General features: G+C 36.3%; 2 protein-coding genes across 4 annotated transcripts; one reads left to right on the top strand and one right to left on the bottom strand.

Moving 5' to 3' along the window:
* Positions 1-54,137: 54,137 nt before the first annotated feature.
* LOC123524429 (hydroxysteroid dehydrogenase-like protein 2) lies at positions 54,138-95,942 on the bottom strand. Its single transcript, XM_045302632.2, has 8 exons — positions 95,822-95,942; positions 86,753-86,916; positions 81,613-81,826; positions 80,423-80,526; positions 77,872-77,973; positions 69,645-69,842; positions 63,006-63,215; positions 54,138-54,490 (listed from the first exon to the last, which is right to left on the bottom strand). The coding sequence occupies exons 1-8, from the start codon at positions 95,836-95,838 to the stop codon at positions 54,249-54,251; spliced, it is 1,251 nt and encodes a 416-aa protein (XP_045158567.1). The 5' UTR covers positions 95,839-95,942; the 3' UTR covers positions 54,138-54,248.
* A 148-nt stretch (positions 95,943-96,090) lies between these two features.
* On the top strand, positions 96,091-135,793 carry LOC123524430 (sterol carrier protein 2-like). 3 transcript variants are annotated; one of them, XM_053538863.1, is made up of 7 exons: positions 96,091-96,217; positions 99,800-99,921; positions 103,668-103,895; positions 116,181-116,598; positions 122,849-123,005; positions 129,172-129,373; positions 132,529-135,793. In XM_053538863.1, exons 2-7 carry the CDS (start codon positions 99,813-99,815, stop codon positions 132,699-132,701), a joined length of 1,287 nt encoding a protein of 428 aa, XP_053394838.1. In that variant the 5' UTR covers positions 96,091-96,217; positions 99,800-99,812; the 3' UTR covers positions 132,702-135,793. The 3 variants fall into 3 exon arrangements, with proteins under 3 accessions (XP_053394838.1, XP_053394839.1, XP_053394840.1); XM_053538864.1 differs by lacking the exon at positions 96,091-96,217 and adding an exon at positions 96,267-96,369; XM_053538865.1 differs by lacking the exon at positions 96,091-96,217 and adding an exon at positions 96,574-96,694.
* Positions 135,794-144,179: the final 8,386 nt, after the last annotated feature.

Below are 144,179 nucleotides of genomic sequence, written 5' to 3'. Positions count from 1 at the left end.
TGTATAACGTTGCAGTTTATAGTACGAAACATATTTATGAAGTCTTTTGAACTTCATATGTTTAAGTGTTTTCACCTCTCAAACGTTCATTACGTGCTAACTGACAATTCTTAAAATTATTATTTTAAGAAAGGCAGTTACATGTTATAGTAAATGAAGTGAATGAAGTATTACTATGCAATACCAAGTCCCCTACTGGAAGATGACTAACCGATGATCTTATAAGAGCACATATTGTGCACTATGCTATAACGTACAATGTTTAGATTAAATTTGCAGATAACATCTATAAATATAACAAAGTTCTTTTAATAACTTTTCATTTGAAATTGGTGGAAAACTTAGAGAAATATATAACGACATATTTCATCATATTAAAGGGCAGTAATTCTGAAGATTATATACCAAATTATCGACATTTTTTTTTATTGGGTGCATATGACTCATGGGCTTGTCATGTTAAATATTTATACACAGGACAAGAGAAGTGACCTAAAATAGTTAAAAAAACAGGAAAGTATCAATGTTGACTTTTGACATCCGAGGGTGAACTCGACCTTTGAGCTAGGGATCTAGATGTTGTGCACGACATATCATCTCGTTATGGTGAACATTTGTGCCTAGTTACATTAAAATCCTTTGATCAGTGAGTTACGGACCGGACTGGAGAAAAAACATATTGACCTTTGACCTCCAAGTGTAACTTGACATTTGAACTCGAGGTCTGGTTGTTGCACATGACAAAGTCATCTCATTATGGAAAAAAAGGTGCCAAGTAATATAAAAATTTCTTCACTGGATGGAAGAGATCACCTCCAAGTGTGACCTTGACCTTTGAGCTAGGGATCTAGATATTATGCATGACAATATTAAAATCCCTTGATGGATGACGAAGCTATAGATCGGCCAGGAAAAAAGTTCCTTCTGAAAAGTGTGTCATTGACCCTTCAGTTAGGGATCTAGGTTTTGCGCGTGACACATCATCCTATTATGGGGAATATTTGAGCAAATTAATATTAAAATAATCCCTTGATGAATGACAGAGTTGTGAACCGGACAGTTTTAAAAAAAAGTTCTGACCTTTGACCGCAGAATGTTACCTTGACCTTTGAGGTAGAGTTTAGGCCGTGTATATGTCAGGTTTCAGTATTACAAACGTTTGTGCCAAGTAACATTAAAATCCCTTAATGGATGAGAGAGTTATGGACAGGACAGGAAAATAAAAAACATATTGACTTTTGATTTCAAGGTGTTAACCTTCACCTTTGAGGTAGGGGACTTGGTGTTGCGCATGACATCGGGGAACGTTTGGATCAAGCAGTACTGGTATTAAAACCCCTTGTTGGATGACAGAATCATGGACCGGAATGGAAAACCTATTGACCTATGGTCTATGTTTCACGCCTTGCACGTCTTTTTATTACTGGTAACAAGAAATATTAAACTCTCTTAATGGTTGGCAGAGCTATGGGCCGGAAAGAAAAAAACATATCTACCTTGACCTCCAAGTGTGACCTTGAACCTTTAGGAGGTCTAGATTCACGTCATTGTGGGGAGATTTGTGCCAAGTAATACTGAAAACCTTCAGCTGATGGTAAAGTTCATGACCGGACAAGAAACAGACCCTGTCAATACCATGTTAACCTTTGATCGCCAAATGTGATCTTGCCCTTTATGATAGGACTCTTAAAGTTAGGCTTGAAACATCGTCTTATTATGGGAAACAATTAAGTGTGTCAAGTAATATTAAAATCCTTTGATGGATGGTCGAGTTACAGACCGGACAGGAAAAAGCCCCATTGATTTTAGATCCCAGTGTGAACTTGACCTTTAAACTAGAGGTCCGAGTTTTTCGCATGGCACGTCGACTAATTATGGGGAATTATGGGAAAAATTTTCTCCAGTAATATTAAAATTTCTTGATGGATGACTGAGCCATGGATGGGACACGAACGTGCGGACGGAATGATGGAATGAGGACAATCCTATAAACGAAACTGGTTTTCAACCAGTAGAGGACTAAAAGCCGTATGTTTAGAGCGGTATCGGCACTATGACTTATATTATGGAGAAAACTAACAAAGGATTACACCAAAACCGTGGTTTAGTGACACATACTGTACCTGTTTTGTGTGCATTTCTATTCATGGAATATAATCACATGCACTTAGCTATCCCTTATTGAAAATACATGTAAAATCTAGAGTCTTGAAATTCTTCTTAGGCGAAAATAACGTTTGAAAATTACTCTTAGTAGAAATTACATACCTTAAAGCAAAATGTGTTTAGCTTTTAGAACTGTGGTATACAGTGGTGGTAGCATAAAAACAATAATCCTTTGGCAGCATTGAACGCAACAAAGTAAAATAATAGCGGACTCGGTTTAATTGGGTCTGTTCATAAGAGACATCGAAAGGTGTAACACCCCTCCCGTTTAATTGCACCGGTCCGAGAGAAACTCTACCATACTAGAAATAGGCCTAAATTGACTCCATGATCCCAGGGTATGCGGTAACATATTTATCGAATAGCTGAGGCGATAATTCCATAACATTTCATTGTAACACAGTACCTTGAATTCTATATAACATTACCTTATTACCTACGTAAATATTATTTCATTTTTCATTTCATTTATTGGTTAATCGGCACATAATAATACCTTTGACCATTTACAAATCATACAAACAAATATGGCCAAGACAGAAAAAGAATACATATTATAACTTAAATAATTGAACATAACTAATGAATACATTACCCAGTTAGACCCATAAGGCATCACGTAAAACAGTATCAAAAGCTTTTTCGTAGTCAATAAATGCACAAAATAATTTAGATTTGTCAAATAGTATATTCTGAATAATAGTATGTAATAAAAATATGCAGTCTATTGTACTGTGATTATCTCTAAAACCAAATTGGGAATCATAATAAACATTTTCTGTTTCGCACCATCTATTAAAGGTCCAATACTAAGGAAAGTGAACATTTTAATTTCTTTTAAAAAGCACAGAAACTATTTCATTTTATTGGAAAATGAAAGTTGGTATGTAGAAATTCGAAATAAATCGCAGTATATGTACAATTATTTTTCTATGAAGTATGAAGAAAGTTAAAAAGACCTGGGGGGTCATTCTGTCGATTCATTCAAATTTCAACATAATAAACATCCATTTCTTTGAGTTCCAAAGACCTTCTGCAAATTTTGACCTGCCAATCTTCATTATTTAGTGTCTTGCAGAAGTCTATGCACTGGCTATGAAAAAAAATGCCGACTCACTTTCCCTTAGTAATGGACCTTTAATTCTATTTCTGAGTGATAGTGAAAAGATTTTGGCAAAAATATTTACAATAGTAACCCCTCTATAATAAGAAGGGATTCCTAGTATCACCTTTTTTAGCTCGACTTTTCGAAGAAAAAGTAGAGCTATTGTACTCGCCCCGGCGTCGACGTCGGTGTCGGCGTCGGCGTCGCCGTTGGTTAAAGTTTTTGATGAAGTCAAATATCTCTGTTACTATCAAAGCTATTGACTCGAAACTTAAAATAATTATTTACTATCAAAGTCTACACCAGGAGAAATAATCCCAATAACTCTGATTTGAATTTTGACGGAATTACGCCCCTTTTTAACTTAGAATTTTTGGGTAAAGTTTTTGATAAAGTCAAATATCTCTGTTACTATCAAAGCTATTGACTTGAAACTTAAAATACTTATTTACCATCAAAGTCTACACCAGGAGAAACAATCCCCATAACTCTGATTTGAATTTTGACAGAATTATGTCCCTTTTTAACTTAGAATTTTTTGTTAACATTTTTGATAAAGTCAAATATCTCTGTTACTATTAAAGCTTTTGACTTGAAACTCGAAATAGTTATTTACAATCAAAGTCTACACCAGAAGACACATTTCTCATAACTCTGATTTGAATTTTGACAGAGTTATGTCCCTTTTTAACTTGGATTTTTTTTACTGGCAAAGCTCTAATTCATAGTCAAGCACTGAGAAAGTCGAGCGCGCTGTCTTACGGACAGCTCTTGTTAAAAATTGGTATGATAATACCTTTACACCACGATTCTGGATATATGCCAGAGTCGAATATTTTATTAAAAATATTGAAAGATAAGGAGAAATAAACTGATTTGAGTTAATAAAAAAGTCAGCTACATTATTCTCAAAACCGCAGCTTTTATGCCTTTTGAGTCCACTGTAAAGGGGCAGTCTAGTTCATTGACTGATACAGTTTTGAATCTCTCCACAAAATCCTCGTCAGATGTGTAATCACCATTTGAAGTATTAGACATATTTTTGAAATGTTTCACGAAATCATTTAAAGTAATATCAGGTGCATTAAATTTACGTTTACTCTTATATTTGTTAATGTATTTCCAGAATTTTCTAGGACTGTATTTACTTAACCTAGATAGTTTTCCCTTCTCTAAAGCGTTGTATCGATATCGGAAAGAAAAAAATCGGATACAATTACTAATAATTCTTTACTAGATGATAACATTTATATTTTCTGTTTCTTTTCATCAGAAAAGAACCGTTAGTTGAAATAATTTCTAAATTAAATATCAACGTCATTTATAAATTTGAAACAGCCTGCAAGCCGTTATTTCCATGTCAACCAGTTGTTCGAGGACATGAAAATGTAATTACATCTGCTAGCATTGATTAGAGACTGGTAATTATCTAAGATCACAGCTAGTTCGGGACGGAAGTACAAAATGTAATTAGTCTGGATGACTCGCTCAGCGTTCTCCTAGTTTATTTGAATATATCACGCTGCATGTTGAATAGCTAGAACACCGTCTGTAAAATCCTTGTTGTAATAATCCGTGACTTAAAAGGAATGTAAGAATAACATTGTCTCGTCTTGCACGTGCAGAAGTGCGAGTAAGGAAGGCGAGAAGCTGAAACCCTCAGCTGATATATTATAAAAGAACTCCCTAAAGATGACAAGTTTATCCTATAAAGCTATATCCTAGTCGGCTATTTCACTTTGGTGTAGTTAGGGGGCCACAGCTTACCACAAAACTTCTGACTCTAGGTTAAACCGTTAAGATGTAATTAGATTCTCTAGTTGGACAGTGGTTTATGATTGTAAGGAACCAGTCAGTAAGAGAATTAGAAGAAACAATAAACAAAACTAACAAATATCAAAATCCACATCCGACGGGCAAACCTCCGTATTGTCAATAAGCATCCAGTAAGCAAACCTCCAAATCGTCAATCCACGCCTGATAAACAAACCTCCATTTCGTAAAATCCAGTCCGACAGTCAAACCTCTATATCGTAGACTCACACAAAACAGTCAAAACACCATATCGTTAACTCACGCAAAACAAGCAAACCTCTATATCGTCAACCCACATAAAACAGTCGAATCTGTATATCGTCAACTCACACAAAACAGTCAAAACACCATATCGTTAACTCACGCAAAACAAGCAAACCTCTATATCGTCAACTCACACAAAACAGACAAACCTCTATATCGTCAACACACACAAAACAGGCAAACCACTATATCGTCAACTCACGCAAAACCAGTCAAACCTCCATATCGTCAACTCATACTAGCCAGGCAAAACTCTGTATCGTCAACTTACGCAAAAACAGTCAAACCTCCATATCGTCAACTCACACAAAAACAGTCAAACCTCCATATCGTCAGCTCACGCAAAAACAGTCAAACTTCTACATCGTCAACTCAGACAAAACAGTTAAACCTCCATATCGTCAACTCACGCTAAACAGGCAAACCTCTATATCGTCAACTCACGCAAAACAGTCAAATCTCCATATCGTCAACTCACACAAAACAGTTAAACCTCCATCTCGTCAACTCATGAAAAACAGGCAAACCTCCATATCGGCAACTGAAACTAAACAGGCAAACCTAAATATCATCAACTCACGCAAAACAGTCAAATCTCTTTATCGTCAACTCGAACAAAATAGTTAAACCTCCGTTTCGTCAGCTTACACATAAACGGCAAACCTCCATATCTTCAACTTACGCTAAACAGGAAAACCTCTATATCGTCAACTCGCGCAAAACAGTCAAACCTCCATATCATCAACACACACAAAACAGTCAAATCTCCATACATATCGTCAACTCACACAAAACAGTCAAATCTCCATATCGTCAAATCAAACAAAACAGGCAAACCTCAATATCATGAACTCACTCAAAACAAGTAAACCTCCTTATCGTCATCTCACACAAAACAGTCAAACCTCTATATCATCAACTCATGCAAAACAAGCAAACCTCTATATCGTCAAATCACGCAAAACAGGCAAACCTCTATGTAATCAATCCACATGAAACATGAAACAGTTAAAACTTCATGTCGTTACCTCACGCAAAACAGACAAACCTCCATATCGTCAACTCACTCAAAAACAGGCAAACCTCTATATCGTCAACTCACGCAAAACAGTCAAATCTCCATATCGTCAACTCACACAAAACAGTTAAACCTCCATATTGTCAACTCATGAAAAACAGGTAAACCTCCATATCGTCAACTGACGCTAAACAGGCAAAGCTCAATATCATCAACTCACGCAAAACAGGCAAACCTCTATATCGTCAACTCACGCAAAACAGTCAAATCTCCATATCGTCAACATACACAAAACAGTTAAACCTCCATATCGTCAACTCACGCTAAACAGGCAAACCTCCATATCGTCAGCTCACGCAAAACAGTCAAATCTCCATACCGTCAATTCAAACAAAAGAGTTAAACCTTCATATCGTCAACACAAGCAAAACAGGCCAGTCTCAATATCATCAACTCACTCAAAACAAGTAAACCTCCTTATCGTCAACTCACACAAAACAGTCAAATCTCCACATCGTCCAATCAAGCAAAAGAGGCAAACTTCAATATCATCAACTCAGGCAAAACAGGCATATCTCCATATCGTCATCTCACACAAAACAGTCAAACCTCTATATCGTCAACTCACGCAAAACAAGCAAACCTGTATATCGTCAACTCACGCAAAACATGCAAACCTCTATATTATCAATGCACATGAAACAGTTAAATCTTCATGTCGTCAACTCACGCTAACCAGGCAAACTTCTATATCGTCAACTCACGCAAAAACAGTCAAACCTCCATATCGTCAACTCACACAAAACAGTCAAACTTCTATATCGTCAATTCAGGCAAAACAGGCAAACCTCCATATCGTCAACTCAAACAAAACAGTTAAACCTCCATATCGTCAACTCACGCTAAACAGGCAAACCTCTATATCATCAACTCACGCAAAACAGTCAAATCTCCATATCGTCAACTCACACAAAACAGTTCAACCTCCATATCGTCAACTCGTGGAAAACAGGCAAACATCCATATCATCAACTGAAGCTAAACAGCAAACATCAATATCATCAACTCAGGCAAAACAGGCAAACATCTATATAATTGGACCGTTCCGCGAAAATTTGTCTCCGCGAATTCATATACACTTACAGTATTGTCAACTCACGCAAAACAGTCAAATCTCCATATCGTCAACTCACACAAAACAGTTAAACCTCCATATCGTCAACTCGTGGAAAACAGGCAAACATCCATATCATCAACTGAAGCTAAATCGCAAACATCAATATCATCAACACGGGCAAAACAGGCAAACCTCTATATAATTGGACCGTTCCTCGAACGATTTCATATACACTTACAGTATCGTCAACTCACGCAAAACAGTCAAATCTCATCGTCAACTCAAACAAAACAGTTAAACCTCCGTATCGTCAACAAACACAAAACAGGCAAACCTCAATATCGTCAACTCACGCAAAACAGTCAAATCTCATTATTGTCAACTCATTCAAAACAGTTAAACCTCCGTATCGTCAGCTTACACAAAAAAGGCAAACCTCCATATCTTCAACTTACGTCAAACAGGAAAACCTCTATATCGTCAACTCACGCCAAAAAGCCGAACCTCCATATCGTCAAGTCACGCAAAACAGTCAAACCTCCATATCGTCAAGTCGCGCAAAACTGTCAAACCTCCATATCGTCAACACGCAAAACAGTCAAATCTCCATACATATCGTCAATTCACACAAAACAGTCAAACCTCCATATCATCAACTCTCTCAAAACAAGCAAACCTCCTTATCCTCAACTCACACAAAACAGTCAAATCTCCATATCGTCAAATCAAGCAAAACAGGCAAACCTCATTATCATCAACTCACTCAAAACAAGTAAACCTCCTTATCGTCAACTCACACAAAACAGTCAAATCTCCATATCGTCCAATCAAGCAAAACAGGCAAACCTCAATTTAATGAACTCACGCAAAACAGGCATATCTCCATATCGTCATCTCACACAAAACAGTCAAACCTCTATATCGTCAACTCACGCAAAACAAGCAAACCTCTATATCGTCAACTCACGCAAAACAGACAAACCTCCATATCGTCAACTCACACAAAACCAGTGAAACCTCCATATCGTCAACTCACGCTAACCAGGCAAACCTCTATGTCGTCAACTAACGCCAAAACAGTCAAACCTCGATATCGTCAACTCACGCTAACCAGGCAAACCTCTATGTCGTCAACTAACGCCAAAAGCAGTCAGACCTCCATATCGTCAACTCACGCTAACAATGCAAACCTCTATATCGTCAACTAACGCCAAAACAGTCAAACTTCTATATCGTCAACTCAGGCAAAACAGGCAAACCTCCATATTGTCAACTAAAACGAAACAGTTAAACCTCCATATCGTCAACTCACGCTAAACAGGCATACCACTATATCGTCAACTCACGCAAAACAGTCAAATCTCCATATCGTCAACTCAGGCAAACCTCCATATCGGCAACTCAAACAAAACAGTTAAACCTCCGTATCGTCAACTCACGCTAAATAGGCAAACCTCTATATCATCAACTCACGCAAAACAGTCCAGTCTCCATATCGTCAACTCACACAAAACAGTTAAACCTCCATATTGTCAACCCATGAAAAACAGGCAAACCTCCATATTGTTAACTGAAGCTAAACAGGCAAACCACTATATCGTCAACCCACATGAACCAGTCAAATTTCCATATCGACAAGTCACACAAAACAGTCAAATCTCCATATCGTCAACTCACGCAGAACAGGCAAAGCTTTGTATCGTCAACTCACATGTTGTCTACACACACAGAACAGTCAAACCTCAATATCACAACTGAAGCAAAACAGGCAAACCTCAATATCATCAACTCATGCAAAACAGACAAACCTCTGTATCGTCAACTGAAGCTAAACAGTCGAACCTCAGTATCATCATTTCACGCAAAACAGGCAAACCTCTATGTCGTCAAGTCTCGCAAATAAGGTAAACCTCTATGTCGTCAAGTCTCGCAAATTAGGTAAACCTCTATATCGTCAACTCCCACAAAAAAAGGCAAACCTCCATATCGTCAACTCGCGCAAAATAGGGAAACCTCTATATTGTCAACCCACACAACAGGGTCAAATCTCCATATCGTCAACTCACACAAAACTGTCAAACCTCCATTCCGTTAACTCACTCGAAACAGTCAAATCTCCTTATCGTCAACTCACACAAAACAGACAAACCTCAATGTCATCAACTCACGCAAAACAGGCAAACCTTCATATCGTCGAACTATTGGATAATATGTACATGTACCTGACTGACATTGTAGCATTTAAAGATATACAATATGTAAAATATGCAGCGAGTTTCATAGATTTTGATACATCTTAAAAAATTAAGGTACATAGCAAAAGGCAATTTCTAGCTCTAGACTTTAACTGTTTTTCAATGACCTGCTGTACCTATTGAGTAAACGTGTATTCACTGCATACCTCGTTTTGGCGAATTTTATTTTCATAAAATGTTGAGTGGCCCTCAATACACGTAATGTGCATTTCGGTATGGCATATTGTAAATCTTATTAGTACTAAAATCTAAAATGCATTACATTCGTTGAAACCTATAGTTATCATCTTATATCATAGTGATCGGTGAGAGCATCTTTGCCTCGTTTCTCATTAGTGCGAAGTACTAGAACCTACAATTTCCTATTAGGTCTGGTATGTTCTGCGCTTATTTTCATAGTTTTCTGCACCTTCGCGCTGCTATGTTGCTTCCAGGCATTTAGCTGGAGCTTTGTCTTTCATATTTTCTCATCATTTTCATATATACCATGCTATATATTTACAATATGCCATAATTTTCATTTGAAAATTTACAATAAAGTCACGGCCTTATCCCACATAATTTTGTTTTGTTTTTGCTATATTACTTGGTACATTCACTTTTGTCTTAGAATCGATGAACTCCCTTATGCAGTCGGACCCGTACTGTAGACAGCCTCCAAAAAATATAACCTGCTTACTATGGTCACACGTCACCTGTCTTGAGAAAATATATGTTTTCACAAATACCGGCATTTTTCAGTCCCCATTGGAGGTTCTGCAGCCGGGTTTGACTGTATATATATATATACCCTAGCACCCACCAATAAATTAACCGCAAACTAATTTACATGGTAAATGTTTCCCAAAAGAAAGTTTGAGGCGAATTCACCAAAACGTTTGCGGCAAATTTGCCGCAACGTGTTCGCCGGAAGCCTGATATTTTGGTAAGGGATCCTCAGATCTTCGTTTAGAAGATCAAGTACTTTAGTCAGATTGGCGTTCTGGTCACTGGGTCAGTGTCAAGGTCGCTGTTACTAAAAAAATTGTTTCTGCTCAATAATTTCATTAAGGAATAGGGTATTGTGGTCAAACGTAGAATTTAGGAAGTTTGCAAGGAGGCCATGGTTTTAGATATATTTTGAATTGCTTGGGTCAAGGTCAGGATCATTGTTATCAAAATAGAAAATGGTTTTCTCTAAATAACTTCAGTAAGACATGAGGTAAGCAGGCAAAAACCACCTGGTAAAAAGGTAGCTTTCATAGAGACCTATGTTTTTGCCTTTTGTCAATGTCATTGTTTCTAAATATAGAAAAATGGTTTTCGATCAGTGATTTAGTAAGGAATGAGCAGCTTTCAAAGAGACTGAAATTCAGTTGCTTTTAAGTGTTTTTATATGCAGAGAATGCTTCTTCAAGGTGAAACCTTTAATCCATTCGGCGGGGGATACCTCTTCAAGAGTCCTTTTCCCCGTCTTAAAGAGATAATATATATCCGGGTTTATGTCTGAATTCATCTCTTCTGTTGCGTCTAAATTCTTTCTCTATCTCCATAACTACCCTTTTTGCATTGTCAGCAGTTTTAATTTCGATTTTCAAAGCAATCATCAAAAGTTGAAGTGAAAACAAACTGAAATAAATGTATGCTTTTTTCGAACAACTGGTATGACCTACACTTTCGTGAACTACTTGTATTTGTTATTGATGATATTTTAATATTACCGAATAAGCTACACGCCCTGGGAGAAAGTGCATTGCGAGGATATTGAACACTTAATGTTGTAATGTTGTTAGGTCCTACAAAATCAAATATCAAACAAATTTGTCTGGGACACTTAGTCCATTGGGAAATGTCTATGGCGTTATTAAATAACCTTGTATTTTATTGCCCAACTAATTTGCAGGACATTCCTAGCGTATTATATTGAATAACGGGTTTTACCAAACTAACTGAGTTTTTGCGATTATTTTGTCATCAGTTATTATATATGGTTACGTATGACTTTATTTTATTTCAGCTGCCATGGCATTTTTGTAAATAAAAAGAAAAACAAGAGACATTAGAAAACTCATTTATCGTCGAAAATTTCTAAATTACTATGTGATCAACCCTATTCTAACGCTTTTAGCCAGCTTAAAAAAATATTTAACATATTTAAAAAATGTTAATATATGCCACGGGGCCTCCGTGGCCGAGTGGTTAGAGTCGTTGACTTCAAACCATTTGCCCCTCATCGATGTGGGTTCGAAACCTCATTTGGGGCGTAGAATTCTTCACGTGAGGAAGCCATCCAGCTGGCTTACGGAAGGTCGGTGGTTCTACCCAGGTGCCCGCTCGTGATGAAATAGTGCACGGAGGGGCACCTGGGGTCTTCCTCCACCATTAAAGCTGGAAAGTCGCCATATGACCTAAAATTGTGTCGGTGCGACGTTAAACCCAACAAAATAAATAAATAAATAATATATGCCACACATATATTGACGGACTAAAAGTTGCATACATTGAAACACTCAAGATTCGGATTATTTTATCAATGGACCGTAGATTTAGGATACGGCAGCAGTTATCTGCTATTTTCAAATATCTTAATAACCACTGAAAGTACTTTTCATGTTATGAAAACGTATTTAAACATTTCGAAAGTACCGAATCACGCGGATATATTTTTTCATTGCCATTTCCATTTTTATAACAAAAAAAAAGTCACGAAAATACGGATAAGTATGTTTTTACAAAACCAGTACCATTTATAAGAATACAGAGATGTACATGAAAATGATTAAGTATCACAGTTGTTGTTATTCAAATCAAGTTTTGGCTAGTTGGTGTATTCTATATATTTTAGGGTATTCTAGTGACTGTTCAGTCAAAAATGGATTGAAAGCCTAAGAGGAGTAAATTTATATGAGGGCAAAGTTAGCTTTGGTTAAAATTGTTACGCTTTATCAATGACATAATAAAATAAATTATTGTTCTAAGCGTACTATACGCTAAGTTTTAAAACAGAACTTTCAGTAAATTCTAAGATATGGGTAAAATAACAAATGGCGGGTTAGCTGTTTCGTTAAGTATTGCTTTAAACGTCTGTCCTTATACGTCGGTCCTACTCGTCACATGGATAAACGTCTGTCCTTATACGTTTCCTACCCGTCACAATTAATTCATCAGCAATAAATGAAAGCTAAGGGAAAAGGCAGCGAGCATATTCAAAGACTTCTCGTGGCAAATGTGAGATAACATTTAAAATACATATACAGCTCCATTTATATCTGAAATTACCTAATTTCATTTGCCCAAGTGAAACAAATTAAATAAATCAAATACAATTTGTGTGCCTACGAAAGAACAGTTTTCCCCTGCGATAACTACACAAGCAATTGCCAGTGATATACCTTATACATGACTTACACTAGAATTCTTTATTTATTGTCAAATTTGTTTAATTATTTCACATGAATGCCATGACAAACCTGCAGGAATATAGGAACATCAAAATGCATATATACAATGTATCTTATGTGCCCAACTAACACTGCTCCTCCTGAACGTAATGTTGGAGGACAATAGCGCACTTATACATGCCATTGTTTTCATATAACTGAGGTCTCGAAAATAGATCTGCACTAGTCATGCTGCAAATTATATGACCTGATAAGTAACTTAAAACAGGTAGTAGGTGCTCTATGAATGTGTACATCAACTATTACATATTAAAATGTTTGTTAGAGTCTGTAGAACCATTTGATGCCAGTTTCTAGACCGTGTGCAAAGTCCTCAGATTCAAGATGGCCACCAAAATGGCCGCCGATAACTGAAAAATGACATCCCAGATATAAATGTGAAAAATTGAATTATTAAGTTGTTGTAACTTCATTTCAAATGATTATAACGACTATATTGTATATTATAGTACACAATTATATACATTTATCGATAAAAATAATAGGCTTACGCATTTATGCCTTTTTAAATGGATATACAAATGTGTTTAATACCATTTTCTTAAACACATGTTTAACACATTTTTTCATGTGCTTGTACGTACTGACATTCCTTAGATTAAATGATGTCTGCCATAAGGAGGGATAGCAGCGTTTAATATCATGGTACTTTATGTTCAGATAGACTCTTATATTAGTAAGATATACTTAAAAGTGGGTGGGGTAAATATATTAAAATATCAAAAGATAAGTTTAAACATAAATTAATTACTATTTATTGTAACATATATAAATTATAAAAAACACACACAATATATTGTACTTAGTTTATTACCAGAATTGGAATGGCAACCAAGATGTCGCAATTATTTTGAATTTTTAAACAAAAAGAATGACATCAATGTAAATGTTTCAGTGTGATCTACTGTTAACGAATATACTGTTATAAATGTATGTGTTGTTTTTTACATTATAAATAAAGTGATTGAAATATACGTTTTAGAGAGAAGAAGTAAAAACTAGGTATATGTTATAATATAAATGTTTAGCACAACCACCTAATGAAAGGAGTATGCTGGTTTTTAACATTTTGATTCAAATACATGATAGACTTTACAATTTTACCAAATGACACAATTACCTCCCTTAGATTCACTGAGTTGATTGTCCAGCCATTTGTAGACTGTTGAATGGATACATACAGTATTACAGTGTGGCTACATATGCAAAAACACTTCAAAATGTTCCTCTCCCATGACTGTCTCTTTTAGCAGTAGCACCATTTACGCAATTCTTCTGTTCATGAAATAGTTAATAAGTGCAGTTTATGCTAACGTTTGGGATGTGCACATTCTTATGAAGGTGGACTCATTTGGGGCAGTACAGGAAAAGAAGGCATATACAGTCAACTTTGGAACTTCTCTCATCAAAGGGGTAAAACAAGATTTGCGGACCTGTACAGCTTTAGCAATCTTTTTAACATACCATTTATTGACCAGAGTAACTGAACTACTCAGTGGGATATAATTAAACATTCGCTTTTATCATCGTCTTTGACATTGTCTATGCTGTCTGCGAGTTGTGCCGAACAAAAGGTACCGAACATGGTACATTATAGTAGCCTAAGAATATGTTCAGTTTACAAGTCGATATACCTGAGTGGCTTGAATCCGACGTAACTGAAATAGATTTACTGAACTTTTATGACGTTAATATACAAGATTCAACTAAAAACTGATTTATACAAGATTGTTGGCATTGATTACGTTTACGAGAAAAATAAGTTCTACAGAAATTCTTTAAATACTTAATCAGTAGTGTTCATGTACATAGTCTGCCAGTGAAACTGGTGCATATTTTTGTAGACCGTATTGCAATGTTTCATGCCTGCTACTAAGTTTTGTATATATAGATATCTTGGACAAAATGTATATATGTTTTATATATAGACATTTACAATATTTTATAGTGTGTCTCGCACCTGCAATGTTATTGTTTTCTCAGATTTTCAGGCTAATCACAACCAAATCAAACGTTAGCCTTCGCAGGTTCAAATGTAAGCCTCCGGAGGGTCTAGTCACAAGTAGTCCACATGTGAATAGTGCTAATCTTTTTTTCTTTCCTAGTGTCTTTTCTCAATAGCAACGTGTACCGCGTTTCAGTATGTATCACTTTGTATTCTGTCGAAATCGGCATGTTCCTATCGCATGCTAGGTAAAAATGGCGGCGTAAGAATTTAATGGTTCGAAAAGAGAAATTAAAAGAAGCGAAAAGGAGTAAACTCAGCGAACTGTAGTTTTCTTATACAAAAGTTAACACCCACTTTTCTTTTTGTTTTTCTAACGTAGCAATATAGTTCTTTATGGGAATATAAGTCTCTCTGTAAATCTGATATGCTAGAAAATGTTGAAAAACCGTTATAAAGTAAGTGGATTTATATGAAATAAAGAACCGCCGGATTTAGTGGTGTTCAGCCTATTTCACAAATTGAGTGTCAATAATTAGAATTTTTGATTCTAATAGGTACTAGTATTCATGTACAATAAAGTAAACTTGCCGAGGTAATATTTCATTTTCTTGCATACCAGACGGGGATTTCCGGTATTTTTATCAGTGCTGGAAAAATCCATCTTACGGGGTGTAATATGACTCTCGTGCTCGACAGTAAATGACGTATTAGGAACTACAGTACATATTTGTAGAAGATTTATGTAGTAATTTATATTTTATTTCATAAAATGGAATAAAAATCCAATACCTTGACAGTACCTCTTTGTTCCTGATAGTTTATTTCTCGATTCAAAAAACGTTATTATATCAAACAAGAAATATCTTTAAAAATGATAGTCGGCGAATTGTAATAAGGAAAGAAGTTTATAAATTTTTCATCTAACATTCATCTTTCATCTAACATTTTTCAAATTGCAAAACTAAACACCGCACTTTAACAATTTAAATGGTTCTCTTTTAATTTTTCGCAAAGGTTTCGTAGGGTTGCAATTTTTTTTCGTTTATCCTTAGACGAATAATTACAGCAGTAGTTCGATGAAGATTCATAAAGCGGTTCATGAGAAGAGGTCATTAAACGTTTTAATATTTTTAGCTAAATTGGTCCCTATCCCCATTTGTAACAAAATAGCAGGAGACCTTACGATATTGTTACACATCGAGTTTGATAAAAATCCATTACATTTAAGTGGTTAATGCGAAGAAAGGCATATCTACTTTTAGCTATAGTGGTCCCTAATAGGGCCCAAGTTCCTATATAAATAAATTTGGAAGAGGACCTTATAATGATGCTCCAGACCAAGTATGACAAAGATCCAACAAGCTGTTCATGAGACGCTGTATAAAGGCATTTCTAGTTTTAGCTCTAGCAGCCCCTAAAAGGGGTCAAATGTCCCAGCTGAACAAAGTTGGCTGCGGGCCTAATAAAGATGCTACAAATCAAGTATGATTAGAATACATGAGAAAAAATCAATTAAAGGATTTTTCTATTTATTATTTTTATATATTTCTAAAATAGGTTAATTGATCCCGCTTTAACAAATGCATATTCGCTATTCGTGAATCTTTGGACAATGACGTCTCACCTATAAAAAGTGAAGTTCAAGCAAAACATACAATTGTTATTATTTCAATATTTCTGTTTCATAAGCAAATTTTGACCGCATAAGCAAAGTTTGACCGTAGTTATATCACATAGATAAACTGTATGCAACGTACCTTCATTTCAGTGTAAAATGAGATTCAGTCATTATATAGCATATATATAATGAAACAGATTTCAACTGAGTTCAATACTTGCATACAATACTAAAAAAAATATTCATATATAACAAATCAGTTAAATAATTTGTAACAAATATATCGAAGCAAACAAGTACTCATTTAAATATGCAAACTGAATAAGTCACAACAAGGAAAATCTTTTAAAAAGCACTTCTCTACATAAAAGACTCTTATCACACCCTTATCCATGTGATACGCAGACCGTATTCAGCTCTTTCTTTAATTTGGTATATGTTGGTATTTGAACAGGTTTTTATCATATTTATTAAACTTACTTATTATTTTGAGATATATCAATATTCTTGCTAAATATACTGAGCCAAAGTTGGCTTTAAAACTGTGAGCAGCGTCGTTTAGGATAAACGCTTTGTCTACATTTCACTCAGCGTAGCACAGTCAACAGAGTGAAAGAAATTGACACTCTCGTCCAATCAGGCAGAGTGTTGCATAAATCTTCCGTTTTGATAAATTATCTATAATGCGTTATCAAGTAGTTTCATTGGCAAACTGAAGTCACGTGGCATAGGAAAACGAAAACGAATTTAGACGGCGTCGCCGAAAAATCATAACGTTACTCTGCAACTGATAAAACATAACCGGAACTAAGCTTTGTCATTTTTGTCTTTTAAACGTTATGACGTCTTTCCTGTTTACGGACGTTGGTTTCCCGCGCTTTGTTTAAATGCGCTATTATATAAGAAATAGTGCTAAAAAGAAAGACGTTTAATTGATTTTATTTTTACAAGAATTTTCAAGAAAAATATTCGATCACTGGCTGTAGGTGCATATAGGAATATCTGGCTCTCGGGAAACTGTTTACGCATTAACTCGGCATGAGCCTCGTTACCGCCTAAACAGTTACCCTCGAGCCGGATATTCCCATCTGCACCTACAACTAGTGAAAGAATCTTATAATCTCTAATAAACGGACTAAGTAAAACCGAGTTTACTACATGTATTATTTAGCTCCTATTAGCAATATTATTTCAACTAGAAATACATATTATAAAAATGTGTTCATAATTTCTTCAAAATAAATAATGTCGAAAATTTCATTGATAATCAGTAGCATTCATAAATAAATAAGAAGTGTTTTTTTTTTTTTTTTTTCAGTGCTTAAACATTCTTCACTTATATTTATTCATTATTTGATGGCACCTTAGACTATGATGGGATGTGGACTATATTCAGCTAAAGGTAGATACTTGATCTCATCCGTGTTTTATACCAATAATATGTAAAGTCATTTATCCAGCTACATTCCGTATGAAATGCACAAAGACCAAAAGAATTAAGATGAAGTCGTTATACACATAAATAAGGTATAATTCTAATTATATACGATTACAGGCTGCCTAAATAATATATCATGACGTTTTGTGTGAGTTGTGTAAAACTAAAAACTGATTAAGTTAGAAGATTTATGAAGGCATTTGTAGCAGAAATAAATTATAGTTTTAAGATAAATGTCAAGAACATAGCATGGCGGAAATCTCCTCACATGAATCAGAGAAGAAAAACGAGTGTATTTCGCCATATTTGTATGACACACAACAATACCTATGATAAATTGACCTAGACTGTGTTCATAGTATTTATGGCGCTGTAATACATAGTCTCTTATGATTCATAGATTTAATGGCAAGGTATTTCATGATTACAATATTGTTTTATGTATATATATGACAGGTAATACATTGAAGACACGAAGTATTAAAAGACTTGTCGATGTAAAATTGTCAGTTAATTGATCAGATATCATTTCTTGTCTTGGTTTAACATTCTACACTTTAGCAAAGAATGATTTCCAAAAAAAAATGTAATGTACACGCAATGAAACCTGTGCTAAAATAACCTCTGTATAAAAGCTACTACTGTGAGACCTGCTTTTAAAGGTCACTACTTCATCTTCTCCTTTAACCATGTATGTTTAAATTTAATTATAAATTTACTTTATAAGGCCACATGTCAAAAGGACAATATGTTTGTTTCCTAAAGGCGGACTTCACAGACATTTTCCACTGTAAAATGATACTAGAAATTCAGCTTCTATCTTAATATGTACTTAAATCGGATGTTAAATTATTGAAATATTTTGTTTAATCTGATTATGTATCGCAGCATTCAGCACAAGTAGAGTTATTTTACTAGATCTATTTGATAAGGTCAATATAGAATTTTAAATTAATTATCATATAATACAGAATTCGATTAAAAGATCTTATACGTACAACATTTTTTAGGCTACAGTTGATATTACAATTAAAATAATGCTGAAGATTGTTTAAATTTTAAGTCAGTTAAAAGACAAATAAAGTTTGATTACTTCAATATTCGAAATATTTTCATACAGATAATTTGCCAAGAAAATGGCCATTTGGCAACACAATTTAGCAATTGCTTTAACGCATGCTTGTTCCATCAACAATCTTTTGAGTTTTAAATAGAAGTCCTAAACACAAGTAGTAATATCATTGTAAATTATTCATAACAGTTCAACTCACTTATATCAAAGATATCTAAGATATGAAAAAGAATTATATATTTCAAAATCAGTAATTTGTGTTACTCCTTAATGGTTTCTGTTTTTACTGTAAACTTGATCTGATAAAAACATGGCTTTTGGAAAATGTCTTGATTAACTCTTACCGCTGATTACAATCATTATTAATACCTGTACATAATAAATATTCCAGAACTCAATATTTTCAAAACCTACAAAATAGTTTCGCTCTATTATGTCAACTTTGACAAAGATACGCAATGACATCCTCTAACAGCTTGACCAGTATTCTGGAGTTATCGACGCTTGTGTATATGAAATACAGTGCGATTGAGGGGTCAATGCTAGGTCCTAAGAGCTACCTAATGTAAAATAAACTCATTGATGTCACGTATATGCAAATGACTCTTCAGCTAACAGAAGCCTTGGCTAAAAATGAGGCATCACAGCGCTGACGTATCGGTGAAGGTCGGTTACTCTTTGATAAAATCAACAAACGGTGTGGAGAATCTTGGGGTAGTGCTAGACTCCAATAAGGACATGGAACAGCAAATCAAATTTGCGTGACAGGCTCGATACGTACAACTGCGCAGAATAGGTTACATGAGATAAACCAGTTCCAGCGATGCCATAAATATGCCTGGTTACCTCAAGGTTTGACTAATGTAATTCCGCAGCTGAACAAATTGCAACATGTTCAGAACACATCAGCTGACATTGTCACTAGGACGTTCCGCCACAGTCATATTTCATCCGTACTGAAGAATACCTAAACAGGGTGCAGTGTACAAAATTCTGACTCACTTCTATAAGGCTCTACATACATGATCAGTCCCTAGCCGATAAAGGTATACAGACCAGTTAGAAAAAACACTAGTTGTGCCAAAGACTTGAACAGTGAGTTATGTTAGATCAAACTATTTCCAACTCCTTTCATTTTTTGTTGAGTTAAATGTCACATCGACAAAATCATAGTTTATATGGCGATTTTCCGAGCTTTTGATTGCCGTTGAAGACCACAAGTACGCCAACGTGCATTTTTAGACATGAGCGTGCACCTGGGTAGAATCACCGACCTTCCGAAAGCCAGCTGGATGGATGTCTGTACGTGAGGCAAGTGATTCAAAGCCGCGGTCAAGCAGGCCCTAACCTTAAGTTACCACTCGGCTTAGCAGGCCCTTGCCTTAAGTTACCACTCGGCCAAGCAGGCCCTTACCTTAAGTTACCACTCGGCCAAGCAGGCCCTTACCTTAAGTTACCACTCGGCCAAGCGGGCCCTTACCTTAAGTTACCACCCAGCCAAGCAGGCCCTTACCTTAAGTTACCACTCGGCCAAGCGGGCCCTTACCTTAAGTTACCACTCGGCCAACAGGGCCCTTACCTTAAGTTACCACTCGGCCAAGCGGGCCCTTACCTTAAGTTACCACTCGGCCAAGCCGGCCCTTACCTTAAGTTACCACTCGGCCAAGCGGGCCCTTACCTTAAGTTACCACTCGGCCAAGCGGGCCCTTACCTTAAGTTACCACTCGGCCAAGCGGGCCCTTACCTTAAGTTACCACTCGGCCAAGCAGGCCCTTACCTTAAGTTACCACTCGGCCAAGCAGGCCCTTACCTTAAGTTACCACTCGGCCAAGCAGGCCCTTACCTTAAGTTACCACCCGGCCAAGCAGGCCCTTACCTTAAGTTACCACCCGGCCAAGCAGGCCCTTACCTTAAGTTACCACTTGGCTTAGCAGGCCCTTACCTTAAGTTACCACTCGGCCAAGCAGGCCCTTACCTTAAGTTACCACTCGGCCAAGCAGGCCCTTACCTTAAGTTGCCACTCGGCCAAGCAGGCCCTAGACTTAAGTTACCACTCGGCCAAGCAGGCTCTTACCTTAAGTTGCCACTCGGCCAAGCAGGCCCTTACCTTAAGCTGCCACTCGGCCAAGCAGGCCCTTACCTTAAGCTGCCACTTGGCCAAGCAGGCCCTTACCTTAAGTTGCCACTCGGCCAAGCAGGCCCTTACCTTAAGTTACCACTCGGCCAAGCAGGCCCTTACCTTAAGTTACCACTCGGCCAAGCAGGCCCTTACCTTAAGTTACCACTCGGCCAAGCAGGCCCTTACCTTAAGTTACCACTCGGCCAAGCAGGCCCTTACCTTAAGTTACCACTCGGCCAAGCAGGCCCTTACCTTAAGTTACCACTCGGCCAAGCAGGCCCTTACCTTAAGTTACCACTCGGCCAAGCAGGCCCTTACCTTAAGTTACCACTCGGCCAAGCAGGCCCTTACCTTAAGTTACCACTCGGCCAAGCAGGCCCTTACCTTAAGTTACCACTCGGCCAAGCAGGCCCTTACCTTAAGTTACCACTCGGCCAAGCAGGCCCTTACCTTAAGTTACCACTCGGCCAAGCAGGCCCTTACCTTAAGTTACCACTCGGCCAAGCAGGCCCTTACCTTAAGTTACCACTCGGCCAAGCAGGCCCTTACCTTAAGTTACCACTTGGCAGCAGGCCCTTTACCTTAAGTTACCACTTGGCTTAGCAGGCCTTTACCTTAAGTTACCACTCGGCCAAGCAGGCCCTTACCTTAAGTTACCACTCGGCCAAGCAGGCCCTTACCTTAAGTTACCACTCGGCTAAGCAGGCCCTTACCTTAAGTTACCACCCGGCCAAGCAGGCCCTTACCTTAAGTTACCACTCGGCCAAGCAGGCCCTTACCTTAAGTTACCACTCGGCCAAGCAGGCCCTTACCTTAAGTTACCACTCGGCCAAGCGGGCCCTTACCTTAAGTTACCACTTGGCCTAGCAGGCCCTTACCTTAAGTTACCACTCGGCCAAGCAGACCCTTACCTTAAGTTACCACTTGGCTTAGCAGGCCCTTACCTTAAGTTACCACTCGGCCAAGCAAGCCCTTATCTTAACAACTTGGTCAAGGAGGCCCCTATTTCCAGCCCCAGTGGTTATAAATACGATATCCACTGGAAGACAAAATCCTAACAGGAATAGATCGATAAACAGTAAAAAATGATATCATTAATGCTTCTTAACAAAATCATTGTTTGTCTTATTATCACGATATTTTACAAAAGAAAAAATGAAGTTCTTTTGAAAGCATATGGCATGGCGCCATGTGTTATAGCGAGTGACCGAGAAAATCGAATACTCTTGGCATTTATTATGAATTCGGAAACATTTATTTGACTTTTTAATACGATATGCTAGACTTGTTGGATATTCGCAGTTCATTTACATATCGTCAATATTTTTGCTACCTTCATTTTTCAAAATTTCATCCTGTTAAAATCAAATCTTTGTCCGTTAAAGGGTATTTGAAATCGTTATGATAACAAAATATAGTTTGAAAAAATAAACGACATGAGGTCTGGCTATATTGAAATAATATTTTATAGTAAAAAGAATGTAGGTATCACTGGGTCTTGTAAAGTTTTACTAAATGATCGCGTTGGACGTAAAGTAGAGTTACATACCCTGAATTGTGGGTAGACAGGTAGGTATTTTATTTTTTAAATGTGCAGGAATGACTGATCATACCGGGTGTTAGACTATGTCCCAAAAACATGATACATCTTTGAGCTTGTATAACTTTATTGTTTAACAATATATTAAACTAATATTTACTTACAAAGAAGAGAATTTATCACACAATTTATCACAATACAGCGCCGTAGCCACACTGAGGCAAACCGAGGCAGTTGCCTCGGTTAAAATTTGAGAGGCAAAAACAAAAGAAGAGTAAAAAGTAGGCCTTTCACACTGATGAAAATTTCAGTTATAAAAGTTCAGAGAAGTATATTAATATCATGAGAATATAACATAATATATCTGCCTCATGACATCATTGAGGCGAGGTGAGGCGGAAATCCATATTGATAGACTTGTCCATGCCCCCTCCCCAAAGTTGGCTGAGAAGTGAGCTACTCATCAAAGTCGAACCCAATTGTGTATTATATTTATCAAATTTAAATCCAAAAATGCACCAGAGGTCACTATTTCATACTGAATTTTCAAAATGTTTCAGGGAAAAAGCCCCCTGAAAATGAGGGTGAATCCCCTTCCATACCTTAAAATTCAGACCAAAAAAGGCACTAGAGGCCACCATTTCATACTTGTAATTCATTTTTTCCAGGGGGAGAGCCCTGACCCCCTAAATTGAGAAGATCCCCCTACAGTACCTCAAATTTTAGACCAAACAATGCACCATAGGCCACCATTTCGTATCTGTATTTCAAAATAAGAGAACCATCTGACCACCACTAAACTGAAGGGGAATCCCCTCCAATACCTTAAAATTCAGACCAAAAAAATGCACCAGAGGCCACCATTTCATAGTTATCTTTACACCAACATGGAAACAGTCCCCCTCCAGTACCTCCAGTACCTACCCCCTCCCGGGTTATAAACTAATAAACTACTAGTATACTAAACAAGAGGACCATGATGGTCCTGAATCACTCACCTGTCCCCACATGACCCAATTTTCATGAAGATCCATTGAAAAAGAGGTCACGAGGTTTTTCTATTATTTGACCTAAAGATCTAGTTTTTAAAGGCATGTGACCCAGTTTCAAAATTGATCTAGATATCATCAAGGTGAACATTCTGACCAATTTTCATGAAGATCTATTGAAAAGTATGGCCTCTAGACAGGTCACAAGGTTTTTCTATTTTTAGACCTACTGACCTAGTTTTTGACCGCACATGACCCAGTCCGAACTTGACCTAGATATCATCAAGATAAACATTCTGACCAACTTTCATAAAGATCCCATGAAAAATGTGACATCTAGAGTGGTCACAAGCAAAAGTTTACGGACGGACGAACGAACGGACGTCCACGGACGCACGGACGACGGACGCCACGCGATCACAAAAGCTCACCTTGTCACTTTGTGACAGGTGAGCTAAAAAAGCATGTTGTATGTCTTACTGATGGTTTTCTGACTTTATTGCCTTTCAATTACAAAAATGATTGTATCCGAGACTATATTAGAATAGGATAAATCCCCAATTATCCTTGTTATAAATATATTTTTTCTTAAAATATGAACGTTCTGTGAAATATAGGGCTAAAGGGACGATTTTACTGTGATATAAAACAGTTTGAGAGTGCTTCAGACCGCACCAGAGACGTCCTGGGGAAAAAATCCGGGAGGCATGCCCCCGGATCCCCCTAGGTTGCCTCGGTTAAAATTTGTGTCTGGCTACGGCACTGCAATACTTTGGATATATATGTCTCAGTCACAAATTGTTTTTCACATAAGATGTTCTCTATGTCCCCCTTTTTGCGATTTTACCATAGAAATTCTGGTTCTGAAATTAGCGATTACCGCCTTGTAGGTGTCAACACTGATTTTACTGATCAATGCTTCTAAAATTTCCAGACCAATCTGTTGATCTGTAGTCTGGTTAATGGCTTCATGCCAGGGTACTGTTTAATTAATGTTTTGTTAACTAATGTTGGGGATTTCAACTCATAATATATTTTTATGACTTCTGCCTCAGCAGCCATCTTGGACTTTGATGGAATTTGATTACATCATCAATGACGTCATATGTGACGTCATGACGTTACATTGAACACATTGATGAATATTAATTAAAATTTAGTTAATTATGCTAATTATTGGAATAATAATCATTGATATACCATGTCATTTGAATATGTGATGTCGTTTGAAAGATGTATTATGTTTTTTGGGACATGTACCCTGTATTTACAATGAATCATAATATTCCTAACAATATTTACCGTTAAAGTTAGAAAAAAAATGTATCTGACGGCAGAATTTTAACGTACAAAATGCATCTAATCCCGAATTATACAATTTTCTTCAGTCACATTATACAAATGTTTCGAAAAAACATTAAACAAAATCAAACGGTCCGTTTCTGCGTTATTTTTGATGAACTTGACCTTTAAGATAATTTCTGAATGTACAGCACTCATACTTGGACAATATACACTAACAATAAGATTATGCCAATTGTTTTGAATTTATATTTTTGTAAGAAAATGAGCATGACGTTGATAATAATAGACAAATCTTGGCTTGATGATAATAACAGTAATAATAATAACATTATATAGCAAGAATAATATATTTGGCTGTACAATTTTAGAATTCAATCATACACTATATATTTTGTATGGAAAGAAAAAGCGTTTATTTTCGTATAAACCGTTGGCAACAATGGCGTAACGATATCAAAGATGGTCCTTTCATTTATAATCAAAGCACTGAAAGTGCTTACAGCAAGGGGCTCATCGCAGATCATGGATGTCAGATGGACAAATGTACACACTTAGTTATACCAGCCTATTAAGTACCACCATTAATGTCAGATACATTCAGAAACCCTCTGTTTTGTTGGATTCATGCCAGATTTCAAAAATTTCAGTAAGAACCAGTAAACTGTGAGTTACGACTCGTGACAACTTTCTCACATAAACAGGTCAATGGCCAAATGTACTTCATTGGAGTGAGTAATAGAGATGGGCTCCGCAGTTGAAGAAGATAATATCTCACTTTAGTCCATGATCTTGATGTCTAACGGTTAAATGTTGACAATTATTACCGCAGACCATGACTAAGATATGTTCACTCGTAATTACAAACTTACAGGAAAATCAGATTAACATAAAAAGCTATCCGACAAAATCAATACAATCTGGAACGTAGATCCTTCAGAAGCACCGAGAACAAGGTAAACAGTGAAAATTGCAGACTCGGTTTGATTGAGTCTGTCATGAGCAGTAATAGAAAATGCAACACTGCCCACGCCCTCAAGCACCGGCTTAAGCAGTATTCAATCTTATACTTACTACACAATAATGACAACGAGGAGATGACTACTCAATAATTCAGATCTAAACAACTTGCTTCCAGTGACTTGGCAAAATGGCGGAGACATTCTGAGGAGATCACAAACAGGTAAATAGTTTTCCCTATATATTCTATATCCTTAGGACGGCCAGCACATATTTATGCAATCTCGCCAGGCATATGTATGTTTTTGACAGCACAGAAAATGACGTCACTCGACCTTATGCTATTTCCGAAGTAAATAAAATTAAAGTAGAAATGCTAAACTTGAAAACGAAAGCCGCATTTTGATTCGTAGATAGTCAGATAGATAGTTTTTTTGTTTTTGTTTTTTGTTTGTTTTTTTTTTTTGCTATTGGGGAGCCAATTTTCAGCATTTTATTACGAATTGAAATTACCTGGGCTTAAGTACAGCATATCAGCTTTTAATCTATGAAAAAATATTTGAACTCTTGATAAACACAAATCCCACAGGGGTCCGTAACGGATAATTTTGGAACTTCATCAAATCGCTCAAAATGTCATTTTTGATGCTGTCTGAGAGTGTCAGTGTATGCCTCAGATGTAAGATATAACCGTATTTGAGAGCTGCAGACCTAGACATTTCAGAAATATTTTCAAAATAAGTTTCGTGTAATAAATGTTGTTTCTATGGAAGCGTGAAAGGGCCATCAGACGCTAATACGTTTTAGTACGTTAAGGCTGCGTAAAGGATATAAAACTGACATTTTTTAAAGAGCTACCAAACATAGCTAGACCCATTTCAGAGAACAAATCCTAACCTCATTTTAAAGAGTTATGCTAAAACTGATATAAAATGAAGAGAAAAGTAGGGGTCATGTATATTCTAAGAGAGATTTCGCTGGTTACATTTGCTTACTGTAAAATCACATCAAAATCACACTGCTGTGACCTACTCGTACTAAAATTGAGGATCTCTCATCCCCAGTTTTTATCATATTTGACTGGCATATCCTAGTAGGTTGTCCCACTGGCGCCAGATCAAAAAGAAAATGCCTCTGTACATGTTATACCCTACCCCTAGGTATTCTATAAGAACCATGGTCATGAACGGGAAAAAATACTAACCCGTTTCAATCGTAAATTTCTCATCTTAAACGCGCAATTCGGTGAATGGGTACCTAGTATATTGAACAAGCGATAATTTATCTTCCATCGTGCACCAGTCACCTTGTCTCAATATTCCATATTGCTGAGATTATCAGCATATTTTATGCTTTCGTCAATGTTACAGAAAAAACTTGCTTAACCTTCCCTAATGAACATCCGGTCTAGAGGTCACAGCAGTGTGCACATGTTTGGCGAAATATAAACAAACAAAAACAGAATTAAAAAAAAATACATTTTTACACTAAAACTGAAAATGATGAATGAAATACATCTTGAATATGATCTTTAATTTGAAATCGTACATTGGTCTGCATCTGTTCTGTTTATTTTATTCATTTTGCACATTTATGCTAAATTTTCACATTTTAGCGAACACGTGTAGTAAAATGACGATTGACACATTTTCACAACGGCCAATCAGAATGGTTCGTAATCTAGAACGGAACTTCACCAGGGAAGGTCAAGCAAGTTGTTTGTGTAACGTTGAAATAACTATAAACTACGCGTTGTTTTTCTAAGATAAAATGTATTGAAGAAATGTGACCGGGGCACAGTGGAAGATAAATCACCACATGTTTGATATCCATAGTACACCTTTTCTGAACTGCGTGTTTTAAGTATGAAATGCGCGATTGAAACGGGTTAGTAAATTTTCCCCTTCATGACCATGGTTCTTATAGAATACCTAGGGGTAAGGTATAATTTTCTTTCTGTTCTTGTGCCAGTGGGTTGTCCCCCTTGAAAATTATACGATGACCAATATTGGTTTTCCTAGTGATATCACTTTGAGCAATAGATTATATAGGAAATTTATTTTCAATGATTAATTTCAAATATAAATTTAAGTCTGTGAATATTTTAACACATATGGCAGTATACATCAATTTCTCCTCTTCAATTTCATGTGAAAATATTTATTCTAACTGAACATCTTCTTGCTTCCAATTTTGTTTTAAAAGTATCACCATCGCTTATATTGAACATATAGTGAAAATCACTAAACTTTTCAATTTCTTTTACTTTAGAGGCAAATAAACTATATTTTCCAAAACATGACAACTTATTAACACATGTAGGTGTTCTTGACTTTATAAGCATTACAATGGTATATTTATAATTGTAATAGGGTAAAAGCTTCTTGCTTCCATTCAACGTTAAAGTGTCTCAAGAAATTAATAACTGTTGGATTTCTTAAGTTCTGATGTTACTTAAATGGTGGTAATTTAGGGAACTCATATACAAGCAATTGACGTACGATTCAATATAGATTTTGGAAATAATAATGTTCATATTTGTCCCATTAGACAAAAATAGAAAAAAATGAACAGAACAGAACAGAACAGAGATTTGATTTTTCACCCAATTGTTTAAGTGATTGCAACTGTGTGGTATGAGAACAATACGTATCAACATAAATTACATTATTTCCGACTGAAAGCTAAATATCTTTTGAATATTGAAACATTCGACGACATGAGAAAAACTAAGTGAAAAATAATTTTCTTATGAAATAGTGTAATTTGCAAGTTCAATTTGTAATTTGCGCCACTCGTGAAAATATTGCGTTATAGTGTTCACTCGGTGAAATATATTTCGATCTTACACTAAAGCAAACAAATATCCTCTATATCTCATCACTCACACTGTGAAAATATGAAATCTATATTTCCACCGTGACTGTGAGAGATATACCTCCGATCTTCTTGTACATTGTGTATGAATTTTAAATTAGGGCCTGTTGAAAATTGTAATCGCACTTTCTTCATTTAAATATATATATATATATATATATATATATATATATATATATATATATATATATATATATATATATATATATATATATATTTCTCGATTCAAATTATTTTACTTAATGAGAATTTCATAACGTTATGCAGCAAAAAATAAAATGGAACATTATGTTGTGTGCGTCTTTCTAACCGTTCACAGCACGTCTGACGTCATGTCTGTTTACGTGCGTCTGTTTCCCGCGCTGAGATTAAAATTTGTTGCAAAATGCACATCTCAACGTAATTAAGAATAAAATAAAAAGAAAATTTGTTTGTTTTGAGTGCATGAATATGGATTATATCTCACATCGAAGTGAGAAAATTTTCACATTTTCATTTCTCAGTGAGATATATTCCATATTCACCCAAAACAAACAAATATCCTCTTTAAATTTAAAGAATCAATAAAAATGAAAAAGTAACAATTTTAAGTTTGAATACGGAATGAATTGATCCCCATTTGGGTATAATTGGACACAAAATCAAAGTAGGGATTATGTCCGTCTTTGTTAAATTTAGCATGGGGGACTGTGGGGACTTTACAGGTGGGCGTGTGGGGGTGGGAGGAGGGGTACATCAGTTGGAATAAATCTGTAACCCCGTCGAAAATCTTTAGTTTTTGAATTTTTAAAGTCCATACTCCAACTACTCTTAATTAAACTTCTAATTTCTAAGTTCGACTTTTAATGATATCATCATGTAAGCTAACTGCGACAGGTTGTAAACTCTGTCAGATCATGTTAAGAAATGTCCATGCAAACATATTTCAAATTGATGGAAAAAATCAATTTCTCATTTTTTTTACCCTAAATTTGTCGAGATGAAAGATTAATATTGCTGAAAAAAATAGTGCATTGCCTGTTCATTATGAATCCCTAATCATCAGTTATAATGCGCATTAGTTAAAGTATCTCATTTTGAGCAAGGCAGTTGTGAATGTGCAAAGATTAACATATATTCTCCTTTGTCCTGCAGTGGTAATTTATTATAATACAAACTCAAATTGATTGAATAGATTGATATATGATATAAATTTAACCATTAGTCATGTCTTTTTGCCCTACGTAGAGTGCGCATGCGCGAAATTTTACTTCCGTTCCTAAGGATCGCATCAAGTGTAAATCCATCTATACTTTGACAATAAAGCGTTTTTTATAGAGATTTAACGTCACGCCATGTGACGCTTATTTTCGGCTACAGACCACCAATCGTCCATTTTAACATTATGGCATGTACGGTTTTTGATAAGAAAACACTTCTTTAGTTTCTTTTCAGACCAGTTAAAAAGGACTAAACATTATAAACATTACCTTACTTCCTGGTATAGAATTATCTTATTCGAATTTTATCCCCCCCCCCCCCCCCAACAGTTTCGTAAAATATCTCGGAAACATGAGTTACAATTTATCTATTATTAATAAAGGTTAAAAAAAAGATCTGAGGATAACGGATAATATTTTGAAGAAAAGGATCGAAATAAACAAGTAGTGAGTGTTTTACTTAAAGGCTCAGTAGATTATTTTGTATGGGTTTTTTGCATTATATATTGCCTTTGTCGTAGTTTTCTGTTCGCTTTTATTCATTATTTCTAGACAGTTGGCAATAATATCATGTGGCTTTAATCTATTATTCATTGCGGTGTTACTAGAAGGGAAAGGTTTGACTATATATTTAGATTATTCTAATATTTTGTTGTATTACTTGTTTATTACAGTGGGATGGAAGTATTGAAAACCGCTGTATTTACAGACACAAACACTTTTTGTGGTTTTACTTCTATTCATTTCATTTGTTCATTCGAGGATAATTTGTAAAACATGTATGTCTATAGGAAAACAAGACTGTAAGAGCTCGCCGCAAAAGATTTAACAAGAACCCATTCTGTAAGAATTGGAGCTAGGTATTTATGAGAGTGCATTGTTTGTTTGGTGGAGATGGGCTAAGACAGACACAGGACAGAAAAACTAATCGTGAGTTGACTGGAAAGTAAGGTAGGCAAAAGGAACAGTTGCCAAGGATACGCGGCAACGTCAGTTTCAAAAACGGGCTTTGGTGGTCAACTTTGACGTCTCGTGTACAAAAACTGGTTTGTTCTATTAGTATAAAATAAACTGCATCTTGTTTGAAATTTTGAAATATGGTCAACTTTACACATGCAAAATTTCAAGACGCTACTCGGAAGTTCGCAAAGTGTCGTGTTTTACCTTAAAGCTGTTCTTATTCAAAATAAATGCTAAGAATAGTCCAAACATGATGTCCTGTTTAAATATGATTGAAGTATTTTAAAGCTGCAGAGAAGTCTTTTTCAGTCAAACTGGGTAAGTACCAACATTATGACATTTGTTTTGGTAATACAAATGGCGGACGTGAATTAAAGGGAAGTGACTCTAAGTAAAGAAAGAAAACAATAAGATAGTTACATCACCAACGCCTCCGGGTATATGCATCCCGCATGTATAATGTATACCAAATAATATTTCCATCTAATGCAAAACTTTTACTTAATACATAAAAACATAAAAGTATCATGAAACATAGTGAAACGTTCAAAGATTACCGACCTAGTAGTAAATGTTATAACTGTTTCGAGGCATTGCAAACAAATAGCAATTGGTATTAGGCTGGTCATTCAAACTTTTGGGGTTTAACTATCTCCAACATAAACTTTCTGGTGTGAAATACGTAGTATGTAAGGAAAGAAAACAGAGAAAAAACTTATCAAAAATATCATATGGCACAATTTTGAGATATTCCATTTGGAATTCTGAAGTATTGAGTGTACAATATACTGACTAAAGCTTAGGGTTAGGTTTAACATAGTTTTAATAGTGAAGATTCAATGTGTGCGTACACTCGGTGCAGGAGAATTAATGCCGACCGTAACTTAAGCATACAAATCATTACTAAACCCCTATGTTGGAATAAGTTTAAAGTTCTGACAATATATTTAATAATATAACCGGACTACATAATTAACCTAAATTACCGACGGCTGCCTTCGCTCTTACAACACCTATAAACAGATTTATATTAATTTTCCAGCAAAATTAGGTCCGAGGAGACGTAATTTGATATTTTGAACAAATGAGACACTCCTATAAAGACAGACATACTCAATATATGTTTTAGGTTTCTATGACACTCATCTGGTTTTCTCTCTCTTACAATAGTCCACATTCTTTATTTTCATAGAACAAAACGATTTAAATTCTTCTTGGTCGTTTTGACGTTTGTCGTTAGCATGAATTTAGTAAAGAACCCAGAAGTCACAGACTACAAATTTTTAATATTCAACGAATATATGAAAACAGAATGTTGTGTGTTTTTGTCTTGGATTTTTTTTCTTCAGAAAATAAAATGTCAACCTAAATTCTTATTAATTTTCCTTACTCCTGATCAACCCTATACATTATTGCAAGTACTGCATTTGCCGGCATTCACTAAGTAAGCTGACCTGTATATGTCTTCATTGACATTTTCATCTTGAACGTCATAAAATCAGCTAAAAATTGAACAAAACTTTGGTCGTTTCAAGATTTTTCCAAACAATATACAAAAAATGACTTTTGGTCATATCGTACGGCGGCATAAAGGATAGTTTATCTCGTAGTCACTACTTAGTTACTTACTGTAGTTATCTACATTGTGGATCAACATTAAAACAACTCTTAAATTTCCAGAAGACTTTAAGTTTTATGTAAAAAGCTGAAGTAGAGAATATGCATAATAAGACTGTAAAATGCTATTTTCATTATTACACATAACTTACATAGTCTGAGCCATGAAGGGAGGTAATCAAAACAATGCATTAGATAATATTTTCTAATACGTTTATCAAATATTCAAACATATGACAAATTTGCAAGAAAACAATAAATTTATTGAAAATATTATTTAAGTAGAAAATAATATATTTTGTATTCATGAAAAGAAATGTGGCAACCACATTTTGGACAAAGGCATTACAACCCTTTAAGAACTTTTTTCTATTTATTTGGAGCTTTCTGAGCACGGTTTTAAATTTAAAAGCAGAATGAAACATGTCTCCCTTGATAAATTGTTTTCCCTTATCCGTCCGTCTGAGTTGTCACAAATCTCAAAGTAATGGCCCCTGAAAGTTATTTTCTTAAGGAAATTTGGAGTGTTTCTTTTCGTGTACAATTTCTGAATTAATTGAAACGCAATTGGAATGACAAGAACAAAACTTTACATGAAATATGTGTAAAGCAAACCCATTCATCCAGATTTGGGTCAAGGACAGATTAACTTGAGTTGCAAGGTATGTAATTGCAAATCGATTCATCCAGGTTTGGATCCAAATTAAAGCCCTAGTTGGAAGCGTGTAAAACATACCTCTTCTCGAAAGCACAGGACTGCATTGATGCATCGAAATTTAGGTCAAACGTTTATCAAGAACAGTAGTAGACGGGGTAGCATGTATGGGGTAAAATAAGACAAGGGCGAAAAGTAGAATGGAAAATAAATATGTGCGGGTAGGGATGGGGTTCTAAATACGAAATTTTGAACGAGGGAGGAGCATGAAAAAAACGGGAAAAGCATAGGTGTGTGGGCGGGATATGGGAGGTGTATGGGGGAACGTCAGAAACAAAATAAGATAGATCTATATAGTGTACGAAAATATTTTTCTTTCGAAGTAGTGAGTAAGTGTGGGAAGGTGGGGAATAGACATATGGTAGAGGAAGTTAATGGAGAGTGGGAATATCAGGGATATAAGATAATGTGAGAAACGAAACTTGAAATGAGACGTCGGAGGGGTGAAAGAGATGAAGTATAAGTAGCGAGAAAGTAACAAGAGGGCCTAAATCGTACACATGGCATTGACTATTTGACCTTGAATATATGCACGACACACTGAATGGCAACAACTGCGTTTAGTACAAAAACAAACCCACATAAATCCGCAATTGAACAAATCTGGAGAAGACCTTATACGAGGATCCTACGACTCAAGTTTATGAAACTCTGCCAAGCAGTTCAACAAGGGAAAAGACAAAATGAAGAAAGGACCTTATAATGATGATATGTACAGTTCGATGAAGATCCATCAAGCGTTTCATGAGAATTTGTTTAAAGGCATATCTATTTTGGCTCTAGCAGCCCATAAAATGGGTCAAGTGCCCCTATTTGAACTAAATTGGAAGAGGACCTTACAATGATGCTACAGATGAAGTTTGATGAAGATCCATTCATGAGAAGAAGTCGTTTAAAGGTATTTAGCTCACCTGAACTTTGTTAAGGGTGAGCTATTAGTATGAGTGGGTGGTCCAGCATCCGTCATCCATCGTCCTTCGTCAACATTTTTACTGACACAAATTCTCTGAAACTACAGGTTAGAATTACACCAAACTTGGTCAGTAGCATCCTTGCATGGACCTCTATCAAGTTTGTTCAATGGTTCACTTTGGCCCCTTTTAGGGTCTGCCAGAGCTAAACATAGAAAAACCTTTAAAGAACTTCTTCTCATGAACCACTTGATGGATCTTCATAAAACTTTGTCTGTAGTATCATTATAAGGTCCTCTCCCAAGTTTGTTCAAATGGGGGCACTTGGCCCCTTTTAAGGGCTACTAGAGCTAAAATTAGAAAGAAAAAAAAATGACTGCAAGATGTATCTTAATCAAACTTGTCTGTAACATCATTCATTGGGTCATCTCCCAAGTTTGTTCAAATGGCGGCACTGTGCTCCTTTTAAGGACCAGTAGAGCTAAAATTAGAAAAAAAACTTGAAAAGACTGATTCTCACAAACCGCTCAATTGATCTTCATCAAACCTGGTCTGTAGCATCAATGTGTCCTCTCCCAATTTTGTACATACGAGGGCACTTGGCCCCCTTTTAGGTGCTGCTAGAAATTAGAAGTTAGAAATACCTTTAAACGACTTCCAATTAACTGCTAAATGAGTCTTTGTTTGTAGCATCATCATAAGGTCCTCTCCCAATTTTGTTCAAATTGGGAAGATTGGACCCTTTTAGGAGCTACCAGAGTTAGACATGCCTTTAAATGACTCTTTCTCATGAGCCACATGATGGATCTTCAGCAAAATTGGCCTGTAGCATCATTATAAGGTTCTTCACTGACAATGTTCCATTGGAGGCACTTGGCCCCTTTTAGGAGCTGCTAGAATTAAAAATATAAATACCTTTAAACGACTTCTTCTCATGAACCGCTTGATGGATCTCCATTAAACTTGGTCTTGAGGATTGATTGGGGGCACTTGGCCCCTTTTAGGAGCCATATTAGAGCTAAAAATAGAATACCTAAAATAGAAGACATCTTCCCATGAACTGCTTGATGTATCTTCATATACATACATTATATATCAGTATAAAGTCTTTTGACATTTTTTTTCAATTGCAGACATTTTGCCCCATTTAGGGGCTGCCAGAGTTAAAATAGAAATACCTTTAACTAACTTCTTCTCATTAACTCCTGGACGGGTTTTCATCAAACCTTGTTTGGAGCATAATTATAAGGTCCTTTTCTATTGTTGTTCAGTTGGGGGCTCTTGGTCCCTTTTAGAGGCCACTAGAGCATAACTCAGAAATACCGGGCTTTCAAGCACTATTTGGCAAAAAATTAGGGCTATTATTGTCAAAAATAAGGGCTAAATTATCCCTAATTTTTTGTAATTTCTGTCTGAACTTAAAAAAGTTTTTTGCACAAAGTCATGCATATAATGAACCAATTAACTTATTTAAGTTCATATTCTTTAAGATTCATTTTAATACAGAGGATGCTTCTATCAGTTTTCATGAGTTCCTAGGCTATAGCTTCATGAAAATAGATATACTCAGGCCTGGATCCAGAAATATTTGACTGGGGGTGCACCAGTCTAGAACGATTCGAAGACATCACTGCCGAGGCACATAGCACCATGAGCAGGTAGGTGTGTGGTGTGTGTGTGTGTGGGGGGGGGGGGGGGGGGGGGGCTCTGCCCATGTCATGGGGGGTCTCCCTCTAGTAATTTTTGACATTCAGGTATGAAATGGTGGCCTCTGGTGCATTTACTGGTGGGGGTACTTTTATCATTTTAGGGGGGTCATGGGGCTGTCCACCTGGAAATTTTTGAAATAGAGGCATAAAATGGTAAATTTTGAGGTAATGGAGGGGATACTCCCCTGCTGATGGGGGGGGGGGATGGGGGAGTGGGGTCAGGGGGCTTTCCCCCTGGAAAAGTTTGAAATACAGGTATGAAATGGTGGCCTCTGGTGCGTTTCTGGGTCTAAATTTTGAGAAATTATTATTCATTTGCCAAAATAGTAGGGTGCATTTTTGATGAGTATAGGTCACTTCTCAGCCAACTGGGAGGGCAAGATCCGGGCTGATACTTCATTGAGTGATGATGAAAAGCAACAATATATATATGGAGCTATTACTGGCGAGTTAAAAAAAAACAAACAAAAAACACCTCATAAGTATTCCCAATGAAGCTTATATGAGGGAAAGTGTTTAGTGCTAAAACAAAAAATTAGGGATGATTTAAAAACAAGAGGGCCATGACGGCCCTATATCGCTCACCTGTTATCATTGCACTTGAGGACAAGAAGGTCCTCAGAAAAAATATCTAAGTCCAAAGGACAGGAACAACAAAGGGAAGAAATTTAACCAAAAAGAAAAAAAAATTCTTACAAGGTATAGCTATAATATATGATATATAATATACCTAAAAATTGGAGGTACCATCCATGTTGTACCACAGACAAGTGGTCTCAGTTTTTCCCTACGGCCAATAATAAAAAAGTTACTAAAAATAAGCTATTTATAGTAACGTAAATGTGAAGTAATTAAAAAAAAAATATCATAAGTGAACCAAAGAAGGATCTGCCAAATAAATCTGTTGACATAAATGAAATTTCAGATCAGTATCTTCATTAGTTACAGAGATATACCCATTTTAATTTGAAATAAAGGGAGATAATTTGACATAAAATCAGTACATAGTTATCTACCCTGATTGTCTCAGTCCAACTAATAACAATAATGAAATTCAAATAAGTCCTTAAGTATTTACTGACATAAATCCATATTTGATACAATCAGGGGAGGTAATCAGATATAAAATAAATCTGGAACCTATGATTGGATCTGATTTGTCGTGGCATCCAAGATTTATTGTTGTTGAAGATATTTTGGAAGTTTGTATCAAATAAAACCATAAATGAAGTCTCTATATGGTTGCAAAAGCCAAAAAAGCCAATTTTGGACCTTTAAGGGGCCATAACTCTGGAACCCATGATGAAATCTGGCCAGTTCAAGAAAGGAACCAAGATCTTATGGTGATACAAGTTGTGTGCAAGTTTGGTTAAAATCAAATCATAAATGAAGCTGCTATTGTGCAGACAAGGTCAAAATAGCCAATTTTGGCCCTTTCAGGGGCCATAACTCTGGAACCCATTATGGGATCTGGCCGGTTCAAGAAAGGAACCGAGATCTTATGGTGACACAAGTTTTGTGCAAGTTTGATTAAATTCAAATCATAAATGAAGCTGCTATTGTGCAGACAAGGTCAAAATAGCTAATTCCGGCCCTATCAGGGGACATAACTCTGGAACCCATATGAGATCTGGCCGGTTCAAGAAAGCAACTAAGATCTTATGGTGACACAAGTTTTGTGCAAGTTTGGTTAAAATCAAATCATAAATGAAGCTGCTATTGTGCAGACAAGGTCAAAACAGCTAATTTTGTCCCCTTCAGGGGCCATAACTCTGGAACCCATAAATGAATCTTGCCAGTTCCAGAAAGGAACCAAGATCTTATGGTGATACAAGTTGTGTGCAAGTTTGGTTAAAATCAAATCATAAATAAAGCTGCTATTATGCAGACAAGCTCAAAATAGCTAATTTTGGCCCTTTCACAGGCCATAACTCTGGAACCCATAATGGGATCTGGCCAGTTCAAGAAAGGAACCGAGATCTTATGGTGATACAAGTTGTGTGCAAGTTTGGTTAAAATAAAGTCATAAATGAAACCACTATCGTGCAGACAAGAAATTGTTGATAGTTGCATGCACGCACGCACGGACACACGATGGACGACGGACGAAGGGTGATCACAAAAGCTCACCTTGTCACTATGTGACAGGTGAGCTAAAAATGGGCTTTTTTTTAGGAATTTGGCCCTTTCTGAGTGTTTTTCTTTTTTAAGGAATTTTAGGGAGGCCTAAAAAAATAGGATTTTTTAGGAATTTTAGGGCCACTTGAAAGCCTGAATAAAAGACCTTACAAAGATGCAATAGACCAAGCTTGATAAAGATCCATCAAGCAGGTCATGAGAGGTCATTTAAAGGTATTTCTATTTTTAGCTTTAGCCACCCCTGAAAGGAGTCGAGTGTCTCTATTTGAACAAAACTGAGAGAGAACCTTATAATGTTTGATGAAGGACAATTAAGCAGTTCATGAGAAGTTCTTTCAGTTTAGCTCTAGTGGCCCTTAAAAGCGGCAAAGTGCTCTCATTTAAACAATGAGAGAGAGGACCTAACAAAGCTGCTGCAGACTATGCTTGATAAAGATCCCTCAGCAATTCATGAGAAGGCGTCCTTTAAATGTTTTTCTATTTTTAGCTCTAAAATGGCCAAGCATCCCCATTTGAACAAGTTCGAAAGAGGACCTTATAAGGATGCTACAGTTTTGTTGTTATTTGTTTCTGTTGGGTTAGCATCAAATCAACAAATTGTAGTCATATAGCAACTTTCCAGCTTTTGATGGTGAAGAAGACCCCAGTTGCCCCTCTGTGCTTTATTTTATCACAGGCAAGCACCTGGGTAGAACAACTGACATTCTGTAAGCCAGATGGATGGCTTCCACACATGAACAAAAGGGCCAAGATGGCCCTATGTTGCTCACCTGAGTAACACATCATAACAGTGTAAACATAGTTGACCTAGTGATTTCATGGAGACAAATATTCTGACTAATTTTCATTAAGATTGGACCAAAAATGTGACCTCTTGAGTGTTAAACATGCATTTCCTTTGATTTGACCTAGTGACCTAGTTTTTGATACCATATGACCCAGATCAGAACTTGTCCAATATTTCATGAAACCAAACATTCTAATAAAGTTTCGGGAAGATTGGAGCAAACAAGAGGGCCAAGATGGCCTAATATATCGCTAACCTGAGTGATATTTGTGTATGTGGAAGTATATCTTATAAACAAACGGACTAAGAATAGAAATGCCTTTGTACTGCATTTTTTACCATTTGCAGGCTGGGGGAAAATCCCAGTACTCATTAAATATGAAGGCAGTGGTGTCGAGTTAAAAATTATCTTCTACTTTCCACCTTTGGTGTCTATGTTGTTCATTAGAACTGTGTGATAAATTTTGGCAAGTTGAAAAGTATCTGGCAAAGTTTGAATTTCAAGTCTTTTTCTGCATGGACTGTACAGCACAATCACAATAAAGAGTAAAGCATTCACTGCCAGTGTCAAAGACCTTTTTATGTATCGCGGTCATTTCTAATGTCAAAGACCTATTGGAATTGTCAAAGGTTCTTTTAATCTACCATATTATGCCTTAATACAGTGAATTTCAGGAATGTCAGAAAATACATGTTTATTAGCTAGTAATAGTCTATTTTCAATATAGCATACTGGTTTCCAAGTCTATAATTTTTGTTAAGAGTTAATACACTTGTTGGAGAATAGATGTGCACATGCATTTTTCAAGTAGGTAACCAAGAATGAATGTAATTTGTAATTTTATATAAAATGTGTACAACACAAGTGATATTTCAAACAGCTCCAATAGCTGCTGTCAAACAACTGGGGATAATTTTGGAAAAATGCTTGACAGAGTTATGGGTCTTGTTGAAATGACACTGTCTGTTTACCCCAAAGACCATGTGTGATGTCTCAGTCGCATACCTGCTATAGTATTGGAGATATAAACTCGCAAACGAAAATTTCTAAGTTAACAAGAGGGCCAGGATGGCCCTATATCGCTCACCAGAGTTAATCTGGCCTACTGACCTAGTTTTTGACCTGACATGACCCAGTTTTAAAATTGACCTTGAGATCATCAGTACAAACATTCTGATCAAGTTTCATAAAGATTGGGTCACAACTGTGGCCTCTGGATTGTTAACAATTTTTTCCTTTTATTTGACCTGGTGACCTAGTATCTCATCCCACATGACCCAGATCTGAACTTGACCTAGAGGTCATCAAGACAAACATGCTGACCAATTCTCATGAGTTTCAAACTTAAACTGTGGACTTTTGAGTGTTAACAAGGTTTTCCTTTGATCTGGCCTACTGATCTAGTTTTTGACCCCAGATGACCTAGTTTCAATCTTGACCTAGAGATCACCTATACAAACATTCTGACCAAGTTTCAAAAAGATTGGGTTACAAATGTGGCCTCTAGAGTGTTAACAAACTTTTCCTTTGATTTGACTGGGTGATCTTGTTTTTGACCCCACATGACCCAGAACTTGACCTAGAGGTCATCAAGACACATATGCTGACCAATTCTCATGAGTTTCAAACTTAAACTGTGGACTTAAGAGTGTTAACAAGCTTTTCCTTTGATTTGACCAGGTGACCTATTTTTGACCCACATGACCCAGTTTCAAACTTGACCTAGAGATCATCAAGACAAACATTCTGACCAAGTTTCGTAAAGATTGGGTCAAAAATGTGGCCTCTAGAGTGTTAACAAGGCAAATGTTGACGCATGAGTCCAACGCACGTTGCATGTCGCCTGGCAATGACCAGTCACAATAGCTCACCTTGAACACTGTGCTCTGGTCAGCTAAACAAGAGGGCCATGAAGGCCCTGTATCGCTCACCTGACCTATTGACCTAAAGATCATCAAGATTAACATTCTCACCAAGTTTTATGAAGATACAGTCATAATTATTATGACTGTATTCTTTTGTTTCTCTGATTGGCTGAAAACGGTTCGAAAAGTAATGAGTACATATCATATCAACTTATCTTGGGTTATAAATAGTACGAAAATAAAAATAGATCGAAATAGGTGCTTGGAAAACCAATATCAACCTGATTTGGTCTAAATTTATTCCTTATTTCTTTATTAAAAGTTACAATTGTAATAACAAGACTGACTTTACATTTATTCATGTAATAAAACAATTATTGACTTTTTCATAGGTTGATATCAAGATTTATCTACCCTCAAAAAGTTATATTCACCGAGCCGAAGGCTCGGTGAATATAACTCTTTTCGGGTTGATAAATCCTGATATCAACCTATGAAAAAGTCGATAATTGTATAATGTGGCCTCTAGAGTGATAACTAGTTTTTCCTTCAATTTGACCTAGTTACCTAGTTTTTGACCCCACATAACCCAGATTTAACTTGGCCTAAAGATCACCAAGATTAACATTCTGGCCAAGTTTCATGAAGATACAGTCATAAATGTGGCCTCTAGAGTGTTAACAAGCTTTTCCTTTGATTTGACCTGGTGACCTAGTTTTTGACCCCCCTTGACGCAAATTTAAATTTGACCTAAAGATCATCAAGATTAACATTCGGACCAAGTTTCATTAAGATATGGTCATAAATGTGGCCTCCAGAGTGTTAACTAGTTTTTCCTTTAATTTGACCTAGTTACCTAGTTTTTGACCCCACATAACCCAGATTTAACTTGGCCTAAAGATCACCAAGATTAACATTCTGACCAAGTTTCATGACGATACAGTCATAAATGTGGCCTCTAGAGTGATAACAAGCTTTTCCTTTGATTTAACCTGGTGACCTAGTTTTTGACCCCCTTGACGCAAATTTGAATTTGACCTAAGATCATCAAGATTAACATTCTGACCAAGTTTCATTAAGATACTTTACACATTTGCATATCGTTGTTGCAAACCGGAAACACTGAAGATGTTTTTTCACCCAAGCTTACTTTTCAAATTAATAACAAAACAAATGACAACTATTTTCTGTCAAAATAAATTGCTATATATACAGTGTACTAGAAAAAATTCTTATAGCAGACAAGGATATACACAACTAGACCTATCACCAACTGTGATTAAAACCCCCACAATACTGCTTTGTTAGTTGACGAAGTTATAAGTGATAGGATATCTTGTAAAAGAACTAAAAATAGTAATGTTTCTTTTACACTGCAATTTCTCTCATTGTGTTTGACCACTGTGTGAATTTGTATTGAATTTTCAATTTATGCTATGGACAAGCAAACGGGACAAGAGCTCGTAGATCACGAAATGCCCCCCTTGATGCATTCAGTAATTGCACAAGGAACAGAAATTATTTGGTCACTGTACACAAAAGTTCTGCTCTCAAAATCAATAGAGGCCATCTGCTGGTCAAGACCAACCTCCCCATCAACTTTCATGATCCTAGACCCAAGCATTCTTGAGTAATCATCTGGAAATCATTAAACTGTTGAGGGCCGCTGTGACCTTGACCTTTGACCTAGAAATCAGTAAGGGTCATCTGCCAATGACCAACCTCCCTATTAACTTTCATGATCCTAAGTGCAAGCGTTCTTGAGTTATCATCCGGAAACTGTTTAACTGTTCTGGGTCACTGTGACCTTGACCTTTGACCTAACAGCCTTAAAATCAATTGGGGTCATCTGCTGGTCATGACCAACCTCCCTTTCAACTTTCATGATACTAGGCTCAAGCGTTCTTGAGTTATCATCCGGAAACCAATTGGTCTACATACCGACAGACATCTGCAAAACAATATTACCCTCCTTCTTCGAAGAGGAGCATAACAAAGAGCCATAACTCAGTAATTAGTGAAGAAAGAGTTATGGTTCTTGTACACTGCACTTCCTTGTATTGTGCTTTCAACCAATAGTTTTCAAGGTTTTACAATAATCATTGTAAGCTAAAAACAAAGGGATGTAATCTGACATAAGTCAGTCCGGAGGTTTCTAACTTGATCATCTGAGTACCCTAATGACACTGATGAAATTTCAAATCAGTCTTGTCAGAAGTTACTGAGAAATATCCATCCAAATTAAAATAACGGGAGGTTATTTGTCAAAATTCACTCCGGAGTTGTCTTCCCGGATTGTCTGGGTCCACTTGATCACATAAATGCAATTTGGAACCAATAATGCAAGTAGTTACCAAAATATGTTCATTTATATTAAAGACAAAGGGAGGTAATTTGAAATAAAATCAGTCCAGAGGTATCTACCCTGATAATCTGAGACCATCTGAAGACATACTTGAACTTTCAAATCAGTCATATACACATTATTAGGACTGGCAAAGAAAGAAAAATGCAAAACAATGTGAAATATAGCAATTTTTGTAAATCAAGGGCACATAACTCTAGTCCTACTCTTGGAACTCATCCAAGACCTTTTAATCATACACATTCTGGGTAAATATTATTTGGATTGGTGAAGAAATGAAGTTGCTTGAGTGTAAACAAGGGAAAATATAGCAATTTCTGTAAAATCAAGGGCAAGTAACTCTAGTCCTAATGGTCAGATTTCACTCATAATCGAACACAGCTGAGATCTTATACACATTCTATACAAGAGGGTCATGATGACCCTGAATCGCTCACCTGAGTAATATGAGCCACATGTTTCAAATGGCAAACTGTAGCTAAAATATTAAGAAAGTAGGTCAGGAGGTCACATTCATGGTCACTGAAAGTCAGTTTTAAGATCGGTGTGCAAAACTGTACATGTCATCCAAATTTCAAGGCTGTATCTTAAAAAACAAGGAAGTAGGGCAGTAGGTCAAGTTCACAGTAAGGTGACCCCTAAATCACTTGGGGTCATCAGGTAATTATACTTAAAAAGTCTAGGAAAAACGATCTGATAATTTTCGAAGTAGTTTTTCCTACATAAGTCATATAACAAGTGACCCCCAGGGCAGGGCCTCTCTTCACCCCAGTGGCATAATTTGAACAATCCTGCTAGAGGTCTACTAGGCAATGCTACATATCAAATATAAAAAAGGCCTACGCCTTGAACTTTCAGACAAAAATTTTGTTGTTGTTTTTTTCCTATAAGTCTATGTTAAACTTGGGACCCCCAGGGCAGGGCCTCTTTTCAACCCAGGGGTATAATTTGAACAATTTTGGTAGAGGAACACTAGGCAAGGCAACATACCAAATATCAAAAGCCTATGCCTTGCAGTTTCAGACAAGAGGATTTTTAAAGTTTTCTTCCTATATGTCTATGTAAAACTTGAGACCCCCGGGGCAGGGCCTCTTTTCACCCCAGGGTAATAATTTTAACAGTTTTGGTAGAGGACCACAAGGCAATGCTACATAACAAATATCAAAGGCCTAGATCTTGTGGTTGTAGACAAGAAGATTTTCAAAGTTTTCTCCTACAAAAGTCTATGTAAAACTTGGGACCCCCGGACGGGGCCTCTTTTCACCCCCAGGGGCACAATTTGAACAATCTTCATAGAGGACCATTAGATGATGTCACAAGCCAAATATCAAGGCTCTATGCCTTGAGGTTTTGGACAAGAAGATTTTTCCTTTCAGTGCCATGGCAACCAGAGTTCTGCATGGAATTCAGTTTTTGAACAGTTTTGAAAGGGGGCCACCCAAGGATCATTCCTGTGAAGTTTGGTGTAATTCTGCCCAGTGGTTTTCAAGAAGCAGATTTTTTTAGAAAATGTTGACGGACACACGACACACGTCGCACGATGGACATTGAGCGGTCACAAAAGCTCACCATGAGCCTTTGGCTCACTAGTGAGCTAATAAATATTATTTCAATTTATTTGGATTATTGAAGGAATGAATGTGTTGTAGTGTAAACAGATTTTTGCAAAATCAAGGGCCCACAACTCTGGTCCTACTTGTCTGATTTTGTTCAAAATTGTACTCATATAAGACCTTACGGCAATGCATACACTAAGTAAATATGTTTTGGATTGGTGAAGAAATGAAGGTGCTAGAGTGTAAACAACGTAAAGGGCACATCACTCTGGTCCTACCAGCCTGATTTTGCTCATAATCAAATATATCCAGTATCTTGAGGTCATACACATTCTGTTAAAATATGATTAAGATTGGTGAAGAAATGAAGATGCTACAGTGTAAACAAGGTGAAATATAGCAAATTTTGTCAAGGGCACATAACTCTGGACATACTGATCTGATCTAGTCCATAACTGAACTCACCCAAGTCTTGTGACCAAAAACATTGTGACCAAGTTTGAATAAGATTGCTTCAAAATTGTTGATGCCAGAGTGTAAACAAACTAAATGTGAACGGACAACGGACAGACGGAAGATGGACATTCATTGATCCTAATAGCTCACCATGAACCAGATTTGTACTTGACGTAGAGGTCATCATGACAAACATTCTGACCAACTCTAATGAGTTTCAAACTTAAACTGTGGACCCAAGAGTGTTAACAAGATTTTCCTTTGATCTGGCCTACTGACCTAGTTTCTGACCCCATTTGACCCAGTTTCAAACTTGATCTAGAGATCATGAAGACAAACATTTTGACCAAGTTTCATAAAGATTGGGTTACAACTGTCACCTCTAGAGTGTTAACAAGGCAAATGTTGACACACGACGGCCGGCAGCGGACAATGACGGTCGCAATAGCTCACCTTGAGCACTTCGTGCCCAGGTGAGCTAAACATTCAATGCCCCGAGCAAGGGTTGAACCCATAAAGGTGAGTGATTTGAAGTCAGCGACCTAATCCAACTGGCTATGTAGTCCCCCACCCCCTCACAAGGGGTAAAGCCAAACCATTTGAAAAAACTTGAGAGAAGACATAGCCAGGAGGCCAAGTTTGGTTTAATTCTCACCAGTATTTTCAGAGGAGGTGTTTATCTGGATGATGGACCCTCATTTTATACTTATAGTTCACCCTTCAATTTGGGGGAGCTAAAGAAAAATGGGGGAGGAGGTGTTATTACAACAGAGGACAGAAGTTTGTGATTGGGGATGGGAGTATAATAGCGGCGGGGGTCACACTGGTCCAGAAAGCCCAAATGGGCCTAAGTTGCTCACCTGAAAAGGGATGTATTGTTCTGGTAAGTTTTACTATCTGACAATTTGGAACTTGCAAAATAAATCATCCATCTCTATGTTGTTTACCATATAATAATTTCATAGTATAGAATATATCTCAAGGTGAAGCAAAAAAAAATTTTACATTCTCTTTCAAATCATGAGAAAACCACTTTTCTGTTTTTAGTTTAAATGTTTTTGACTTTGACCGAAGCAACCAAAAATACACCTAAAACCATGGTCTCTATGCAAGATTCCTAAATTCCAAGTATGAATGCAATACCCCATTTGAAAGGGCCATTAATTTTGTTTTCAGCAAGCAATCTGTCTGAAACTTCAGGGCCGCATTTTCCTACAGCATTTAACATTTCTACCATGAGTTATTGACTATTTATGTAGCATATATATGCAAGTACAAAGGGCCCTAAATGTTATCTTCCGCAACCAATCTAAATGAAACTTGCAGGGCCACATTGCCCTATAGCAGTTAACATTTCTACCATGTTTTATTGAAATCTTTTCATCCATGTCTGTGATATGACTTAGGACAGACAGAAAATGGAATAAAACACATAATGTATGTACAAGGGAAAGGCCATAAATCTTCTTACTCATGCAAACTGACACAAACCTGCAGAGTGGCATTTCCGTACAGCAGGTAACACTTCTACCATGTTCTATTTAAATACTCCACACTAAGTCATGGATATGATTTTGGACACATGGACAATGCCAAAACTATGAGATGGAGGAATAAAAACATGAAATGCTAGACATAATTTTGAATATGACCCCATTTACATGGTTTACATTATTGGCATGATGGGAGAAAATGTTTACATGATTTTTCTTTCAATACACATCAAATAGAGTCACAACATATAATAAAATACCATAAATGCAGTAACTTGACAAAACATCATTCTTGGGTTTATCTAAATTGCTGACCAGTCAACAGATAAGGCATTACCAGATTCTCAGATGTACACTTACCTGCTGGTGATCTACCAAGTGATGAACACGTTTGTAGGTTCTTTTTTTCTTTTTTTAGCTCAATTGGCCACAAAAAAAGGGCAAAGCAGAACCATTTGCAAAAACTTATACAAAGCTCATGACCAAGATTGATGAAGATCCATAATATTCATGAAAAGAAGTTGTTTAAAGTAACAAGAGCTGTCCGTAAGACAGCGCGGATTTGACAGTAAAATGAATTTATGTCTCAATAAGAGACCTCTACTTTAAAAGGAATATACACCAAGATATAAAAAGACCCTACTACTCAGAGGGGTTAATGATCAAGTATGGAAGGGGTACTGACATTCTTTAACATGAAAATAATTCCAAGTATAACAACTTGGTGACTTTGACCTTGGGTATAATGGGCCCAGCCCCTGCAGATACTTTGTTTGTATGCTGGACAATATTTATGTGAACTTACAGTAAGATATAAGCAATAGTAACAAAGATATGACAGAAAGTCAAAGGTTGCCAAAAACCTTTAACCTTAAAAATAACTGTAGTATAACATCTTGATGACCTTGTTTGTTTGTTTTGGGTTTAACGCCATTTTTCAACAGTATTTCAGTCATGTAACGGCGGGCAGTTAACCTAACTAGTGTTCCTGGATTCTGTACCAGTACAAACTTGTTCTCCGCAAGTAACTGCCAACTTCCCCACATGAATCAGTGGTGGAGGACTAATGATTTCAGACACAATGTCATTTATCAAATAGTCAGGGAGAACATACGCCCCGCCCCAGGATCGAACTCACGACCCCGCGATCCGTAGACCAATGCTCTACCTACTGAGCTAAGCGGGCGGGGCTTGATGACCTTGACCTTGGGTATAATGGGCCCAGCCCCTGCACATACTTTGTTTGCATGCTGGACAATATTAATGTGAAGTTACAGTAAGATAAAAGCAATAGTAACAAAGAAAAATAAAGGTTGCCGAAAAACTTTAACCAAGAAAGCTCACACTGACGCCGGGGCGAGTAGAATAGCACCCCTATTCTCCGAATACCGGTAGTGGAGCTTAGAGCTATTGCCAGATTATAGATGACAGACACCATCAAAGTATCTCACAGTTTGGTCCATATTGAAGAGCTGAAAATAGTAAGACTGAGAAGCAATCTATACTGGGACCTCCTGAGTATCACTCATTTCAAAGTAGAATAATTTTAGTTTATCTTTTTTGTGTTGAACAGTCACAACCTTAGAAACCAAGAAAGCACTAAGTCTTGCTTCTTCAATAAAGAATTATACCTTGAATTTACTAGAGTTAAAACACTTTTTTAATTCTAGTTTGTTTACATTTGTGTGTAGGTCAGCTAAATTGGAAATGCCACAAACAAGAAAATTAGCGCGTTATTATTATTATATATATAAAGAAAAGATGTTGCTGTCATGGTAAAGAGAGTGTTTTACTGTAGAACAAGTGATTACTAACCATTATGTTGTCAAACCATACTAGAAAATTACAGGGTAATTTTGTTGTTCAGTAACATTTTTTCAATTACTGCAAAACGTTGCTAATTTTCATTGTAGAATACAGAGAAAATACCAGGGCCCAGTTGTTCAAACTTTAACAGGCTGTTAAACTAACCGCCTGTTAAATTTTGATTCAAAATACTAGTCTTAGTGGGAAACACAAGTATGATATTTTAATTTTACTGCAGAGACATTTTTGTGTTCATGATAATTAACTCATACATTTGTTTTTGTAAGTTTTCTAAACAGTCGAAATACAGCCCTTAAAATTAATCAATCGTTAGCTTTAAATCGCCTGTTAAAGTTTCGAACAACTGGGGCCAAATTGTAGATATTTAGTTAATCAGACCATTGTCATTGTGTGGGCAACCTGGTTAGAAGTTGTAAACAAGCAAGTTCAGTAAAGTATCCCCCACCAAACAGGATAAAGGTTTTACCTCGAGGAAGTATTCTCTGCCTACAAAAAGCACTTAATGAAATTGAATTTCAGTCTTTTTGAAAGCTATTCATTCTAAATTATTGATCAAAAACCATTTTCTATAATTAGTAACAATGACTTTGACCTACGCTAGCAAAAATGAAACAAAACAAGCAAACTCAGTGAATTGGTACTCCCGCCCAATGGGATAAAGGTTTTCCCCTCGAGGAAGCATTCTCTGCCTATAAAAAGCACTAAAATGAAATTGAATTTCAGTCTTTTTGAAAGCTATTCTCTCTCAATTATTTATCTAAAACCTTGTTTCCTTTATATAGTTACAATGACCTTGACCCAAGCTACCAAAAATGAAACAAGAGGGCCAAGATGGCCCTAGGTCGCTCACCTGATAAACACACCATAACAGTGTAAACATGTTTGACATAGTGATTTCATGGAAACAAATATTCTGACCAATTTTCATTAAGATTGGATCAAAAATGTGGTCTCTTAAGTGTAAACAAGCATTTTCTTCAATTTGACCTAGTGACCTAGTTTTTGAGCTAAGATGACCTATATTCGAATCTGACCTAGATTTGATCAAGGCAATCATTCTGACTAAATTTCATCAACCTCGATTAAAAAATACAGCCTCTATCCCATACAAAACATTTTTCTTTGATTTGACCTAGTGACCTAGTTTTCGATCCCAGATGACCCATTTTCAAAATTGGTCTAGATTTCATCAAGGTTATCATTCTGACAAAATTTCATGAAGATCAGTTGAAAAATACAGCATCTATCGCATACACAAGAGTTTTCTTTGATTTGACCTAGTGACCTAGTTTTTAATCCCAGATAAACCATTTTCAAACTCAGCCTAGATTTCATCAAGGTAATCATTCTGACCAAAATTCATGAAGATAAAATGAAAAATACAGCCTCTATCGCATACACAAGGTTTTTCCTTGATTTGACCTAGTGACCTAGTTTTTGACCCCGGGTAACCCATTTTCGAACTTGGCCTAGATTTCATCAAGGTTATCATTCTGACAAAATTTCATGAAGATCAGTTGAAAAATACAGCCTCTATCGCATACATAAGGGTTTTCTTTGATTTGACCTAGTGACCTACTTTTTAATCCCAGATAACCCATTTTCAAACTCGGCCTAGATTTCATCAAGGTAATCATTCTGACCAAAATTCATGAAGATAAAATGAAAAATACAGCCACTATCGCATACACAAGGTTTTTCCTTGATTTGACCTTGTGACCTAGTTTTTGACCCCGGGTGACCCATTTTTGAACTTGGCCTAGATTTCATCAAGGTAATCACTCTGACAAAATTTCATGAAGATCAATTGAAAAATACAGCCTCTATCGCATACACAAGGTTTTTCCTTGATTTGACCTAGTGACCTAGTTTTTGACCTCAGATAACCCATATTCAAACTTGATTTAGATTTCATCAAGGCAATCACTCTGACCAAATTTCATGAAGATCAATTGAAAAATACATCCTCTATTGCATACACAAGGTTTTTCTTCGATTTGACCTAGTGACCTAGTTTTTGACCCCAGATGTCCCATTTTCGAATTCGGCCTAGATTTTATCAAGGTAATCATTCTGGATAAATTTCATGAAGATCAGTTGAAAAATACAGCCTCTATTGCATACACAAGGTTTTTCTTTGATTTGACCTAGTGACCTAGTTTTTGACCCCAGATGACCCATTTTCAAACCTGGTCTAAATTTCATCAAGGTAATCATTCTGACCAAAATTCATGAAGATCAATTGAAAAATACCGCCTCTATCGCATACACAAGGTTTCTCTTTGATCTGGCCTAGTGACCTAGTTTTTGACCCGAGATGACCCATTTTCGAACTCGGCCTAGATTTCATCAAGGCAATCATTCTGACCAATATTCATGAAGATCAATTGAAAAATACAGCCTCTAGCGCATACACAAGGTTTTTCTTTGATTTGACCTAGTGACCTAGTTTTTGACCCGAGATGACCCATTTTCGAACTCGGCCTAGATTTCATCAAGGCAATCATTCTGACCAATATTCATGAAGATCAATTGAAAAATTCAGCCTCTATTGCATACACAAGGTTTTTCTTTGATTTGACCTAGTGACCTAGTTTTTGACCGGAGATGACCCATTTTCGAACTTGGCCTAGATTTCATCAAGGTTATCATTCTGACCAATATTCATGAAGATTAATTGAAAAATACAGCCTCTATCGCATACACAAGGTTTTTCTTTGATTTGACCTAGTGACCTAGTTTTTGACCCGAGATGACCCATTTTCGAACTCGGCCTAGATTTCATCAAGGTTATCATTCTGACCAATATTCATGAAGATTAATTGAAAAATACAGCCTCTATCGCACACACAAGCTAAATGTTGACAGACGACAGACGACAGACGACGGACGCCGGACATCGAGCAATCAGAAAAACTCACCTGAGCTGTCACTAATGGTGACAAATGCCCCCACAGCACCTTGACCTTTGACCTGGTGACCTTGACCTTTGACCTGGTGACCCCAAAGTCAATAGGGGTCATGTACTCAATAAGTACTATCAGCATGTGAAGTTTGAAGGTCCTGGGTGCAGTGGTTCGCGAGTAAAGTGCCTTCATGCAAAAAGTTAACGTTGTGATGAACGAATGGACGGACAGTTGAAAACTAATATACCTCCCTTCCGGGGCATAAAAATTGGTCTCTATGAAAGCTACCTATTTACCAGGTTTGGTCTGCTTACCTCATTCCTGACTGAAGGTGTGAAAACTACTTTTCTATTTTTAGTAATAATGATTTTGACATTGACCTCAGCAACCCAAAACCACAGGCGCCATGCAAGCTTGCTAAATTTCAGTATTGGACACAATACCTATTATTGAAGTTACTGATCAGAACCAATTTTCTATTTTTAATAACAGCTACCTTAACCTTGACCAGAACGTATACTGCACATGTTTCCAAGAAAGCTTTACATGTACAAAGATTGGTCACAATATCCCAAAGCAAACAAGAGGACCATGATGGTCCTGAATTGCTCACCTGTCCCCACATGACCCAGTTTTGAACGGAGTATGATGTCGTTTTTTCTATTATTTGACATAGTGATCTAGTTATTGAGCTCATGTGACCCAGTTTTGAACCTGACATAGATATCATCAAGATAAAAATTCTGACCAATTTTCATGAAGATCCATTCAAAAGTATGGCCTCTAGAGAGGTCACAAGGTTTTCCTATTTTTAGACCTACTGACCTAGTTTTTGACCGCAGTTGACCCAGTTTCAAACTTGACCTAGATATTATCAAAATGAACATTCAGACCAACTTTCATACAGATCCCATGAAAAATATGGCCTCTAGAGAGGTCACAAGGTCTTTTTATTATTTGACCTACTGACCTAGTTATTGATGGCACATGACCCAGTTTTGTACTTGACCTAGATATCATCAAGGTGAACATTCTGACCAATTTTCATGAAGATCCATTCGAAAGTATGGCCTCTAGAGAGGTCACGAGGTTTTTCTATTTTTAGACCTACTGATCTAGTTTTTGATCACAGTTGACCTAGTTTCAAACTTGACCTAGATATCACCAAGATGAACATTCAGACCAACTTTCATACAGATCCCATGAAAAATATGGCCTCTAGAGAGGTCACAAGGTTTTTGTATCATTTGACCTACTGACCTAGTTATTGAGGGCACGTGACCAATTTTCATGAAGATCTTGTGAAAAATATGGCCTCTAGAGAGGTCACAAGGTTTTTCTATTTTTAGACCTACTGACCTAGGTTTGGACCGCACTTGACCCAGTTTCGAACTTGACCTAGATATCATCAAGATAAACATTCTGACCAACTTTGATAAAGATCCCATGAAAAATGTGACCTCTAGCGTGGTCACAAGCAAAAGTTTACGGACGGACGGACGCACGCACACACGACAGACGCCACGCAATCACAAAAGCTCACCTTGTCACTTTTTGACAGGTGAGCTAAAAATGGACCTTAAAGAGACATTAAATTTAAATTTAATTAAGAAATGCTTTATATAGTAAGCATTATGTAAGTACTAAGGGCCATAACTCGTGTGTTCCTGAAGCCATTTCACTGCATCTTGCAGGGCAACATTTCCCAACTACAATTCAGATTATCAGGATGTTTTATTGAAATCCTTCGGACCATGTCTGAGATATAAATTCCAACAGGCAAAATATGGAATAAAAGCACTATTTATATAATACATACATAAAAGTACAATGGGCCATAAATCTTACTTTCCTTAAGCTATCTGTATGAAACTTGCAGGGCCACTTTTCCCTAGTGCATCTAACATTTCTTCCATGTATTATTAAAATCCATTCTAACTTAGCTCAATTTGATTGCTTGTTAAACAAAGAAGAAAGTCAAGCTCTATATATTCTGCGATAAACAACGGTTGATACGCGGACCATTTAAAGAGCCTTATGATGTCAATTGCTGCATGATGTCCAGTTCATTTCTACTCAAATAAATGAAACCCAGCATGAATGAATATGTAAGAATGATAACAATCAAAGGCTTTTTGTAGTTTATCACCTATTTACACAGTTCATCGTTATGACGCTTAGTTATTTCACCACTTTGGCTAACGCCCTCGTCATTCAATCCTGCGCATCTGAACTCTGAACCTTGATAAATTAGACAACAAACCACTCGAGGGCTTGATTATGTGTTAATTAAACCATGTCTGATGTACGACTGGATGGACAGAAAATGGATTTTGTACTACATATAAGTACCAAGGGCCATAAAAGTAGACTTCCTCAAGAAATCCAACTAAAACTTGCATTGCCCTATGGTAGTTAACATTCCCACTATGCTGCTGGCAATCCATTAATTAAGTTGGGCAGCTTAAAGTCCAAGTATTTCTCATTTAATTGATCAGAAATCAATTAGTCTGCTGGCAAATGGACTGACTGTTTTCTTCCAGCGGGTCCTTAAAATTCTAAATATCAAAAGTCAATTCTAGACTATATCAGTTATAAATATTTATTTTCCAAAATATCTAACAATTATATCATATTGATCATTAAATTTTGATCATCTGGTCTAGTGAGAATGTCAGCAGGAACAAGCTTGTTGCCAATTACAAATTAGATCTCATCTTTCCCATTAATTTCTCTAATTTCATTGCTAGAGCCATGTCACCCTTGATTTTCAACTTCCCCATCATAAACGCACTAGTTGGTTTCAACTTCCCACCAAACATTTTACAAAAGTCGCCACTGTCCAAGATCATTGTGCAGCCAGGATCTGAAGGTGGCTCCCCTTGACCTACTGACCCAGATCCATTCTTTAGGTCTAAAAACCAAACACCCTCTTCAGCACCTAAAAAGATTTAAAATGTTCACAATAACCCGTTGATATAACACAAAAGATTATAACATAAACATGTAAAGTAGTTGTTAGCCTAAGTACCATTGCTCTCCAGTCCCTCATAAACATGCTTAATGCTCAAACTTTACTTAAATTCCTGGTTTCATGCAGATCAGATAGAATATGTGTCTTCTAAAGTGTTAACAATAAACTTTGATTCAACCTAACGACCTAGTTTTTAACCTCAGATAATTCTAATTTCTATTAATTCAAGCAACTTGATTGGTTTAGCTGAAATATTCACACATGGATGAACCCCTTTTATCACACATATTTCAGCCTAACATCAATAATGAAACTGATATAGCAGTGATATTTGGAAATCAGCAATAACATTCTTATTTCTGATAAAATATATGTATAGTGTGAACACTCAATTGTAGGTGTTTATGATATGGCAGAGTGATCGCTTTAAAAAGCAAATCAGGGGCAGTAACTCTAGTCAAAATTGAGTACATTTTCACAACTTTTGCAGGTATACAGCTATGACTGAATACAAACAACCACAACAAATGTCATCTCAATGTGAATAACTATTAAAGAGAAATGACCTTGGATGGACAAAAACTATACTTTTAATTATCCAAGAGCAAACACTATACTTTTATTGTAAAACTTTTGACTGCAGTTACTAAAAGCCATTTCTCATTTAATGCAAACATTTACATAAGATATTAACTAAACATATTACACTATGACAAAATTATTAGTAACTAGATGTGTGTCCATAGGGCACTGGTCCCCCACCTTCCTGTCACTGTACAAGGTTTTATGACTCTAAGAAATTTTTTTTTAAAGATATATCCATCATAAACTTTTGAACACTTTACATGTATTTTTAACTAAGTCAAGGACAATAACTCTGGTCTGGTTGAGTGAAATCACAAACAGACAACCAGGTGACAAACTTCATATGCTATATAACTAGAGCTGCTTTTGAGAAAAGCACATGTCTCCCATAACTGCCTAATCATCTAGATTGGCATTTCTTCTCCATTATGTATCTGAGTCAACCATGCAACAAGACCTGTATCACTAGCATCAGTATTTTAGGTAATCCAAGGGCCATAATTCCGAAGTGCCTGGGCCGATTTGGACTTATTGGATATTGAACTTGGCCGAGGACTTATTTGTGACGATTTGTGACGGACGGACGGACGGACGGACACACACAGCGGAGTAAATCAATATGTCTCCAACACCACTATAATAATCCTATAATGTTTCATGACTCTAGGTCAAATACTTTTTCAGAAACAGCTGAACCTTCAATGCAGCCACCTGCATTAAGCAGCCACTTTCCTCTTGTAGTCAGTCAGCTTACTTTCAAAACTGACTTTCTATTTTAATTTAAAATTGTCTTAAGCAGTCATCTGCCTAAAGCAGCCAGGTTTATGTCATTCCCTTGGCTAGCTGCTTAATACAGGTTTGACTTTACGTTTGACACAAACTTTCAGACCCTTAATGCATATTTTTCAGTAAGTCAAGGGCCATTACTCTGGTATAGCTGAGCAAAATCCCACTCAAAGCCACAAACTGACTTATTTCTAATAGGTTTTTGATGTACATAAGACACAATCATTTATGCCTTTTTACACATATGTTTGACTATGTCTAAGGTCATAACTCTGGTCTGGCTGAGTGAAATCCTAATGAATTAAGTTTCATTTGGTTGTGATGAGTAATAATCAAGAAATGAGCTTGCTGAGAATAAATAACCTTGAGCCTGCTGATTCAGCCTTTGGGACCAGTGCAGACCAAGATCAGTCTGCACGTCCCTTTCAATAATAAGTAGGGATGAGAACGAATACTGAAATCAATATTCGAATATTCAATTTGCCATAATCGAAAATATTCGAATATTTGGCTTGTTTAATGGTAGCTTTAAATACTTATTAAGTGATTGGCATATACACAATATATTCCGTTGTTAAAAATGTGAATCATTGTAGTACACATGGACTGTTGGATAAAATGGCAAGGGCTGTTTTTTTTCAGTTAAGATACGGGAAAAAAAAAACACTGATAATTTCATTTACAAAGTACATGCATAAATCAACATGTCAACTTATCACAATCATAAACGTACGATGGTAACTACGTATTTTATCAAAAAATATACAAACAACTTTTAAAATTTGTTACATAAAACAGGCGCCAATTAAAATGAACAAAAGATAAAAAGCAAGGCATCACATATATGCCTGCTGCAAACTGTTAATCCGTAACAATGACCCCTGCCAATCATGCATTGCAATTTCTTGTTAATTGGTCAATTTTTGACACGCATCACATTTACGCCTGTTGCAAACTGTTAATCCGTAACGGTGGCCTCTGCCGATTATGCATTACAATTTTCTTGTTAACTGGACAATTTTCGACATGCCATAAACAAACACAACAGAACAAACGATTTTATTCTGCATAATTAGCATACTTAGATTGCTCAAAATTAAAGATACCTATTTTGACAAAAAACAAACAATACACTAATTTACAAATATTTGAATTTGATTTACACATTCGAATATTCGGCCGATTTTCCATTATTTGTCCCCATCCTTGATAATAAGTGGTACTGACCAAATTGAATGACAGACCAGTCCATCTTAGAAATATAGCAGGCTAAAGGTTAACAAGGTTGATGCTTGGGGTACAGCAACAACTCTTGTGATGTTTATCATGGTGAGCTAACAGTCCATAATTTAAATTAAATTTAACTAAGAGTTATCTAACTCGGTAATTTTGGTAGTTTCAATCTGATACATATAGTTCTTACTGTGATACAGCTTTAATGTTAATTGCACAAAAACAATTTTTTAAGTCCATTTTATTCAAGTAACAGTTGTCTAACTTGGGTATTTCAATAAGTTTGATGACTAGGAAGCCTTGTGTGAAATTTCGCAATGGTCACTGAGATATGAACTTGCAGGAAAAACTTTAACCCGAGGTGGGATGACACTTGAGTGAGTAGAATAGCTCCCATCAAAACTAGTCAAAAACAGGGCATCATTTTTATATAGCCAATCGGACATTGAGTTTTAATAACTTTCTGTTATCTCCAAGCATGTTTACAAAATCATTGTAGTTAAAACGAAACATCAGTTTTTATTTTGTCGACAGTGTTGATCAGATTCTGAGAAAAGTGTTGAGTTAATTTTTAACAAATCAAGTAATTATAAGATAAATCCCTCTCACTTTCAGCATATCATACTATTAAAACAACTGCCTTTGCAAAGCACATAAATTAGCTTATACTGCTGCTCTAATAAACATAATAGTTGGCCCCAGTCAAAGGAAAATAAAACACTGATCAGCATGCCCAAACATTCTAGTGACATGTGCTATATATAGACTGATTTCCATGGTGATAATCAGGTCTTGGAGGTAACAATTTCATGCTGGTAGGTGATCATGTATTGTGTTTTCCAGCCTAGTTCTTTTACTCAAATTTTTTTTTTCTCTTCTTTTTCTGACAAGATATTTCACATTTTTTGTTTTATGAATTGGTCTGATAAATTAAAATTTAACAAGAGGGTCATGATGACCCTGGATCGCTCACCTGAGTAATATGAGCTACATGTTTCAAATGTCAAACTGATGATAAAATATTAAGAAAGCCAGTAGGTCAAATTCATGGTCAATGAAATTCAGTTTTACGATTTGTGTGCAAAACTGTGTATGTCATCAAAATTTCAAGGCTGTATCTTAGAAAACAAGAAAGTAGGTCAGTAGGTCAAGGTCACAGTCAAGTGACATCATATTACTTGGGGTCATCAGGTAATTATAATTAAACAGTCTTGGAAATAGGATGAGATGAAGTATTTTTTCCTATATAACTCACATAATAACTAAGTGACCCCAGGGCGGGGCCTCTTTTAACCCCAGGGGCATAATTTGAACAATTTTGGTAGATGACTTCTAGACAATTCATCATACCAAATATCAAAAGCCTAGGTCGTAGTAGGGCCTAGTCTATGTAAAACTTGGGACCCCCGGGGCGGGGCCATATTTGACCCTAGGGGGATAATTTGAACAATCTTGGTAGAGGACCACTAGATAATGCTACATACCAAATATCAAAGCCCTAGGACATGTGGTTTTGTACAAGAAGGTTTTCAAAGTTTTCCCTATATAAGTCTATATAAACCACGTGACCCCCGGGGCGGGGCCATATTTGACCCTAGGGGGATAATTTGAAAAATCTTGGTAGAAGACCACTAGATGATGCTACATACCAAATATCAAAGCCCTAGGCTGTGTGGTTTTGTACAAGAAGATTTTCAAAATTTTCCCTATATAAGTCTATATAAACCATCTGACCCCCGGGGCGGGGCCATATTTGACCCGAGGGGGATAATTTGAATAATTCTGGTAGAAGACCACTAGATGATGCTACAAACCAGGTATCAAAGCCCTAGGCCCTGTGGTTTTGGACAAGAAGATTTTTAAAGTTTTTCCTTTCGGTTGCCATGGCAACCAGAGTTCTGCATGGAATTAAATTCTTTGAACAATTTTGAAAGGGGGCCACCCAAGGATCATTCCTGTGAAGTTTGGTGTAATTCTGCCAAGTGGTTTTCAAGAAGATTTTTTTAGGAAATGTTCACCGACGGACAACGCACAACGGACGCCGGACATTGAGCGGTCACAAAAGCTCACCATGAGCCTTTGGCTCAGGTGAGCTAAAAACAAGAGGACCATGATGGTCCTGAATCGCTCACCTCTTCCCACATGACCAGTTTTGAGTATGACGTCGTTTTTTTCTATTATTTGACATAGTGACCTAGTTTTTGAGCTCATGTGACCCAGTTTTGAACTTGACCTAGATATTATCAAGATAAAAATTCTGACCAATTTTCATGAAGCTCCATTGAAAAATATGGTCTCTAGAGAGGTCACAAAGTTTTTCTATTATTTGACCTATTGACCTAGTTTTCGAAGGTACGTGACCCTGTTTTGAACTTTACCTAGATATCATCAAGGTGAACATTTTCACTAATTTTCATGAAGATCTCATGAAAAATATGGCCTCTAGAGAGGTCACAAGGTTTTTCTATTTTTAGACCTACTGACCTAGTTTTTGATGGCACATGACCCTGTTTTGAAACTGACCTAGATATCATCAAGGTGAACATTCAGACCAATTTTCATGAAGATCCATTGTAAGATATGGCCTCTAGAGAGGTCAAAAGATTTTAATAATTTTAGACCTACTGACCTAGTTCTTGACCGTAGTTGACCCAGTTTCAAACTTGACCTAGATATCATCAAGATGAACACTCAGACCAACTTTCATACAGATCCCATGAAAAGTATGACCTCTAGAGAGGTCACAAGGTTTTTTTATTATTTGACCTACTGACCTAGTTTTTTAAGGCACGTGACCTAGTTTCAAACTTGATCTAGATATCATCAAGGTGAACATTCTGACCAATTTTCATGAAGATCCACTCAAGGGTATGGCCTCTAGAGAGGTCACAAGGTTTTTCTATTTCAAGACCTACTGACCTAGTTTTTGATCGCAGCTGACCCAGTTTCAAACTTGACCTATATATCATCAAGATAAACATTCAGATCAATTTTCATACAGATCCCATGAAAAATATGGCCTCTAGAGAGGTCACAACGTTTTTTCATTATTTGACCTACTGACCTACTTTAAGATGGCACGTGACCCACTTTCAAACTTGACCTAGATATCATCAATATGAACATTCAGACCAATTTTTGTGGAGATCCATTCACAAGTACGGCCTCTAGAGAGGTCACAAGGTTTTTCTATTTTTAGACCTACTGACCTAGTTTTTGACCACACATGACCCTGTTTTGTACTTGACCTAGATATCATTAAGATGAACATTCAGACCAACTTTCATACAGATCCCATGAAAAATATGGCCTTTAGAGAGGTCACAAGGTTTTCCTATTATTTTACTTACTGACCTAGTTTTGATGTCATGTGACCCATTTTCGAACTTGACCTAGATATCATCAAGATGAACATTCAGACCAACTTTCATACATATCCCATGAAAAATATGGCCTTTAGAGAGGTCACAAGGTTTTTCTATTATTTGACCTACTGCCCTGGTTTTTGATGGCACGTGACCCAGTTTCAAACTTGACCTAGAAATCATCAAGGTGAACGTTCTGACCAATTTTCATGAAGATCTTGTGAAATATATGGCCTCTAGAGAGGTCACAAGGTTTTTCTATTTTTAAACCTACTGACCTAGTTTTTGAAGGCACGCGACCCAGTTTCGAACTTGACCTAGATATCATCAAGATGAACATTCTGACCAACTTTCATAAAGATCCCACAAAAAATGTGACCTCTAGAGTGGTCACAGGCCAGGGCTCTCGTTTGCCGATTTTTGGGGCCGAAATTCGGCCCCATTCCCCCCTCGAAATAGTATGTTTTTTTCCCCCCAAGTACAGAAAAATTCCTCCTCGAAAAAAAAGAATCAAGAAAAAATCGATACCCGATAGTCTTAGGAGCCCGGGTCCGGGAGATTTTCAAAAGATGCTCAAAGGACCCGGCATGATAATTGCCTGTGCGTCACTCGGGACCCGGAGACATTTTCCTTTGATAATCAGTCATTTCCTAAAGTAAAACTATGTCCACGATAAACACGTGTATTCAAAATAAACACTTGCGGTCATGCCCTCCTGCCTTTGATCTTCTGCTAAATTCCCACCCTTTATCCTGTGGACATGCCACGCTGATTTTTCTTTATCAGCAAGTTACGTCACGGCGAGTGCACATAGGTAATGAGAATCAATGAAGTGTTAACATTAATTGATAAAGCGTTACCCGTATTGAGCCTGCATACTGTCAAAAAAGGCGCCAATTATTAAATTATCGTAATTAAGCGACCAGCTGAATACCGAGCACGTGAAAAGTGTCCTGCAAGATTTCTTCATGCAAACTTTAAATTAGATCATTGTTTAATGATTGTACCTTAACTTCAACGAGAAAATCCACAAATGTAAATGAATTTGGAAAGTAAAAATAAGTTTAGAATGTCCATTCACGATTCTAATTACACCCGATGACATACGCAGTTTTTCCAAAATTCACTAAAAAAACTTTCAATGCAATTTTTAATGAAAAGTAGCATCATTATTTGAGGAACTATCTCTGGTTTACCTTAGTGGACCAAGTAACTGGCAAAAAACAACATTTCAGACGACATTCCAAAAGTGTACCAGTATCCGGATATTACGTTTTTGGATACATTTTTACAGAGTGTTTTAGCACTTTTCTGCTAGATCTAACAAACAAAAATATTGAAGAAAAACCTGAAAATGAATTTTGATAAAAATTTATTTACAATATGGGATTATATGACCTGAAACAGAAATTGTTATTATGCTGTAACATGTTCTTGGTTGTAGTAGCTATTAATTACCTAGTATTACTTTATAAGAAAATATAGTCAATTGTATCGATGTGTTGGGGCAGGACTCTTGTATTTTGAAAAAGGACCCTTCAAAATTTGGACCCAAGGGTCCCGGGACTCTCGGGTTTTCAGGTCTAGTGGAACCCCTGGTTTTACTGATCCGTATATTACGCTTGTTTTTCATTTCCCCGGATGCGTGTATGCAAAGTTACTACCCTTTGAAAAAAAATGTTGCATAATGCACATCATACAGTAAAAAGATCACGGATGTACCTGGGGCGAAATGCGCAAAAATAGATTTGCTTTTTAAGCAGCATGCTCTCAAAAAACAAACTACTGTCACGGACACCGCTGTTTCATCAGGGCCAGACATGCACAATAAGGTAGATACGATGAAGGGAAGCCCTGCTCCAGCTGCTGCTGAGACAATGTCCGTGGATACTGCTAGTGCTTCCGTTAATGACGACATGTGAACCTCGATTGGATGTCACCTAACTGATTTAATAAAAGAAAATAAAACTTGCCTGTTTTCAATAGATTATGTTCTGTACAATATTTCTTATATATTCACATTAGTTTGATATCTGTAATACTCAACTGACCTTAATTTAAGGGGTTATGATCAGATGTCATATCTCCAGAATGAATTACCCCCTCCTTTGAAAACAACGCGAAATTCCCCCCTCCAAGGGCCCCTGCCCCAATCCCCCAAAATGTAGAGAGGGCCCTGCAGGCAAAAGTTTACGGATGCATGGACGGACGGACGGACGACGGACGCTGCATGATCACAAAAGCTCACCTTGTCACTATGTGACAGGTGAGCTAACAAGAAATTGACAATTACCTAAGCGCTGCTAGTCTTTTACAAAGCTTGATGGAAATCAAACCAGTAGGTTCTGTGGTGTTACGAAGTAGTCTGAACAAATTTTTAAGACAGAGAGAGAGGTAGACAGACAAGACAAATACAATTAATCTCCCCACATACTGAGAGATAAAATCATCATATTAAACCATATTGCTTTAGAAACTCCATATTTCATAATATTGCTATCATGTTAAATTACCTTTTAAATCAAATTTGAAGACACCTCCTACACTCTTCACCAAATCATCAGTCATCATATCTTCCAACTGCTTGAACACCTGAAATGTTTCCCCACCCTGTGCTTCCTTGCTGGATTCTCCAAAAGCTGGTTTTCCTCCTTGTTCTACTATCTTCTGTCGTAGATATTCTGGATCTTCCTCCAGAAAGAAATCTGGCAACAATGGTTTACCTGAAACATGGGCAATTTTAAACTAGAGCTATCACTAACAGGTGTTTAATACCCTCAGATGCCACCCTGATACTGAACAAGAGCTCGTCAAACACGAAATGCCCCCCTTGATGCATTCAGTAATTGCACAAGGAATAGAAATTATTTGCTCACTGTAATCAAAAGTTCTACAGTTCTGGTTCAATGTGACCTTGACCTTTGACCTAATGACCTCAAAGTCAACAGGGGTCATCTGCTGGTCATGATCAACCTCCCTATTAAGTTTTCGTGATCCTAGGCCCAAGCGTTCTCAAGGTATCATCCAGAAAGAGTTTAACTGTTCTGGTTCAATGTGACCTTGACCTTTTGACCTACTGAACTCAAAATCTATAGGGGTCATCTTCTGGTCATGACCAACCTCCCTATCAAGTTTCATGATCTTAAGCCAAAGCAAGTTCTCAAGTAATTGTCTGAAAACGGTTTAAATGTTCCGAGTCACTATAACCTTGACCTCTGACCTACTGACCTCAAAATCAATAGGGGTCATCTGCTGGTCATGATGAACCTCTCTATCATCTTTCATGACCCTTGGCCCAAGCGTTCTGAAGTAATTGTCTAGAAACGGTTTAAATGTTCCCAGTCACTATAACCTTGACCTTTGACCTACTGACCTCAAAATCAATAGGGGTCATCTGCTGGTCATGATGAACCTCTCTATCATCTTTCATGACCCTTGGCCCAAGTGTCTGAAGTAATTGTCTAGAAACGGTTTAAATGTTCCGAGTCACTATAACCTTGACCTTTGACCTACTGACCTCAAAATCAATAGGGGTCATCTGCTGGTCATGATGAACCTCTCTATCATCTTTCATGACCCTTGGCCCAAGCGTTCTGAAGTAATTGTCTAGAAACGGTTTAAATGTTCCGAGTCACTATAACCTTGACCTTTGACCTACTGACCTCAAAATCAACAGAGGTTATCTGCTGGTCATAATTAACCTCTCTATCATCTTTCATGACCCTTGGCCCAAGCATTCTCAAGTTATTGTCCAGAAACCATTTAACTGTTCCTGGCCAATGTGACCTTGAACTTTGACCTAATGACCTCAAAATCAATAGGGATCATCTGCTGGTCATGACCAATCTCCCTATCAATTTTCCTGATCCTAGGCCCAAGCGTTCTTGAGTTACTGCCTGGAAACCGTTTTACTGTTCAGGTTCACTGTGACCTTGACCTTTGACCTACTGATCTCAAAATCAATAGGGGCCATCTGCTGGTGATGACCAACCTCCGTATCAACTTTCATGATCCTAGGCCCAAGCGTTCTTGAGTTATCATCCGGAAATCGTTTAACTGTTCAGGGTCACTGTGACCTTGACCTTTGAAATACAGATCACAAAATCAATAGGGGCCATCTGCTAGTGATGACCAACCTTCCTATCAACTTTCATGATCCTAGGCCCAAGCGTTCTTGAGATATCATCCGGAAACGGATTGGTCTACATACCGACCGACAGACCGACAGACATCTGCAAAACAATATACCCCTCCTTCTTCGAAGGCGGGCATAAAAATTCAAATGCTTTGACCATTACCTTTGACCTTCAAGTGTGACCTTGACCTCATACCTAGTGACCTGGGATGTACACTCTGCAAGTCATCTTGATGAGGTAAATAACTGATTCTAAATTTATGAAAATCTGTCCAGTGGTTTATTAGATCTCTTAAGTGTTACTCTGACCTTAAACGTAGTGGCCATGGTCATGTGCTTAGCACTTTGTCTTGATTAGGTTAACAATTGATGCTAGATTTATGATAATCTTTCAAGTGGTTAAGAAAATACGGAGCAGACATGAAGTTAAGCTATTTAACCTTTGACCTCCCAAATGTGACCTTGACCTTTGATCTAGCCGTCTGAGTCCTACACTATGCATGTCATCTTGATGTGGTAAATAATTGATGCTAGCTTTATGAAAATCTTCCGAGTGGTTTAGACGGTACAGAGCGAACATGAAATTAAGTTATCAGACCTTTGACCTTCGACATAGTTATCCAAGTTGTGTACTGTATACATCATCTTGATGAGGCTAAGAAACTAATGCTAGTTTTCCAAAAGTCTTCCCAGTGCTAAGAAGATATGAAGTACACACAAAGTTAAGCTATTTCACCTTTGATCTCCAAGTGCAACCTTGACCTTAGAAAAAGTTACTGGGGTTGTGCATGCAGCATATTGACTTAGTGAGGTGAGCAACTGATGTTAGCTTTATGAAAATTTTCCAAGCAATTTAGAAAACATGGAGTGGGCACGCAATTCAGATATCTGCCCTACAAGTGTGACCTTAACCATGAACCTAGCGACCTGGGTTATGTATGCAGCACCTTGCCTAATAGTGCTCTCAGCATATTGTATTGATGAGACTAACAATTGAATGATGCTCATTCTATGAAAATCTTCCAATGGGTTAAGGAGATATTGAGCAGAAGCAAAGTTATGCTATTTGACTTTTAAACTGCAAGAGTGACCTTGACCTTGGTCCTAGTGACCAGGGTTGTATGTTCTGTATGCCGCCTTTGTAAGGCAAACAATTGATGCTATTTTTATGAAAATCTTCCATGCAGTCAAGGAGATATGCAGCAGACATGATTGACGGATGGAGGAATCAACTGACGGATGGACGAGTATGACTCCAATATCATGCAGTTAAACAAGTCTGTGTGTAGCACTTGTGTCGATCAAAAGTAGATACAAATGAAATGAGATAAACTGCTAACACTAAATGATTACAAAAACATTCCCCTCCGCTTTCAAAGGTGCATCAGAAACAAGAGCTGTTGATGGACAGCAATGCTCAACCATTCCAAAGCCTTGTCACTAAAACAATCAAATGAATACCTACAATAAATAAGAGTGTGCTCAACCATTTGAAACTCTTCCATACAACACTAGCTAAAATACAAAAGCTTTACCTACATTTGAAAAATGGACATTCTTTTGTAAACTGTAAGTTACAGATAAAGAACCTGGCTTAAAATGGATGCAAAACGTTTACGAGTCGGAAAGCATTTAGCAGGGCCCAAGAAGGGGCATAATCTTGTCAAAATGTAAGCCAGAGTTATGAAACCTACCATATGAGGTCACCCATGATGCCAAAGACTTGTGATGAGTTTCAAAGCATTCAGTCAATTAGTTTCTAGGAAACCTGCTTACAGGCAACACTCACAAAATTTTTGTGTTAAAAGGGACATTTAAAAAATACAAAAGGGCCATGATGGCCTTTTATAGCTCACCTGTTAAGCTGCTTGCTTGAACAGTTAAAAGTTTCTACTACATATATACAGGCAGGTGCTGTGTATATGCGTGTTGCAGTGGGGGGGGGGGGGGGGTAGCGTAATCTTCGTAAATGGTCACCCAAGAAAATTTTTGAGTAAAATCATTTTAAAATTGGACCTGCTGTTTCTTACAAGAATATTTTATAAGTTTCCAGTATATACATGTACATAAAGGGATAAAATGGCCACATGCCCTGGCATGCCCCGAACAATCTTGGAAGAGGGTCACACAAGGACCATTTATGTGAAATTATTTTCAAAATCTGGCCAGCAGTTTCATACAAGAAGATTTTTAAAGTTTCCTCTATATACATATAGGGAAACGTGACCACGCCCTCTGGAGGCATGTTTTTTGAAGAATCAAATAATTTGAACAATCTTGGTAGAAGGTCAGAAAAGGACCATTTGTGTAAAACTATTTCAAAATCGGGCCAGCAGTTTCATACAAGATTTTTAAAGTTTCCACTATATACATACAGGGAAAACTAACTACATGTATTTCTGGCAGTCATGTTTTTTGAGGAATCAAAATAATCTGAACACTCTTGGTAGAGGGTCTCAAAAGGACCATCTGTGTAAAACTATTACAAAGTCAGGCCAGCAATTTCATAAAAGAAGAATTTTAAAGTTTCCACTATATACATACAGTCGAGACTGCCTTAACAACCCCCTGAATTTAGTGACTCCCTGTCATATGCGACCCTATTTTATGCTCCGGACGCAATTTACTATTAAAAGAGTCTGAATTAAGCAACCCTCTGCCTTACGCAACAAGTGACTGTGAAATCAGGCTCCTGAATAGATATTTAGACTTTTTTCAGCGACTCTGAGATGCTCCCTCACATGATTTTACATGATAGAGTTACCGTTCTTTATCTCGCGTGAAGTTGTTTGAGATGAGAACTTATTTGTTTACAAAAAATAGCCGATGAAGAACATGAAAAAGAACTGTTTTGACATTAGAACAGCGTGTTAAGGCACTTGAATTGCTCGATTAGGGAAAACCAGCGTATAAAGTCGCTAAAGAATTCGGAGTCAGTGCATAAATTAACTTTATTCCTGGTGAAACAAAAATATGGCGGTAGTTAACAGGAAACGACGAAGTAAACACAGATTAAAGATGCATTCAATAATCGAATAAATGTCAATGAACAATTAGTACACAAAAATATAAATATCATAAACCTCAGTGTGTAAAATAGTTCAAATGGAACATTTATATTTTAATGCTCCCCTTTATTTTCTTGCAAGATCATGAGCTTAAATTTGTTTTATCAACATCATACGAATGATGCAAATTATTTGAAATTTATATTTTATCAATATGCAATTAAAGAAATAGTATATAATCATTTTCCACTCCTACCTTAAAAGAGGCCAATATATAAGTATCCGATATTCATGTACTTTAATTGGAAAAATATATAAAACCAGCGTCCTCCTGTCAAGTGAGACTGTATAGGGAAAAGTGACCACGTCCCCTGGCGGCCAAGTTTTTTTTAGGAATTGGAATAATTTAAACAATAAACAATCTTGGTAGATGGTCACACAAGGACAATTTATGTGAATTTATTTAAAAATCGGACCAGCAGTTTATAAGATTGTTAAAGTTTCCACTATATATGCCCTTTTCTCGTTATTCCGAGCCCCTTAACCGGTATTTCAATGCTGGTCAGTAACAGTTTTAAGTTTCAAAAGAGTTTCTGCTATAGTTTGATACTCCAACATCTAAACTTAAAAAATCCCCATGAAGAAAAGTTCTAAGGATTGTTGTAAATGAATAATCCAGGCTTTCACATGATGACCCTAACCCTCTGAAACAGCCAGATTCTTTCTCGTTGAACCGAGACTTGCGATCATTTGTGGTAGCTTTAAAAAAAATAAGGCCTTTTTTGAAAAAGTTCTTTTTTAAAATTAAGAACAGATATATTATTGTGTTTGCGGACAAAAAAGTTTTAAAATAAGTGGTTTCTGTTTTCTGTAAGAAGGTTATATATTACCCCATTGATTTTAGATAAGCAAATTTTGTGCCAAAATTTTCTGTTATGTATATTTCTATTTTAATGCAAGTAATACTATTTTCTTTTTATTTTTGTTTAACTGTCATTTGATTTGCCACAACATACAGAAAATTTAGAAACAGGAAATAGCCGCAAGTGCAAATTTTCCAAAGGCTCGGATCAATGAGAAGGCTCGGAATTACGAGAAAGAGGCATACATATAGGGAAAAACAACCACACCTCGTGGCCTGGGGGCCATGTTTTCTGACAAAATGTAATAATTTGAACAATTTTGGCAGAGGGTTACACAATGACCATTTGTGAGAAATTATTTAAAAATCAAGTCAGCAGTTTCATACAAGAAATTTTTTAAGGTTTCCACTACATATATTTAGGGGAAAGCGACCAAGCCCCCTGGCGGCCAAGTTTTTTGGCGAATCAGAATAATTTGAACAAACTTGGTAGAGGATCACAAAGTTATGGCCTAATATCTTATTTGACCTTTGACCCCTAAGTGTTACCTTGACCTTTAAGATAGGGGACATTGGTTTATCCATGACACTGTCACTGAAGCTAACATTTATGCCAAATAAGAATCAGATTGCTCAAAAAATTAGTTTAAGTATGGAGCAGAAAATGTCAATTTTTGCAATTTTGACCAATTCAAGGGCCATTACTCTGGAGGAACTGGTCTAACAAGCTGGTTATCGACCATGACCTAGATTTTAAAGAGATACACATTCTTTATAAGTTATGTTCACTTCTAATACAAAATACTCTAGTTATTGAGCGGACATTGTCAATTTTGGCATTTTTGACCAATTCAAGGGCCATAACTCTCCTGATACTGGTCCAAACTTGCTGGTTATCAAACATGGCCTAGACTTTATTGAAATACACACTTTATGTAAGTTTGGTTCAGTTATGCTACAAAATACTATAGTAATTGACCGGACACCAATTTTTTCTGCCCGCCACACCGCCCATAAAGGGTGAAAACATAATACGTCCTATTTTTTAAAACATGCGTAAAAAAATGGCAACTAAAGTGTTAACAAGGTTTTTCTTGAATCTGACCTAGTGACTAAGTTTTTGTTCTCAGATAACATGTGAAATTACCTGGACTCCATGCATACTGGTCCATGTCCTTGACACCAGCCTTTATAAGAACTTCATCATCAATGGCAAAGTTGCCTGTATAATTGACATCTTGTGTCAGTATCACATAGGCAGCATCAGCCATGATTTCTGGCTTGCGGCACTGGTCTGCTACTTCTGAACCTCCTCCTAACATCTCCATAGCAGCTGTGTATATAGCTAAAATCATCAAAATAAAATATTCCTTACTTACTTAAACATATCAAAGGTGCAAAGTCTTCTGATGTTCATTTACGTGCAGTTGAAACTCTGTATCTTGAACTTTCTTACGTACAAATCTGGATTATTTCCAAAAATTGTTGTATAATACACATTTTTTTAAACTATGCCAAACTACAAATATGTCCACAGGACACGGATGCCCATGCCATGTGGTGTTAGGATACTGTAGTGTGCGGCCTGTAATAGCACTTTGACAACAGAACAAATACACTCAAGCTGTGGAATGGAAAAACTCCATGGAAAATTCTACAAGATTCTTCTTTTGTGTATTTATTTTATCAATCACAATAAAAATTTTACAAATTATTCACAAATTTTTCCAACAAACCAACAAGATCCCAACATTTCTGGATGAGTAATTTCAACAAAAGGGCCATGATGACCCTAGATCGCTCACTTAAGTGAACAGTTTTGGCTGAGGGTTACACACAGAAAATATATGTGAATTTATTGTGAAATTGTTTTCTGACAATAAGATTTTTTTTACAGTATCCACTATATGCAAATAGGACATACTGTATACAAATAAGAAAATGTGACTAACATCTTTAGTGGCCATTTTTTGACAAACTGGAATTATTTAAACAAGAGGGTCATGATGACCCTGAATTGCTCACCTGAGTAATATAAGCCACATGTTTAAAATGGCACACTGATGCTAAAAAATTAGAAAGTAGGTCATATTCATGGTCACTGAAAGTCAGTTTTAAGATCGGTGTGCAAAACTGTACATGTCATACATATTTCAAGGCTGTAACTTAAAAAACAAGAAAGTAGGTCGGTAGGTCAAGGTCACATTCAAGTGACCCCTAATTGCTTGTGGTCATCAGGTAATTATAACTAACAGTCTAGGAAATATGATCTGATAATTCTTTAAGTATTTACTCCTATATAACTCATATAACAAGTGACCCCAAGGGCAGGGCCTCTTTTCACCCCAGCGGCATAATTTGAACAATCTTGTTAGAAATCCACTAGGCAATGCTAAATATCAAATATCAAAGGCCTAGGCCTTGAACTTTCAGACAAGAAGATTTTTTTTTCTCCCTATATGTTAAATTTGGGACCCCCAGGGCAGGGCCTCTTTTCACCCCAGGGGCATAATTTGAACAATTTTGGCAGAGGACCACAAGGCAATGCAACATACCAAATATCAAAAGCCTAGGCCTTGCAGTTTAAGGCAAGAAGATTTTTAAAGTTTTTTCCTATATAAGTCTATGTAAAACTTGAGACCCCCCGGGGCTGGGCCTCTTTTCATCCCAGGGTTATAATTTGAACAATTTTGGTAGAGGACCACAAGGCAATGCTACATACCAAATATCAAACGCCTAGGTCTTGTGGTTTTAGACAAGAAGATTTTTAAAGTTTTTTCCTATATAAGTCTATGTAAAACTTGTGACCCCCGTGGAGGAGCCTCTTTTCACCCCAAGGGCAAAATTTGTATAATCTTCATAGAGGATTATAAGATGATGTCACATACCAAATATCAAGGCTCTACGCCTTGCGGTTTTGGACAAGAAGATTTTTAAAGTTTTTTCCTATATAAGTCTATGTAAAACTTGACACCCGGGGCGGGGCCTCCTTTCACCCCAGGGGCACAATTTGAACAAACTTCATAGAGGACCATTAGATGATGTCACATGCCAAATATCAAGACTCTAAGCCTTGGGGTTTTGGACAAGAAGATTTTTAGAGCTTTTCCTTTCGGTTGCCATGGCAACCAGAGTTCTGCATGGAACTCAATTCTTTGAACAACTTTGAAAGGGGGCCACCCACGGATCATTCCTGTTAGTTTGGTGTAATCTGCTCAGTGGTTTTCAAGAAGAAGACATTTTTAGAAATTGTTGACGGCCGCACGCCTGACTACAGACATTGAGCGGTCACAAAAGCTCACCATGAGCCTTTGGCTCAGGTGAACTAACAAAGTAATGGTAAAGGGTCACTGAAGAAGCAATTCTGTGAAAGAAGACCATTCAAGCAATATACAAGACAAGTTTTCTAAACTACCACCAGATGGTATGAGATGTTGTTTGGATAAAAGTGTGGACAGACAGATAATTAATAATTAAATTTCAGTTATTTTGAAATATAAATCAACAACCATTTTTCTATACATGTATTTAGTTATAATTTTTCTATATGTATGACCTTGACCAAAGCCACCTAAAATGAAACAAAACAAGAGGACCATGATGGTCCTGAATCGCTCACCTCTTCCCACATGACCCAGTTTTGAGTATGAAGTCATTTTTTCTATTATTTGACATAGTGACCTAGTTTTTGAGCTCATGTGACCCAGTTTTGAACTTGACCTAGATATTATCAAGATGAAAATTCTGACCAATTTTCAAGAAGATCCATTGAAAAATATGGTCTCTAGAGAGGTCACAAGGTTTTTCTATTATTTGACCTATTGACCTAGTTTTCGAAGGTACGTGACCCTGTTTTGAATATTACCTTGATATCATCAAGGTGAACAACCACTAATTTTCATGAAGATCTCATGAAAAATATGGCCTCTAGAGAGGTCACAAGGTTTTTCTATTTTTATACCTATTGGCCTAGTTTTTGACCGCACGTGACCCAGTTTCGAAACTGACCTAGATATCATCAAGGTGAACATTCAGATCAATTTTCATGAAGATCCATTGAAAAATATGGCCTCTAGAGAGGTCAAAAGATTTTTCTAATTTTAGACCTACTGACCTAGTTTTTGACCGCAGTTGACCCAGTTTCAAACTTGACCTAGATATCAAGATGAACATTCAGACCAACTTTCATACAGATCCCATGAAAAGTATGGCCTCTAGAGAGGTCACAAGGTTTTTTTATTATTTGACCTACTGACCTAGTTTTTTAAGGCACGTGACCCAGTTTCAAACTTGACCTAGATATCATCAAGGTGAACATTCTGACCAATTTTTATGGAGATCCATTCACAAGTATGGCCTCTAGAGAGGTCACAAGGTTTTTCTATTTTTAGACCTACTGACCTAGTTTTTGACCGCACATGACCCTGTTTCAAACTTGACCTAGATATCATCAAGATGAACATTCAGACCAACTTTCATACAGATCCCATGAAAAATATGGCCTTTAGAGAGGTCACAAGGTTTTTCTTTTATTTGACCTACTGACCAAGTTTTTGATGGCACGTGACCCACTTTCGAAAATGATCTAGATATCATAAAGATGAACATTCAGACCAACTTTCATACAGATCCCATGAAAAATATGGCCTCTAGAGAGGTCACAAGGTTTTTCTATTATTACACCTACTGACCTAGTTTTTGAGGGCACATGACCCACTTTCGAACTTGACCTAGATATCATCAAGGTAAACATTCTGACCAATTTTCATGAAGATCTCATGAAATATATGGCCTCTAGAGAGGTCACAAGGTTTTTCTATTTTTAGACCTACTGACCTAGTTTTTGACTGCACGTGACCCAGTTTCGAACTAGACCTAGATATCATCAAGATGAACATTCTGATCAACTTTCATACAGATCCCATGAAAAATGTGGCCTTTAGAGAGGTCACAAGGTTTTTCTATTATTTGACCTACTGACCTAGTTTTTGAAGGCACGTGACCCAGTTTCGAACTTGACCTAGATATCATCAAGATGAACGTTCTGACCAATTTTCATGAAGATCTTGTGAAATATATGGCCTCTAGAGAGGTCACAAGGTTTTTCTATTTTTAGACCTACTGACCTAGTTTTTGATGGCACGTGACCCAGTTTCGAACTTGACCTAGATATCATCAAGGTGAACATTCTGACCAATTTTCATGAAGATCTTGTGAAATATATGGCCTCTAGAGAGGTAACAAGGTTTTTCTATTTTTAGACCTACTGACCTAGTTTTTGACCGCAGTTGACCCAGTTTCAAACTTGACCTAGATATCATCAAGATGAACATTCAGACCAACTTTCATACAGATCTCATGAAAAGTATGGCCTCTAGAGAGGTCACAAGGTTTTTTTATTATTTGACCTACTGACCTAGTTTTTTAAGGCACGTGACCCAGTTTCAAACTTGACCTAGATATCATCAAGGTGAACATTCTGACCATTTTTTATGGAGATCCATTCACAAGTATGGCCTCTAGAGAGGTCACAAGGTTTTTCTATTTTTAGACCTACTGACCTAGTTTTTGACCACACATGACCCTGTTTCGAACTTTACCTAGATATCATCAAGATGAACATTCAGACCAACTTTCATACAGATCCCATGAAAAATATGGCCTTTAGAGAGGTCACAAGGTTTTTCTTTTATTTGACCTACTGACCTAGTTTTTGACGGCACGTGACCCACTTTCGAAAATGACCTAGATATCATCAAGATGAACATTCACACCAACTTTCATACAGATCCCATGAAAAATATGGCCTCTAGAGAGGTCACAAGGTTTTTCTATTATTTGACCTACTGACCTAGTTTTTGAGGGCACGTGACCCACTTTCGAACTTGACCTAGATATCATCAAGGTAAACATTCTGACCAATTTTCATGAAGATCTCATGAAATATATGGCCTCTAAAGAGGTCACAAGGTTTTTCTATTTTTAGACCTACTGACCTAGTTTTTGACTGCACGTGACCCAGTTTCGAACTAGACCTAGATATCATCAAGATGAACATTCAGATCAACTTTCATACAGATCCCATGAAAAATGTGGCCTTTAGAGAGGTCACAAGGTTTTTCTATTATTTGACCTACTGACCTAGTTTTTGAAGGCATGTGACCCAGTTTCGAACTTGACCTAGATATCATCAAGATGAACGTTCTGACCAATTTTCATGAAGATCTTGTGAAATATATGGCCTCTAGAGAGGTCACAAGGTTTTTCTATTTTTAAACCTACTGACCTAGTTTTTGATGGCACGTGACCCACTTTCGATCTTGACCTAGATATCATCAAGGTGAACATTCTGACCAATTTTCATGAAGATCTTGTGAAATATATGGCCTCTAGAGAGGTCACAAGGTTTTTCTATTTTTAGACCTACTGACCTAGTTTTTGACCGCAGTTGACCCAGTTTCAAACTTGACCTAGATATCATCAAGATGAACATTCTGACCAACTTTCATACAGGTCTCATGAAAAGTATGGCCTCTAGAGAGGTCACAAGGTTTTTGTATTATTTGACCTACTGACCTAGTTTTTTGAGGCATGTGACCCAGTTTCAAACTTGACCTAGATATCATCAAGGTGAACATTCTGACCATTTTTTATGGAGATCCATTCACAAGTATGGCCTCTAGAGAGGTCACAAGGTTTTTCTATTTTTAAACCTACTGACCTAGTTTTTGACCGCACATGACCCTGTTTCGAACTTGACCTAGATATCATCAAGATGAACATTCAGACCAACTTTCATACAGATCCCATGAAAAATATGGCCTTCAGAGAGGTCACAAGGTTTTTCTATTATTTGACCTACTGACCTAGTTTTTGACGGCACGTGACCCACTTTTGAAAATGACCTAGATATCATAAAGATGAACATTCAGACCAACTTTCATACAGATCCCATGAAAAATATGGCCTCTAGAGAGGTCACAAGGTTTTTCTATTATTTGACCTACTGACCTAGTTTTTGAGGGCACGTGACCCACTTTTGAACTTGATCTAGATATCATCAAGGTAAACATTCTCACCAATTTTCATGAAGATCTCATGAAATATATGGCCTCTAGAGAGGTCACAAGGTTTTTCTATTTTTAGACCTACTGACCTAGTTTTTGACTGCACGTGACCCAGTTTCGAACTAGACCTAGATATCATCAAGATGAACATTCAGATCAACTTTCATACAGATCCCATGAAAAATGTGGCCTTTAGAGAGGTCACAAGGTTTTTCTATTATTTGACCTACTGACCTAGTTTTTGAAGGCACGTGACCCAGTTTCGAACTTGACCTAGATATCATCAAGATGAACGTTCTGACCAATTTTCATGAAGATCTTGTGAAATATATGGCCTCTAGAGAGGTCACAAGGTTTTTCTATTTTTAGACCTACTGACCTAGTTTTTGATGGCACGTGACCCAGTTTCGAACTTGACCTAGATATCATCAAGGTGAACATTCTGACCAATTTTCATGAAGATCTTGTGAAATATATGGCCTCTAGAGAGGTCACAAGGTTTTTCTATTTTTAGACCTACTGACCTAGTTTTTGAAGGCACGTTACCCAGTTTCGAACTTGACCTAGATATCATCAAGATGAACATTCTGACCAACTTTCATAAAGATCCCATGAAAAATGTGACCTCTAGAGTGGTCACAAGGAAAAAGTTTACGGACGGACGCAGGCACGCACGGACGACGGACACCGCGCGATCACAAAAGCTCACCTTGTCACTTTGTGACAGGTGAGCTAAAAACTTGTGTCTATAAAAGCTACTTATATACCAGGTTTGGTCTACCTCTTTCCAGACTGAAGTTATTGTGTGAAAACCACTTTTCTATTTTTAGTAACAATAATCTTGACCTTCATCTTAGCAATCCAAAATACATTTAAAACCATGACCTCCATGCAAGCTTCAAAAAGGTATGACTGGATGGACAAAATTAAGAAATAATATATCTCATGCAGTGATTTGTCGTTGAATAAATCATTGTTTGGAGTTCAGATGCAAAGGAATTAGATCACGAGTGCGCAGCCCGAGTGATATAATAATACGCATCTGAACGACGTTACCACATTACTACGGATTTTTAAGTACATCCTTGACGACATTCATTATAAATTTGCCCGTTTTCAATCTTTTTTTTTCTAGCGCGCCGCTATGCTGTTTGACGCCATGACGTAATAACTGTGACGTCAGAACAGTGATTTGTTGTATAATAATTCACTGTTTTCTGCCTTCTTTGTTTATTAGGAAAATGAATCGGATCGTGTTAGAATATGGAATAAAAACACCATACATGTATTGCCAAAAGGTATGACTCTGGATGGACAAAATGTCGTATAAAAACAGTAAAGGGCCATAAATCTTGCGTTCCTCAACCATGAATGAAACTTGCAAGGCCATATTGCCCTACAGATGTTAACATTTTTACCATGTTTTATTGAAATCCTTCCTACCATGTCAGAGATGTGATACCTGACAAGGCAGGAAATGGAATAAAACACTAAAACACTATATGTAATATATATACATGTGCAAAGGGTCATAAATCTTGTCTTGCCAATGCTAACTGACTGAAACTTGCAGGGTGGTATTTCCTAACAGCAGTTGACATTTCTACCATATTTTATTTAAATACTCAACACCATGTCATAGATATGGTCTTGGGCTGACAGAAGGAAGAACTGCAAGACGGACACGGCCAAAACATATACCTCCATTTTCAGTATACTGCAGTAAGATAATAAATATCAGTTGTACATTTGGCAAAATTTTGATCCCAAAAACTTTACACTTTTCAATACCAAATGCGAGACTTCTTTAAATTGGAAAAAAATGCTAATGTTGTACAAAGTTTTTGGGTGCACAGGTACAGAAGATATAGACTGTTCAATATTTGACTTAATTCATACATTTAAAATAGTATTCGCTGACAAAATATTATAAATTCTCTTGACTTCCATTTACCCAAATTCACCTTTCAAAGGCAGGAGGATCATTTTTTTTCAAGTCACATGCAATCACGTTATATATCCTGTTTTTCAAACACAAGTATATAATAAAATGGGAAATAACTAAAAAGTAAGCAAGGCAGAGTTACGGTACCGTTACCTGTACTCTGCACTTCCTCTAAGTGGCCTTTGTCAGTGTAAAAGTTTTAATTAAAAACCTTTCAACAATTTTGGAGTTAATATGCTCATGAAAAAAAAATGTTATGGTCCCATGAATAGATGGACTGACAGATAGAGTCCAATACCTTATCCTCTTTACTTTTCAGTGGGTGGGATAATATGTGTGGTAGCACAGAATAAAAGAGTTACCTGTTCTTGGCCACAGTGCATTCACAGCTATACCATCGTCCCTGAGCTCCTCTGACATTCCAAGTACACACATAGACATTCCATACTTGGCCATTGTATAAGCTAAAATAAATTACACATAAATTAAGACTGACATTTTCAACAAGTAAATGAAGTATTGCCATGCAATACAAAGTCCCCTACTGGATGGCACCTAATTTTCTCTACTGCAGTGTAACTTAATGATCTGATATCTGTCAACATGGTCAATGGATGTATAAACAATATTGTACTATATGTACAATATGTTATAACTGTCACAACACTTGGATTAAAATTTGCATATACAAAAATCTACTGTTGTTGATTGTTTCATAACATCTATAAATATAAACAAGAGTGCAATAATGTCACAATATACATCCATCATTGCAAATTTCTTTACACTAGCACCTGTATTTGCATATGGATTTTTTTTTTGGCCAATGATAAAAAAGTTGTAATATAAGTTTTTTATAGTAACAGCAAAGGGAAGTTAATCCTAAAAAAAATATTAAAAAAAAGAAACAAAAAATTCTATATAATATAAGTCCACACAAAACTCCTTACCAAGTAGAGATAGGTCAAAATACACCTAAAAATTGGGTAACATTCATGTTGTACCACAGAAAAGTGGTCCCAATTTTTCTCTAGAGCCAATAATAAAAAAGTTAAAATATAAGCTATCTATAATAAAAACAAAGGGAAGTAATTCTAAAAACAAAGTTGCCTCATGGTGGTGCATATTTGTGACAAGTTACATCAAAATCCCTCCATGCATGAAGAAGAAATTCTCTGGACAAAGTCATTTTTGAATTTGACCTTTGACCTCTAAGTGTGACCTTGACCTTTGAGCTGTAGCGCTTACATTTTTTGAGAAAAGGTGGGCCTAAAAAAAAAATTTAACCAACACCGATGATCAAGTGACGACAATACCTCATAGATTTTTTTTCAAAAATCAGACGAGCTAATAAAACAACTGTGTTCGCTGACAAAACACAACTTACTAGAGAACTGTATACAGACTTAAATAATATGTAAAGAACTATTTGAATAATAATAAAAGGTGGTATTAAATAAATGATACATCACAAACGTTTGCAATAATCCCTACACAAAAAGTCATATCAGTTCAAGTTGGTTGGTTTAATAACATTTCATTTATTATGCTCCTTGAAGGGGAAGCATATAGCTGCCACTTCATCCATCCATCTGTCCGTCCATCCCGCTTTTCTTGTCCAGAGTATTCCTCAGCAACCTCTAGTTGAAATTTAGCCATACTTTAAGAGGAGATGCGCATATTACCTTTGTGTTTCGGTTGGATGATTTTTCACTGATTTACTGCCATTTTATTATTCAACATAAGTAAACTATAGCGCCATCATACTAGAGTTGATGCTACCAACAACGCTTCCATTGCCATCAGTATCAATATCAATATAAACATTACCATCAACGCTAGTAGCAAAATTACTATTAAAATAATTGTCATCTCTTACGTAAACGTTGAGTGGATTATCTATGTCAAATATGAATTCATCTATCAATTCTTCTATTACGTTGATGTCTATGTCCATCAATATATCACTGACAGATTCGATTTATATTGAATAGTTTGGTTTCATTGTTGGTGACATCTTCAAAGTTGGCAGGTTGAATTCTCTGAAGTGTTGAAAAATCCCTCGTTTTCACAAAGTTCCTCCTACTGACTGCTTTGGTTTGATGATGACGATGCTACTGCTATAACTTTAGATGCCATGCTTTTGACATTTGTTGATCTAAGTTATGAATTTTCTTCAAATGTACCAGAAAGTAATTTCTTCATATAAATTAACAGAACATGCTGAAATATCACATGGATAATATTTCATATCTACATGTTTTCCTTTGACATGTTTTGTCAAACTCTACACTATATTCCCGACGACAATAATCACAAACATATATTATAGTGTAAGCACAGTAATCAGATTTCAGTTTCACTATTCTAACCTTATATGATGTATAATACCTGACGAGGTCTAAAAACATATTCGTAATTGTTCATTTGTACATGTCTTATCAAAATGTGCATAGATTCTTTGATTTCAGATTTGTAGTAAAACCACTTCTGTCAAATGCTTTTGTAACTTTGCACAAATTAGGGAGTTATAATGGTAATTCTTAAAAGTTTGGTAATGACGAAAATTTACTACTATCAATACCCAATGACTTGATTTGTGGTTCAATCTGACTTGTGTCTTGATAAGGCTGTACAAGACTTGCCTCATTGTTTTTCTTTGTTCTACAACTGATTAAGAAGACCTATAAAACTACAATAAAACATATTTAACATGACCTTCTTCTCTTTATATTACAAAAACAGGATTTCAATGCAAAAAAGGCAGAGCATATTTAGGAATTCCCTTTGATTTTTCATTTTTTCTAGGAAATTTAGCCAAATTGGAAATACGTAGAAAAAGCAGGAATTTTAGGGATGCTGGACAGCCTGTCATAATTATCTTGTCTGTCAACTTATGCATTGCAGCCTTACCTACATGTCCTCTGAACCATTTTTTATCCATGTTGAGTGGTGGGCTGATGTTCAGTATACGCCCATGAGAACTTTTCTTCAAGTACGGCAAGCACGCTCTAGAACTGAAATAATAACTGTTGCATCAAACAAGCATTTTATGAAATAACAATTCAGCCATTCCTTTATATCTGCTTTGTGAAAAATTCAGAAAATTTACATTAAAAAGTAGTTCCCTGTCCTTCGACCACATTTCATAACCAGGACATTCCATCAAAACTTAAAGATTTCTTTAACTGTAAGCCATTTAAAAAAAAATACTGTTATGTTTAAATGGCTTCTCTCAAGACAACCAGTCACTCAATAGACCCTTACACCTTCTGACCTTGCTTCTGACCAAGTTTGGTGAACAGCAGTCAATCAATCAAATGTCATCAATAGGCTTTTTACTTATTTCTAGCAACCTGTAAGTGTAGTTAAACACTTGAACAAACTTAGAAAGGTTCATTCATGGATGCTCCACACAAATTTTGATGAACATACATGAAACAGTTCATGAGAAGTTGTTAAACAATTTGTTATTATTATTTTTAGCTCCAAGGGCCAAGAGGAATGAATGAACTTGAGACGGCATTATACAATGATGTTAAGATTTGGTGAAGAAAGAGAAGTTTGAATATCTACTTTCTGAACATAAAAGTTACTTCTGCAATTTCTTGCATAATGAGAATTTACTAAAGACAATTTACCAGCTTTATTGCATAATCTCGTACAATGAACAAAATTTTGATATCATAAAAAAATCTTGTGTACTACACTTAAACTTCTTTCTCTTTCTGCCACTTTTAAAATAGAGCTTAAATCATTTCTATTCCAAAATAATTAAAACCATTAACTTTAAATTAGATCTATTTCAAACAATTATGTTTTTATAAAAAATTACATAACAACCAAATACACTGCTATAAATAGTTTTGTATATCTAATACAAGTTTTGTGTACTTTTATTCCTTGTAATCAAAAATTTGAACACTCCCAAGTGCCTTGGATGTTAACTATCCATGAATAAAAGTACTCACACATTAACAGTCAACAATGAATAAGTTCCTCTTCCTTCAGCTCTTTCAGTAACTATAGAAAATTTATCATAAATTTGTTAATTATCCTTCACCCAATTGCAGGACTGCTTTTAAACAAATATAGTAAATTACCATAAATATGTTCCTCGTCCATTCACTCCCATCATGAGATCATATTTTTTCATTGGCGTAGCCTGTGTACCCGTTAGACTTATAGCGCTAGCATTGTTCACCAGAATATCTATACCACCAAATTTAGCAACAGTTGCTTCAACTGCCTTCTCCACTTCTTTTTCTTCACGAATATCAACAACACATGGCAAACACTTTCCACCTAACGCTTCAACTGTGTGGAGAAAGTGTAATAATTATAATAACAATAACAACTTTATCTATATAGAAAGGCACAGTTGAGGCTTGTCCCATCTTCCCTGTGGTCCTCTTTCAAACATAATTTACAATAAATTTACATTACACAGAACACAGAATGACATGTCAATAATTCACAAAAGATACAAATGCAAAGGCAAATTATAACAAGGCAGTCTGAAAGACAGCTATATCCCCCGCCACTGTTATGGATAGTGAAAGGGTTGATGGTATTGGGTGAAAGCATTGACGTTGTTAGGTGTATTTCATAGTCCATTGTATGTCAACATCAATGACTTTGAAAATTCTTCACGGGGTTTAGGAGATACAGAGCGGACCCAAAATGGAAGGCTCAAACCTTTGACCTCGAGTTGTGACCTTGACCTTGAGCCAACATGACTGACTCATGAGTTCTGCACATCGTCTTGATAAGGTGATCATTTGAGCCAAGTTTCATGAAAATCCTTCAAGGGCTTTAGGCAATACAGAGCTCAAACCTTTGACCGTGAGTTGTGACCATGACCTTGGGCCCACATGGCTGACTCATGAGTTCTGCACATCATCTTGATCATTTGACCAAAGTTTCACAAAAATCCTTCAAGGGCTTTAGGAGATACATCTAGCAGACATAAAATGGAAGGCTCAAACTTTAGACCTTGAGTTGTGACCTTGACCTTGAGCTGACATGGCTAACTCATGAGTTCTACACATCCTCTTGATGAGTTGATCATCTAAAACAAGTTTCATGAAAATCCTTCAAGGGGTTTAACAGATACAGAGCGGACACAAAATGGAAGGCTCAAACCTTTGACCTCGAGTTGTGACCTTGACCTTGAGTCAACATGGCTAACTCATGTATTCTGCATATTGTCTTGATGAGGTGATCATTTGACCCAAGTTTCATGAAAATCCTTGAAGGGGTTTAGGGGATACAGAGCGGACACAGAATAGAAGGCTCAAACCTTTGACCTTGAATTGTGACCTTGACCTTGATGGACAGAGACTTTTCCTATAACCCCCCCCCCCCCCCCCCACACACACACCCCAACCACTCATGGAGGGGGATTAAAAAAGGGTAAGTAACGGAAAAGATTTGTTATAATTGTTTTATCCCAACCTAAACATTGAATAAACTTGTCCAACAACTCTGCTATGATGGCACTACACTGCTCTCCTGTATACTCAGTGACTTCAAAAACACTTCACAGTGGCAATACAGGTTTTGTTATGGAAATCTCTGCCAAATGAGAAAACATTGCTAAATGCATGACTTTGACCCCTAAATGTGACTTTGACCCTTGAGATATTGAGATAAGGGCCTGATGTTTGGGCACAACTTTCCATCACATTGAGGCAAACATTAATGTCAAAATTTTAATATAAACAAGGTTGCTCCATGCATATCAAAGTAATGGCCCTGACAAGCTCTGACGTAACTCTTGACCCAGTTTGACCCTGACTTTTCAGACAACAGCCTTTAGACCACACTTTGTTTATAGTGGGTATGACAGTTATTTTTTTATGTTTTGAAACCTATACTAAAGAGACTGACAGAATAAGTTTGTGGATGAAGTTGTCTAAACACATTAATTCAGGTGTGGCCTAAATGTCCACATGTAATTTTGCACAGATGTATTATACCGGTATTATCAGAATGATATTCACAGAGATGTAGGAGTAAAAAGTAGGTCATTAGGTTGTGGTGGGTCTTTAATCACTTTGTGCTAAGGTGGGCTAAACAAGGGAAATTATGACAAACAAGAGGCCAAATAGGCTTAAGTCGCTCACCTGAAGAGTACTTTAACCATCTGAATATGCTTCTAACTAGTTTTGTTGAAAATCCTTTAAACTGATCATTTAAAAACAGTTATTTCATTGTGTTTTCCTCGCTTTGCTGTGACACACCAAAACTGCATAAGTTAACTATTAGAATAAAATTCATGATAAAAAGTTTTTTCTTTCTTCAATTTTTAATACTGGTGTCCCCTTAAATGGACCAAGCAAAACCATTTATACTACAGACCAAGTTTGATGAAGATCCATCAAGAGAAGAAGTCATTTAAAGGTTTTTCTATTTTTAGCTCTACCTAGAAGGGTCCATTTAGTGCCCCCATTTGAACAAATTTGGTAAAGGACCTTATAAAGATGCTACAAATTAAGTTTATGAAGATCCATTAAGTGATACACAGGGCTCCAGATAATTTTTTTTGCCTATGAGTATTAACTCATCATAATTTTTGTGAATGAGTAAAATGGTAAAATCTGAAATTTACTAGAGTAATTTTACTCCTGAAAATGTGTAAATGTGGAAAGACAGGAAAATGGTTTTATAACACATTTATCAATTTGGTGTAACACCCATGAATTTGTTTGCAGTTCAGTTTCAATTCAGCATTCAAGTTTTTGCTTTTTGTTCTCCCTTGGCTTACTTTGGCTTTATAGAATACTCAGTATACTCACTGCTTAAAATATGTTTCAATGATCGTTCTTGTTGGTTTAAAGATGCGTAGAGTGTTTGTTCACTTTTTACAATTTTAGAAAAAGACATTTTGTTGTTTACTCCAACCGGAGGTTGATATTTTAAATTGACACTGCTTTAAAATACACTACCGTACCACCAATATTGTTTCCCAACTACCATTCAATGCGTGAATATGTTCTGTGACGAAGAATAAATGCTGACCGTGCTTTGTTTCGTAAAGCCTTTTGGTTTACGCTAGCAAATAGTCATTGCAGGAGTTTCTGTAATTTCTTATATGTTTTTATATGCTTAAAAATGATCGCACATGCATATATGCATTATTTCAAAGCGTAATTTACGCTAATACGCATCTTATCTGGAGCCCTTGATACATGAGAAAAAGTCATTTAAAGGCATTTCTATTTTAAGCTCTAGCTGTCCCTACAAAGGGCAGAGCACTCCCCAATTGAACAAATTTACAAGAGGATTATATAATGATGCTACAGACAAGATCCACTGAGTGGTTCATGAAACGTAGTCATTAAAAGGTATTTTAACTTTTAGCCCTAGCAACCCACCCCTAAACTGCCCCCATTTGAAAACAATTGAGAAAGTAGAGATGGTACCTAAAAAGTTCAAATTCATCTTTACAGATTTTTTTAGAGTGAACTGACAGCTAAGTGCACCAGTTTACTAAAAATATTTGTGGTTTTTCTCCTTTCCATGTAAAAATAGGAATATTTGATTTTTAAAAATGACTTTCTCAAAATATCTGAAGCAAAATGGACAACTCTTGTACTGACCATTTTTCAATGATTTTCTTGGGTAGGTACCATCTCTAGAGAAAGCATTTTAAAATGATCCTCCATACCAAGTCTGGTGAAAATCCATCTAGCCATTCATTAGAAGAAGTAATTTAAAAGTATATTTAATTTTAGCTCTAGCAGCCCCTAAAAGGGGCCAAGTGTCCCCAACTGAAAAATTCTGTGAAGGACCTTATAATTATGCTACAAATCAAGTTAGATGACGATCTATCAAGTGGTTCATGAGAAGTCTTTTGAAGGCATTTCTATTTTTAGTTCTAGTGGCCCCTATAGGGAAAAACTGCCCCTGTTTGTAAAATTTTGGGAGAGGACCTTATAATGATGCTACAGACCAAGTTTGATCAAGATCCTTCAAGCAGCTCAGGTTTGTTTTCCTTCTAAATAGGGGCCTTTATCAGGCCCCTTCCCCTCAGAAAATTTCCTTTAAATCATGCAGTTTTCCCCAAAAATTGACTTTACATCAGGTTTTTTATTCCCCTTTGCCCAAATACCGAGCTATTTTTCCCCAAATCACAGGCATGGCCCCTTCCCCTCTTGGTAAAAAAACCCTGGCAGCTCATGAGAAGAAATCGTTAAAAGTATTTCTAATTTTGGCTATAACAGCCCCTAAAATGGGCCAAATGCCCCCATTTGAACAAATTTGGAAGAGGACATTGTAATAATGCCAAGTTTGATCAAGATCCTTTCATCAGTTCATGAGAAGCATTATTTTCAAGGTATTTCTAATTTTGGCTCTATCTGCCCCCAAAAGGGACCAAGTGCCCCCATTTAAACAAAATTGGGAGAGGACCTTATAATGATGCTACAGACCAAGTTTGATGAAGATCTTTCACGCAGTTCATGAGAAGTTGTTGTTAAAAAATATTTCTAATTTTGGCTCTGTAATTCTTACTAGTAGTTTCAGTGGAGAAGATGTTTAAGTAAAAAATATTGATGCAGGACGACAGACGCATACTAGTAGATAAACACTAAACAAAGTTCAGGTGAGCTGAAAAAAACTGGACTTTCTGTGTTTATCAACTTCAATATATAATTACATTTAGTTTTTGTAACTGCACTGTGAATTTTGTATCATGTGAAATACAACACCAGCTCCACACACCCAGGTTAAAATAGTCACCCATTCAACGTCAGATTTAACAAATACCAAAAGATTTCCATACAAAAAAAGTATGATGCAAGAATTAAATAACTTCCATATATGGATGAGGTATGTTCTCCAAGGTGAAAATAAATAACTTTTTACTACGTTAAGAACTTTGACATTGTTCGACCAATGTTGTCTATTACCATACTTGCTCGAGATCTGATACCACTTGCATTCTTTTTGTGATTCTTTCAACAGCTTCAGAAGAAACAAGACATGAAATCTGATGGAAAGACTGACAGACTTGCAACATGAGAACTATACACCTCCAAGGAAGATAAGCCATGGTCTGCATTGGGATAGGCTGGAAATGCCCACTGAACTTTCCTTTCAAGTCTGATAATCTAATTCAACTTCAACCAATCATTTTAAACCTACAGCACCATCAAACTAATAACGACAGGCAGAACAGAATGTTTATGTCCTGCAACATAATGGGACACTCAATGGTAACATAGATATTGTACAAACCTTCTTCTGCTGCAGTATAAATTGTTCCAGGTAGCTTTGGGTGAGGTGTCACAGTTTTGGCAGCAATTACAATATTGGCCCCATCTTTGGCTGCCTTTAAAGCTATACTCTTCCCTATTCCTCTACTGGCTCCCGTGATGAACAGGGTTTTACCTGCAAGTTTTCTGAAAAATAACACAATTTAACATGCAATAATATTTCACTTCTGTCAAAACAAGAGGGCTGTGATGGCTCTAGATCACTCACCGGAGTTTCACAGCACAAAAATATGTTTCTTTCAGGTTATGGTTATGATTTAACTATTTTGGTGCAGGGTCAACAAAGGACCAACTGTATGGCATTATTCTGAAATCTAACAGTTTCAAACATAATAATTTTCACATAATCCTCTACATATCTAAAAGCCCAGGCAATGGTTTTTAGTTCGCCAGACTAATATTCGCACAAATCGAAAGTCACAAAGATCAGCCAACTGCTGAGACTGACAACATAAAATCATTCCATGCACAATTCAAAATTAATAGTTCCTTCATGTATATCAGTTTTACCATGGATTTGTTTTAAGATTGTTATTAATATCACCTGTCTCAATAAAACCATTTTTTTCAACCATTTTATAATCATGTTTTCTTTAAAAAAAAATATTTGAAAGTAAAAACAGAAGTTTATAAAGGTGTCGATAATTACATATTCAAACTTACTACGCGTTTTTTAAAAAATTTGGCTGCTGTGACGTCACTCTGCTTGTTTATTCACATGTGTATATGCATGGAAACAAATTTACTGTTTAGATTTTGGAATAGTCTATTTTAAGTAGATGTAGTGCGTTAAGTTCTTACACAAACTAACGCACTTAAAATCTTGCAATTAGAGTTTTGATAACAATTTTATATCTGTTTACGAACTTAAACTATATTTCATTTTTTCATGGTGTTAGAAACATCGAAATAAATTGTGAAGATATATTAAACCTCTGACAGACATTAAAACGATGTCATTTTATATCCCTAAATTCAAGTAATGGATTTTTCTCCAGGCATAATCTATTTTTAGATTTCCTTAGATTATTTAAGGTTTTTCCATATTCACTTTTAGGCTATTTGCGACTGATGATAAAAGCCGTACCGCAGGCACGTTTCTTCTACCTTACTGTGCTAAGTATATGTATATATTTTTATAGGAATTTATTACTTTGGCATTCAAATTCACTATAATTTATTAGAACTTGATAAATAATGCAAGTCTTTTCAACCTGATTAATGTTCATACATAATTTGGGGAATTGCAAATCAAAGTATAGATGTTCTGTTTGTTACCTTTATATTTTATCTGATATTATGTCCCTAAATTGCTTTTTTCTTTCAAAAAGTAAAATATCGTTATAAAAATCATGAGTAAAAGCAGTAAGCTTCTTTGTAAACATATATTAACGTTGACTGTCAAAATATGCAAAATCGTTATCAAAATTCAAGAGTAAAAACCGAGAGTTTATTCATAAACGGAGGTTTAATTTGGCAATGTAGGGCATTTCTTTCACATTATTTACTTCTTCCTTTTTAGTTCCTCTGTTTCTGGTTATTGTTCTTTATAATACATCAATTTTGTTTGCAATGCTCCTAACCAGTAGGAAGTCTTGTATTGCTCTGCAATATTTACTTGTTTGTATCCCTTACAACTTATACATTGTATGCAATACACATTGTAAGCAATGTCATTCTCCTTAGGATTGTTTTCTAAACACGGTATATTGATATGAGCTTTTACTTATTCATAATTTTATGCAAGCTCAGGCTATATTAAAGTCAATGAATCAACTTGCCAATGGTTTTTAAGTGCTGACTTTGGAACCATGGTGGGGGCCAAGGATAAGGTGTTTTTGCACCAGCTATAGTCTGTAATATCATAACACTACCTTTCTCTTGAAAGTTAATCAAGATGGTTCCACACAACAGTACCCTATGCTCGCCTAAGTAGTTTGATATGGAAAACCTGTAATATTTAAGATTTTGCAAACATCTTTCCCGCACAGTTTCATCTAGTGTTATGTGGTAGCCAGCCTTTCTGTACTTTCAGTACTCTGATTAGTTACTGGGCCAGCCATCATTGGTACAAGTTGACTCTTAAACGTCTAAAGAAATTACATAAAGACTTACTTCATAACCTGACTGCTATTCGGCATGTTGATTGTTCATTAAATTATATATCCTGAGAATTTGATTTGATAACGTTTTTCTACATTTTAATCATTATACGTCATTGTTAAATTTGTTACACTTCCATTTTTACCCGTTGAAAAACAGTGATTTAGGTTTGAATTCACCCTAATATGTTATTGTTTTAAGGTAAATATTGCTACCTTATGATGGCAGATAAGATATGATAAATTTGTTCCGAGTCTTTCTGGTAATTCAAGGGCCATAATTCCGAAGTGCCTAGGCAGATTTGGCTAGTTATCGAACTTGGCTGAGCACTTATTGGCAGACACATTTTATTGAAGTTTGGTGAAGATCCGCTGAGAAATGTTCAACTTAGAGTGCGGACAAGCTTTGTGACAGACAGACAGACACACTGGAGTAAATCAATATGTCTCCCACACCACTGTGTGGTGGGAGACATAATTAGTTAGCTATCCACTATACCCTAAAGCACTGTAAGCCAAATGAGTAAGGCTACACAGATATTTAAATCAGTTCATACATTTGACGAGATGAATTGGGACAGAATGTTCAATTTATCTGTGGGTGGTCTTTGAGGACATCATTTAAAATTCATGAAGAAAAAGTGCTGCCATAACATTAGGCTTAACTCATTTAGTCAAAGATCCATTTTTTACTGGAATGCTTTAAGTGCAAAAACTGTGAATGCTGAGTCAGTAAATGAGTTTAAATCGCTGCTGAATAATGACAACTGGAATGCAAAGAAATTTGTGCCAAGCTATTACTGACTTAAGTATCATGACTATAAAGTGCGCACTCAGAGTCATTAAAGAATCTTAAGTAACAATTCGTTTTGAGATTTACTCAGAAGATTCTTCACAAGAGGGGCCAGGTTAGCACAGCTAATATTTACGGCCCAAACAGACAAGCTTTATGTCGCTGAGTGGCTGCTTTTTAATTTCTGACTTTTGCAGCCACCGCAGTTACAGTTTGACAGTCACAATATAAAACTAAACTGTATATGTTGGATTAGTTTGACTACGGCCTGAAGATCAAGGTATCAACAGGTCGGAGACATCCCCTGGATTGAGAGACATTCTCTCGATCTAAACATTGTCTCTCGTTCGAAAGACAAAATGTCTTTCGATCAAAAGACTCAAATTAGCTTAAGAAATGAAAATCATTGAAAGAGTAATTGAAACTCTCTTTTTAGAATGCACAAATTTATTTTAAATATAGAAAATTATCTTTCTTTTGTCAAATTTTCAAAATCAAAATTATTTTGGGAATTTTGTTTAAGCATTATAATGCTTAAGCAAATTTATCCTGTCACTTGCAGTATTTTCGACCCGATATCAGAGTGTCGTATATCTTTCTTGATATACCGTCAGTTGATCATGTGACCAGTGATATACGGTCAGTTGATCATGTGACCTTATGATCGATATTGTTGTCATAAGAAATTTTGCAACGAAACCATCATCATTGTGTTGGAAATGTCCGAACTAAGAAAATGAGTGGTCAAATAATGAGTTTTTATTCAAAAACGAAGAAGTTATTGCGATTTTGCCGGTAATCACGTCATTATATAAGTGATGTCATTACGAATATGACGTCATTAAAGCGGTTGTCACACACTTATTTTTGTAAAATAAATTGCCAAATATCGGAAAATGAAATAATAACAAGATAAATGGAATAATAGGTTAGTGCCTAAGATGGAGAAAGTTTATCTGGCTCGGCTCCAGACGTTATCAGGTTCGCCTTCGGCTGACCAGATAACCTCCTCTACCTCGCCAGATAAACTTTCTCATCTACGGCACTAACCAATTATTCTCTATTTCTATGACAATGTGTTTCTTGTAAAGTTTACTTGAAATAACAAGTTGTTTCAATGAATAAACTAGAAAATGCTTTTGTAAAAAAGTGCATGTCTCCCCCAATGCAAAGTCCTATAGGCAAGAAGTCAATAGGGGTCAGGAGCAAAAGTCAAAGAGACACTGATGGTTGGCTGCAATAGGGATCATCTACTTGGCATGTCCAATCATCTCGCTAAATTTCAACACTCTTGGCCTAGTGGTTCTCAAGTCACTGTTCAGGCTTCTGTGACCTTGACCTTTGATCAAGTGACCTCAAAATAAATAGGGGTCATCTACTCTGCAAGTCCAATCATCCTATTAAGTTTCAACATTGTAGGTCAAGTGGTTCTCAAGTTATTTCCAAAAAATGATTTTACATGAACAGGCCCCTGTGGCCTTGACCTTTAATAGACTGACCCCAAAATCAATAGGGGTCATCTACTCTGCATGTTCAATCATCCTATGAAGTTTCAACATTCTGGGTCAAGTGGTTCTCAAGTTATTGATCGGAACTTGTTATCAATGTTCAGGCCCCTGTGACCTTGACCTTTAACGGAGTGACCCCAAAAACAATAGGGGTCATCTACTCTGCATGTTCAATCATCTTATGAAGTTTCAACATTCTGGGTCGAGAGGTTCTCATGTTATTGATCGGAACTGGTTATCAATGTTCAGGCCCCTGTGACCTTGACCTTTAACAGAGTGACCCCAAAATCATTAGGGGTCATTTACTCTGCATGAACAATCATCATAGGAAGTTTCAACATTCTGGGTCGAGAGGTTCTTAAGTTATTGATCGGAAATGGTTTTCCATGTTCAGGCTCCTGTGGCCTTGACCTTTAACAGAGTGACCCTAAAATCATTAGGGGTCATCTACTCTGTATGACCAATCATCCTATGAAATTTCATCATTCTGGGTCAAGTGGTTCTCAAGTTACTGACCGGAAATGGTTTTCAATGTTCAGGCCCCTGTGACCTTGACCTTTCACAGAGTGACCCCAAAATCGTTAGGGATCATCTACTCTGCATGACCAATCATCCTATTAAGTTTCAACATTCTGGGTCAAGTGGTTCTCAAGTTACTGACCGGAAATGGTTTTCAATGTTCAGGCCCCTGTGACCTTGACCTTTAATGGAGTGACCCCAAAATCGATAGGGGTCATCTACTCTGCATGTACAATCATCCTATGAAGTTTCAACATTCTGGGTCAAGTGGTTCTCTAGTTATTGATCGGAAATGGTTTTCCATGTTCAGGCCCCTGTGACCTTGACCTTTGACAGAGTGACACCAAAATCAATAGGGGTCATCTACTTTTCATGACCAATCATCCTATGAAGTTTCAACATTCTGGGTCAAGTGGTTCTAAAGTTACTGACCGGAAATGGTTTTCAATGTTCGGGCCCCTGTGACCTTGACCTTTAATGGAGTGACCCCAAAATCGATAGGGGTCATCTACTCTGCATGTACAATCATCCTATGAAGTTTCAACATTTTGGGTCAAGTGGTTCTCTAGTTATTGATCGGAAATGGTTTTCAATGTTCGGGCCCCTGTGACCTTGACCTTTGACGGAGTGACCCCAAAAACAATAGGGGTCGTCTACTCCAGCAGCCCTACAACCCTATGAAGTTTGAAGGTTCTCGGTCAAATGGTTCTCCAGTTATTGCTCGGAAATGAAGTGTGACGTACGGACGGACGGACGGACAGGGCAAAAACAATATGTCTCCTGGGGGAGACATAATAATGCGACTGTAATGAAATGATTGTTTTAATAATGGTTTCATGTTTTTTCAACACTTAAGCTAAATGCTGTCTTTCGATCGAAAGACATTTTGTTTTTCAAACGAGAGACAGTGTTTAGGACTGTCTCTCAATGGGTGTCAGACGTTTCACCACCAAGACTGTTCCTCCCAAGACTTTTCCTCCCAAGACTTTTCACTCCCAATTTGGGGGTGAAAAGTCTGATGTTTTATAGCATATGAAGACTTTTCACCCCCAATTTGTTTTTATTATTAAATATGAGCCCAAAGTTCGATATGTTAACGAAACAATCCGTTTGAAATGCAATAAAACCAAAATAAAGAACTTAAAAGTTTACTTACTTGGATCAAATTTTCTTTTCCCTACTATATTATGCTGAATTACGATAGACTCTGTAGATTTTGTAACATGAACCAAGTAGAATCTGAATATCATTTTCTGCCCTAAATACAGTGTCTTACGAGTAAAATATTTATCTAATTACTTCTGCCGCTGGCCATGCATCATTGAACAAGTTTGAAACTCTTTTATCTTCGAAATCAAGAAAATCTATACAGTGCCTTGCTAAATTTTTGTACTTTGCATTCAAGCAAAGGGGGAACTAGTTCGTTCTTTTTTCACAATATATTCTGTATTTCGTTAGCTCTAGTAATACAAGAAAACCATACTGATATTATTATCTACCAGACATTATTTAAAGAAAATCAACCAAATGTCAACTTCAGTGTAGTATTCATGTACTCTTCTGTTAACCATCTTTGCAGTTTACATGTTAACTGTGAATTTATATTCTACGATGCTACCTTTGTACTTTGTATATAAATTTGCTAGAAACAATGTAAATTGTTTAATGCAATAAACTATTCGTATTCGTATTTGATTTTGTGTAGGAAATAAGCAATAAATGTATTGTGGAAAAAATGTTATATTAACATATTTATATCGCACATCGTTGGTGGTTGACAACTTAATTGTTAGTTTTTGTTGATTCCTTAATAGGCAAGTGATGCAAGATAAATTAATTTATTATATATAAGTCTATCAACTGTTAATTAATTGGCAGCATTCTCTTGCATGTTTTAGTATATTTTGTCCTTACAAAGATAAACTGTACATGTTCAAGTTATATCAGTAAATTGAAATACGGTAATAACAAATACTCGATTATCAAATAAGTCGAAATGGTTTGATGAATCATGTTACATATAGCAAAATATAATTTCAAGAAAGGAAGAATTACATTTGTGAAAGACAAAAATGAGGGAAATAGAATTAATTTTACAAGCATGCGTACTAAGTATAATAGAATAAGAAAAAAAAAGGGATAAATAATTAGTATTATATGGTAAGCTACTGGTTCGAATAATTTGAATAAAAACTCACTACAAAAAAGAATTTATCATATGCTGCGCAAGGATGCAAACAATTACATTACTGTACATATAATAAGTTTTAAATAAAAATGCTGTTAAAAAACCTGGGATTGTCGGATATATGGATAAGTCAATCTAGATAGTAACAGTAATTCTTTATCTACAGAGAATATTGGACAATTATTATCAAACTTGATATGCTAACATTAACAATTCTCAACGATTACTCTCTTATAGTAGATTTAAACATTCCTTTAACCTTGAAAAATATTTAAATATAATTGAAGATAAAAAAATTCAAATTGCTCTTAGTAGATTTAGATTATCATAACATAATTTTGAAATAGAAAGAGGTAGATATAACAACACGGATCATAATGATATAAAATGTAAATTTTGTAATCTTAATTCTTTAGAAAATGAATATCACTTTCTTCATGTATCTATTCCGTTGTATGAAGAATTACACAGAAAATGTTTAAAACCATATTACTGTAGATGGCCCACTCTGTAAATCTGATGTCTACGGAAAATAGGAAGGAATTTCTGGATCTGTCAAAATTCATTTATTTTGCAAATAAACTTAGACAAGATATTGAAAGTGAGTTTCATTTTTGAAGCAACATCATTTTTGAGTGATGAGTATATTTTTTTTTATTTCCATAAGATCAGTCAAGGTTTAGATTAATTAAAGTTTAATATACTATAGGTTAGCCAGTTAATCCATTTATATTTTAACACTTATTCCTGTCAATCAAAAGGTGTTAATTAAATCACAACACCTATGAAGTGTTTAAAATATTGACTATTTCTGTCAATCAAATGGTGTTGATTAAACACAACACATGCGAAGAGTTTAAAATATTGACCTACAATGAAATGAATGACTTTCAAATTGTAATATTAGTTTATGTATTTATTATTTCAGTCTCATCAGCATATATAAATAACATCACAGTACATACATATATTACATATAATAACATTAATTAACATATCGAATGCTGCCACTCAATACTGAGTTACCTGAGACTATTTATCTTGTTAAATATATCATAAAAATAAATTCCACATCATATTGCTCTTATAAATACCCATATTACATGTTATCACAATTGGGCTATCATTATTATACTAAAGGATAAAAATATACCCTCTAATTCTAACCCCTAGTAAATATTTACATCTACTATTGTAATTTAAATCTACTCATATTTTTCATAATTATATTACATAATTAAAACTTTAATCCATTTGAATAGTATAGATAAAAAATATAATCATTTAGAAGTCTCAACAATCTGACATTTAAAAAGATCAGTTGATTAAGTTGACTACATGTATGTTACCCTAACTTCAGTGTATATTTTATAGAATTATCAGGCTGGTAACATTGCCCGATCGGGCTTATGACACAAAAAGTAGTATTTCTTGACAAAATTAAGATATTTCTTTCAAACTTGGTCCATTTGTTAAGCATAACAAATGATACAAACTGATATTACTTTTTGTGTCATAAGCCCGATCGGGCAATGTTACCAGCCTGATTATGGTCCATAAAGTAACAAATTATCTTCATAAATGCCGTAACAACCTATACAAAATATATAAAAAAGATTTTAAATATCAAATAACAAAATATTTCACGATATTTTCACTATATTAAAAATTGGGGTTGAAAAGTCTAGGGTTTGTAAAATTGGGGGTGAGTAGTCTTGGGAGGAAATGTCTTGGGGGTGAAATGTCTAGGTCTGGAATTCCTCCCAATCCAGGGGAAGTCTCCGACCTTATCAAGGTATAGTCAGGGTAACTAGGGACTGATATAGCTGGACCACGCGTCCAACATTAAAACAACATTTCTGCTAGAATTGCACTACATAAAAGCCTGGCTACATTATAATATAACATTATATATGTGTACCCGGTGTTTGCTGCCATTTCGTTAGTTTCTGCTATCGGCGTACTTTGTGTTGTGCAAAGCTATATGTAACATTAATTTTGAGCGAACTATTAACCGCAATATTTTTTTTAACAAATAATAAATTATTTCAATTGATTTGTATAATGAACCAATAATTTACATTGAACTTTATTAGGGGATTGTAATAAAAAGTAATTAAATGATTTTTCTGTCATTTTGTCATTAATAGTTCTAGTTGTGAATTTTTGTTCGTTCATCTTTTTTCATATTCAATGCAACCCGATCCAAAGGTCAAAAAATATATCGTCGAGGTTTACTCCTGGGGCGTAGCTTGGTAAAGAAGCGAAATAAAATTTGATTACACTGTTGTGGGCAATATTGTGGAAAATTGACAAGGTATTTGTCGTTTTTAGCTTCTAAGCAGGTTATCTTGAAAAGAGCTAGTCTTTCGTTGGAAGTGATCATTTGTTTAGCTATAATTTTGGTTCCTTCTTTCCGGACAAAGCCAGTTTACGGATAGTCCAAATAATAGGACGTTTCGTGACAGCGTAATAACTTTTTTTTTCTTGTGTGAAGAGTATTCACTAGTCAAAATAATTCACGGTCACATTGATTTATATTTGTGACTGACTAGTGACAGGAGTGGAGATATTGCCCATAAGAAAAATAACTCAATATTTCCTTTGATGGACTAATTATATAAATATAATATATAAAAGTACTCACAATAGTCTAGATCTTATTTGTCTGTACATACATTGCACCATAAGATCCACAGTAGACTGGCTCCTGTCCCTATTTTTGTATTTATTTTCTTCATGAAGAGGGAAGTAACTCCACAAGGTTGTTTCGACACTGAGTTAAATACCTACAGTAAGATACAGTGTCTGCTATGTATTTTTTTTACATGTATACGTTTTGTTTTATGTACAAGTATTTGCATGTAAATGTTGCCTTTACAAGGCTGATGCCCATACGGGCCTAGTTCTTGAATAAAATCTGAAATCTGACATTTTTTATTGCCCCTGGCTCCAAACATAGAGACTGGCAGTCTCTCACAAATTTATGAGACAAATTCCCATTAATTTCTTTTAGTGACAATCTGCTGCTATTACTGTGACGTGTTACCTAAGGGTTTCATCATTTAATGAGCCGCAGCTAATTTACCGATTTATGGCCTGCCATCAGCTTGTATTGGCTTATCACACAACAGGAATGTGCTTTTACATATTTATCAGAGGATTTAATTATGATCTTACGATCAAGAATTAAATCATTTTAAACTTCACTTTTAATGATGAAATGGATGAAGCTATACTTAAAGGCTTTAAAATATGAACAAATAAGACCAAACCAAGAGCATGTTGTAAAAGAATATTTAAAAGGAAATTATGTTTTATTCTGTTGACCAGCTGGCAGTGGCAAAAGCTTAACTTTTTTTGCCCCAGTTGCATTTGCTTTTTATGCCCCCACTTTTGGGAGGTCATATAGATTTTCCCTTGTCCGTCCTTCCGAGAATGTTGTGTCGCGCCTAGCTCCAAAAGTATTTGACGTAGAGTCACCAAAGTTAACAGGAATGCTTGTCAGCATGTGTAGTTGTGCACCTGGGGTTTCGCGTCCGGATTCATCCAGTCATGTAGGAGTTATGGTCCCTGACTTAGTAAAAAATTGGTCATTTTAATGTTGTGTCGCGCGTAGCTCCAAAATTATTTGACCTAGAGTCGCCAAAGTTTACAGGAATGATGGTCAGCATGTGAAGTTGTGCACCTAAGTAAAAAAGGGTCATAATTCTGTACTCTAAAAAACAACTTAAGTTCACAAAGTTGCAAATTTGGATGAATGCTAAAAATGGGTGAATGCAAAATAAAAATGAAAGATGTTATTAATTTTTATGTATTTCTTTTATTTCATAAATACAAATACAACACAATCAAACAGAAATATGGAAAGTAGGCAATAAAACTTAAAATAACATTTACAGGAAGGTATATAGTATTATATGAACAAATAGGTCGTTAATCTAACTTAATAATCAATATATCGATGTATCGTCGATATTTGTCTTCTGATATATCGGTATCGTCGATACGCCTAGGACCCAATCAATGATAGCCTTATAATTCTTACAAAATGATTATGGTCCTTTGCCTACATAGTCATCCTATGATGATAGATAAGTGTGCAAAGTTTCAAAGCTGTAGGTTGTTATAGTATTTGAGAAAAGGTGGACATAAACAAAAAATCAACGCTGATGCCGATGATCAAGTGATGACAGTACCTCGTAGATTTTTTAAACTAAACATGTAGACTTTGTGTGTAAAATGCTCAAGTTTGCATTTTCTCCAGTATTTCAAAGAATTTCCTCAGGCAGAATATGAAAAAATTGAAGAAATTTTTTGTTATTTTGACATTGCTGCAACTTTGATTTTGTCAAATACGGTAAAGACTGCTGAAATTATGCACTTAGAGGTTTTTTTTGACAGAATCATCACTGGACTATTTGACAGTTTCTAAGTTGAACAAGGGCCATAAATTAGCAAGACTTACATAAATGAGTTATTTTATAACAATTTACAACAAATTTAAATCTTATTTTGGCAATGATAACTACTTGTTGTAACCTATGGCTATTTACTGCCAGTGATGGTCCGAAAAACAGAAAACAGTTATATTTTTGTCAACTTTAACTAATTTGTGGATTTGTGTACATTAAACAACATTGGTTACGACATTGACTCAGGATCGAGATGTAATTTTTATTGAGAAAAACTGTTCAGTGATCACTGATGAATGCAAATAAGTAATACATGGGCACAAAGTACATACATGTGTAATTTACCTATCACACTATAAGTATATAAAGTTTTAAATATCTGTGATAAAAGCATATATATATATTAGTAAATGAAAATCATTCAAATTCTTTAAAATATTACATAATGTAGATTACAAGTATAGAGTACAGGCATTCTTTGTAACTTCATACATTTTATGTGAAGATTTTCAAGATTTTTCAAAAATAAAAAAAACATTTGAAACACCATGCATAGAAAATACTTGACACAAAATAGTCCTAAAATGCCCATGCAGGCTATTACGATAAATGAAAACTGGCCCTCATACATCATGTTTGTTTTTCTTTCATTTACCACACAGTCTCAAACAGCCGTTTAAAATACAGTTGAATATCCTTACCTCAATACTGGTTAGCTCGATACTCCGGTTAGCACGATGTGTTTTGGTCGGTCCCGACATTCCTCTATCTGTTCTAATGGTATTATTTGTCATTACCTCAATATTATTAGCATGATATTTTGTTTAGCTCAATGGAATTTTTCAGTCCCTTCAACTTACCTGTACCTGGTTTCGTCGATATCACAGCTTGTCAAAAAATATCCATGTTATTTGTAAGGTGTGAAAATCAATCTATTGTTGTCCGTTAATGTATTAATTATAATCAGTTTAGTTTGTGTGTTTGTTTTGTTTGTTATTTAGTCTATATTCCAATTTAAATGTTAGCAAGTTTGCATTTAATTCCCAATAATTAGTCTAAAACAGCATGCAAGGGGGCAAGCTGTTATTAATTTGGACAAAAAATGCTAATGTTTACATGTAAATTTTTGAAATTTAAAAAGTTGTATACATGTATCCTAGACAGAGGATATCGAAGTCGAACTTCGGATACGTCGATGCAATTTTTGCAGTCCCCTGAATATCGAGGTAACGGTATTTGACTTTATATTAAAAAAAAAATGGTAATATGTGCTCTGAGTATAATAAAAACTGTGAGAAGATCTTTTGGCAGTATCGAGCACAACCAAGCAAACCAATAGAAGATTTTGTTTTATTGAGTTAGAGTATCAATTCTGTCAATGTGATATATAATTATGAAAGGAACACTTTGAATAACAGCTTCGGAATTTCTGCCTGATAAAAGAATTAGATCTAAACTTTATTCTGTCTTATTGTGTTAAACAGGTAAGAGAAGATCATGGCTACAAAAGGCATACCAAGAGTGTTTGTAGTTGGGGCAGGAGTAACAAAATTTGAAAGACCATTGACAAAAGATTGGGATTATCCAGATATGGGCAAAGAAGCTGGTAAGTTTCAACTGCTGTACATTCTAGACACATTTTTCATTTATAGTACTATTAATATGTACTTAGAAATTTATGTATAAGTATTCTTAAGTTTAACATTAAGTCAGGAATTCTAATTGACCGATCAGAGAGCTGCATTTTCAAGTCCCTTCATTTCCCAGTGTTGCCAAAAATGTTACTGTAAAAATCAAGGTCACAATTTTAGCCCATTCTTTATCAAATTTGGTCAGAATGTTTACCTTAACAAATTCATTACCACGTCATCTGGGGTCAAAAATTACTAGATCAAATAATAGAATTCTTATTGCTCCTCATTTTCTACAGGGTCTTCATGAAACTGTGTCAGAATGTTTGTCAGTCTAGATCAAGTTTGAAAATTGGTAAAATCATAGAAAGTTCTTAAATTGTTAATGCTCCACAGGCCACATTTTTACCTGATCTTATTTAAATGAATGTATGTGAATAATGTATAATATTATGATTATAAAAAGGCTCACTTGAAAGACTGGGTTTTACCTGATTCCGATGTGTTGCCTCTTAAAATAGTCCTTAATATTACAATTATTTTTAATCCCCCGCCACAAATGGTGGGGGGGTTATAGGAATGGTCTCCGTCCGTCCTTCCGTGTCCGCTCCATATCTCCTAAACCCCTTGAAGAATTTTCATGAAACTTGGGTCAAATGATCACCTCATCAAGATGATGTGCAGAACCCATTAGTCAGCCTTGTCGGCTCAAGGTCAAGGTCACAACTCAAGGTCAAAGGTTTGAGCCTTCCATTTTGTGTCCACTCTGTATCTCCTATACCCCTTGAAGGAATTTTATAAAACTTGGGTCAAATGATCACCTTATCAAGACGATGTGCAGAACCCATAAGTCAGCCATGTCGGTTCAAGGTCAAGGTCACAACTGAAGGTCAAAGGTTTGAGCCTTCCATTTTGTGTCCGCTCTGTATCTCCTAAACCCCTTGAAGGATAATCATGAAACTTGGGTCAAATGATCTCCTCATCAAGACGATGTGCAGAACTCATGAGTCAGCCATGTCAGCTCAAGGTCAAGGTCACAACTCAAGGTCAAAAGTTTTAGCCTTCCATTTTGTGTCCGCTCTGTATCTCCTAAACCTCTTGAAGGAATTTTATAAAACTTGGGTCAAATGATCCCCTCATCAAGACAATGTGCAAAACCCATGAGTCAGTCATGCCAGCTCAAGGTCAAGGTCACAACTTAGGGTGAAAGGTTTGAGCTATCCATTTTGTGTCTGCTCTGTATCTCCTAAACCCCTTGAAGGAATTTTATAAAACTTGGGTCAAATGATCACCTTATCAAGACGATGTGCAGAACCCATAAGTCAGCCATGTCAGTTCAAGGTCACAACTGAAGGTCAAAGGTTTGAGCCTTCCATTTTGTGTCTGCTCTGTATCTCCTAAACCCCTTGAAGGATAATCATGAAACTTGGGTCAAATGATCACCTCATCAAGGCAATGTGCAGAATCCACGAGTCAGCCATGTCGGTTCAAGGTCAAGGACACAACTCAAGGTCAAAGGTTTTAGCCTTCCATTTTGTGTCTGCTCTGTATCTCCTAAACCCCTTGAAGGAATTTTATAAAACTTGGGTCAAATGATCACCTCATCAAAATGATGTGCAGAACTTATGAGTCAGCCATGCTGGCTCAAGGTCAAGGTCACAACTTCGGGTCAAAGGTTTGAGCCTTCCATTTTGTGTCCACTCTGTATCTCGTAAACCCCTTGAAGGATTTTCATCAAACTTGTGTCAAATGATCACCTCATCAAGAACTCATGAGTCAGCCATGTCAACTCAAGGTCAAGGTCACAACTCAAGGTCAAAGGTTTGAGCTCTGTATCTCCTAAACCCCTTGAAGGATTTTCATGGAGCTTGGGTCAAATGATCACCTCATCAAGACATTTTGCAGAGTTCATGAGTCAGCCATGTCAGTTCAAGGTCAAGGTCACAGCTAAAGGTCAAAGGTTTACCCTTTCGCTATCCATAGCAGTGGCGGGGGATTTAGCTGTCTTTCAGACTGCCTTGTTATTATTATTGTTAACTTATACTTAAACAGAGTCAGAATGTGTGTCTGTATAAAATCTCAAGTCAAGTTTTTAACTAGATTATTTTGGGTCAAAACAAGGTCATTAGGTCAAATCTTTTAAACATCTAGTTAGAATACTGAGAGCCACCCTTTATATCTGATCTCCAGGAACCCAGTCCAGAATTTTTTACTGTATGAAAACTAGGCCAAGCTTGAAACTCAAAAATTAAGTCAAGAGGTCAAATCATAGAAAACTTTGTCAATACTCCAGAGGTCACATCAGCTGATTTTCTTAAAACTTTGTTAAAACCCTTATCTTAGTAATTTAGGTCACATTTAAAACTAGGTCAGTTAAGTTCAAAAGCAAGTCAAATAATAGAAAAGAATTTAAACACAACTTTTAAAGAGCCCACATTTTCTACCTGATCTACTTAAATATGGTTAAAATGTTTGTCTTAATGTAGTCAAGGTCAACTTCAAAACTAGGTTGTTTTGGGCAAAAAACTAGGTCACTAGGTCAAATCAGAAAATGTCTGTCTCTCTTTTGTCAATGAATGTATGAAGTTTCATTAGAATCCGTGTAGAAGTGTGAAAGTAGTTATCTCTACAAACTCTTTTGTACCATTAAATGCCAGAAGACACATTTTGCCAAATTGAAAAATTATCTTGCACATCTTTACTTCATGATGATCTGAACTTTATTAGAACCCATTTAAATAAAACTGTAAAATAGTTTGGAAGATAAACTTAAGTTGAGATGACAGTATGGAGAGGGCAGTATACAAAGTTGCACACCTTAGATATTATTTAAGATTTCACTTATCAAGACTAGAGTTATGGCCAAGAATATACATAAAGAACCTGAAAGATTGTGCATCTTTTGTTAAAGTCCAAGGGCACATAACCTTGAAATTCTTAAATTAACCTAGATAAAACATGTCAAGCATATCTATAGTTTTATAGTGATCATATATGTATGAAGGGCTATTTCCTTGAAGTTCTGTGTTAGTGTTATGAAGTTTGCTTAAGAAAGGAGGTATCCATAATATCATTTTGTTAACACTAAATTGTTGTCAATTGATGACCAAGGAAGGATTTTCACAATAGCTAGCTGTTGGGCATTTCATGCTCAGGCAGGTTTAAGCATAATTTTGTTAAATGTAAGTAAGAGTTAATGAACCTGGGCTTGAGCTATCACACCATGATGTAGAATATCTGGGTAAAATTTGAGTTATGAAAGTTCATACATGCCATATTTTCAGACGGTCAATAAGGGAGATTTGCCTCAACAGGGCTTTTTTAAGGGAGATTTGGGTAAAAATAAGGGAGACTTTTATTCGCTCATTTTTACCCGCTAAATAGCCGTTTTCATGAAAAAAATCATCAAGTCTTCTATATTGAACTGATGAGTGGAGCCAACAGTTGTGTACAGAATGCATGATTATTACTTACAGCACTTTAATTAATCCAAGGAAATTCAGAATTCCATGAAAGATTGAACCAGGAACTTTGTTTTTGCTTTATGCTACTCCACACAAGTTCATCAAAGTACTTCATCAGTTTTGATACATTTGAAAATGATATATATAAGCTAGAAAATATTGGTAAAGTTTTTGTATACAAGTTAGTATAATGTATAAGAGAGTTACTGCACCATTGTTAGGCAGCTCTTGCTAAACCATTCTGCTATATATTACAGGTTCAGCTGCCTTGAAGGATGCTGGTCTCACATATGATAAAATACAGTCTGTTGTAGCAAGCTATTGTTACGGAGAACCAACTTGTGGTCAGAGAGCTGTGTACCAGCTGGGACTGAGTGGAATACCGGTGTACAATGTAAATAACAACTGTTCCTCAGGCTCTACAGCCCTGATGATGGCTCGTAGACTGATCCAGAGTGGTGTTGAAAACTGTGTACTTGCTTTAGGTCAGTTTCAACTTGGCACCTCTAAGGACATGCCCACTGTAAGACAAAAACTCATAGTCGTATTGATACATCTCGCATTTCATATTCATATAGATACATCTTGTATTTTCCTCACATTTTATATTTTGTAACATCTGTAGCTTAGAAATCCATGTAGATCAAAGTCTGTAACCAGTCCCTGTGTACTTTTTAGTCTTTAGTCACCTAGTGGTTGAAAATGGGACCCACTTTACACTCCCTCTGTCCCTTGGATCATGTGACTGACTTGAGAAGTATAGTTAGTACAAAAAGTTTCATGAACATTAGTCATGGGTAGAAGGCATACAGAGAATATGTACCTTATTTTTAGCTCACCTGTCACAAAGTGACAAGGTGAGCTTTTGTGATCGCGCGGTGTCTGTCGTCCGTGCGTCCATAAACTTTTGCTTGTGACCACTCTAGAGGTCACATTTTTCATGGGATCTTTATGAAATCTGGTCAGAATGTTCACCTTGATGATATCTAGGTCAAGTTTGAAACTGGGTCACGTGCCATCAAAAACTAGATCAGTAGGTCTAAAAATAGAAAAACCTTGTGACCTCTCTAGAGGCCATAATTTTCAATGGATCTTCATGAAAATTGGTCAGAATGTTCACCTTGATGATATCTAGGTTAAATTAGAAACTGGGTCACGTGCCTTAAAAAACTAGGTCAGTAGGTCTAAAAATAGAAAAACCTTTTGACCTCTCTAGAGGCCATATATTTCACAAGATCTTCATGAAAATTGGTCAGAACGTTCACCTTGATGATATCTAGGTCAAGTTCAAAACTGGGTCACGTGCCTTCAAAAACTAGGTCAGTAGGTCAAATTATAGAAAAACCTTGTGACCTCTCTAAAGGCCATATTTTTCATGAGATCTGTATGAAAGTTGGTCTGAATGTTCATCTTGATGATATCTAGATCAAGTTAGAAACTGGGTCACATGCGGTCAAAAACTAGGTCAGTAGGTCTAAAAATAGAAAAACCTTGTGACCTTTCTAGAGGCCATATATTTCACAAGATCTTCATGAAAATTGGTCAGAACGTTCACCTTGATGATATCTAGGTCAAATTCGAAACTGGGTCATGTGCCGTCAAAAACTAGGTCAGTAGGTCTAAAAATAGAAAAACCTTGTGACCTTTCTAGAGGCCATATATTTCACAAGATCTTCATGAAAATTGGTCAGAACGTTCACCTTGATGATATCTAGGTCAAGTTCGAAACTGGGTCATGTGCCGTTAAAAACTAGGTCAGTAGGTCAAATAATAGAAAAACCTTGTGACCTCTCTAAAGGCCATATTTTTCATGGGATCTGTATGAAAGTTGGTCTGAATGTTCATCTTGATGATATCTAGGTCAGGTTCGAAACTGGGTCACGTGCTGTCAAAAACTAGGTCAGTAGGCCTAAAAATAGAAAAACCTTGTGACCTCTCTAGAGGCCATATATTTTATGAGATCTTCATGAAAATTGGTCAGAATGTTCACCTCGATGATATCTAAGTCAAGTTCGAAAGTGGGTCACGTGCCTTTAAAAACTAGGTCAGTAGGTCAAATAATAGAGAAACCTTGTGACCTCTCTAGAGGCCATATTTTCCATGGGATCTGTATGAAAGTTGGTCTGAATGTTCATCTTGATGATATCTAGGTCAAGTTCGAAACTGGGTCACATGCGGTCTAAAACTAGGTCAGTAGGTCAAATGATAGAAAAACCTTGTGACCTCTCTAAAGGCCATATTTTTCAATGGATCTTCATGAAAGTTGGTCTGAATGTTCATCTTGATGATATCTAGGTCAAGTTCGAAACAGGGTCATGTGCGGTCAAAAACTAGGTCAGTAGGTCTAAAAATAGAAAAACCTTGTGACCTCACTAGAGGCCATACTTGTGAATGGATCTCCATAAAAATTGGTCAGAATGTTCATCTTGATGATATCTAGGTCAAGTTCGAAACTGGGTCACGTGCCTTCAAAAAATAGGTCAGTAGGTCAAATAATGAAAAAACTTTGTGACCTCTCTAGAGGCTATATTTTTCATGGGATCTGTATGAAAGTTGGTCTGAATGTTTATCTTGATGATATCTAGATTAAGTTTGAAACTGGGTCAACTGCGATCAAAAACTAGGTCAGTAGGTCTTGAAATAGAAAAACCTTGTGACCTCTCTAGAGGCCATACCCTTGAATGGATCTTCATGAAAATTGGTCAAAATGTTCACTTTGATGCTATCTAGGTCAAGTTCGAAACTGGGTCACGTGCCTTAAAAAACTAGGTCAATAGGTCAAATAATAGAAAAACCTTGTGACCTCTCTAGAGACCATATTTTTCAATGGATCTTCATGAAAATTTGTCAGAATTTTTATCTTGATAATATCTAGATCAAGTTCAAAACTGGGTCACATGAGCTCAAAAACTAGGTCACTATGTCATATAATAGAAAAAACGACGTCATACTCAAAACTGGATCATGTGGGAGGAGGTGAGCGATTCAGGACCATCATGGTCCTCTAGTCATGTTATTTATTTGCAAGCTTGTTTGTTGAAATTTGTCTGTTTCTTTGTCCATCCTTCCTTAGTTAAAAATGGTTGATTTTGCTGTAAATTTAAAAATGTGAAAGAGTTATAATCAATGAAATCTGGTTCATATATGAAAAGATTTTTTTTAGGAATATGTTGGTTTAACTGTAGGGGATAGTGTTCAGATTGCAAGTCTCCATGCCAGCTTACTATCTGAGTATAACTGTAAGGGATAGTGTTGAGATTGCAAGTCTCTGTGACATCTTGATTTATTTGAGTATAACTGTTAGGGATAGTGTTCAGTATGCAAGTCTCTGTGACAGCTTGGTTTATTTGAGTATAACTATAAGGGATAGTGTTCAGATTGCAAGTCTCTATGACAGCTTGATTTATTTGGGTATAACTGTAAGGGATAGTGTTCAGATAGCAAGTCTCTATGACTGCTTGAGTTATTTGGGTATAACTGTAAGGGATATTGTTCAGATTACAAGTCTCTATGACAGCTTGAGTTATTTGAGTATAACTGTAAGGGATAGTGTTCAGATTGCAAGTCTCTATGACAGCTTGAGTTATTTGAGTATAACTGTAAGGGATAGTGTTCAGATTGCAAGTCTCTATGACAGCTTGAGTTATTTGAGTATAACTGTAAAGGATAGTGCTCAGATTGCAAGTCTCTATGAAAGCTTGGTTTATTTGAGTATAACTGTAAGGGATAGTGTTCAGATTGCAAGTCTCTATGAAAGCTTGGTTTATTTGAGTATAACTGTAAGGGATAGTGTTCAGATTGCAAGTCTCTAAGACAGCTTGAGTAATTAAGTAAAACTGCAAGGGATAGTGTTCAGATTACAAATCTCTATGACAGATTCATTTATTTGAGTATAACGTTAGGGATAGTGTTCAGATTGCAAGTCTCCATGACATCTTGAGTTATTTGAGTATAACTGTAAGGGATAGTGTTCAGATTGCAAGTCTCTATGGCAGCTTGATCTATTTGTGTATAACTGTAAGGGATAGTGTTCACATTGCAAGTCTCTATGACAGCTTGAGTTATTTGAGTATAACTGTAAGGGATAGTGTTCAGATTGCAAGTCTCTATGACAGCTTGAGTTATTTGAGTATAACTATAAGGGAAAGTGTTCAGACTGCAACTGTCTATGACAGCTTAAGTTATTTGAGTATAACTATAAAGGATAGTGTTCAGATTGCAACTGTCTGTGACAGCTTAAGTTATTTGAGTATAACTGTAAGGGATAGTGTTCAGATTGCAAGTCTCTATGACAGCTTGAGTTATTTGGGTATAACTGTAAGGGATAGTGTTCAGATTGCAAGTCTCTATGACAGCTTGAGTTATTTGAGTATAATTGTAAGGGGTAGTGTTCAGATTGCAAGTCTGTATGACAGCTTGAGTTATTTGAGTATAACTGTAAGGGATAGTGTTCAGATTGCAAGTCTCTATGACAGCTTGAGTTATTTGAGTATAACTGTAAGGGATAGTGTTCAGATTGCAAATCTCTATGACAGCTTGAGTTATTTGAGTATAAATGTAAGGGATAGTGTTCAGATTGCAAGTCTCTGTGACAAATTGAGTTATTTTAGTATAACTGTAAGGGATAGTGTTCAGATTGCAAGTCTCTATGCCAGCTTGATTTATTTGTGTATAACTAAGGGATAGTGTTCAGATTGCAAGTCTCTATGACAGCTTGAGTTATTTGAGTATAATTGTAAAGGATAGTGTTCAGATTGCAAGTCTCTATGACAGCTTGGTTCATTTGAGTATAACTTTAAGGGATAGTGTTCAGATTGCAAGTCTCTATGACAGCTTGAGTTATTTGAGTATAAATGTAAGGGATAGTGTTCAGATTGCAAGTCTCTATGTCAGCTTGAGTTATTTGAGTATAAATGTAAGGGATAGTGATCAGATTGCAAGTCTCTATGAAAGCTTGATTTATTTGTGTATAACTAAGGGATAGTGTTCAGATTGCAAGTCTCTATGACAGCTTGAGTTATTTGAGTATAATTGTAAGGGATAGTGCTCATATTGCAAGTCTCTATGAAAGCTTGATTTATTTGTGTATAACTAAGGGATAGTGTTCAGATTGCAAGTCTCTATGACAGCTTGAGTTATTTGAGTATAACTGTAAGGGATAGTGTTCAGATTGCAAGTCTCTATGACAGCTTGTGTTATTTGAGTATAAATGTAAGGGATAGTGTTCAGATTGCAAGTCTCTATGACAAATTGAGTTATTTTAGTATAACTGTAAGGGATAGTGTTCAGATTGCAAGTCTCTATGACAGCTTGATTTATTTGTGTATAACTAAGGGATAGTGTTCAGATTGCAAGTCTCTATGACAGCTTGAGTTATTTGAGTATAATTGTAAAGGATAGTGTTCAGATTGCAAGTCTCTATGACAGCTTGGTTCATTTGTGTATAACTTAAAGGGATAGTGTTCAGATTGCAAGTCTCTATGACAGCTTGAGTTATTTGAGTATAAATGTAAGGGATAGTGTTCAGATTGCAAGTCTCTATGACAAACTGAGTTATTTTAGTATAACTGTAAGTGATAGTGCTCAGATTACAAGTCTCTATGAAAGCTTGAATTATTTGAGTATAGTTGTAAAGGATAGTGTTCAGATTGCAAGTCTCTATGACAGCTTGGTTAATTTAAGTATAACTATAAGGGATAGTGTTCAGGTTGCAAGTCTCTATGACAGCTTGAATTATTTGAGTATAACTGTAAGGGATAGTGTTCAGATTGCAAATCTCTATGACAGCTTGATTTATTTGTGTATAACTGTAAGGGATAGTGTTCAGATTGCAAGTCTCTATGACAGTTTGAGTTATCTGAGTATAACTATAAGGGATAGTGTTCAGATTGCAACTGTCTGTGACAGCTTGAGTTATTTGAGTATAACTGTAAGGGATAGTGTTCAGAGTGCAAGTCTCTATGACAGCTTGAGTTATTTGAGTATAACTGTAAGGGATAGTGTTCAGATTACAAGTCTCTATGACAGCTTGATTTATTTGTGTATAACTGTAAGGGATAGTGTTCAGATTGCAAGTCTCTATGACAGTTTGAGTTATCTGAGTATAACTATAAGGGATAGTGTTCAGATTGCAACTGTCTGTGACAGCTTGAGTTATTTGAGTATAACTGTAAGGGATAGTGTTCAGAGTGCAAGTCTCTATGACAGCTTGAGTTATTTGAGTATAACTGTAAGGGATAGTGTTCAGATTACAAGTCTCTATGACAGCTTGATTTATTTGTGTATAACTGTAAGGGATATTGTTCAGATTGCAAGTCTCTATGACAGCTTGAGTTATTTGAGGATAACTGTAAGGAATAGTATTCAGATTGCAAGTCTCCATGCCAGCTTACTATCTGAGTATAACTGTAAGGGATAGTGTTCAGATTGCAAGTCTCTGTGACATCTTGATTTATTTGTGTATAATTGTTAGGGATAGTGTTCAGATTGCAAGTCTCTGTGTCAGCTTGATTTATTTGAGTATAACTGTAAGGGATAGTGTTCAGATTGCAAGTCTCTATGACAGTTTGATTTATTTGAGTATAACTGTAAGGGATAGTGTTCAGATTGCAAATCTCTATGACAGCTTGAGTTATTTGAGTTTAAGTGTAAGGGATAATGTTGAGAATGCAAGTCTCTATGCCAGCTTGAGTTATTTGGGTATAACTGTAAGGGATAGTGTTCAGATTGCAAGTCTCTATGACAGCTTGATTTATTTGGATATAACTGTAAGGGATATTGTTCAGATAGCAAGTCTCTATGACAGCTTGAGTTATTTGAGTATAACTGTAAGGGATAGTGTTCAGGTTGCAAGTCTCTGTGAAAGCTTGAGTTATTTGAGTATAACTGTAAGGGATAGTGCTCAGATTGCAAGTGTCTATGACAGCTTGAGTTATTTGAGTATAATTGTAAAGGAAAGCATTCAGATTGCAAGTCTCTATGACAGCTTGGTTCATTTGAGTATAACTGTAAGGGATAGTGTTCAGATTGCAAGTCTCTATGACAGCTTGGTTCATTTGAGTATAACTTTAAGAAATAGTGTTCAGATTGCAAGTCTCTATGACAGCTTGGTTCATTTGAGTATAACTGTAAGGGATAGTGTTCAGATTGCAAGTCTCTATGACAGCTTGAGTTATTTGAGTATAACTATAAAGGATAGTGTTCAGATTGCAAGTCTCTATGACAGCTTGAGTTATTTGAGTATAATTGTAAGGGATAGTGCTCAGATTGCAAGTCTCCGTGACAGCTTGAGTTATTTGAGTATAACTGTAAAGGATAGTGTTTCAGATTGCAACTGTCTTTGACAGCTTGAGTTATTTGAGTATAACTGTAAGGGATAGTGATTCAGATTGCAACTGTCTTTGACAGCTTGAGTTATTTGAGTATAACTGTAAAGGATAGTGTTTCAGATTGCAACTGTCTTTGACAGCTTGAGTTATTTGAGTATAACTTTAAGGGATAGTGTTCAGACTGCAAGTCTCTATGACAGCTTGAGTTATTTGAGGATAACTGTAAGGGATAATGTTCAGATTGCAACTGTCTTTGACAGCTTGAGTTATTTGAGTATGACTGTAAGGGATAGTGTTCAGATTGCAAGTCTCTATGACAGCTTGAGTTATTTGAGGATAACTGTAAGGGATAATGTTCAGATTGCAACTGTCTTTGACAGCTTGAGTTATTTGAGTATAACTGTAAGGGATAGTGTTCAGACTGCAAGTCTCTATGACAGCTTGATTTATTTGAGTATAACTGTAAAGGATAGTGTTCAGATTGCAAGTCTCTATGGCAGCTTGAGTTATTTGAGTATAACCGTAAGGGATAGTGTCCAGATTGCAAGTCTATATGACAGCTTGAGTTATTTTAGTATAACTGTAAGGGATAGTGTCCAGATTGCAAGTCTGTATGACAGCTTGAGTTATTTGAGTATAACTGTAAAGGATAATGTTCAGATTGCAAGTCTCTATGACAGCTTGATTTATTTGAGTATAACTGTAAAGGATAGTGTTCAGATTGCAAGTCTCTATGACAGCTTGGTTCGTTTGAGTATAATTTTAAGGGATAGTGTTCAGATTGCAAGTCTCTATGACAGCTTGAGTTATTTGAGTATAACCGTAAGGGATAGTGTCCAGATTGCAAGTCTATATGACAGCTTGAGTTATTTGAGTATAGCTGTAAGGGATAGTGTTCAGATTACAAGTCTCTATGACAGATTCATTTATTTGAGTATAACTTTAAGGGATAGTGTTAGATTGCAAGTCTCTATGACAGCTTGTTATTTGAGTAAACTGTAAGGGATAGTGTTCAGATTGCAAGTCTCTGTGATAGCTTGATTTATTTGAATATAACTGTAAGGGATAGTGTTCAGATTGCAAGTTTCTATGACAGCTTGAGTTATTTGAGTATAACTGTAAGGGATAGTGTTCAGATTGCTTGTGTCCATGACAGCTTGATTTTTAGCTCACTTGTCACATACAGGGTGAGCTTTTGTGATCGCATTTTGTCTGTCGTCTGTTCACATTTTCTTGTGAACACAATAGAGACCACAATTTACAATCAATTTTTATCAGACTTGCACACAACTTGTATTGGCATAATATCTCGGTTCTTTTTGAAAACTGGCCAGATCCCATCATGGGTTCCAGAATTATGGCCCCTTAAAGGGCCAAAATTTGCTATTTTTTGCTTGTGAACACGATAGAGACCACATCTTACAATCAACTTTAATCAAACTTGCACACAACTTGTGTTGACATAATATCTCGATTCCTTTCGAAAAGTGGCCAGATCCCATCATGTGTTCCAGAGTTATGGCCCCTTAAAGGGCCGAACTTTGCTATTTTTGGCTTGTGAACACAATAAAGACCACATTTTGCAATCAGCTTTAATCAAACTTGCACACAACTTGTTTTGGCATAATATCTCAGGTCCTTCCAAAAACTGGCCAGATCCAATCATAGGTTTCAGAGTTATGGCCCCTTAAAGGGCCCAAATTTGCTATTTTGGCTTTTGCAGCCATATAAAGACTTCATTTATTGTTTGATTTGATACAAACTTCCAAATTTCTTCAACAACAATAAATCTTGGATTCCGTGATGAATCTGTCTGGTCCAATTATAGGTTCCGGAGTTACATCCCCTGATTGACCCCTGAAAGAGCCAAACTTTGTTAATTTTTACCTTGTGAACACGATAGAAGTGACATTTTATATTTGATTTTAACAACACTTACACACAACTTAAGTTACAATAAGATCTCAGTTCCTTTCATAAAACCGGCTAGATTCCATCATGGATTCTGGAGTTACTGCCCCTGAAACGGGCAAAAGTGCTAGTTTGGCTCTTTCAGCCATATAGAGGTTTCATTTATGCTTTGATTTGATACAAACTTGCATAAAATGATTATCTTGATGATTTCTAGGCCTGGATCGAAATTGTGTCATGTCGGGTCAAAAACTAGGTCATTTGGTCAAATCAAAGGAAAAGCTTGTTAACACTCTTGTTCATTTGATGTGCATGAAACTTGGTCAGAATGTTTCTGTGCACGAATATCAGATGACTTTTTATCTGGGTCATGTAGGGTCAAAAACTAGGTCACCAGGTCAAATCCAAGAATAAGCTTGTTTACACTCAATAGGCCACATTTTTTGGTCCAGTCTTAATGAAAATTGGTTAGAATATTAGTCTCCATTAAATCACTAGGTAAAATATGTTTACACTGTTATTGTGTGTTACTCAGGTGAGCAACTTAGGGCCATCTTGGCCCTCTTGTTTTATGTTTAGATGTAGGATACGATGTTCTCTACACAAATTTGCTACTGCTTTCATTTTTAGCTCACTCAACCCCCACATTAAACTCCCCCCACCCACCCAAAGTTCACAACAAAAGAAGTACCTATAGTTTCTTGTGTTTGATAACTCAGTGTCCGGCGTCTGTCGTCTTGTGTATATCATGGAGGCTGTATTTTTCAACTGATCTTCATGAAATTTGGTCAGAATGATGACCTGGATGAAATCTAGGCTAAGTTCGAGGATGGGTTATCTGGGATAAAATTTAGATGAAATCTAGGCCAAGGTCATCTGGGGTCAAAAACTAGGTCACTAGGTCAAATTAAAGAAAAACCTTGTGTATACAATAGAGGCTGTATTTTTCAATTGATCTCATGCATTTTGGTCAAAATGATTGCCTTGATAAAATCTAGAGCAGGTTGGAATATGGGTCATCTGGGGTCAAGTATAACACCTTGGTGACCTTGACCTTGGGTATAATGGACCCATTCACTGCGCATACTTTGTTTGTATGCTGGACAATGTTTATGTGAAGTTACAGTAAGATATAAGCAATAGTAACAAAGATATGACAGAAAAACAAAGGTTGCCGAAAAACTTTAACTTTACAAATAACCTAAGTATAACACCTTGGTGACCTTGACCTTGGGTATAATGGGCCCAGTCAAAAACTAGGTCACTAGGTCAAATTAAAGAAAAACCTTGTGTATGCAATAGAGGCTGTATTTTTCAATTGATCTTCATGAATTTTGGTCAGAATGATTACTTTGATGAAATCTAGGACAAATTCGAAAATGGGTCATCTGGGATCAAAAACTAGGTCTCTAGGTCAAATCAAAGAAAAACCTTGTGTATGCGATAGAGGCTGTATTTTTCAATTGATCTTAATGAAATTTGGTCAGAATGATTGCCTTGATTAAATCTAGGTCATGTTAGAATTTAGGTTATCTGGATTCAAAAATTAGGTCACTAGGTCAGATCAAAGAAAAATTTTGTGTCTGTGATAGAAGCTGTATTTTTCAATTGATCTTTATGAAATTTGGTCAGAATGATTGTCTTGATGATATCTAGGTCAAGTTTGAATATGGGTTATCTGGGGTCAGAAACTAGGTCACTAGTTCAAATCAAAGAAAAACCTTGTGTATGCGATAGAAGCTGTATTTTCCAGTTGATCTTCATGAAATTTGGTCAGAACGATTGCTTTGATAAAGTCTAGGTCGAGTTTGAATATGGGTCATCTGGGGTCAAAAAGTAGGTCACAAGGTCAAATCAAAGAGAAACTTTGTGCATGCAATAGAGGCTGTATTTTTCAATTGATCTTCGTGAAATTTGGTCAAAATAATCACCTTGATTGAATCTAGTGCATGTAAGAATATGGGTCATCTGGGATTTAAAAACTAGTTAATTAGGTCAAATCAAAGAAAAACATTGTGTATGCAATAGAAGCTGTATTTTTCAATTGATCTTCATAAAATTTGGTCAGTATGATTGCCTTGATGAAATCTAGGTCAAGTTTGAATATGGGTCATCTGGGATTAAAAAGTAGGTCACTAGGTCAAATCAAAGAAAAACCTTGTGTATGCGATAGAAGCTGTATTTTCCAGTTGATCTTCATGAAATTTGGTCAGAACGATTGCTTTGATAAAATCTAGGTCGAGTTTGAATATGGGTCATCTGGGGTCAAAAAGTAGGTCACAAGGTCAAATCAAAGAGAAACTTTGTGTATGCAATAGAGGCTGTATTTTTCAATTGATCTTTGTGAAATTTGGTCAAAATAATCACCTTGATTGAATCTAGTGCATGTTAGAATATGGGTCATCTGGGATTTAAAAACTAGGTCATTAGGTCAAATCAAAGAAAAACATTGTGTACGCAATAGAAGCTGTATTTTTCAATTGATCTTCATAAAATTTGGTCAGTATGATTACCTTGATGAAATCTAGGTCAAGTTCGAATATGGGTTATCTGGGATTAAGAAGTAGGTCACTAGGTCAAATCAAAGAAAAACCTTGTGTATGCAATAGATGCTGTATTTATGTCTCCCACCACACAATGGTGTGGAAGACATATTGATTTACTTCAGTGTGTGTGTGTGTGTGTGTGTGTGTGTGTGTTTGTGTGTCTGTCACAAAGCTTGTCCACACTCTAAGTCGAACATTTCTCATCCGATCTTCACCAAACTTCAACAAAATGTGTCTGCCAATAAGTGCTCGACCAAGTTCGATAACTAGCCGAATCGGCCTAGGCACTTCGGAATTATGGCCCTTGATTTACCAGAAACACTCAGATTTCTTGCGCAGTTTTACCCCTAAACCGGCGCCTATACTACTAGTAGTATAGGCGTCCTTTTGGTGTCAGGAAAGCGCATGCACATGTGGATTAAGTAAACAGTATATAAAGACTGACTTACTATTTAGATGATTAGGCAGTTGTGGGAGACATGCGCTTTTCTCAAAAGCATCTCTAGTTTTCAATTGATCTTCATGAAATTTGGTAAGAATAATTGCCTTGATGAAATCTAGATCAAGTCTGAATATGGGTCATCTAGGGTCAAAAACAAGGTCACTAGGTCATATCAAAGAAAATACTTGTTTAAACTCAAGAGGCCACATATTTGGTCCAATCCTAATGAAAATTGGCCAGAATATTTGTTTCTGTCAAATCACTAGGTCAAGCATGTTTACACTGTTGTGGTGTGTTTCTCAGGTGAGCAACCTGGGGCCATCTTGGCCCTCTTGTTTTAAAATCTCTTAGTATCTCAGGATTAACTTTTTATCTTTTGTGGTGAGCTTGGTTGTCTGCTGACATTCTAAATCTGAAGGTTTGGTTTGTCTATTACATTCCCACATATATATGTAAAAAAGCATAAATACAAAGTTAAATGAAACAAAAAATGATCTAAGAGTCATTGATTGGTAATGTATTATTTCTTCTCTGTTGTTTTAGGGTTTGAAAAGATGGAGAAGGGTTTATCAGAGCGCTACACAGACAAAGCTTCCCCAGTGGCTGTACATATGGATCACATGGTAAAAATAGGAGCAAAACCTGGACTGATCCAACCTCGCATGAACAACATGACATCTGATGTTGTGAAGTTGTATGCATATGCAGCCAGAGAATATATGAATAAATATCCACAAGCTAAACTTTCAGACTTTGTTGAAATTGCATTTAAGAACCATAAACAGAGTGTAAATAACCCAAAAGCATCTATATCAAAGGAGATATCGAGGGAAGATATTGCAGGTAAACTGATGTTATGTGAACCAATAACATTCTGGATGTCAGCACCTGTAGCTGATGGTGGAGCTGCTGCCATTGTGTGCAGTGAACAGTTTATGATAAAAAATAATCTTCAGAACAGGTAAACAATTATATCTATAAATTGTTCTAGATAACCTGCATATTATAACAAATAGCTGTTACCAAGGAGTTTTATATAAGCTGGGGAACAGATAAGTGTATAATTGTTACTTTACATTAATTAAAACATGCTAATTTTTAGCTCAAAGAATAGTCTAGGTATTCTACTCACCCTAGCTTCTTAGAAAATCCTGGTTGAAGTTTTGCGTGCAAGTACATATGGCTATCATTTAAAGGCATATAACTTTGGAATTTATTTTTATACACCCGAAGGGACGTATTATGTTATACTCCGGTGTCCGTCTGTCCGTTCGTCCGTCCGTCCAATTTTGTGTGTCTGCTCTGTAACTCTAACCCCTTGAAGGATTTCAAAGAAACTTGACACAAATGTTCACCACACCAAGACAACTTGCAGAGCGTATGTTTTGGATGTCTCGCTTCAAGGTCAAGGTCACACTTAGGGGTCAAAGGTCATATCAGTTTATTTCGTGTCCGCTCTGTAACTCTTGAACTGCTTGAAGGATTTCAAAGAAACTTGGCACAAATGTTCACCACATAGAGGCGACATGCAGAGCGCATGTTTCAGTTGGCTTGCTTTAAGGTCAAGGTCACACTTAGGGGACAAAGGTCATATCAGTTTGTTTTGTGTCCACTCTGTAACTCTTGAACTGCTTGAAGGATTTCAAAGAAACTTGGCAGAAATGTTCACCACACCAAGACGACATGCAGACTGCATGTCCTGGATGACTCACTTCAAGGTCAGTGTCACACTTAGGGGTCAAAGGTCATATGACTTTGCTTCGTGTATATTGCTCTGCATTGCAGTGCTCTTGTTAGCTCGACTATTCGAAGAATAAATGCAGATATTGAACTGAAACTTGACATGTACCTTCGGGGTTATAAAACTAGTTGATAGCATCAAGTCCCATAACTCTGACCTGCATTTTGGCCAAATTATGCCCCCTTCTGGACTTAGAAAATCCTGGTTAAAGTTTTGCATGCAAGTACATACAGCTATTACTAAAAGGCATATAGATTTGAAACTTACTTTTTCTTTTTCTTGACCAGTTACCAACCTCACTGGGTCAAGTCCCATGTCTCTTACGTGTATTTTGGGCAAATTAGGTCCCCTTTTGGACTTAGAAAATCCTGGATAAAGTTTTGTGTGCAAGTACAAGTACATACAGCTATTACTTTAAGGCATAATTATATATTTGAAACTTATTTTTTATTTTTCTAGATCAATAACCAACCTCACTGGGTCAAGTCCCATAACTCTGACATGTATTTTGGGCAAATTATGCCCCTTTTAGACTTAGAAAATTCTGGTTAAAGTTTTGCGTGCAAGTTACTATCTGCAGAACAAAATTAATGCAGATAATAAATTGAAACTTCACATGTGCCTCGGGGCTATAAAACTATTTGATTGCATAAAGTCCGTTAACACTGACATGCATTTTGGTCAAATTATGTCCTCTTTTTAACATAAAATTTCTGGTTAAAGTTTTGCATGCAAGTTAAATGATACCTCCAATTTTTGAGTCGGCTAAACGATGTAATCGTTTTGACGAGTCCTTGCTATCCAGCGATTCTCTAAGTCTAAACGGACCAAATAACACAGTGAAGCGATGTAGTTCCATTAGATTTCTCAAACTTCAAACAGTTCACTGCAAGAATGAAGTTAAGTTGCGTGAATTCCCTTTGCTATGACCAATATACGATGTAATCTGTCATATTTATGACTTGTAATTGTTCAATACTCGAATGTAACTCATTAAGCATAAATGTGCATTTTATGAATTGCGCAGGCTTACAAAGCTTGCGTAACATCCAGCGAAAGACAAAAAATAGTTCCACAGGGCTCCAGATAAGATGCGTATTAGCGTAAATTACGTATAGAAATAATGCAAATACGCATGTCTAATAATTTCTAAACGTATATAAAATTACAGAAATGCACACAATGCTTTTTTAAAAACAAAATCTGAATCGTCTGGATGCGTTAGGTAACATAGCCGATCCCGATCAGCCTTAATTCTCCCACATTGAACGTATACACGCATCGTATGATTTCTATAAACTTTGCTTGGGTTTCTACACACACACATGAATTTTGCAGTCAGTAAACGGATAAATTATCGGAAGAAGAAGCTCTTACTGGTTTGTTTAGTTACTACAGATATTAAAAATGATTTTAATTCTTATTTTTCGAGAAATAAACAAATCGGCGAAACATTAAATTGTATTTTCTTGTAGTTTTTGAAATCGAAAGTAGATCGTCTATGTTTGGCGAAACGAAACAACTTTTTTATGAAAAGATTTAAATAAGAGGTAATTTAACCGTAAACTTCAATGTCAGATACTGCCAATTGCTGCTAAATGTCTTCGTATCATCACAATTTGTAAAATATATTGTTCAAACTGGAGAAAAGTGTAATCGTATCCGGATATAATATTTTGGGTAAATATCGAGCTGTGTTATGAAATTTTAAGAAAAAAAACTAAAAACAAACTGAAACTGGTAGACTACTGTCAGTACATCAATCATTAGCCGACTCAGGCCATTCAGGCCTTTGATTAGGTGTATTTTGACATACCTGTACCTGGTAAGGATTTTTTTGTGGACTTAGAACTTTTTTTTGGATTTCTTCCCTTTGTTGTTCCTGTCCTTTGGGCTTCAACAGTCAAGTTCTTTAAATTTTGCTCCCATCCCCTGATGTAACCCTTTGGGCGTATATTGCCCCTCTTGGCGGAGCTCTTGTTTTCTTTTTCTAGGTCAATTACCAACCTCACTGGGTCAAGTCCCATAACTCTGACATATATTTTGGGCATATTATACCCCCTTTTGGACTTAGAAAATCCTGGTTAAAGATTTGCCTGCAAGTTGCCTGTTTTGCAACATTCACAAACAGATTGCCATCCACCACAGGACGTACGCATTTAAACTTTGTAGAAGACTGTCCAACCCTTAACTGCCAATTTTGTGCAGATATGTTAAAATCAAAACGATTTAAAAGTACATTCACCAAACTAACATACATGTGCAAACTCTGAGGACATTGTATTACAACAAACGTTGTATACCTACTCACATGCACACACTGCAACAAATAATATGTTGGTGAAACTAAACGCGAATTCCAAATTAGAATAAAAGAGCATCTAAGAGACATTCGTCTGAACAAAGACACACCAGTCATCAAACATTTTAACATGGTAAACCCATACATGTGATAAGTTCAGAATCCCAAAACTGGAGGTTTGCCATTTTTCAGCTGGAGTTGGGGTCTCAAAACTGGAGGTTTTTTATCGACATAAATTAAGTGCACGGACACATATCTTAGAGACAAAATCCAACATTTTTGGCCACACAATAACGTATATAAGTCTACACCAGAAGAAACCTCATAACACTTGGTTTGAATTTTGACAGAGTTATGCCACTTTTTAACTTACATTTTTTTGTTAAAGTTTTATATAATGTCTAATATCTCTGTTACATTCAAAGCTATTGACTATTATGCCCCTTTTACTGGCAAAGCTTTAATTGCCCCTTTTACTGGCAAAGCTTTAATTGCCCCTTTTACTGGCAAAGCTTTAATTCAGAGTCAATCACTGAGAAAAGTCGAACATGCTGTCTTACATAAGCTCTCTCTTGTTCTAACTTTAAACTTTCTTAACAGATTAAATTTGTAGAAACAAAGTCTCAATTTAGGTCTGAAATGGTGGTGAACATGCATTAACATTATTCTACTCGAGGACTGAAAAAAAAACGAAGCTCTAAATTGGTCTGAACACAACTCATAAATTCTGTAAATTCCTTACCCCACCCACTTTCGTATAAAAATACTGATGATTTTGACATGAAAAATAGAAAACAGAAATGCATCAACATGTATTTACCCTTACCAAAATAATGTAGATTGATGTTATCAAATAAATGAGTGTGTGTTTTCATCCAATTTTCAATGAAATAAGTCTGATTTTAGTAGCAAATTAATTTGGTAAACATTGGAAGAAAATGGCATAACTGCATAAGGGGAAATAACACTCCTGTTCTAAAAATAGTTGGTTTTTCCAACAATTATTTATGTGATTTTATTACCGAACAAAACTTTTCTTTGAATAATCAAAATTCATTTCAGTTGGGAATTATTTCTTATGACTGGGAGTTTTTTGCTTCAAATTGGTAAAAATGGAGCCTAATTGGCATTGAGAATGGGCCGATATTCGGCCCCGTGAGACAGGTGGAAAAGGCCCTGCTTGTCTAATCCTTATCAAAACAAACAATTAATAATTTACCTGTGAAAAACAACTCTTTCCTCCAGCTACATGTTTGTCAAACATGTACAATACACAACAGTCGGTGACACTTTGATTTACTGTGTAAACATGTTTGGCACTCCTCGGTAATTATCAACCCCGTCATAATACTGATTTTTTTTTTTTTTTTTTTTTTGAAAAGCGGGAGAAATATGGTTTTGGTCGGGAGACGGGAGGCAAGGTGAAAAAATCGGGATTTTGACCCTCCCGCGCGGGAGATCACATGTATGGTAAACCACAACGTCGAACATGTACAATATCAAATCAATGAAATCGTACGTTCAGATCCAAACACAGAACAAAGCACAAATATAAGACACAATAGAGAATTTTATTGGATCCACCAGCTCCACACTCTTCACTCAGAAGGGATCAATATTTCCGGATAGAATGGTAATACTCAGCCATTTCACTTAAATAGTAGATAAACCTTGTTTATATAGTAGAGGCGGCTTTTTTACCTGATTTTCATGAAACTTTGTCTGAATGTTTGTCAGAATGAAATCTAGGTCATGTTTAAATGCTTCGTCTTAGTTAAAAAAAAAAAGATAGTTAACAATGTTTTGATTTTACTTAGTGACATAGTTTTTGACCCTAGATGACTGAGTGTCAAATTTGACCTAGATTTCATTCATTTGAAGTCATCGACTCAACTTGGCTTTAAAGTTTTAACATGGAACCATATTGGGGGTAAAAAGTGAGATTAGATGCGCAGCATAAATTGGTGTTTGCCACTGACTGTTGCAAGACACTTCCAGACTGTGTTGCTTTCATCGTTCATTTTGTCCTTGTTGTCTATATGTTTTACTTTTGTAGATTTGTTAATGTGTACACATCCATACATAAACTGATTGTAGCTGCTTATTGTAGAGGTAGTTGAGGTTTACTTTGTCTATGTTTTGTAGATTTGTTAATGTGTACACATCCATACATACACTGATTGTAGCTGCTTATTGTAGAGGTAGTTGAGGTTTACTTTGTCTATGTTTTGTAGATTTGTTAATGTGTACACATCCATACATAAACTGATTGTAGCTGCTTATTGTAGAGGTAGTTGAGGTTTACTTGTCTATGTTTTGTAGATTTGTTAACGTGTACACATCCATACATACACTGATTGTAGATGCTTATTGTATAGGGTAGTTGAGGTTTACTTTGTCTATGGTTTGTAGATTTGTTAACGTGTACACATCCATACATACACTGATTTTAGATGCTTTTATGTATAGGGTAGTTGAGGTTTACTTTGTCTATGGTTTGTAGATTTGTTAATGTGTACACATCTATACATACACTGATTGTAGCTGCTTATTGTATTTATTTTGTCTATGTTTTGTAGATTTGTTAATGTGTACACATCCATACATACACTGATTGTAGCTGCTTATTGTATTTATTTTGTCTATGTTTTGTAGAGTTGTTAATGTGTACACATCCATACATAAACTGATTGTAGCTGCTTATTGTATAGGGTAGTTGAGGTTTACTTTGTCTATGTTTTGTAGATTTGTTTATGTGTACACATCTATACATAAACTGATTGTAGCTGCTTATTGTATATGGTAGTTGAGGTTTACTTTGTCTATGTTTTGTAGATTTGTTAATGTGTACACATCTATACATAAACTGATTGTAGCTGCTTATTGTATAGGGTAGTTGAGGTTTACTTTGTCTATGTTTTGTAGATTTGTTAATGTGTACACATCCATACATAAACTGATTGTAGCTGCTTATTGTATAGGGTAGTTGAAGTAGTAGCTCAAAGCTAGGTCACTGTTGATTTACACAGTATTTGAGATTATATCACGAAGCAAGAGAGTTGTTTATTTCATAGGGCAGTTGAGATTGTAGCTCAAAGTATGGTCACTGTTGATTTTACAGGGTAGTTGAGATTATATCACAAAGCAAGAGAATTGTTTATTTCATAGGGCAGTTGAGATTGTAGCTCAAAGTATGGTCACTGACATGCCTTCATCCTTTGGTAAAAGTTTCATGGATCTGTCAGGTGCAGGTATGGCTAAGGAAGCAGCACGTCGATGTTATGATGAAAGTGGTATGACGTCCTCTGATGTCGATGTTTTAGAGGTAAGACAATTAAAGGCTCATAATGCCTTTGCTAAGAATGTGACTGCCACATTATTGTTATAAATGTAAAATATTTTATTTTCTTGATAAATCCTATTTTCAATAATTTGTCTCTCATATATTTGTCAAAAGTTTGGTTATTTGTTAAACATTATATAGAGGATATTTGTTTGTTTCAGTGTAAGATCGCAATATATTCTACCGAGTGAACACTATAATGCAATATTTTCACGACTGGCACAGCCACGAGTGAAAATGTAAATTATGGTGTTCACGAGTGAAATATATTTCGATCTTACACTGAAACAAACAAATTTTCTATTAAAATTTTATTTTATGCATTTTTAATGGTTTTAACCAAATTATATTCAGTTATACGTCACGTGCATTGCATCATAATGTCTTTGTAGAAAAACTGTAAATAGTTCTGTTACGTTTTCTGATTTCTTTGACATTTTATTATGATAAACTGTAAATATTTATGATCCTTTTATTATTTTTATACATCTTTAACTTTACTAAAGAATATTTTGCAAGGAATTTCCTGTCATTTATAATTCATATGATTTCGCATTCAAATGTAGTTCCGTACCAGTGAAAAATGAAAATGATATTTTCACTTTTTGAAACAGTGAAAATATCAATTTTATTTCACTGATAAATTTCAGTATTTCAACAGAAGAGTGTAAAATAAAGAAAGTATATTTAATGGAATCCATTATTTTGAATGTAACCCTATAAGGGTCTAACTGTACAGGCCATGTGCAATATTGAAAGTAGTACTTTTCTAACCATTTGATTATGCATACTGTGACTGTCTATTTGGACAGCTGCTTTATCTACATTTAACATAAAATCAAAAGCCCTTTGGAACTTTAAAACAGAAGTGTGTCTCTCCATGTAGGATTGGACTCTGTTGCTGAATTTAAAATATCAATTTTTTATAGGCATTTTAAAACCTTCAGTTAATTTTTCTTGACAATTCCCCTATATCTTTTATAAAATTTTCTTCAAACTAAAAAGGAATGGTTAATGTCAGGTCTGGTGGCAGTTCTGGCTGATTTTTAGCTCACCTGAACCAAAGCTTGAGCTATTGTGATGGGGCTGTGTCCATCATGTGTTATATATTGTATATCACATGGTCTGAGCTTTTGACCTCTAAACAACTTCTCATGAACCATTTTATGGATTGTCACCAAACTTGGTCTATAGCATCCTTGTAAGGTCTTTCTCTAAAGTTCAGATAGTTCCACATTTAAGTCCTTTCTTACATTTGTTCATATTTATTCTGCTTGACTGATTTTAGGTGCAGCCAGAGTTAAGAATAGTAAAGCCTTTACAAAACTTCATATCATGAACACTTGATGAAACAAACTTATTCTGTAGCGTTCTTCTAAGGTACTCTCTCAAATTTTTCAAATGGTTCTGCTTCACTAATTTTAGGGGCTGACAGAGCTAAAACTAGAAAAACCTTTTATACTAAACACAGGAAGTTTTTACCATTCATGATTCATTGTGGCATACATATATTTAAACCCGCCTGCTTAGCTCAATAGGTAGAGCACCTATCTATGGATTGCAAGGTTGTAAGTTCAATCCTCAGGCGGGCCGTATGTTCTCCGTGATGATTTGATATCAGACATTGTGTCTGAAATCATTCATTCTCCACCTCTGATTCATGTGGGGAAGTTTGCAATTACTTGCAGAGAACAGGTTTGTACTGGTACAGAATCCAGGAACACTGGTTAGGTTAACTGCCTGCCGTTACATAACTGAGATACTTTTGAAAAACAGTGTTAAACCCAAAACAAACAAAATTCATATATTTAGGGTCAAATAGACAGTTGTAGGTGAGGGACTTAGAGCCACTGTGTCCCTCTTGTTTACATAGTTTCAGGGCATAGAATATTCAGTTTTTGCAAACCAGAGCACGCTGTGCTCAAGATGAGCTGTTGTGACTACTGTGGAGTCTGTCTGGTGTCTGTAATTTGTCTCTCCACATTTTTTCAAATAATATCTTTTCTGAAACCATTGATGGAAGTCGGATTGTCCTCTTTCAATATTCAAAGGTTCCACTCTGCTGTACATAGGTTGTAATCAAACTTGGATATTGCATGTATGGCCAAAAGTTGATAGTCATGTTTGATTATGGGCTGAGTCTGACTAACAGCTTTAGGTCATATTTCACTATGTTTTCACTCTAGCACCTTCATCATGTATCCCCATATTTGTTGAGATATATTTATTTTGTCTTGTCTGACCATTGTCTGTCAGTTTCTCATGAAAACTTGTTGAGCTCACTCCTCTGAAACAACGTGTTGTATGAAATCAAACTTAGCAGGAAAGTATGGTATCAAGACTAGTTTTGCACAGTTTTGGCAGTTTCTGGTTGAATGATTTTTGATGAAGTTATTGCCCCATAAAGGAAAAATTTGTTTTAGACGCCCTATACTTCTAATTAAATAGCACTTTCTGACTGATTATAAGTGTATGTCAGTCAGTTTAAATTACCTGGCATTTATCTGTTATTGACTCATTTTAAATACAGAAAGAATTTGAGACATATAATTAGGTCGACATTTCAAAGAAAAAGTAGAGCTATTGCACTTGCTCCAGCATTGGCATTGCCATTCATTAAAGTTTTTAATAAAGTCAAATATCTTTGCTACTATCAAAGCTATTGACTTGAAACTTAAAATAGTTATTTGCTATCAAAGTCTGCACCAGGAGAAACAATTCCAATAACTCTGGTATGAATTTTGACAAAGTTATGCCCCTTTTTAACTTAGATTTTTAGCTCGACTATTCGAAGAATAGACTAGCTATTCTACTCACCCTGGCGTCGGCGTCAGCGTCACACCTTGGTTAAGTTTTTGCATGCAAGTACATACAGCCATCATTTAAAGGCATATAGCTTTGAAACTTATTTATTCTTTTTCTAGGTCAATTACCAACCTCACTGGGTCAAGTTCCATAACTCTAACATGTATTTTGAGCAAATTATGCCCCCTTTTGGACTTAGAAAATTCTGGTTAAAGTTTTACATGCAAGTGACTGTCTCCAAAACTAATGTAGATATTGAATTGAAACTTCACATGTGTCTTCAGGGTTATAAAACTAGTTGATAGCAGCAAGTCCCATAACTCTGACCTTCATTTTGGCCAAATTATGCCCCCTTTTGGACTTAGAAAATTCTGGTTAAAGTTTTGCGTGCAAGTACATACAGCTATTACCAAAAGGCATATAGATTTGAAACTTATTTTTTCTTTTTCTAGATCAATTACCTACATCACTAGGTCAAGTCCAATAACTCTGACATGTATTTTGGCCAAATTATGCCCCCTTTTGGACTTAGAAAATTCTGGTTAAAGTTTTGCGTGCAAGTACATACAGCTATTACTAAAAGGCATATGGATTTAAAACTTATTAGTCCCCTACTGGTTGAAAACCAGTTTCGGGGACTATAGGAATGCGCTTTTCCGTCATTCCGTCATTCTGTCATTCCGTCATTCCGTCATTCTGTCATTCCGTCCGTCCACAATTTCGTGTCCGGTCCATAACTCTTTTATCCATGAAGGGATTTTAATATTACTTGGCACAAATGTTCCCCATGATGAGACGACGTGTCATGCGCAAAACCCGGACCCCTAGCTTAAAGGTCAAGGTCACAATTGGAGGTCAAAGGTCAACAGGGCTTTTTTCCTGTCCGGTCCATAACTCTCCCATCCATGAAGGGATTTTAATATCACTATGCACAGTTGTACCTCATAATAAGATGATGTGTCATGCACAACTTTGAGACCCCTAGCTCAAAGGTCAAGGTCACACTTAGCAGTCAAATGTTAACATGGCATGAACAGGGTCTGTTTCCTGTCCGGTCCATAACTCTTTCATCCATGAAGGGATTTTAATATTACTTGGCACAAATGTTCCCCATGATGAGACGACGTGTCATGCGCAAAACCTGCACCCCTAGCTCATAGGTCAAGTTCACAATTTGAGGTCAAAGGTCAACAGGGCTTTTTTCCTGTCCGGTCCATAATTCTCCCATCTGTGAAGGGATTTTAATATCAATTGGCACAATTGTACCTCATAATAAGACGATGTGTCTTGCACAACTTTCAGACCCCTAGCTCAAAGGTCAAGGTCACACTTAGAGGTCAAATGTTAACATGGCATTGAACAGGGTCTGTTTCCTGTCCGGTCCATAACTCTGTCATTCATTAAGGGATTTCAATATTACTTAGCACAGATGTTCCTCATGATGAGACAACATGTCCTGCGTAAATGCTGGAGCCCTTGCTCAAAGGTTGGGGGTCCAATGTCAATAGGGCTTTTTTCCTGTCCGGTCCATAACTCTGCCATCCATGAAGGGATTTTGATATTACTTAGCATAAATGTGCCTAATGAAGAGGCAACCTGTAATGCGCAAAATCCGGACCCCTAGCTCAAAGGTCAAGGTCACAATTGGAGGCCAAAGGTCAATAGGGTTTTTTTCCTGTCCGGTCCAAAATTTGTCATCCATCAAGGGATTACAATATTACTTGGCATAAATGTTCCCCATGATGAGACGACATGTCATGCACAACACCTAGAACCCTAGCTTAAAGGTCAAGGTCACACTTTAAAATCAAAGGGCAATAGGATTTTTTTCCTGTCCGGTGTATAACTTTGTCATGCAAAACAGGATTTGAATATCAGTTGGCACAAACATTTCCCTGGATGAGACAAGATGTTGTGCGCAAAGCCCCGGCTCTAGGTCTAAGGTCAAGGTCATACTTAGAGGTTAAAGGTCAAATTCAAGAATGACTTTGTCCGGAGCATTTCTTCTTCATGCATGGAGGGATTTTGATGTAACTTGGCAGAAATGTTCACCACTGTGAGGCACACTTTTTTTAGAATTATGTCCCTTTGTTGTTACTATAAATAGATTATATTGTAACTTTTTTATTACTGGCCATAGGGAAAAATTGAGACCACTTTTTTGTGGTACAATATGCACGGTACACCCAAATTTTAGGTGTATTTTGATCTATCTCTACTGGTAAAGAGTTTCTTGTGGACTTATATTTTATAGATTTTTTTTTTGTTTTGTTTTTTTTGTTTTAAGGGTTTATATATTGTTGTTACTATAAATATCTTTTATGATAACATTTTGTATAATCGCCCCAAAAAAAAAATCCAAATGAAAACAACTGTACGTTTTTATATATGCAAATTTTAATCCAAGTTCTTTGTTATATTTTATTATATATATAGTACAATATTGTTCATACATCATTGACAGATATCAGTTCATTATGTTATACTGCAGAAGAGAAAATTAGGTGCCTTCCAGTAGGGGACTTTGTATTGCATGGCAATACTTCATTCACTTGTTTTTTCTTTTTTCAGATCAATTACCTACATCACTAGGTCAAGTCCAATAACTCTGACATGTATTTTGGGCAAATAATGCCCCCTTTTGGACTTAGAAAATTCTGGTTAAAGTTTAATATGCAAGTTACTATCTCCAAAACTAATGCAGATATTGAATTGAAACTTCACATGTGTCTTCGGGGTTATAAAACTAGTTGACAGAATCAAGTCCCATAACTCTGACCTGTATTTTGGGCAAATTATGCCCCCTTTTGGACTTAGAAAATTCTGGTTAAAGTTTTACATGCAAGTTACTATCTCCAAAACTAATGCAGATATTGAATTGAAACTTCACATGTGTCTTCGGGGTTATAAAACTAGTTGACAGAATCAAGTCCCATAACTCTGTTATGTATTTGGGCAAATTATGCCCCCTTTTGGACTTAGAAAATTCTGGTTAAAGTTTTACATGCAAGTTACTATCTCCAAAACTAATGCAGATATGGAATTGAAACTTAACATGTTTCTTCGGGGTTATTAAACTAGTTGATAGCATCAAGTCCCATAACTCTGATATGCATTTTGGTCAAATTATGTCCCCTTTCGAACTTAAAACTCTTTTGATATTTAACATTTTGGGTAATAATTTCCTGCATCTATGACAATATTTCAAATAGTCGAGCTTGGCTGTCTTACGGACAGCTCTTGTTGTTTGTTAAAGTTTTTATTAGCAAAGCTCTAATTTAGAGTCAAGCATTGAGAAAAGTTGAGTGCGCTGTCATCAGATAGCTGTTGTTTTTCTATACAGGTGCATGACTGTTTCTCATGTAATGAGATGTTTATGTATGAAGCAATGCAGCTAGCGGAGGAGGGCCGAGCTGTAGACTTGTTACATTCTGGCAAATGGCAGAAAAATAGCAGGGGTGGGGAACAATTTGTACTGGGAGGTAGATGGGTGGTTAATCCGTCTGGAGGACTTGAGTCTAAAGGGCATCCTATAGGAGCCACAGGTAAGAGAATACTATATTTGTAAAACATTCGAAATAAAAGATATGGAACTATGAAAACTGTATTATGAGTTAAGATTTCTTTTTTCTACCTGTTCAATATTTTATGTTAAAGATCGTAATGGTGGCTAGTGAAGGTAAGGATGAGTATAATTTTTATTTCTAAATAGAAAGGAATCTACTGATGATAACTAAGTGATGATAATTTTACATGTCTTAGTTAGCTATTCAAAACCTGTTGAATCCTACATGAAATCATACTTCCTGATGGCAAAAATCTCGAGAGTGCTTTACAAAATACAGATATTTGTGAGTTTTTTCCCAAACTTTACTCAACTAAAAATCTGATATCGGAGCATATAGGAATGACTTTTTAGCTCAATTATTCGAAGAATAGGTAGAGCTATTGCATTCCCCGTTAGTCTGTATCCCAAATTTGGTTAAGTTTGTGTATGAAAGTGACATCTCAGTAACCACTAGTGGGAATCGATTGAAACTTCACAAACTTACTCACTGTGATAAACTTACTTGCATTGTACAGGTTCCATAACTCTGTTTTGTCTTTTACAAAATTATGTCCCTTTTTTACTTAGCAATTTTCGTGTCCGGTCCATATCTTTGTCATCCATGGATGGATTTTCAAATAACTTGGCACAAATGTGTACCACAGTAAGATGACGTGTCGCACGCAAGACCCAGGTCCGTAGCTCAAAGGTCAAGGTCACACTTAGACGTTAAAGGTCATTTTTCATGATAGTGCATTGATGGGCGTGTCCGGTCCATATCTTTGTCATCCATTGATGGATTTTCAAGTAACTATGCATAAATGTGTGGCACAGTAAGACGACATGTCGCGCGCAAGACCCAGGTCTGTAGTTCAAAGGTCAAGGTCACACTTAGATGTTCATATTTCATGATAGTGCATTGATGGGCGTGTCCGGTCCATATCTTTGTCATTCATGCATGGATTTTAAAATTATTGGGCATGAATATGTACCACAGTAAGACGACGTGTCGCGCGCAAGACCCAGGTCCGTAGCTCAAAAGTCAAGGTCACACTTAGACTTTAAAGGTCATATTTTCATGATAGTGCAATGATGGGCGTGTCCGGTCCATATCTTTGTCATTCATGCATGGATTTTAAAATAACTGCGCATGAATGTGTGGCACAGTAAGACGACGTTTCGCGCCCAAGACCCAGGTCCGTAGGTCAAAGGTCCTAAACTCTAACATCAGCCATAACTATTCATTCAAAGTGCCATCAAGGGCATGTGTCATCCTATGGAGACAGCTCTTGTTGGTTAAGTTTTTGTATGTAAGCTTGTATCTCAGTACCCACTTCACACACTTGTTCACAGTGATGATCTGATAAGCAGTGCACAGGCTGTATAACTCTTCTTTGCATATTTACAAAATTATGCCCCTTTTTGCACTTAGCAATTTTTGGTTAAGGTTTTATATGTTAACTGGTATCTCAGTACCCACTTATTGAAACAGATTGAAACTTCATATACTTGTCCACTGTGATGAACCAACATGCACTGTTATGGTTCAATATCTGTGTTTACCAGTTTTACAAAATTACGACTCTTTTTAGCTCATCTGATTTTTTGAAAAAAAAAATGATGAGTTATTGTCATCACTTGATCGGCGTCAGCATTGGCATCAGCTGCCTGGTTAAGTTTTATGTTTAGGTCAGCTTTTCTCCTAAACTATCAAAGCTATTGCTTTAAAACTTGCAACACTTGTTCACCATCAATAGCTGACTCTGTACAGCAAGAAACATAACTCCATCCTGATTTTTGCAAGAATTATGGCCCCTTTGGACTTAGAAAATATCAGATTTCTTGGTTAAGTTTTATGTTTAGGTCAACTTTTCTCCATAATGCTTTGAAACTTGCAACACTTTTTCACCATCAAAAGCTGACTCTGTACAGCAAGAGACATAACTCCATCCTGCTTTTTGCAAGAATTTTGGCCCGTTTTTGACTTAGAAAATATCAGATTTCTTAGTAAAGTTTTGCGTTTATGTCAGCTTTTTTTCTTTACGGTCAAAACTATTGATTTAAAACTTGGAGCAGTTATTCACCATTAAAAGCTGACTCTGCACAGCAAGCACCGTAACTATATTGCTTTTTGCAAGAATTATGGCCCCTTTTGGACTTAGATAATCATGGGTAGGACAATATTTCTATTATACAGAGACAAAAAAAATCAGATGATGTCTGCACCCGCAAGGTGGTGCTCTTGTTCAGCTTAGTGCTCATTCTCTTTTTAGTGACAAGGCTGTTGAATAGTTTGACATTTTTGTCGTCTGACAGCTCTTGTCATGAATTTACAACTGGGGTCATCTTGGTTAAAAAAAAAACTAGGTCAAAAGATCAAACTGTAGAAACTGCTGGTTAACACTCAAGATGCTATATTTTTTATATGATCTGTATGAAACATTGTCAGAATGTTTATCTCTATTAAATCTAGGCAAAGTGTTAAACTGGGTCTTTTGGGGTCAAAGTATAGTAGCAAGGTCAAATCATAGAAAAATCTGTTTAACTCATTAGAGACCATATTTTCTACCTAATCTGTATGAATCCTGGTCAGAATATTTTTTGTGATGAAATTTAGGCCAAGTTTGAAACTGGGTCATTTAGGAAATGCAAAAATAGATTACCCTGTCAAAAAAAATCTGAACACTGTAGAGACCATATTTTACTCAATTTTCTTGAAACTTAAATATATTTGTGTAGTTAAATTTGAGAATGGGTTATCTGAGTTAAAAAGAAACTAGGTCACTAGATCAAAACTCAGAAAAGATTTGTTAAAACATTAATGTTAGCATTTTACCGTTTTTTGATGAAACTTGGCAAAAAGGTACATGTATCTTTACAATATCTAGGTCAAGTGTGAAACTTTGTTATCTGCATTCATACAATAGGTTATATGGTTAAATCGTAGAATAAAACTAAATATTGCTTTAGAGGCTATATTTTCTACCTGTTGTACATAAAATCTGGTTTAAATGTTTCTTAATGAAACCAATGGCAATTGCAAATTTGGATCAGTTTGGCCAAAAACTTTAGCACAAGGTCAAATAACAGAAAAAGGATTAACATTAGAAATTACATTTCTTTACAAAGGTTTTATTGTTTTGTGTTTTGTAGGACTAGCCCAGTGTGCAGAGTTAGTTTCACAGTTACGAGGGGAGAGTGAGAGGCGGCAGGTGGATGGGGCACGTGTCGCACTTCAGCACAATTTTGGCATTGGTGGAGCAGCAGTTGTCACCATGTATAAAAAGTTTGAATCTAGAGCAAATGTTGCTCATGCCAGACTTTGAACGATGGAGTTATTTTTTAAAAGAAAATATAGACTTGACATATCAGTATCAGTATTTGGTGCGTAAACTACATGTAATGTAACCAGAATTACTTGTTTATAGACATAGACATATCCTTTCAACAGTACACCTGTAACAATGAGGACATTTTTATCTCCATCAAGACTTACAGATTAGATCATTTAAAGTATTTTGTTGTGTCTGTTGTACAGTAACTTTGTTATTGTAAGATTCAATCTGTTTAAAAGTCATTATTTAAACAGTTTTACTTGTATTTGACATCCATTCTGTCTGGAAGTTATAAAGGAATTTAGGTGTTAAGGGACTAAATGTTGTTAACTTTTTATGTTTAAGTTGTAATATATGTTATTGCATAATAGAAATAAGGATTAGTGTAAATAGTTTTTAAGGTGGTCAGTCAAATATAAGCAACCTTTTATGACATTTTTTTTACTTTTTAAATACATGGATTCTGTTAGGAACAAAAGATCCATAATATATACTTTAATCTCTATTTTAAATGTACATATATATTTTATTGATTTATAAAAATTACACCCCCCGCCTTTAATATGAAAATATTTAAAAATTTTGATATCTAGTTTTACATTTCCATTGATAGACCTTTGGGTATTTCAACAATCTGAACCAAAAGGTAAGTTTTAAAACTGTGTGTAGATTTAGAATAATTTTATTTCCTGTCTATTTTGGTTGCGCAGCCAAGGTAGGCAAAGGGAGATACTAGTAATTTTACAAATATGTATTTCTAATTAATTTTAAGCTAAATGTATAGTTGTAAATAAAACAGTTTTACAATAAAATACAATAGTTCCTATATTCATATCATTCCCAAGGCTAATATTTGTCATATTCATACTTATGCTGTAATAACTGTCTTGGTTTGGCATCAAGGATAGGAAAATCAAATTTTAACTAGATGTGTGTCAAGATGACACTGGTCCCCCACAACATAAAAGAGTAAAAAAAAATCTCCTTTTTTTCTGATTGGCAGAGGCGGTGGGGGGAGGGGAAAAGGGGGCGGGGTAAATTCCTAATTCCAGGTGCACAATTTATGCTGAACAACATACCTAAAAGAGTTTTGTGGCTTCAGGTCAAATATTTCTTGAAATACATGCGACACGCTTTTAGGCCCTTAATGCATATTTTTAGCTCACCTGAGCCAAAGGCCCAGGGTGAGCTATTGTGATCGCTCACCGTCCGGCATCCGTCTGTCGTCCGTCCGTCCACACTTTCCTTTAAACAACATCTCCTCCTAAAACACCAAGCCAATTTTGATGAAACTTCACAGGGATGATCCTTGGATGGTCTTCTTTAAAAAAATTTCAAAGAACTGAATTCCATGCAGAACTCTGGTTGCAATGGCAACCAAAAGGAAAAACTTCAAAAATCTTCTTGTCCAAAACCACAAGGCCTCGGGCTTTGATATTGGGTATGTAGCATCATCTAGTGGGCCTCTACCAAGATTTTTCAAATTATCCCCCTAGGGTCAAATATGGCCCCACCCCGGGGGTCACATGGTATATATAGACTTATTTAGGGGAAAACTTTGAAAATCTTCTTGTCCAAAACCATAAGGCCTAGGGCTTTGATATTTAGTGAAAAGAGGCCCCGCCCCAGGGATCACTTGATATATGAGTTATATAGGAAAAATACATAAAAAAATATCAGATCATATTTCCTAGACTGTTTAATTATATTTACCGGATGACCCCAAGCGATAAGGGGTCACCTGACTGTGTCCTTGACCTACTGACTGTTTTTTAAGTTACAGCTTTGAAATTTGGATGACATGTACAGTTTTGCACACCAGTCTTAAAACTGACTTTCAGTGACCATGAATATGACCTACTGACCTACTTTCTTGTTTTTTAAGCTTAACTCAGGTGAGCGATATTGGGCCATCATGGCCCTCTTGTTTACTTAAGCCAAGGGCCATAATTCTGGTCTTGCAGAGTGGAATTCCACACAATACTTGGGATGCAAAACTTCGTGCTAAATAACAATCCTATAATGTTCATTGACTCTTTTTAGCTCACCTGAGCATGAAGTGCTCAAGGTGAGGTATTGTGATCACGCTGTGTCCATTGTCCATGTGTCAAGTCATCCGTCATCAACATTTGTGTTTAAACAACATCTCCTCCAAAACCACTGAATGGATTTTGATGAAACTTGGCCATGATGTTCCTTGGGTGGTCCTCTACCAAAGTTATTCAAACAGTTCCACTTGGTTGCACATAGGGGCTGCCAGAGCTAAAAATAGAAAAATTTTCAAACAACATCTCCTAAACTGATGGTCCGATTTTGAAATAATTTCACACAAATGGTCCTTATGCTACCCTCTACCAAGATTGTTCAAATTATACCGATTCGTCAAAAAACGTGGCCGCCAGAGGGCATGGTCACTTTTCCTTGTATGTATATAGTTGAAACTTTAAAAATCTTCTTGTGTGAAACTGTTAGGCTGGTTTTAAAATAATTTTACACAAATGGTCCTTGTGTGCCCCTCTACCAAGATTTTTCAAATCATTTTGATTAGTCAAAAAACATGGCCAGCAGACCTTCATTCAATTCATACTTCATAACCAAATTATAGAATTGTTAGAACGTTGTAAAAAAGATGTGTGTTTTGGCTCAGGGTCCCAGATCAATCAAGCCTTTTTCAGATTTCATGAATAAACATTTAAAACCTCACAGCAATTTTCCTTATTTCACATTTATTTTTATGAAGTTTTAGTAACCTAACTAAAAGTACTGTTAATTTTGCTGTAATATTCTGTTCTGTTCTAATATGCTGTTCTTTATGAGCTACTGCAGGAATCATAGACAAGATAATTTGTTTTATGTTACATCTCCTTGATGTTCATGAATTTATAAGGGACACTTTTGCATCACCTACCTCAATATACTATAATTGTTCATGTTAAATATATTAGTGAATCATATTCTCTGTTGAAGTTAATTGTTTACTATGTATGTATATTCTCGTTCTGATTTTGACAATTAGATGTTTGAAATATCATGACAGTCTTAATTATTTAATATTAGAAATAAAGGACAAATGAATTACTGCTGATTTACTTAGTATTTAGTGTCTGCTGCCTCTTTTGGTACATAGAAATGGGCTGTATCAGTCTGCTATTGTGTTCATCTGTCTTTTTAATCCCCCGCCGTGGCGGAGGGATTTATAGGAATGGTCTGCGTCCGTCCTTCCGTCCTTCCGTCCGTCCTTCCGTACTTCCGTCCTTCCGTCCGTAACAAATTCGTGTCCGGTCCATATCTCCTAAACCCCTTGAAGGATTTTCATGAAACTTGGGTCAAATGATCACCTCATCAAGACGATGTGCAGAACCCATGAGTCAGCCTTGTCGGTTCAAGGTCAAGGTCAACTCAAGGTCAAAGGTTTGAGCCTGCCATTTTGTGTCCGCTCTATATCTCCTAAACCCCTTGAAGGAATTTCGTGAAACTTGGGTCAAATGATCACCTCATCAAGACGATGTGCAGAACCCATGAGTCAGCCATGCCGGCTCAAGGTCAAGGTCACAACTCAAGGTCAAAGGTTTGAGCCTTCCATTTTGTGTCCGCTCTATATCTCTTAAACCCCTTGAAGGAATTTTATAAAACTTGGGTCAAATGATCACCTCATCAAGACGATGTGCAGAACCCATGAGTCAGTCATGCCGACTCAAGGTCAAGGTCACAACTTAGGGTCAAAGGTTTGAACCTTCCATTTTGTGTCCGCTCTATATCTCCTAAACCCCTTGAAGGATTTTCATCAAACTTGGGTCAAACGATCACCTCATCAAGGCGATGTGCAGAACTTATGAGTCAGCCATGTCAGCTCAAGGTCAAGGTCACAACTGAAGGTCAAAGGTTTTAGCCTTCCATTTCGTGTCCACTCTATATCTCCTAAACCCCTTGAAGGAATTTTATAAAACCTGGGTCAAATGATTACCTCATCAAGACGATGAGTCAACCATGCCAGCTCAAGGTCAAGGTCACAACTATGGGTCGAAGGTTTGAGCCTCCATTTGGTGTCCACTCTGTATCTCCTTAACCCCTTGAAGGATTTTCATCAAACTTTGGTCAAATGATCACCTCATCAAGAACTCATGAGACAGCCATGTCAACTCAAAGTCAAGGTCACAACTGAAGGTCAAAGGTTTCAGCTCTGTATCTCCTAAACCCCTTGAAGGATTTTCATGAAACTTTGGTCAAATGATCACCTCATCAAGACGTTGTGCAGAATTCATGAGTCAGCCGTGTCAGTTCAAGGTCAAAGTCACAGCTAAAATCAAAGGTTTTACCCTTTCACTATCCATAGCAGTGGCGGGGGATTTAGCTGTCTTTCAGACTGCCTTGTCACTTCATGTCACAGTCATTGATCAGATATATTGATAAAATACAAGATCCAAAATAACTTAAGTCTTTTTCATTTAGCAGTATACCACATTGAAAATCGTACACAATATAATTATGTCTCCCCCGGGAGACATATTGTTTTTGCCCTGTCCGTCCGTCCGTACGTACGTACGTCACACTTCATTTCCAAGCAATAACTAGAGAACCATTTGACCTAGAACCTTCAAACTTCATAGGGTTGTAGGGCTGCTGGAGTAGACGACCCCTATTGTTTTTGGGGTCACTCCGTCAAAGGTCAAGGTCACAGGGGCCTGAACATTGAAAACAGTTTACGATCAATAACTAGAGAACCACTTGACCCAGAATGTTGAAACTTCATAGGATGATTGATCATAAACAGTAGATGACCCCTTTTGATTTTGGGGTCACTCCGTCAAAGGTCAAGGTCACAGGGGCCTGAACATTGAAAACCATTTCCGATCAATAACTAGAGAACCACTTGACCCAGAATGTTGAAACTTCATAGGATGATTGATCATAAACAGTAGATGACCCCTTTTGATTTTGGGGTCACTCCGTCAAAGGTCAAGGTCACAGGGGCCTGAACATGGAAAACCATTTCCGATCAATAACTAGAGAACCACTTGACCCAGAATGTTGAAACTTCATAGGATGATTGTACATGCAAAGTAGATGACCCCTATCGATTTTGGGGTCACTCCATTAAAGATCAAGGACACAGGGGCCTGAACATTGAAAACCATTTCCGGTCAATAACTTGAGAACCACTTGACCCAGAATGTTGAAACTTAATAGGATGATTGGTCATGCAGAGTAGATGACCCCTAACGATTATGGGGTCACTCTGTGAAAGGTCAAGGTCACAGGGGCCCGAACATTGAAAACCATTTCCGGTCAGTAACTTGAGAACCACTTGACCCAGAATGATGAAACTTCATAGGATGATTGGTCATGCAGAGTAGATGAACCCTAACGATTTTCGGGTCACTCTGTTAAAGGTCAAGGCCACAGGGGCCTGAACATGGAAAACCATTTCCAATCAATAACTTGAGAACCACTCGACCCAGAATGTTGAAACTTCATAGGATGATTGTTCATGCAGAGTAAATGACCCCTATTGTTTTTGGGGCCACTCCGTTAAAGGTCAAGGTCACAGGGGCCTGAACATTGATAACCAGTTCTGATCAATAACTTGAGAACCACTTGACCCAGAATGTTGAAACTTCATAGGATGATTGAACATGCAGAGTAGATGACCCCTATTGATTTTGGGGTCAGTCTGTTAAAGGTCAAGGTCACAGTGGCCTGTTCATGTAAAATCATTTTTTGGAAATAACTTGAGAACCACTTGACCTACAATGTTGAAACTTAATAGGATGATTGGACATGCAGAGTAGATGACCCCTATTTATTTTGAGGTCACTTGATCAAAGGTCAATGTCACAGGAGCCTGAACAGTGACTTGAGAACCACTAGGCCAAGAGTGTTGAAATTTAGCGGGATGACTGGACATGCCAAGTAGATGATCCCTATTGCAGCCAACCATCAGTGTCTCTTTGATTTTTGTTCCTGACCCCTATTGACTTCTTGCCTATAGGACTCTGCATTGGGGGAGACATGCGCTTTTTTACAAAAGCATTTTCTAGTTTCATATTTTATCTATCTGTTGCTTGCAAAACCAAATTACCAATATTGTCCAATGTCTATTTCTGGCTATCACAGTAACAAATAAATGCTGAATTGTAAAAAGCTTGCTTATTAAGGTATGATATGAAGTCATGATTCTTTGAAAATACTGCACAAGGTTATTTTATGTCTAAAGGTAAACTGTTCACACATACAGATATGATAAATTATTGTAAATATATAGTATGAATGCTGTATGTTACAATCACTATTATATAATCAAAGAAGTAGGACATAGATAATTCTAACTGCATTATAACATATTGGGATTGGTACACTGGCAAATATAGATGAATACAGAGTAGCCTTTTTAAAAAAAAATCAACATTTCATTGTTTGCAAAAAGTAATAATTTGATTAACAAATTATGGGCAAAGTAGTGTCTGCATGTTCCATGAAATATAAATATTTTGAACTCGAGAAAGATACCTTTGAAGATAATTCAATTGTCACTATGACACTAGTTGGTATTTCCGACCTTTGTCTATTTCTGACTTAAATAACACCACAAATATTTGGCATAAGCACATCACATTTTGCAGTAGAATAAATACTGCATGTTTTAGGCGTCAATGATATCGAAACTGAAGAGTTTCCCTCTCAATAACTAAAGAATGCTTTGGACTACAGTCATCAGACTTTTGGGATTATTGCCTGTGGTCAGTAGAAGACTCTGTTGTTATGGTAGTCAGTACGTAAAAGGTCAAGGCCATAATGATATTGATACTGAAAATGGTTTCCCTCTCAACAATTAAAGAATGCTTTGGCCTACAGTCATCAAACTTGATCGGATGATTGCCTGCGGTCAGTAGATGACCCTTATTGTGCTGCATAGGCAGATCCAGGATTTTCCGGAAAGGGGAGCGAATACGAGCCGTGAAAGGGTGGGTAGGAGGTTTGGGAGGGGTTCTCCCTCCTGCAGGTGTGGGTGTTGGGGCCTCCCCACCCCCAAAAAAATTAGATCTGGAATGCATTTTGTAAAGTATATGTGAGAACTTGTTGGATTAGGACTTGAACTAGGTTTGTGAAAGAAACCAACAAAATCATGAAAATTACAAAATTTCAAACATTTCTCAGATGCGGCTGACCACATATGAAGTGACCTCTTCTTATTAGTGGTTAATGTTTGCATCATTAAAATCTCACAAATTTATCGAAGGTTTTTCGGTTGTAATAATCACCCTCGAATAGCTATAAATTAATAGACACATATGATTTAGGTAATCAATATTTATTATTTAAACATCATGAAATGGATTAAGCAATACCTGTACACCTGCACATAAAATGTCTAACTTCAGATGCCACGGATATCGACTCGCTGTTGGATCACAATTTTGGCTGAGATGTTGAATTCCTTCATATGTGCTGTTTAGCCATAAATCTCATAAAATCAAGTTATTTAAACAACAAAACAAATCCCCTGAGAAAACCTAAAAGAAACCAGCAAAAGCAATGCAACCCTCTATGATCTGTATCCTATATACTTTTCAAACCTCAGAACGACAAGTGGCAAATAATCATAGCCAGGATATGGTTCAGGGTTAGTGATGATAGCTGTTTATCATTCTGCCATGGCATTTAATTGTACCAAAGTGTGAGAATCTTCTCAAACAACTTGATGAGCTGTATATATATGTATATGTAAATGAAACTGGCAATGTGCACGTTATTCTATGCAAGACGTTTAAAATATTTGGGTAGATAATCCAGTTGCACGCGGCTTTAGTGCAGATTCACAGCTATCACACAAAATGCCTTTTTATGATTGGGACTGCTTGGGACAACCATCTACACACTTCCTGTAACAACATACCCGGTGACGTCATGTCATCTCCATTGCTCAGTAGAAAATAAGATCTTTTGGGCATGAATTCCATGGTCTGCAATCCAAAAGCTGGGTCCAGGATTTTGGTTTAATGTGGCAGAGTCTCTAGAGGGGTTGGGTGTTTACCCCCCTCGGAAAATGTTTGGCAAGTATACCTCAACTGGTGCAATCTGACTTATATTTGACATATTTTAGCTTGAACATTTGAGACATTGTCGTCTTTTAAATTTGTAATTTTTCAATGAATACAATGACCAAATGGATAGCTTTTTGGTCTGACTATTGTCTGCTCTTCAGTAATGATAAATACTATTGAAATGAAATTTTATAATTTTGACTAAAATGACTGATACAATTTTGTATCTCAATTTTTGGCTATCAAGTGTATGCTCACCATACTCTTAGCTCAAAGTTCAAAGTCACACTTAGATATAAGGTCACATTTCTGGACTGCTATACAGGCATGGATATAAAAATTGGCACAAACCTTCACAAGACAATGTGTCATATGCATGAACCCTACCTCAAAGGTCAAAGTCACATGTGCACTTAGAAGTAAAGAGTTTTATAAATATGCAAATTTCTTGGCACCTACATTCAACAAACCTAGACAGTATGTTGTGTGCAAAGCCTAGATCCCTAGCTCTAAGGTCACACCATATACAATTAGATTGGATTGTATTGGCTGCCGCTTGTGACATCCGTGCATTATTTCATCATGGGCAGAACCACCAACCTTCAGTAAAGCTGGATGGCTGAAGAATTCAATGACCAGAGTGAGGCTCAAACCCACATCGGTAAGGGGCAAGTAATTCGAAGTCGGTGACCGTTACCACTTGGCAACGGAAGACCCCAGTACCATTATTTCAATCCAAGTGGCAAACAGACACGTAAAAGGTACCATATCAACAAAATGAAGATTTCATTCATATGTGGATACCCTCAACAAATGAGTAGCAATCAAATCCTGGTTCACTTAACAATCATGCCATAATAGACATTGCCAAGTTTTGAAAGACAAACACCTTCCTACAGATTATAGGGAGAAACCTCTACACAATTCTAATGCCAAATAAACAAGCTCTTGGCCTTGAGGTTTTAGACAAGTGGATTTATCGTTAGTCTATGTAAAATAAATTGCCCCAATGGGCAGGGCCAATTTTTCACTACAGGGGCATGATATGAATAAACTTGGTAGAAGACCTCTAGAGGATGCCACATGCCAAATATCTAAGCTCTGGGCCTTGAGGTTTTAGGCAAGAAGATTTCAAGTTTTTCCTATTTAAGTACCGGTATATATAAAAGTGACCATGCACCCTGCCAGCAAAGTTTTTCAATGAATCTGAATAATCTTGGTAGAGGGTGTCCCAAGGAATATTTCTGTAAAATTATTATTATTATCCAGGAAGTGGTTCAAGGAACACCCAGGTGACATCCCTGAGCACATTGTGCATAGGTGAGCTAAAATCCAAGTTTGTTATGAGTAGTTGTACAAGAGTTGCATTGTTACAGTAGATAGTAGATAGTACCCTTACAGAAGCAAGTCTCTGTGGCGTACATGCTGCGTATTTGCTGTGTATATGCCGCGAACACAGTAGTACGCCAGAGGAGTACATTTTACATACACCGCATGCCGCGTACATGCCGCGTACTATTTCGACGAGTACACAGCATGTACGCAGGAGGTCACTAGTACACTTCAAGTACGCAGCACAGACTCTGAAAATTTAAGGAGTACACTGCATGTACGCAGGAGGGACTTCTACAAGAAAATAGTACACTGCATGTACACCGCAGATACTTCGAAATTTATAACACTTATATTTAGTTGCATTAAAGTTGTTTCCCCTTGATGCAGTTACGCCATTTTCTTCAGATGTTTACCAAATTACATGCTACTAAAATTGATTTATTTCATTGAAAAGTGGATGAAGAAAAACATACTAATTTATTTGATAACATCAATCTACATTATTTTGGTAAGGGTAAATACTTATTGATGCATGTCACTTATCTTTTTTCTGTTTTTTTCTGTCCAAATGATCAGCATTTGCATAAGAAAGTTGGTGGGGTAAGGAATTTACATTATCACAGCAGTTTTGCCACAAGAGTACACAGCATGTATGCAGCAGGAGTACACAGCATGTACGCCGCAGGACTCGGGCCAGGAGTACACAGAATGTACGCCGCAGGAGTACACAGCATGTACGCCGCAGGGGTAGTACACCGCAGGCTCATTTGCATGTGAAAAGTGTATGTGCCGCGTACATGCTGCGTACTATTTCCCGCATACTAAATTCCTCCAGCGTACATCCTGTGTACTATGTAGTCCACAGCATGTACGCAGCAAGTAGTACGCGGCAGAGCTCATTTGCATGTCAAAAGTGTACTACAAACGTACTATCGGTGTATATGCGGTGTATATCCTGCGTACTATTTAAAGCCCTTGATTTCAGTACACATCATGTACGCATCATATACGCTGTATGTACACAGCAAGAGTACGCAGCAGGCCTTTTTCTTCTGTAAGGGTAGTTATTGAGTAGATGTTACATGGAAATTATTATTGAATCAAGCAATCAATTATATGACCTCACTTGACATTGACTATACAAGTACATACATTCTGTTTGATTATGGTAAGGATTTGTTCAGTAATGAATGTGCTAGAGTGTAAGCAGAGAAATATGGTATTTTTGATAATTCAAGGGCACAGAACTTTCAGCCTACTAACCTGATCTGGCCCAAAATCAAAATTTAAAGGTCTCATTTGTATACAAATTCTGTTTAAATATGATTAAAGATTTCAGGTATAAAGACAACTTGAAATATGGCATTTTTGATAAATCATGGGCTAACTCTAGACTTATAGAGGATAATTGTTGGTTTCGGTGTAATATCACGTTATAATTTCACCGAGTGGGCACCAAAAGTGATATTTTCACGAGTGGCGCAGCCACGAGTGAAAATAACAACTTTTGGTGTTCACGAGTGAAATTAACGTGATATTACATCGATAACAACAATTTTTCTGTTTATTTTATGTCTAAAACTCTACTTTTGTTGTGTTTATTTCAATAAAATGTCGAAATTTGCGGGAAATTTTATCAGGAAGCATCGCAAAGATGACGTCATTTTAACGACGTCATCGTCATATTGTTTCCGGCTTTCAGTACGCTCGGTAAACTTTTTGACGTTAATCCGGGTATCAGATTTGATAATTTTCACTGAGTGGCCAGTGAGTTTATCAGGATATAATTCACCGTTATATTTCGATAAACCATCGAAAAACATAAAATAAACTCCTCCAATCTAGCCTGTTATTAATCTTAAACAAGATTTTATAGATAAACATGTTCTATGTAAAAACGAATAGGACTTGTGAAGAAATGATGGTTTTAATGTGTAAGCAGTGAAATACAACAATCTTTATTTCAAAGGTCAATTTATTAATAACTAAACCAAAAATTATTCAACCAATATGTGATACTTTCCGAGGCTTGGTACTGATCAGTCCTATACAGTTTCGTTCTAATGCCATCTGAAGTATGTATGGGAGAAGA

This window comes from Mercenaria mercenaria, chromosome 3 (genome assembly GCF_021730395.1).
Source record: "Mercenaria mercenaria strain notata chromosome 3, MADL_Memer_1, whole genome shotgun sequence".
In the NCBI taxonomy this organism is placed as follows: domain Eukaryota; kingdom Metazoa; phylum Mollusca; class Bivalvia; order Venerida; family Veneridae; genus Mercenaria; species Mercenaria mercenaria.
Note: the sequence above shows the minus strand (reverse complement) of the source record. Positions and strands in the feature narration are given on the sequence as shown.

Excerpts from the sequence above, each read along its gene's own strand:
- LOC123524429 (XM_045302632.2), bottom strand. Across the intron at positions 80,527-81,612 it reads GGACGAGGAACATATTTATG|TTCTAGAGCGTGCTTGCCGT; the intron begins GTAATTTACTAT and ends TTATTATTTCAG. Across the intron at positions 69,843-77,871 it reads TGCACTGTGGCCAAGAACAG|CTATATACACAGCTGCTATG; the intron begins GTAACTCTTTTA and ends TGATGATTTTAG.
- LOC123524430 (XM_053538863.1), top strand. The coding sequence starts at position 99,813 with ATGGCTACAAAAGGCATACCAAGAGTGTTTGTAGTTGGGGCAGGAGTA. Across the intron at positions 103,896-116,180 it reads AAACTGTGTACTTGCTTTAG|GGTTTGAAAAGATGGAGAAG; the intron begins GTCAGTTTCAAC and ends CTGTTGTTTTAG. Across the intron at positions 129,374-132,528 it reads GCATCCTATAGGAGCCACAG|GACTAGCCCAGTGTGCAGAG; the intron begins GTAAGAGAATAC and ends TGTGTTTTGTAG.